This window comes from Trachurus japonicus, chromosome 8 (assembly GCF_045865225.1).
Source record: "Trachurus japonicus isolate A0001 chromosome 8, Traja_1.0".
Taxonomy (NCBI): Eukaryota; Metazoa; Chordata; class Actinopteri; order Carangiformes; family Carangidae; genus Trachurus; species Trachurus japonicus.
The window spans coordinates 13,962,630-14,066,665 of NC_140914.1; the positions used below are offsets into that span (position 1 = coordinate 13,962,630).

The 104,036-nt window shown below is 41.8% G+C and overlaps 7 protein-coding genes across 18 annotated transcripts; 3 read left to right on the forward strand and 4 right to left on the reverse strand.

The window, feature by feature from the left end:
• Positions 1-2,624: 2,624 nt before the first annotated feature.
• On the reverse strand, positions 2,625-20,138 carry prkacaa (protein kinase, cAMP-dependent, catalytic, alpha, genome duplicate a). Of its 4 annotated transcripts, none has more exons than XM_085784031.1 (10): positions 19,278-20,138; positions 10,777-10,838; positions 10,126-10,254; positions 9,062-9,160; positions 8,883-8,965; positions 8,671-8,797; positions 8,472-8,567; positions 8,174-8,296; positions 6,965-7,129; positions 2,625-4,331 (listed from the first exon to the last, which is right to left on the reverse strand). In XM_085784031.1, the coding sequence occupies exons 1-10, from the start codon at positions 19,321-19,323 to the stop codon at positions 4,206-4,208; spliced, it is 1,056 nt and encodes a 351-aa protein (XP_085640157.1). In that variant the 5' UTR covers positions 19,324-20,138; the 3' UTR covers positions 2,625-4,205. The 4 variants fall into 4 exon arrangements, with proteins under 4 accessions (XP_085640157.1, XP_085640154.1, XP_085640156.1 ...); XM_085784028.1 differs by lacking the exon at positions 19,278-20,138 and adding an exon at positions 16,999-17,209; XM_085784030.1 differs by lacking the exon at positions 19,278-20,138 and adding an exon at positions 14,164-14,673.
• A 670-nt stretch (positions 20,139-20,808) lies between these two features.
• asf1ba (anti-silencing function 1Ba histone chaperone) lies at positions 20,809-25,970 on the reverse strand. The gene is made up of 4 exons (XM_085784038.1): positions 25,820-25,970; positions 24,106-24,221; positions 22,580-22,756; positions 20,809-21,644 (listed from the first exon to the last, which is right to left on the reverse strand). Exons 1-4 carry the CDS (start codon positions 25,926-25,928, stop codon positions 21,453-21,455), a joined length of 594 nt encoding a protein of 197 aa, XP_085640164.1. The 5' UTR covers positions 25,929-25,970; the 3' UTR covers positions 20,809-21,452.
• Positions 25,971-27,588: 1,618 nt separating this feature from the next.
• Positions 27,589-32,030, forward strand: crb3a (crumbs homolog 3a). 3 transcript variants are annotated; one of them, XM_085784041.1, is made up of 6 exons: positions 27,702-27,717; positions 27,810-27,890; positions 28,157-28,279; positions 28,610-28,785; positions 30,596-30,642; positions 31,043-32,030. In XM_085784041.1, the coding sequence occupies exons 4-6, from the start codon at positions 28,644-28,646 to the stop codon at positions 31,250-31,252; spliced, it is 399 nt and encodes a 132-aa protein (XP_085640167.1). In that variant the 5' UTR covers positions 27,702-27,717; positions 27,810-27,890; positions 28,157-28,279; positions 28,610-28,643; the 3' UTR covers positions 31,253-32,030. The 3 variants fall into 3 exon arrangements, with proteins under 3 accessions (XP_085640165.1, XP_085640166.1, XP_085640167.1); XM_085784039.1 differs by having other exon boundaries at positions 27,589-27,908; XM_085784040.1 differs by having other exon boundaries at positions 27,589-27,890.
• Positions 32,031-33,573: 1,543 nt separating this feature from the next.
• tubb4bl (tubulin, beta 4B class IVb-like) lies at positions 33,574-36,722 on the reverse strand. The gene is made up of 4 exons (XM_085784042.1): positions 36,364-36,722; positions 35,356-35,464; positions 35,069-35,179; positions 33,574-34,945 (listed from the first exon to the last, which is right to left on the reverse strand). Exons 1-4 carry the CDS (start codon positions 36,418-36,420, stop codon positions 33,888-33,890), a joined length of 1,335 nt encoding a protein of 444 aa, XP_085640168.1. The 5' UTR covers positions 36,421-36,722; the 3' UTR covers positions 33,574-33,887.
• A 1,443-nt stretch (positions 36,723-38,165) lies between these two features.
• On the forward strand, positions 38,166-40,559 carry LOC146982831 (zinc-binding protein A33). The gene is made up of 6 exons (XM_085784043.1): positions 38,166-38,780; positions 38,986-39,081; positions 39,184-39,414; positions 39,500-39,522; positions 39,605-39,723; positions 39,831-40,559. The coding sequence occupies exons 1-6, from the start codon at positions 38,382-38,384 to the stop codon at positions 40,370-40,372; spliced, it is 1,410 nt and encodes a 469-aa protein (XP_085640169.1). The 5' UTR covers positions 38,166-38,381; the 3' UTR covers positions 40,373-40,559.
• A 673-nt stretch (positions 40,560-41,232) lies between these two features.
• LOC146982832 (G protein-coupled receptor 183-like) lies at positions 41,233-42,259 on the reverse strand. Its single transcript, XM_085785396.1, has one exon. It carries the CDS (start codon positions 42,257-42,259, stop codon positions 41,291-41,293), a length of 969 nt encoding a protein of 322 aa, XP_085641522.1. The 3' UTR covers positions 41,233-41,290.
• Positions 42,260-56,406: 14,147 nt separating this feature from the next.
• Positions 56,407-96,888, forward strand: gcgra (glucagon receptor a). Of its 7 annotated transcripts, none has more exons than XM_085784050.1 (14): positions 56,407-56,785; positions 86,407-86,536; positions 86,951-87,047; positions 88,491-88,598; positions 88,740-88,834; positions 89,032-89,126; positions 89,651-89,840; positions 91,030-91,189; positions 91,270-91,330; positions 92,381-92,450; positions 93,962-94,050; positions 94,146-94,290; positions 95,876-95,917; positions 96,019-96,888. In XM_085784050.1, the coding sequence occupies exons 2-14, from the start codon at positions 86,483-86,485 to the stop codon at positions 96,424-96,426; spliced, it is 1,614 nt and encodes a 537-aa protein (XP_085640176.1). In that variant the 5' UTR covers positions 56,407-56,785; positions 86,407-86,482; the 3' UTR covers positions 96,427-96,888. The 7 variants fall into 7 exon arrangements, with proteins under 7 accessions (XP_085640176.1, XP_085640175.1, XP_085640170.1 ...); XM_085784049.1 differs by having other exon boundaries at positions 56,458-56,785; positions 88,740-88,837; XM_085784044.1 differs by having other exon boundaries at positions 56,485-56,785; positions 88,740-88,837; positions 89,651-89,846.
• Positions 96,889-104,036: the final 7,148 nt, after the last annotated feature.

Genomic DNA, 104,036 nt, shown 5'->3' on the forward strand with positions numbered 1-104,036 from the left:
CAACACTTTGATGAAGTAACTCATGAGGCTAGTTCACATGTGGTCTATTTTTATGTCGTTTTACAAATCACAGCCCATGTGCTTCCCCAATCTAAGATTAAACTGAGGAAGAATGAATTAATCACATAGTCAAGAAGTATTAGGCTAACATAGATTATTTGGAGAAACACCACACTGCTTTAATGAATACAATTCAAAAAACGTCGCTGTTGATTGTGCATTTTAAATCTGGGGTATTCTTTATTTCTCAAATTGAACCATTTGCTATCTTGGTTACACATTCTTTAAACTAAAATATATGAACCTGCAGTGATTAGCCTACTAAATGAAGGACCCAAAGCAGCGGTTTACACTGTACAGCTGTAGGCTACTGTATGTAAATAATTGTTTGGGGGGATGCTGTTATTATAATAATTGTATTATTATTACCCCACCTTCTCAATTATCAACTGTGAAAACAGGTTATACTTATATATTGACTTTTCAAGTGTATGTAAATATATCAGTAATGTATGCAGTCCAGAGATTAGTGGGCCTTTTAAGAATTTGCCTTAATATGCTTCAACATTTCATTACATCTTTCTTGGATTGCTTTACTCATTTGTATCCTTTTTATGTCTCGTTTATTGTTAATTTGTTTTTATCAATTAATTACTTAATCCTTCAATGGGTCTATTTTTTATGTGGTCTTGTCACTTTATCTTAATTGCTTTGGAACCATCTGGGTCCTTCACATACAAGTGATGCAGATTGATGCAATCCTCAAAAAGAGTGCTCCGAGGGTGTACATATACATTTGGAGAGAGGGTGCTGAAAAGCTGGCTGGTAATTGATCCTGTACTGTGACAGGATGAACATAACACTGCATTATTCAATCGCACCTGCCAGCCTCTTAAAACATTCACAATAACAGTCAGGACAGTGAAAATAACACCTACCAACAATTTTGCTCCTTTATCTCCACCATGGGAGCGACCTGAAACTGCAACTATCACCATTCATGTTTTCATTTACAGTGAAAAAAAGAAAAACATGTTTGAATGTGACATCATGCAGGGTGAAGTCGGAATTTATATAGAACTCAGACATATTAGTCTTAACAAGTAAAACTTTATTGGAATGATACATTTTGCAAAATATTACTTTATGTATATTTTTTTTAACATATTCATTGTGTTCTAAGGGTATCTGTCAAGTTCTCCAGAGGCTAAGATAGTTAAGACTGTCAAAGGCAAGGATATACAGTATTGTTTCCCAAAAGGTACAATAGACTACACAATCACTGTACCCAGGTCATGAGGAAAAGATTAATGTTCTGTTTTTGCAATTTTTTTTCTCTTTTTTTTTGAAAATACAATTAGAAAATATGAACGCAAAACATCTCAGATGTAAAAAGTGTTATGTCTGAATGAAGAGTGTGAAAACTTGATGAAAATAGAAGGCAAACACAGGAAAAACTCAAAACGAGCACAGATCAGTTGATAGTGTTTAGCTGATAGAAAAAGAATTAGACAGTTGACAACAAGTTTTGGATGGGAAGCAAAAAAAACAAAAACAAAAGCATCGTGACGGCCTTATAGTGTCTGTAGTGGACCAAATGGCGTTGCCTTCTACCCCACCAACTCTGATTTTGTCATTTATCAGAACATAAACATCAAAGATATTACATGTGCTCTCTTCAAAAGCATTAAGTGTTTTGCACAAATCAATTAAATAGGACATTTGAAAAAAGTGTGGCATGTGCTTCACTATTTGCAAAAAGACTTGGACAAGTTGGTCGGCGACCCACTGCGCTGTTGAATGTGATGCTCATGAATCAAAAAGGTTAAATGGTGACGAGGCTGTCGGCCGCGGAGACCACCGGTTCTCCGACATGGCTCGGGGTCCAGTGGACGTCTTGCCGCTGGGTTGCTTCACCACATGCAAGAACAACCAAGCTCACCAGAGATGCACGTATTATAAAGAATCACGCCTCATGTTTCCAAATAGCATTGAAACATCTCCATCAGACAGCTCAAGACATTCAAAAAAAAAAAAAAAAAGTATCCTGGCGTTTGAGCTCAATTACATTAAGAGACTCCCCGAAAAGAATAATTACCCAAGCCTACCAAAATCATTTAGTCATCGAAAAACATTCTCAAAAATGTCAGGTTACAAGACTTGACAGATCGATTTTTGATGCACATGAAACAATTCACAGAAGCTTTTCAGTGAGATGGACAAAGTCTAGCACCTAGGGGCCTTTATGGAAGGTGGAGGAAGGTGGTGGTGGTGGTGGGCAGGGGGCAGGGGGGTAGGAGGGTTTGGTGGGGGGTGGGTGAAAGCAAACATCCTTCATCAAACCAAAACACTGTGTTCAGTCAACAAACCAGCAATAAGATTTGGTCTGTGATTGTCTTGCATCCACAGAAATAAACTTGGCAAAAGGGGACAGCTTTAGGATAGCTTCCTTAGTTTAATTTGTTACATAGAAAGCTGGAAAAACGGAAAACAAAACAATCCAATCTCCACAGTCCCAAAAAAAAAAGAAAAAAAAAAAAAATTGGTTGGACCGCAAATCTATGTGAAGGTGTTAAATGTAAAGGTATATACAAGAGAAGGAGGAAGGAGGAAAAAAAACAATCATCAAGGTGAGAAGTTCAGTGACAATTATCAGCAAACTGTTGACCTACAGCTGGACAACGGACAAAGGCCAGAAGAGCTTTTTGACATTTTATCTGGGTCTTGTTCCGTCTTCAAAATCGAGCAGCCGAGAGTCCATTTAAATAGTTAAGCATGTTATCCATGATCTCGGGTACCTCAGCACGAATAAAGCAATTAATGCTCCGCCATCTTTAAAAGTGTTATTGTACAAAAATAACATGCACATTTTGCTGAAACATTTTGCTACTTTTTTTTTTTTTTGCGTATTAAAATCCACCACCATCATAGTTACATACAGAAAACTTTGCAGTGTTCTCAGTTTGCAAATTTGAAAGAATTTATATTTGTTTATTTATGAAATCTTAATTCAGTTTCACAGCTATGAGACAATGTTGAAAAAAGATGGATATTTCACTTTCTCTATCATATATATATCATATCATATATCTCATATATATGATAGATAATATCAATATACATATATAAATGTACTATGAATTAAATAAACAATAGTCAGGAGTGTGACCACAATGTTAGTTGCTGCTAAATCACAGCTTTTTAACCCACCCTTGAGCACTAAATAACACACAAGCACAGAGATTGACATAAAAGGACAAAATGATCACCAATAGGATTTTCTTTTTTTAAAATGCTCTAATAAATTCAGCTAAGAGAAAGACAGACTTAAATGCAGACCTCATGATTACCATTTCTTACAGGTCCCCAAAAGCAATAAGACCTAGATGAAGTTTACTGTGATAAATCATTTTTCACTCTGATCAAAGAAAGTCACCGCCGCTTCAACTGCAGGCAGTGAGCGAGTCATTTACCCAATAATCATGCCACACTGAGCAGACAAAGGCAGGCGCAGAGAGGTTTTCAAGCTTTCAACCAAAGAAACGGTCACACGGGCCGATGTCACCACAGCCAAAGCTCTGCACCAGTTTCGACACAGTTTTCCAACCAGTTGGCATTATGATAGGCACATCTGTTGGACTTGGTATTGCTTGGACAGATTCATGATGGAGACATGGAGAGTGTGTGCGTGTGTGTGTGAGTGTGTGTGTGTGTGTGTGTGGTGGGGGGGACCAGGTTGACAAGATACAACAATCACTCTTTGAGAAGCTTGTAGAGAGGGCCCATTCAAGAAAAAAAAAGGAGCCTAGCAGATTTGGTACCTTAACATAAAATCAATGCCTCAACCTGCAAAGACTGAAAATGTGTCATTACACCATCAGAGAGATACAAGTCTAGCTGAACAGCCACAATCGAGGCCTGTTCTCCTCAAGCCCCTGCCACAAACACAAGAGGGATAAATAAAATGAATAGGTAACAGTTGAGAAACAATCAGAAAAGGCAACACTGCTGGTTCTGTTGGATCTTTCTTCACCTTGCCTACCTGTCCACTGGGGGGATTTTACATTGTTGTCGTCATTACAAATAAGCAAGTTAGCAGTCCACCCTAGCGCTTCCTGTCTTCAGACCCCCGTTGACTTTTCTTAATCCCTGTCTCTCTCTCTTTCTTTCTTTCTTTCTCTCTTTCCACTACTCATGGCTGGAATCTAGAACTCAGCAAACTCCTTTGCACACTTCTCTGTGAAGGAGACTCGGATTTCCTCTTCCTCGTAGTCATCAAAGTTGCTCGTGTCACCGGGGCCTTTGCACTTAGGAATAAAGGGAGCTTCCACCTGGAACACACAGGACAATCATGTTGCTGAGAATGATGCAGTGTGGTCTAATATTGAGAACCAAAGAGGCACAGCACGCTCAATAAACTACTGGATGACATTGGAATAGGTCCCAGGAGATGGGAAGACAATTAAAAACAGATTTATATTCATTCATAGTTGTACAAAGAAGGTTAAGAAGATTAAACATGGAGTAAAATGTGTTATATAATGTAGAAATCATGCTTTAAAGGGATATTTCAACATTTTGGCAAATTCGCCTATTGCTGTAATTGCTATAGTCTTAGGGGTAGGTTCATTACCTTTAATTGTCGGTGCAAACTGTTTTTAGATAGGCGGGGCAGAGACACGAGCTGCTCAGCTAACGCAACGGAGGCTCATGGTATTTCCATTTCCCTCATCAAACTAAATTCAACAACCCCAAAACGCTCTTGTGGACAAGTTGTGACCTGCACATTCAATGCGCTATGAAATTATTGTGTAATTATGTAACATTACGACACATGAAGCAAACACTCTAAACTACTTTTGCTTCTGAAGTCACTCCGCCCTGCAGCCGTGTTGGCAATGTAATTCCGGTTAAGCATTTTCCTCGAAAACAACTCCATCTTGTAACGTTCCATTATCATTTCATAGCGCGGTGAATGTGCAGGTCCCATCTTGTCCATGAGAGTGTTTTGGATTTGTTGGATTGTGTATTTGATGAGTTTGATGAGGGAAACCCAGAAATATCACGCGCCTGCAGAGCTTACATCCTTTTCCCCCGCAGATCTAAAAACAGCTTGCACTGACAATTAAAGGTAATGGCGAATTTGCCAAAATGTTGAAATGTCACTTTAAAGGACAAGTGCCGTTTTTTACAACATGGACTTTATTTCTAGCATAAATTACGGTCATTTACTCCCCAAATAACTTTGGTGTCATTGGGAGTCCTTCAGACGATATTTAGATCCATTCGAGAGCCGCGTATATCCATATACTCTAAATAACACATTATCTGCCACGAAACTCCAATATTTTGTTATGATTCGCTAGTGCTACTCCCCTTTGAGTCCTGAGTTACCCATTATCATCATCCAGGGTCTGTAGATTGACCGACTAACCTTTGAACTGGATGATGGCATCTCTGAGTGTCATGTGCAGCCGCAGCACGACGATATAATTGTTAATAAAGCAATTTTTAAAAAAGAAAGAAAAAACTCACTCTGCGACAGTTGGCTTTTTTTTTTTTTTGCGACGTTCAGCTTCTTTACCTGGAATTTGCGACTGCTAGCTTTGTGCAACATGGCTGAATATTTGTCAGATTTTGAGGTTATGGACGATGACTTTGAATATGATGGACGTCCTTACTGTTTTGAGCCAGGGTATACGGATGAGGAGCTTTTACAGGAGGATGTGGAGGCAGAAAGAGGAACAGCTGGCCAGAGAAGAAACTACTGCATGTCAGCGAATAGATGGTAACTGGTGGTGTTCTTGTGGAATAGCACTAGCGAATCATAACAAAATATTGGTAAAATTAAAAAATTTCGTGGCAGATAATGCGTTATTTAGAGGCTGTATTTCGGTGCCCCGATCACTCCCAGTATATAGATATACGCGGCTCTCAAATGGATCCAAATATCATCTGAAGGAATCTTAAAGTTATATGGGTTGTATGGGTGAGTTAACAACCGTATTTTATGCCAGAAATAAAGTCAAGGTTGTAAAAAACGGCACTTCTCCTTTAACATTTTGTCTGTGGTCAAACTGCAGGACTAATTTCTGGTGATCACATGTTGTCATTTGCTTTTTCCTGAAGCCAAGTCTTCTATTTCTGATTCTACTGGTAATTTCTTAGACTTCTAAGAATGAATTTTAAGATCAGGAAAACAAACAAACAAATAATAATAATAAAAAAACAATTTTCTGAATTCACATGCATCACACGTGCACAGAAAAGTATTTCTGAGATCAAAACAAAGGGCTCAATGCAGGGTCTGTTAAAATAAACAGATACAAAACAGAACAAAGCCTCTTTCGTTATTTTTTCTAATGACATGTTATGATAGTGTTTACTCTGTGTATTGTGCTTGAGGTCTGTCTTGTTAACATTTAACCTTTGTATACACACTGTCAGCACAGATTATGAGCCTGGCTGCCCTGTGAGGGGGCGGGGGTCCGCTCTCTGCTTTCCAATGTAAAGGAAGGCCTCATTTCAAAGTCTATGTTTTTTTTTTTTCTTTTCTTTTCTTTTTAAATTGGGTGACCTTTGTGAAACATTTTGTACAAAGTCTGGTTTACAGGCACAGTTTTCAAGTAAACATCTGGGGCTTTTGTGAAATGAAGGAATTCTACTTTTAGTTCAATCTAAATTGTGCTTCAGTACTGCTGTGAAAATGGAGGGTAATACATGTTTTGTGCGTATTAGACATTTTTCCATTAGCCTCTAATGTGACATCATCTGTGAGGAGGAAGAACAGATGGTGTGAAATTGCCCATAACCACAGATGTAGACTAAAGGCACTCCCACTGACCAAGGTCTCATTCAAACTATCCTCCCGTCAGCATTGCCTTTCTTTTGTCCTTTGTAGTTCAAAAACGTTAAGTGGACTGTATTTGTACATATTAATGCCATGTGGAGGGCGGTCTCTCACCTTCCTCTGGTAGATGGCAATCCAATCAGTGGTGGCGAACCACTTGTGGCCCTTGATATCATTGACTCCGTTCCTGAGGTTGCCAAAGCGCTTGGTCAGATCCACCTGCAGCAAATTCCTCAACAGATCCTTCAGGTCTGAGCTGAAGTGGGAGGGAAAGCGAACCTGCAAACAGTAAAAGTGGTGTGAGTGCGCGTTCATCAGCCAAGTGTTTTATACCTGATGCTAGGATTTTTAAATAGACTGCTGGCGTCTGGCCTACAGCTGTGCGTTAGTGCAAGCCAATGAGTGGCGCGTAGTGTTGTGAGTGGTGCTGTTTAAATGACCGTGTGCCCAGTAATGCTGATTTTGGATGCGATCTGCCTGGTTCTGGCATGACTGCTTGTTTGCGCCACTCCGCTTTTCCTTTGACCTCTCCGATGGTATGAGCCATTTTTGTCCACAGGATCGCTTACTACTAGTAGTTTGTGCACAATTGCCAGAGACGGCGGCAGCCAGTTGGGAGGTGCTGGAGCAGCAGACCCGCCGGACACAAACTATGGCACTATGTTCAAAGACTCCGAGGGCACGTGCTTAAAGCAGAAGTAAGCGGAATATTTGTGTTAATATAAGTCTTAAATAGGTATATCTTCCGACAGCAATCACTTATATAGAGTGTTTGGTCTGAAACACGGGTCTGTCAGTCACTCTGCTCTGCTGTAAGCCGAGGAGAAAACTTTCCTTGTATCCTACAACCTTTATCCAATGAGGAGAGAGAACGGCATAAAGGGACGGTCCTCTCTGTGTGTGCAGCCAAGGGATGCGCGTGAATGTGGTGATGTAGGGACGAGGGCGGGGACTGCTAACTCCACCGGCTGACAAGAAGTTAGCCAAAACGACCGGATCGCTTACTTCTGCTTTAATTCCAGTGCATTAATGAAAACTTACTGCCCGATGTGTACCATTTACTGTAGTCACACCACAAAAGACTTGCTGAGGCGAACAATCTATATGACAACTGGTGTATGCATCTGACAAAGTAGCACATCTGTGTTTACGGGCTGTGAGATTACCTGAACACCTGTGATAAGGTAGCAGTTTTATTTCTATGGCAACATTCCCTACAAAGATATCCACTTACTGTCTAAATAAGAGATGATAACATACGACTAAAAAAGAGTGAAAGCGAGATAAAAAAGGGATTATTTAGGTAAGCTTCCCAAAACTCACCTTCCCTGATACAATCTTCTCATAAATCTGAATAGGCTGGTCTGCAAAGAAGGGGGGATAACCAGCAGCCATCTCATATATTAGCACTCCCAGAGCCCACCAATCCACTGCTTTATTGTAACCCTGGAGAACACAAAAGGGAATAAAGGGCAGTCAGGTATGACCTCAAAGAAAACTCACATTGTACAATGCTAAAAATAGAGAGTAAGTAGCATATTGTACCAGAGTACCAAGCCTCATGTAGATTTCAGAACATAAAAACCAATGCTGCTCGCCACAGTCCTAGCTGAACACTGACCTTACTGAGGATGATCTCCGGTGCCAGGTACTCCGGGGTCCCGCACAGCGTCCAGGTTCGGCCCTTCACCCTTTTCGCAAATCCAAAATCTGTTACCTGAGGAAACGAGGACACAGCTCTCAGCTCTAACCACACACAAACAGATGCCAAACAAACAATAACTGTCGACGGCTAATAGTTGCAAACGCGCAATCCTTGCCTGTATGTAACCTTGCTGGTCGATAAGCAGGTTCTCCGGCTTCAGATCTCGATAGATGAGGTCCAGTGAGTGAAGGTATTCAAAGGTCAGTACAATCTGGGCTGCGTAGAAGCGGGCGTGTGGTTCACTGCAAAACAGATCAGCCATAATATTTACAGTCAACCTGCAGCAGATGGAAATATTTAGGATGAGTAACGTAAAGGTCGCTTTACCTGAATCTACCGATTCTCCTTAAGTGCGAGAACATTTCACCCCCAGGTACATACTCCATTATCATATACAGATTACTGTTGTCCTGTAGAGAGAAATGAGAAGAGGTTCCATTTTGACACACAAAACACATAGACAAGGGGTAAACATGCTTACAAGATAAACTCTGTAATATATATACCTTAAAAGAGTGCTCCAGTCGCACCAGAAAGGGGAAGCTGACAGCTTGCAGGATACGTTTCTCATTCAGTGTGTGCTCTATCTGCTTCAGCTTGACTACCTGGAGGGGGAAGAGGATGGAAGCTTATTCAGGAAACACAGGTTATCAAAGTGATTCAACAGACGTATTTAGAACAAAAGAGGATTGTTGCCTTACTCGAGTTTGTTTCTTATGATCTGTAACACTGACATTTTTAATTAAGGCTCCTTTTAAGTGATTACAGACGGTATGGCAGGTTTAAAACACAACACCTGCAGTGCTAGAAAACAGCAGATCAGAGTAGGGATGCCCTGATTGACTGACCAATGGTCATTATCAGCTGGTTTTCATTACAAATAATGTACACCATCTGTACTGCCTGCCTCTGCAAACCTTTGTACTTTATCTGCAGTGTAGCAGTGTGCAGAGTCTAAAGTTGTGTTCTGTTGTGTTTTAAGTAAAAATACTGTTTTTTCATATTCATATATATATATATTCATATATATATATATATATATATATATATATATATATATATATATATATATATATATATATATATATATATATATATATATATATATATATATATATTTTTTTTTTTTTCTTTTCAAGTATCCTTTTAACTCTCTTACTTATTGGCATTTTGGAGGATTTCATTGTACCTTGTAAAATGACAATAAAGGAATGAATTCAATCAATCAATTAAAAGTGATCAACATTGGCTGATTTCACTCAAGGATGATCATCTTTGGCACCGCTAGATCACAATCACTTGTCCTTTCCTTATTCATTTCTCAAGCCTCGTTCAGCCAGCGAAGTATATCTGAATGGGCTAACAGTGACATTAACATCGACAATGACGTGCAATTTCTAAGATCAGAACAGATGTACTTAAGAAATGATAATATCACTTATCAAATACAATTATGATATCGTCATATCATCATTGCATTACTCATACATTACATGATGGAGTAGCCAAGTAAAGCATTCTGATTTACTAAGTCGTACTCCTCTTGAATATCCTGCTTTAAACACTGTACCTTCTGTTTGTCAAGTATTTTCATGGCAAAATGCTGGCCCGTCTCTTTGTGTTTAACCAGCATGACTCGACCAAATGAACCAGTGCCTAAGGTCTTCAAACGCTCAAAGTGGTCCAATGCCGCAGTTTGCTGAGGGACAGAAGAAGAAGATGTCAGTAGGCAGCATATCATTTTACATACCATGAAGAACACAGCAAAATTATAGCCCAGCTAAAATGTATCATATCAGTAACAAGTGTTATTCCTGTTGTTTTAATGTGAGCTAAATGAGCTGAATTAAACATGCCATTAAGTTCATTGAGCTGATATTAGGAGTGCAGCCATTGTAGAAATAAATATGTATCCAGATTAGCCCAGCAGAGGGTGCAATACGCCTTTAAAATATATTGGAATTAATTTGATCATGGGCGGGGCGACTCCCATGAGTCCACTGAGAGTGAAGAAGCAGGTGAAAAAAAAAAACACAAAACATCATCTGTTTCATTCAAGCTGCATCATAAAGGTGCGTTACAACACTCAGGTATCACAACATACAATATAAGCACAAGTACATTAAAAGAAAACTGCAAAACATAGAATACTAATGATAAAACTATTAAATTGATGATGATTAGACAGAAAAAGAGAAATAATTCACAGTCTGTCTCTCACCTGTGCTGGATTCTCCCATTTCTTCAAGAAATCTTCTTTGGCTTTGGCAAGAAACTCCTTCACTGTAATTAGAAACAAATTGCACATTCATTAGGAGGAAAAGATTTTCTGTTTTGAAAACCACAAAGTCCAGACTCTGACCTCACATCTAATCACCAGGACCCAGAGAATACCACAACATTTGCGTCTAACACTCATGTGGAGGAATTTTCTACACATTCCAGCCATAGCATAAAAAACATCAGCTGATCGGTCTGCATTTGTCAACGTCGGCGTCCTCTGATGGCGGGATCAAGATTACTGCTTCTATTGCAAACATGCGACTGTAGTAGCTTAACAGTTGATTTATAGGCTCAAAAAGGTAAAAAAAAAAAGAAAAAAAAAAGCCTAAAACATTTCTACATAGAACAAATTACTTCATATTAACCCCCTCCTTTCCTTTGGCCCACTTAAATCATCTAGTGCAGAGAATTGTTTAAAAAGGCACGCAAGTAAAAAATAAAAAGATATAAAGATGCCGAAATTAAGTTGAAGTGTTTAAGATTAAATACACCTGAAACTGTGAGGTCCAACAACTGGTGAGTCAATTTCCTTGCATAAACTACAATAAATGAAGACAAAAGAACATTCAAATTCTCCCCAAAAAAAAAAAAAAAACACGGCTTAATAAGACACACAGTTATCAATTTGTGTTGTGCAGGATTTTCTCCAGCTCACAGGCTGAAGAAGTTTCTGGGTCTCATGGCTGAGATGGAAAACCTCATGTGTACGACAGTTAGCTGGGTGCTTCACAGGTCGCAGCATTATAAGAGAGTGGCAAAGGGAAATCCACTTGTGTGGCATCTTAGCTAGGTGTTTACCAGTAAGTATGTGGAAGACAAAGTGCAGAGGTTCAGTGGAGTGTTACCATTTTTTTTAAACAAATCACGCTTTTTAACCATCACTCTAAATGCTAAGTTCAGTCAGACCGAAACAGTGGCAGCACCATGACGTGGGGAAATGTCTCTGTGGCAGGAAAGGCTTATGAGATAAACTGGATGCAGCAAAAAATAAATAAAAAAAAATACACAGAAATCCTGCAAGACAACCTTCAATGAATCTGTGACTCTGACTCACTTTAAAGAGAGGCACCAACATTCAAAGCTAAACATAAAGTCTTAAACATCCTGAAGTGGCCACGTCAGCATGTAGACCTTAAATAAATTTGTGTCAGCTTGTGGAGCTTGATATTCAATAAAATGTCCTGAAAAAAAGAAAAACCTGAGCAGCTCTGCAAGTACGACATGAGGAGCGCACATGCTGAAGACTCTCACTGCTTTCATGCTACAAAACACCAATGCTTGTGCATCATGACAAAAAATGAAACTGTGATCCTATTCCCGAGAGATTCCAAGTTGATCTGAAATTAGGAGGTGGCTGGATTCCTTACAGGTTTCTCAGGCTCCAAGAACCAATGATTAAGACCAATCAGCGTCTTGTGGCAGCTACAGGCTTGTCTTGGGTGTGACGACACCAAGAAGTGACTGTTGGTTACCATAATGGCGGCTCCTACAAAGATAAGCACAGATGCTGCTATAGCATCGGTTATATCTCAACTACAGAGAGTTTCTTTGTGGACAGGAAAGCTGACTACAGCACTTGAGGCTTTTTGTTTTGGTGGAAAACATGTTTTCACTCCTCACCTGACAGGTAGCCGCAAGAGTTTGATTTACAAACCGGCTGTGCTTGTAAGAAAAAAATAGCAAGGATGCAGAATATAATTGGTTGAAGTCAGCCTATGATAGACAGATGGTTCAGCCAATGCCATAATGTTTTTTTATTGTTTTGTTTTTTGATAGTGCCTGCCTCTTTTCCACTGGGTTTCCTACAAAGCTCTCCCAGATGGGTCTATATAATAAACCATCTGGTGCGCCAGGTTAAAGTTGACCTCTATTAGTAAACAAAATCCTTTTTTCCCCATCTTTTTACATATATGGTCAAAACATTCTGTGGTTTGACACTGTCCACTCTCATTAGGCCCACACAAGAGGAACACGTCCTCAGAAACGGGCTGTTAGCTCTGAAGTCAAGGGTTCTCCGATTATCAGTGAACCAATGTGGAAGAAAGACATTGATCTGGAATAATAAACTCGAGTGCGGTTTGACATGAGCCTACAACGCCTTCAGAAGAAAATCTGCACATGGTGAACACAGGTTATGACTTGGCAATGTTGCGAAAACACACATGCAACAGTTTGCATGTACACACATGCGTGTTGTTAGAGGCCAATAGGCTACATGCCTGTGAACACATTTTGACAGCTTGGCACACATGGTGTCATATGGACGAGTTCACTTTTCTTGTCCTTATCTTTATGAGGTTAATCACCGAGGTCTGTGGGAACATGTTGATAACCAGTTCTTCCTCATTCCTCCTTACTGTCTGTGCACCCGCTCTAAGGACCCTCACCTCCCTTGCAGCTGACGAGGCGATGCCGTTTCAACTGATGTGACTGCGGTTGTACATGTAGAACTACTGGAAAAACAACTACTGTTTGGACAAAAGATTTTTTACCAATATTGATTTGAATTCAAAGTAAAAGGAAGAATTATTACAATAATACAAAAATATATATATTTATACCGATTTAAAATTGTGGAAACACAAAACATCTCTGGATAATGTGGAATGTCTATCTGTCAAGGTAATCGATGCAAACCAGCCTCGGGCACAATTTAAATAAAGCCAGTCAGCTGTCAATAGTGGAAGCGCATAGCAATTTATTCATCAACTTTCTGGTATGAATATTTACAGTAATGGGCTTCTGCAGTGATACATTCAACTATCTGCATGTAGATTTCTCATGAGGACATTTCTGCATCTCTTGCACACATACACTCAAAACTAAATGAAGCTTAATCCTCATTTAGCTAATGTGATTTCCTGCAAATTCTCCAAAGACCGGCAGCTCCAACAATAGGATGGGAGAAAGCCAGCGAGGACGGCAAAAGACCAAAGTTCGCATAAACATGTCTAGAGTGCTGCTGCTCCCACAGAGAGCAAGTGGAAGCAGACCGGTCGCCAGGGAGAAAACATTTCCCGTGAAACTCGCTCAACTCCCACTTCCAAGCACAATGAGCCACAAATGGAGCTATTCCTGTCATCACTTGGAGCCGCTGAGAAGAAAGACGTGGGTGCTGCTGCTGCTGCTGCTGCAAAAGTAGCTGCGAGCTAAGTGGCCGAATCAACAGCTGTCTTAAAGGAAATATCATGATCTTCACTCAGACTCTCTCTCTCTCTGTTTAGATTTACAAGGCCACCATGACTACCCAGGGGAGGATCATCAGGTCAGGTGATAAGCTAATGTTCAACGCCCTGACTCTCTCCTCTGAGCCCAAATTCCTTACCATCTGGGATGACTATTGGTACCTCTGGTGCTGCGTCTGCTGAGCGCGACCCGGATTCACTTGAGCGCGAGGATGACTCCCTCTTCCCAGCATGCCTTCTGGAGCTCTTCCTGTCACACATTAGCCCTGTAAAGTCTCCCCGGTTCTTCTTCCTTGGCCTCTTCCCCCCTCACAGCCACTGACTCATGACCTATCCTCCCTCTCTGAGAGCGCTCTGGTCAGATCAGCTGCCCCGGTCATCCACAGAAACCAGTTAAGTGTCCTTGCCAGAGGGATGTCTTCAGTCTTTCCCGTGACTGTCGCTGCGCTGGAGACCCAATTCAGAAAGTCGCATCCACCTCCGCCGAGCAGTCAGACATAGCATGGAGAGCAGCGCTCCCGTTATACTTACACAGATCAATTGGACCCTTGCTTGGTTTGTATCAATATTTATTCTGCACACAAAGTCCTCTCTGCTGTTCCCTCTCATGTCAACCACACATAGAACAACACACGAGCATGCACACACACAGAGGCTATATATTGATCTAAACAGGGGCATAATCATCCGGGGGAGGGGCATAAAACACTAGCTGGTATATTTATCCAACCCAGAGAGAAAGTCCTATGGAAAACTAGGCCTAAGTGAAGACCCTTGAGATGAACGAGACACATCTAGATGCAACTGAAACTTTCCCTAATTAGCAGAACCAATCAGATGTCACATCTGCAATGAAAAACTTTCAGGGGCTGATCTGGGTGTTTTCAGAAACATAAAAAGTCGCTCTCTCCGGAGACACGAGCAAAAGCAGGAGCGCGCAAACCACTGTGAAACTTTTTTCTCCCTGCCCAAATGCACCAGAGAGTCTGTGTAGTGCCAGTGCTGAATTGATCCTCCAAAAAAATCAATCCTACATCTCTCCCCTGGGCCTCACTGCCCCACTCTGACGCAGGAACAGAAGGGTTATATTGGGGCGAGCTGACCGACATTTAACCGCAAAGCGCGCCAAATCAAGTCCCCGATCTACACCCAGGCCTTGCCGAGATCGCATGTGCCACATAAGAAAAACAGCCAGTGATGGATCTGAACTATAAAGGTGATTATGTACGTGTAAACGTGGGAAACAAATGGTGGCCATCAGCTAAAAACTGTCGATTAACATTTCACTGTGACTGGTGAGCAGGCATCTCTTGATTACACCACCAGTGAGAAGTGGTTTTGTATACAACTGTTGTATGTAACCGAGTCATTGTGCACTTGCATGGTCCACTCACAGCTATTCAAATGCAGGCTTAGGACCAGTAAAGGGCTTATGTATACCTGTATTACTGTATAATGATTAGTTACTTAAATTGGTATATCACACTGACACCTAGGTTGAAAAAGTCAAACGTTGTGACTGTCTAGAGTGGTTTTCAAACAGTCATATGACTAAAGAGTAAACATAACACAACAAATATGACTGAAGCTTTATGAATGTGCTGAGCTGAAGCAGAGTCGGTTCAGCAGAGCTCAGCTCAACATAACATTGTTTTTTCCACCTTTACAGATCTAGTTTGTTCTCAACTAACTGCCTAACTATTTTGATGGTAGGCTAAAAGCTAGGTAAAATGAATATTTCACACTGCATCTACTTTGTCAACAAAGATTGTTTCATAACGTTTCTGCAGTTCTCCATCATGACATTATAACATACTTTGCTATATTTAGGACAGACGACTTATTTTAATAGCGCCACCTGTGTGGCCACAGCTTTATAGAAGATTGAACTGAAAAGACACGAGGATACACACTACGACCAGTTGAGGTGAGAATCAAAAAGGAAACTAGTGTTCCTGGGTTTTGCCTCGCTCACTGGTGGATTTTCAATCTCAGGATTGTTCCAAGGCAGCATGTTAGCTTGCCAACAGTGCTGTAAGCTTATCTGAGGTGGCTGATTGGCATTTCAAGCGTAAGGTCCACTGGTAATCAGTGTAGGCTTATAACAAAGCCCCTTTTACTGGCGACAGGAAGTGATGAGCGATCCAAACACAAACCTGCCCTGTTACACAAACCAGCTGCGTGCAGAGCAGGGGCAGGACATGAACCGTAGGTTATTTATAGACGGAGGGAGTTGCACTTTGACAGGGTGCCACCTCATTATATTATGGCCAAATCCAAAACGTACAAGATTCGATACAGTCATCCCTTGTGTTATTACTGGTTGTGGGGAATGGCTTAATCAGATGTTGAAGTGTGTGAATGAAATAATAAAAAATATTTTCAAGCTATAAAACAATAACACAATCAGGCAGACGTACAGTAGCCCCATAAGTGAGACGTACGATGACATAAGAGCAGTGTAACAATAATAAAGTCTCTGTGTGTTTGGAGAGGTTCATCATCGCACTGCGTTAACAGTTTAGGGCTGACTGCGTTATGCTGTACACCATGGTGACCCGACAGACACTTTAACAATAACTGAGACACGTTTTCCTTTGAACTGAAACTAGAAAACAATGGCTATCAGAGGAGAACGAGAAAGAAACAAAAAGCTGCTATCTGTGTGCGTGTGTGTGTGTTTATATACATCAACATATGCATGCAGACGCACACACGTTTCAACCTAATGTCAGCCAGCACAAAAGATCGCTCCACCAAAGCCAATAGACACTTAACTCACCAGGTCATCATGCAGATGAATTTAGTAACAAACATTATCAAGGGAAAAAAAAGATAACAGCTTGATTATCTGTTGCACAAATGAGTGTGAGCACAGCGTGTGACTGGTTAAGCTGGTGGGACATAACATAGCATGAACCACAGCTCCACCCCTAACCCCCATGCTCCTGTCGGGCTCCAGAATGAAGACTCACTCCAGTAGCAAGCCTCTAGCTCCTCCTGTGGTTGGTCATATCTGCCTTCGCCACTGCCTGTGTCCCCTAAACAGGGCCCGGCTCGGTGTAACAGCCTTCCTGCCAGCCTCTGAATAGCATACATCCTAAAAGGCCGGAGGAAGCCAGCTGACGGCCTGTGAGTGTAGCGTCTCAGCACTGCGGTACGTCCAGATGCTCTAACAAGCGGGAAAATCCAGAATATGTGATGGCGACAACAGCGTCTTTAAAAGGCCCAAACTTAAAGCTATCCTAGCTGCCTTGTGTTTTTGTTCATGGAGACGATGACCAACTGTGCAGAGCCTGGGCTGGACCTTCCTTGCTCCTTCACTTCCTGCTGCAGTTCACAGTATCTGTCCGCCCTGCTTCTTCCTGTGGGCCAGAATCAGCTTTTGTCTACTAACAGCGGCAACGCTCTCTCCGCTCGTCTTCTCCAGCCTGGAAAGTTCAGAGGAAACGGACCTTGCGCACCTGAAACAACCCTCGGCGCTCTCTTTCCATTTTACATAGAAACCAAAATGAGCTGCCATGTTGCTGCGCAGTGGAAAACTACGCTCCTGGGTGTGGGCTGTGGACCCCTGGTCTGCACCTGTCTCTGGGGATCAGGGTGGGTCCAGCGCGATCAGGCTGATAAGGATGTGAAGCATGGCATGTTAACAAACCTCCCACTGGCAGGGCCTCCTATGTCCTCGCTTTTTAACCCACTAATCCCACAATTTCAACTACTTTGAAAGCATTAAAAAAAGCATATACACACACACACAGCCTTGAGCTTTAACACCTGAAAGTCATGGGCCTTGTTATACGGGTTACCAGCTATGGGTTAAAGTTACAGAGAGACTGGAGGCCATTCTTCACACCTACTCTCCACCAGCAACAAGGAGCTGACACTCATTTTGCAGATACCTGTTCAGACTTTGCACACTTGAGCGTTATTTATGGCATCATGGATTAAAACATAAAACCGTGTTCGCCCATGGCTTCTCCAAGGACAGTGATACTGACTGGAAAAAGGGCAACCCCAACCCCAATGCTTGCACTTTAAACAAGTTAACAAGCTTTTTTTTTTTATATGAAGAAATAAAATGAAAATGTGTCCTGGTTTTGCAGTTAACACTGAAATTAGTAATTTAATTAGTTAAATGTCTCATTTCCGTTTTCCTCCAAGGAGCTCATTAACAAAATGAAAAGTCGTGGGGAGAACTTGAGTACACAAAAACAGTTAAGCAAGAGCAGAGCATCACTTGCTCTATGTTACGCACACAAACATTTGCGCACACGTACTGGGTGACACATACAAGTGCCCTTGTTCTAAATGCTGCTCATCACATGATGTTCAAGAGACTCCTCAACTCCAAGTTTCTGCCTGGAGAGGATCACCCTCATGCATCATATGACCCTGTCCTGGTGGCTTTTTCCCTTCACTGATAACAACCGACTCCCTCTACTCACTGTCAAACGCAGTCTGTGAGACTCAGTGCTCTGGTCCACATTGGATTAACACTCAACTAAGCACTAAGCACTTGTAATAATATGTGTATCTCTACCCCTTTTTTCTGAATTACTCATGAACATTGCATATGTTTATAAGCAGAGAAATGTTTTGTCCTGTAGTCAGAGGGGTTACTCAAAACTGCACAAGAAAACAACTCAACACCAGGTTTTAGGTTTCCAGTGTTGCTGCAGCCTTTCTAAACCTTATGAGAAAGGGGGGGGAGGGAGGGAAAAAAACATCTGCAAGACATGATGAACCACAAGGAAACCTATGACTGTTGTATAAGGCTAGTTGTTGTCATCCTCGCTGGCACCCCTGAATATAACCTGGGGCTTTTAATCACGAGCTTTCCCACAGAATAAGTGAAGTGAATGAATAACATCCTCCACTGTTCCAGAGATGACCATGGTGTCACGGTAAAAAAGAAAAGAAAGAAGAAAAAACACAGCTTGGTTGAAGTTTGCACGTCTGTTGTGTATGAATGGCCACAGGTTCAGTTTAGATGCCCCCCCACCCACCCACCCACCCCTGATGTTGACAGTGCAGCAAAGTTAAGCATTATAGTATGCTGCAAAAACACACGATTATTATTAATATAGTATTGTGGACGGTCTCTGGGCCTTGATGCATTACATAGGTGTTAAGTTTAGTACTTTATAATACGCTGCCATTATGGGGAAGCAGGAAATGACTACGGCCAAACCCCATCTAACGACAGGCGGCATGTTGCTGCAGCCACGGCCGGGTTAAGGGTACAACTACTCACCGCTCTCCATCTCATTGCCCTTCTTTGCGGTGGGCGTGTTGCCCATGATGGCAGACTGATGGTTGAGTCTCTCTGGGCTCGGGTTTGAGTTTTTTTTTCTCCTTCTCGGGTCGTAGTGTGATGCTACACCACTGAACGCAGTCGCTGCTGGGGCTCAATGAGGCTGCTGACAGCTAGATACTAGCTAACAGCTATCATTATTAGCGAATGCGTGTAAAAAAAAGAAAAGAATATATATGTTATGTATATATTTCTTGCAATAAGAAGCCCCAATTCAGGAAAAGTCCTCCAGTCGAGACAGACGGTGTTTATATATATCCAAGTCTGCAGCTTAATGCTTTTTAAGTTGGCTAGGCTAGCACAGCAGCTACTGTCAGCTAGCTCGTTAGCGTTAGCTTGTCAATTTCCAAGCGAGCACCGGCGAGTCAAGACGGCGCTCGACTGTCCTTTATTTCCAGATAATAGCTTGATTTATCCAGAAAAAGAAAAAAATCCAGTCCGGGAGCATTAGACTGGGCCGTCGAAAGCTGTTTTATTCTTCCTTCCCGTCTGTCCAACGACGAGCAGCTAGCTAGCGTTAGTTTTTCAGCGTCCCTCCTCGCAGTCCGTATCCTGGCCTGACCTACCCAGGTGCTATCTCTGTGTAGGCAGGCCTTTTCAGTTGAAACCCAGATAACACACACAAAAAAAAGTGGTGTCCAGGTTAGTTGCGGGTTTTTTTTTCCGCGGTTGGTTACTTCAAGTGGATATCTCCCCCATTCGCTCCTAAACCAGCCGTCAAATGCAATGGTTTCCTGGGGCCGACCATCTGATAGTCGATTCCTAAGATCAACAGACCCCTTCCATTAATCTTCAGACCGCAAGGGAAACTCCAGTCATCCATCCACCGAGTCCCGCCCCCGGCTGAATCTGATTGGCTACACTCGCAGATAGAACTCACAACTCGGGCGCTGATTGGATAAGCGCCAATACATCCAATAATTGCATTCATGCGATTCGCTAGTTAAATGGCTTGGTCCCGCCCCCCGAACTTGCTAGTAGCCAATACGCCCAAAACTGTAGCTATTTTATTTATTTTTTTTGGTAATTTTTTGCTTTAAATTATCAGCTGTCAGTATTTATCAGACTCAATTTCGCACCACAACACAAATGCAAAGCAGCGCTCTAGCAATGATTATGCGATTTCCTGTGCGGTATATATATTTTTAAGGCCAATGCTGTAGCCTACCCTTACACCCGACCTATCTGTGATTGGGTGTGACGTTAACACAGTCTATTTTTAGTCAAATATAAAATATATGGGGATACTCACTCTGATATTTGTGTTGGCACTTTGCTATGTTTGAGTTTATTGTGAAAAAAAATGTTATGCCTACTGGACAATTAAAAACAATTGTTAACAGAGCAGATGCATTCAAAAGTGTTTTTTCTCACATAATCTGGTTTCTGGAATAAAGTAAGTTACACGTGAAGACAAAATAAACCCAATGATGATCAGAAGGGACATAGTTTGCACTGTCACAAAGACACATAACAAATACAATGTTATTTTATTTGGAACAAAAATTGCAAACAGAAAAATATGGAGGAAGTGACACAGCCTAAACAAAGCCCATCGAAAACTCCACAATCTAAGTGGGAAAAGGTTTAAGTGCAAAAGGAAGTTGAACACAAATATAATGGTAGATTATCAAATTCCTGTACAGCAACATTTAGCAAATTATTTGCCTATTGCTTCAGTGCTGAAATCCTCTTAAATGGGTACAAATCCATTTTGCACCAACAGAAAAGGAAGGAGGGACAATCACACCACAGCTCTCAGCTCTGTTTCAGTTCAGCTGTATTATTTCACAGTTGCCCTCTTCCCTTCCATGAGTTTAACTATTTCAATATTGCTTTCAGCATCATGACAAGAAACTCACAGCTATTAGTGATGATTATTCCATTGGGATGTTTTTAGTCTTCCTTTCGAACAAAAACTCCTCTGAAGCCCAAGGTGAAAGTTCATTTTTGACGACAAGCCTCAGGGAAATAAGGGCAGCTGTAAGGCAAAGATGTTTGTACATCCACACTAGAATGTCCACAGGCATTCCTCAGAAATAAGGACTCGTGCTGTGATTAATCACTTTCCCGGTCATTTCTACTTTTTTTTTTCTCCTTTTTTTTGGGTCATCTCTATAAGCAGTCCATGGAGTTGTCTGGTAGTATCCCCAAGGGCGGGGCCTTCCCTGGAAGACAGGATGGAGGGAGCATGGAGTTTGATGTGGGATCCACGTTTTCAGAGTCTTCCATTCGCTCCGCACAGCCTTCCCAGTTTATATGGAATCTGGTAACACGTGGATTTGATGCCAGAATATTCCTTTGGAGCTAAAAGAAAGGAAAAAAAAGGGAAAAAACAGAAATGAAAATGAATGTTTTGATGGGAATTCAGTTATATATTGACCGATTATTGAACCATTTCTGAACTTTAGGCCCATATGTGAGTATAGATCCATGTACTGACAAGTACAACCAAGAAAAACACAATGTCTCAACACCTTACAGCCTAAACTGAAATTGCTACCCCAGAGGATTTTAGCTAGTGTGTATACTGCCACTAGCAGTTAGAAAAACATCTCAGACTTTTGACTTTAGGTAACAAAGTGTGAGCTCTGTAGACCAAAAATGATCCAAATGGTACAAGATGAGTGTTTCTTTGACAATGAAAAGTTCCATTAACTATATACAGTAGTACCCTGCATGAAACGACAACAACTCTGCAGCTGGCATCACTGTAATCCCTCTTCCTGATATTTGCTTTTACACCTGCGAGTGAAAGGTTTCATTCCAAATGTCAGCCACCTTAAAAATGTGACACCTACAGACAAAATCCTCTGTCATTACAGCAAAAAAATTACAGTGGCTTATTACTGAAGTTACCACCAGAATTGACAAAACTGTTTACTGAATCGAAAAACGTTTCTGCTGAACTAGTTATGTAATCAAGGGGATTTGATAAGATTATTGGGCATTTTTAAAGGATCAACCCTACTTAGCATCTTTGCTTCCTCCTAAAGTGTAGGCTCAGCAGAATGAAAAGATTTTATTGCAGCGTGACGACTACATTTCTTCTTGCCATTTTTGGGATTATTAGAATAAATAAAACATTTGTATACATTTCTAATAGATCACACGTTTGTTAATTAATTAAGAAACTTTTTAGTTAGACAACTTTATTAAACCAGAAAGAGCTCTATATACACTTCAAGATCATTAAATATTTCTCAAAAACAGTAAAAACTGAAATCAACCATTGTTCTCACCTGAGTGTAGTCTGGCTTGATTGGTGGATTTTCACGAAGCTCTGGCTCTGTGTATTCATTGTTCACATAGTAACCAATGCGAATGAATTCCTGGCCACGATATGTGCAGGTAATCAGCACTACAGTTACACCGACAGCATCACTTTCAGGGATCAATCCAGTGTTTGGGGCATCAGCCTGTTAAAAACAAACACAACACAAAGACGTTCATCAGTATAAAGTGTTTGTTGGGAACCCTCCACCACTCAGATGGGGATTATATCGATACAACAATTTGTGAGTATAACAAAACAGTCTAATCTGGTGTACAATATGATTTAGATTAATTGACCTTAAAGCCCTTTCATAAAATGTGCCTTGATTAATCAATCCTTATAAAAAAATAATGAAGGGGAATCAATAAATTGAGGAACTTGAAATTACATAAATGCATGTTCAGCATGCTCATCATTTATAACTGTCTCATAATTGTATCAAAAATCCACATCATTAAACGATCAGTTCTATGGGCACTTACATGAAACTACAAAGCTGCTTGGTTTCCTCTTGAGCACGTAACAAATAATATTGTTATTTGTATAACATAGTTTTACGATACAACAGTAGCTAAAATATTTTTTTCTGTTGTATTCCTATTCCAATTAATTGATTGTCTCAACCAGTAATACACTTATCAGAAAACGTATTTGCTAGTACTTTTGCAATCAGAAAATAGATGAGGAACATGACTTTATGCCACATAAATGGTGTATCTATCCACCTATAAACAATGTCTTAACTAAGGCCACATTTGACAGACATTTTCCGGTGTTCAAACAACACAAAGGTCTACACTGGTGGGGCTGGGTTGTTGTGCAGTAAGGGGACATATGACCTTGGAAACAGAGGAAGGTTGCAGCAACAGTTTTTACTAGTTCCTTCTTTTGACCCCCTCCTCACAATGCGTCACCACAGGTTCCCCATTCAAATAATGAGAGGTGCTGTCTTTCAAAAAACAGAGCAAATGTCTGCGTTAACATAGCCCAACTAGTCTGTACAGTGTGTCAGGTGTCTGCGTTGGTTCAGGTTCCACGGAGACTTGAGACGATTCTGCGACCCTTCAGCATCAGAGACTTTTGCAGTGTTGTTGTTGTAGTATGTTTTAATAAAACCTACTGTGATCAGCGGGAGACTGGCCATTTCCTTGATATATCCTGTCTCATCTAGTTTTATGGCTGGAAAAACAACTACTAATGCCCCTACGTGAAAGGCAACAGGCACGAGGCTGCATTACTGACACACCAGATGAGTGTGTAGTGAGGAAAAAGAACTGCAGTGTAACTCTGGTTGTTTGGAAGTTGTAAAAGTGGCGTTTTTTAACATCTAATCTACCTGCTCTGTCTACAGGAGAAGGTGATGATCTCTCCAGACAACACAATAGCTAATGGTGAAGTTGTAATAATAAGATTTGACGATTGCTGTTCCCAGTATACACCATTCACAGCTTCACAAAGCACTGTTTCAGCTTGTTGCCCTCCCAAACACACCTGAAACACAAACATATGTCTCCCGGCAGGAACAGGGCCGACAAGGACAGAGTCAAGGACTTGATCATATTCTTCACTCTCTGCTGAGCCGACGTAGATGATCTTCCACTCCAGATCTGTAAAATAATGAAACAAGAGAAACTAGGGGTTACATTTTATTATCAAATGTTTCTGAGACAACTAGGAAATTATCCGATCAACGGAAAACTTGTGGCGTGTTAGAAAAAAGTATGATGAAGATAATGTATTCTGTGGGTAATGGGGGCGGGACTAGATAAGCTTTTGCTTCTCCCGCTTTCCTTTCGGCCATGTGTAACTGACATGCCCGAAATAAACAAATAAATAAATAAATAGAAAACTTGTAAATTATAATAGACTGCTCAAATTAGTAATTTATCATCAAATAATAATATACAATTTGGCTTCAGCAAAGCTTTTTACGTGAGAGAATAGTTCTTCTCAGTTTTACTGCTTTATAATAATTATGCATTTATTTGCCATAACAGGAAGCTGGGATACAGACATACGGACATGTACAGACATGTCTGTGCATCTTAACTAACCTAAATTTTACTAAATGATGTGTGTGTCAAGGAGACTTTTTTTATCTGTCTATGTATGTTTTTGCCTTTTATTTCATGTGACACTGGGACGAAGTAATTTCCCTCCTCAGGGATCAATTAAGTTTAATTGAATTAAATTGATAAATGGAAAACTTGTAAATTATAATAGACTGCACAAATTTAGTAATTTATCATCAAATAATAACATACAATTTGGCTTCAGTAAAGCTTTTTACGTGAGAGAATAGTTCTTCTCAGTTTTACTGCTTTATAATAATTATGCATTTATTTGCCATAACAGGAAGCTGGGATACAGACATATACAGACATGTGCAGACATGTCTGTGCAATTTACCCATATCTTATCTTACCTAAATTTTACTAAATGATGTGTGTGTGTCAAGGAGACTTTTTATCTGTCCTTGTATGTTTTTGCCTTTTATCTCATGTGATGCTGGGACAAAGTAATTTCCCTCCTCGGGAGCAATAAAGTTGAATTGATACAAAGACAGGTGTCCAGAGATCCCATACACGAATTTACAAAGGTAAAACAGATTGCGCAATCTATTATGAATAAAGCAGAGAGCAGAGCAGATGGTTTACCCATCAGCAACACACTCAGCGGTCAGTTTAATAGGAACACGGAGCAAAAACAACAATGACCGCACAGCACATTAATATAGACACTGAAATATACAGTTTACAATGTTTATAATTACAATTCTTAAATTATTTAAAGTAGCATTTTAGTGTTGACTGCAATACTTGACAAATTGTATGTGTAATTTGAAAAGACGTGACATGAAAGCACTTCAGGTTATTTGAATTATTGGGGATTAAGTTAGCATATTCATAAATTTCACTGAATGACCTGCTCTGAGTTGACGTTAGATAAGTTTCCAGCGTTGTCTACCGTGTGTGTCCTACGCATCCAGTCAATATTATGCAAACTTACTTTTACCTTTTGTTAGGTAAAACTATCCCCCAGTCAGAGGACTTTTCTAAATTAAAGTTAGCTCCTGTGGCTAATGCTGCATTAGCCATTAGCATTTCTGCACAGACTGGAATAGCAACATGCTCCGCGCTTTTTTTTTTTTAGCCCCCCAGAGACTCAGGAAATACAGTTTCTGTGCAGTTAAGGGTGCCAATACCTTCAGGGAGGTCCTCCATACACTCAAAGGTGATCTCGAACTGGAAAGGGTTTCCAAAGGGACTCGGGTTATCCAGGACAGCCACATTCAGCACCTGCACCTTCGCCATTGTTGCTGCCGGAGCGCTGCTGCTGCTGCTGCTGCCGCTGCTGCTGCTGCTGCTAAAACGAGGCTAACTAAAAAACAAAACGTTCAAACCAGTTTCCCGGGGAGCGCAGTAAAAGCTACACGACCGCAACAAAGCCAAGTAAAAAAAAAGAAAAACAACAACAACCAGTGTCAACGGTATTGTCAACCAGTTTTTCTTCTATCCAACCAGGGCCTTATCCACACGACTAAACGTACACTACTCACTTAATTAATGTGCAGTGTTTAACCAGCTCACATTAAATTTGAGGACAGATGCCGCTCTCCCGCCGCTTTGACCGTCCTACCGCGCCTACGGCAAGCCGGACGTGCGCGGAAGAGGGGGCCGCCTCCGTCAGAGGAAAGGCAAAGCGCCTATACTGGCCCCTAGCGACATGATAAACAATGACTAGGCTTACAAAAACATCACAGTAAAAGCACACCTACTTCTGACCTATGATGCATGAAGTTGCAGGTGTTTTGGTAGCTGAGCGTAATGTCCTTTAGTTGGGAGGTTAGAATTACAAGGTGGGCATGCAGGTGCAATTAAAAACAATACAAAACAGAAAATATCTTCTTAACAAAGTTTAATATTTGCACTTTTTGCCTTTCATGCTTTTTTTTTTGCTTTTTTTTTTTTTTTGCAAGACTGTTGGTGCACATCTGTGTAAACAACATGACAGGATGTATGACAGACTACAACTGACTGACTGATTTGGGTTTCCAGAAGAAAAATGTCGACATTGCTTCTACGCAACTGAGAGGAAATCAGCATAGACCAGCAGGGAAAAGGATGCCAGTCATTCTACTAAAAATGTATTGTTATTAAAAACAGTGTCTTCTCCACTGGTTTGTCTGACTCACACAATAAACTTTGTCTTCCACACTACAAAAACAGACCTAGATGTAAAAATGACTTAGTTGGAGCATTTAAAACACACATGATGAATGAATTAACAGAAAAACATGGTAGCTCCTCTGGTTGTTGGTAGCTTTTCTACAGTGAGCTTGTTTAACCTTACTTACAATGAAACTTGAATACCATCCAAATATAAAAATATGATTTCAGAGATCATTTTCTATTCTGCATTGTGCATTAAGATCATTCACATTTTATTTAGCCTATGCATTTACTCGGGATAGGTTGCACACTCTATGAGAAATACTAGACCTACTGTAAATCACACCAATATTGAAATGCTATATAAACAGGGGGGAAAAAAACATATGGTCATATATGAACCACATGACTGAATCACTGCTGTAATATTAAAAGAGGGACTTTCTCTGCTGTTCTGATAAAAAAAAAAAAAAAAAAAACAACGCCTCAGTGCTCTCTCTCTCTCTCTTCCTCTGACAAATGAAAACTGTCTGACCACCACAGATTAGGCCTGGAGCAGCCTGCATTTTCTTTGCCCCCTTCCGAGTCTGAGAAGAAGAAGGGGGGAGATTAGATGCGGATTAGAGCCCACTGGACCAGCTGGCCGCCGGATTCATCTCAGGAAAATATCTCAGGAATGTTGATATCCTTTTCTAATGTCAGGGGAAACATGAAACCTCACGGAGGCGCTGTTTCGTGCAGCCGCCCTTCAGGCAGACAGGTTGCTAGGTAAGAGCTGGGCACAGACCAGAGTACAGTCAAACATTGTCCTCCAGCAGCAGCAGGTTGGAACAAGTGGGACAAACCTGGCATCATACTGCTCTATTACAAAAACAATCAGATTAAAGCAAACAATTGAGGCTTAATAGACAGGGAGAATCCTGCGACACAGGTGTGATTGAAGTTATTTTTTGTTATTTGCGGTCTATTTGAAGAAGTTTTTTCTTTGTTTTCTTTTTTCCTTTTTTCTTCTAAATGCAACAGGAGGATCGGATCTGTTCTGCTCCAGCAAACCGCGTTTTCCCTCGAGTTTATACAAAGGAGGATCTGTGCGCTCTGCAGCAGGTAGATAACTGCGCCCAGGTAATGTAACATGAAACTGAACCATGTGACCAATGGCGATTTGAAGAGTAGACGAGAGAAGAAAAAAAAAACTGCTTTCCATATAAAGCACCAACTGGCGGTGCCGCAGGGGCGAGGATGTAGGTTTAGTTTAGTTTTGGCACTGATGGATCAGTTCGTTTTCACTGCAGGGAAACGCTTTATTTCTGTTATTTAGATGTCTTAGGATGTTACCTGTCATTTTCACCGGGCGAAACCATTTGTTGCAGTTTCAGTTTTGACAAGGTGAGGCGGAAGAAACATGGTTCATTCGTGAGGGATCTACCTGCTGCTCGCTGCGTTTCCCGTTTCGCTCTGAGAGTCTGACCACCTTGAGAACAGCTGGATCATGGGTAGGTATGTGTTCAATATAATGGAGAGATGACTTTGTAGCAACTTCATTATTTAGAAATGTGATAATATTGTTCCAAATGAGAAGGGGTTGAGCCTAAAAGCAGGTTTTAATAGCCCATATTTGCTATAAATAGCTTCCCCTGTGGTCTGAGCAGGTTTCTGGTGATTCAACATCAGACTGAGTGTGTGACTCAGTGTCTGTGTGTTGTAAGCTGCCTTACTAAAGCTCAGATTAAAGGAGCCCGCAGGAGTGTCAGGGTGAATGCATAAAAAAATTAAAATAAATAAATAAGCATTTCTCTCTTTTTTTTTTTGGTAAATCCCCACAGTGAATGCTGGTCCTGATGAAATGGACCCAAGCTGATGCCCTCACAGTCCCAGCCTGCCCTCGCTCGGCCTTGCCGGTCACGGGGAGAGATGGCAGCGTATCCGGATGTGCCGGCCGTCCCTGGCGTTGTGGTCGGGAGTGTTTTACTGCTGGTACTGAGCAGTAACCCTGTGTGGGGTGAGTCAGTGAAACATCTCTTCATGCTCACCACTCCCACCTCCCACACGGATAAACCATCATCTGTCTGACCACACCTACACCTACACACACACACACACACACACACACACACACAAGCACACACACAAGCACACACAACACATGAACAAACACACACACGTGATGAATTAAAAAAAACATTCCAGTGTAAAACTGGAACATGCACCGGCTTGTCAGAAAGCATTCAACTAAGAAATTGATTAGGAAACATGCTGTGCCAATTTTGAAAGAGGTAGATCTATGTCCAGTCTTGGCTGGTTATCAATTATAACACATACAAGATATTCCTCTTTCGTAATATGTCTTTTTTGAGTATGGTTGCCCCCCCATCCCCTGTAACTCCTGCCCCCTCTCTTTTGTTATCAGGTTGTACTTTTGCCCTTGCTAAGTTTGCTATTTGCCCTCATGAATGATTGACTGACAAAGTGCTATCAGGTTTTGTTGAACTTTCCAAAATGATACTTTCATTTTAGCAGCTGTCGTAATGCTTCAAACAAACAAAGAAGACTATAGCTACAGTAAATCTGAGACATTTCTTTCTGCGTATTTCAAAAAGCAGTGTGTTGCTGGACTCAGCTGACTGTATAGCTGCAGTCCACTCTGCATTCCTGAGCTTTCTCCCCCTCCTTGTTCAGTCTCCCGCTCCGAGTAGTTACTATGTAGTTTCGTGATGTCACTTAGTAATCACATGTCCGGTCATGGATGAAACAAGTGGAACCAACTGTTCGAGAACAGATATCTGCCATGCTACAGTTTTATATTGTTGTTGCCTTGGAAGTGTTCTCAAGGCTGCAAACAACCTCTGCTGTGTGTTGTTGGTTCCTCTTTCTTTTTTCTACTACTGTAAAATAATATCACTACTCCATAAAAAAGGAATTAGATGTGAGTAAGTCACATGGTTTTAAAGGTCACAGTGGATTTAGAGTTGCTTTGGGTTTTTGTGCTTTTGTCTCGAGGGCATTGATATTTTGGCCATGAGTCATTAGTGGAGACTAATGGTCACATCTCTGTCATCAGACATTTGTGCATTTTGCAGTTTGTCACACAAATATTTTTTGAAGGTCCCACTGAAACACACATTCATCCATGTGTGAGTTTTTGTCTTTATAAGTTGCTAAAAGGAAAAGTTCAACAATACTTGCATATATGATACGGAGCTGGAGCGACTGCTCAGCAAAAGCAGAAAAAGCTAACTCGGCTCTATCAGTGGTGCCAAAATCCACTTCCCAGCACCTCCAAAATCCTTACAAATAAACACATTGCACCTAATAGTTAAATCCATGCTAAACCCAAAAATGTGAAACGCTTTATTTTGCAGTTTTATTAAAGGTTATGTTCCAGACTTTTTTTTTCTCTCTCTGGTGTCTCCTCTGGTGGCCTGGAAATTGTTTCACCCAATCAGTCTCTTTCAAAAAAAATTCAGTTATTCGTCTAAATTCATCCAGATTACTGTTAGAAACTAGGTTACAGCACAAGATGGATACATGTGCTTACATGCACTGTGGTAACCTCATTGCTAAAAACCCAGGTTTGCAGGCTCTGAACAATGGAAGCAAGTAGACACAGAAACTCCACATAGCTAAGAGCTGATTTAGTTGAATGATATTATTGATCCTCCCTCTGTAACTCTTCCTCAGTTCTGCTTTTAAATAATACAACTATGATTACTAATAGTCAATTCATGTGGTATACACAGATGTTTAGCTTGCTTTGCACTTGATGATATGCATTTTCACTTCTGTCCCTGATGTTTCTGCTCTTTCTACAGGAAATTATACCACACCTGCCACTGGCACCACTTCTAATAAGACTGATGTGAGTTGAAGTCTTGGTCACTGCTCACTAAACAACATCATTTGTTTGTTTGTTTGTTTGTTTTGTTTGTTCGTTTGTTTATTTTCACATATCAAAGTTAAAAAAAGATATAACATATAAAATCCAAAACAATGTGAAGGGGAATGCCAAAAAACCCTCCAGGGGCTTGTAGGGTGGCATTCTCCGACTACAGTTCTAAGCTAATGAGCATACATTTGTGAGATACAAAAGTCGTTCATACATAATAAATACAAACATGGTTTAACATGATTTAACATTGTACAATGCAATACAAAAAGCTTGATAAGCATATGATAAGAAATACAAAATAAGATCAATCAATCAGAAGTTGTCCAGTTTCACCAGATCGATCAACTGTCCCGTGTCTTTCCATTTGCAGGGTCTCAACATTGCAGCTATTGTGGCCCCTACGGTCACTCTCGGTGTGCTGGCCATAGTGCTGGCTGTTCTTGGCTGGCTCTTCTGTGTGGTGAAGAAGAAGAGGCAGACCGAAGGGACGTACAGACCCAGTGCCGAGGAGCAGTCCGGCGCAAGCAGTGTGGCGGCACCGGATGCGCTAAAGTTACCAAAGGAGGAGAGACTCATTTGAGATGTCAGACTTTATGTACTGTACCAACAAACTCCTGCAAGGACGTGGGTTTGCAAGCACGTGCATGTGTGTGACGAGGCTCTCTCCCCTGAGCTGATCATTGAAAGAAGAATCTTTCAGGTTTATGAGAGGACATCGTGCCAAGTCTGAGGCATCACAACATGAGAATTCACTTATCGCTTCATTTCATCTTCTTCATTTTCAGTAAGGAGGGTTTGAACATTTCTTCTGCACACGTGAGACTGAAGCTGCAGTATTTTATCACCATGATCATTGTAGTTTGGACACACTTTTGTTTAAGTTGCCTCAATATTCAATTTACTTGATTTGATTCAATCTATCATATGCCACCTGCAAAATCTACACTGATCTTTTACCTCAAACTATGTTGTTTTGTTCTCCATAGAGCATCCATTGCATTTAAAACTGATGTTGTTTTTCTTCAGAATCCTAATAATGAGTGTAATCAAACATGTCACAAAGCCCTTGATTTTAAATGAACCTACTGTGTGATGAAACTGAGTTTATACTGGGACATGACATTACACACACCAGCAGAATATGGTTGTTTACACTTGAAGTATTCTTTGAACGATCGTGCTAATGTAAAGTTGAATTATTTAAAATGTTTCACATCATCAGATCAACCACGCAGCACAGACTGCATTGCAATCAAGCAGAGATGTTTAACAGCCTCACAAAATATTTATTAATGTTTTTGTCATATAAATAACAGCGTATTTGTACAATAGTTGAGTAATTAAACTTTTCAAAGCATTTCAAAGTCCTTGTGCGGAGTTTATTAAAAATACATGGTTTCATTGAAGGTTTAATTGAGGTGACAATGTGCCATGCCAGTCAAAATAAGATTGGCACATAATAAGACACATGAAAGAGTGGAACATTTAATAACTCACTGAAACATTGTCATGGGTATCGACCCAGAATTATAGGTCTGAACCGTCTATGTAGCAAATATAAGCAAGCTCATGACTAGGTATTTGTGCAGGGAGTGTTTGATGATGATAAAAGAGAAAGGCAGATAAGCACTCCTGGTTGTCAGAGAGAGAAAAGTTCAGCCTCTCAGAGCACTTGAAAGTCACTTAAACACTGAAACCATTGTTGGTCTGCCTGGGAAAAGGTTATCTATAATGTAATGAAAAATTGAGTGCGTCTAATCAGTTATTTAGAGATCTGTCATTCATCTAAATGTTTGGAAACTAGATGGAAGGTAATGTAATCAAACACTGACTTATACCAGTCACACGTTTTCTGGTTCTCAGTGGCTTCAGCCTAGAACAGATATATTTGTACAGTTATAATGTCATTAACATTATGGTAGATGTTAAATGACAGTCTCATGTAATTGAGTTTGTGCTAATAATGAGCTAATTCTGTATGACATACATTAAGTTAAAGTACTGGAAGTGTCCATGTCAGGTCAAGTTGATTTAAAATCTAACAAGCAGATTTTCTTTTTGTCTTAAATCACAGAACACAATTAAGGTATGAAATATTTGATCCCCATTGACACTCAGACACTAAGAGAAAATTAGCCATTTAGGCCATTTAGGAGTCCAGGAGAAAACATTCGTACTCAGACAGAGTCGTCACTGATAAGAGAAGCTTCTCTGCAATGTAGCTGGGCTGGTGCAGAGCTTAGACAAACATGATAAAATGTATTTTCTAGGAATCTTGGTTTGATGAATACATCTATACATAACTTCTTACTGAACAATGTGAGCTGGGTTACATTCATGGAGATGAATTGTTCCTGTGTTATTTTTGTTATGTTTGCGTTTCACCAGTCCTACAAAAACATACAATAGGCCTATCTGTTGCTTTAATACGTAACACTCTTACTACTACTGCACTACTACTTCTAAATATAAGAGTCATATCAACATAGGTGTGATATATGTGGTGGACTCAAGAAAATACATTTCAGTTTGTCCATGTTGATTCTTAATACAAGATTAGTCCACTTAGGCTTGTGACTGACCAGAGACATTCATAATTTAACGGTTGACCTCAACGTGTTTGTAATATGCTTGTGATCCTTTGTCAGAGGCTGTTTTCAAAGTTCAACCACTGACTTTCTCTGTCCAGATTCTTTAATTACCATGGTACTTCAAGATAAATGACTGCTATGCACTCAAAAGGAAAAAAAAACAACTAGAAACCACTTTTTATAGATCCTAATATTCATATTTTGACCATAACACGGGGCCTGACCTTCAGGTTTAGAAGCAACATCCATAGGCCCGATAGTGTCAGATCACACATGAAATTAATCATTAAAAACGCAGAGGCAGTAAATATGGCCTTTTAATCAGACTTTAATCATCCTCCATGTTCAAGGTTTCACAGTTAAAATCACTTGCAGTTGAGTTTGGCAAGGCAATGGCAGGACAGATGTAAGGGTGTGTCAATAATTCAGTGCATTCACTACATACAAAAACATTTGAACCAAAAACGTCACTAGTATCAGTTAAACACCAATGTCGAACACTAGAGCAACAGTGATCCAGGTGGTGACAGTTTTTCAGTGCGGCGGACCATTCGATTCAAGATGGAGGGGGATGGAGTTGGGTTGGGATGGGTGAGATGAGATGAGGTTTGGTGCGGAGAGGATTTAGGCGACTTCCTCTTCTCCCTCTTCCTCAAACTCGCCCTCTTCGGCGGTGGCGTCCTGGTACTGCTGGTACTCAGAAACCAGGTCGTTCATGTTGCTCTCGGCCTCCGTGAACTCCATCTCGTCCATGCCCTCGCCGGTGTACCAGTGGAGGAAGGCCTTGCGGCGGAACATGGCGGTGAACTGCTCGGAGATGCGCTTGAACAGCTCCTGGATGGCCGTGCTGTTGCCGATGAAGGTGGCGGCCATCTTGAGGCCGCGGGGCGGGATGTCGCAGACGGCGGTCTTCACGTTGTTGGGGATCCACTCCACGAAGTAGCTGCTGTTCTTGTTCTGCACGTTCAGCATCTGCTCGTCCACCTCCTTCATGGACATGCGGCCCCTGAACACGGCGGCCACGGTGAGGTAGCGGCCGTGACGCGGGTCGCAGGCGGCCATCATGTTCTTGGCGTCGAACATCTGCTGGGTGAGCTCGGGCACGGACAGGGCGCGGTACTGCTGGCTGCCCCTGCTGGTGAGGGGCGCGAAGCCGGGCATGAAGAAATGAAGACGGGGGAAGGGCACCATGTTGACGGCGAGCTTACGGAGATCGGCGTTGAGCTGACCGGGGAAACGCAGGCAGGTGGTCACTCCGCTCATGGTGGCGGACACCAAATGGTTGAGGTCTCCGTAGGTGGGGGTGGTGAGTTTAAGTGTGCGGAAACAGATATCATAGAGAGCTTCATTGTCAATGCAGTAGGTTTCGTCAGTGTTTTCTACCAGCTGATGGACGGAGAGGGTGGCGTTGTAGGGCTCCACCACGGTGTCGGACACCTTGGGGGAGGGCACCACGCTGAAGGTGTTCATGATGCGATCGGGGTACTCTTCGCGGATTTTGCTGATGAGGAGGGTGCCCATGCCAGAGCCCGTGCCGCCGCCCAGGGAGTGAGTAAGCTGGAAGCCCTGAAGGCAGTCGCAGCTCTCGGCCTCTTTCCTCACTACGTCCAGGACGGAGTCGACCAGCTCAGCTCCCTCTGTGTAGTGGCCCTTCGCCCAATTGTTCCCAGCTCCGCTCTGGCCTGGAGTCAAGAGCATCACAATTTAATAAGCTGATGTGGGGAAACATTGGCAGCAACCGAGCACTCTATTCTGATGTGATTGCAGGTAATAAGTGCATCGTCACTAAAATTCAGAGAGCTTACCAAAGACAAAGTTGTCGGGCCTGAAGATCTGCCCAAAGGGACCGGACCGGACTGAATCCATCGTACCGGGCTCCAGATCCACCAGGATGGCTCGGGGCACATACTTTCCACCTGGAATCAGTGCAAAAAATTGATCAACAATTTGCTTCTTGTTTTCAGCATTATGCATTTCATACAACAGACATAAGTGTGGATGCAAATCATTCTCTGCATTTGGGAAGCTGTGAAAGCGAGAGAAGCGATGACATTGCTCATCTGATATCTCATCTCTGGTATCTGTTGCCTACCTGTGGCCTCATTGTAGTAGACGCTGATCCTGTCTAGCTGCAGGTCGCTGTCTCCATGGTAGGTTCCAGTGGGATCAATGCCGTGCTCATCACTGATCACCTCCCAGAACTGAGAAAAACAGGTGTGGTGGGAGAGGAGGGAGAGACAGATGATGATTAATTAAACCAAAGAAAAACAACAACTATAGCACAAACAATTTCAATATGCAGACCACCAACATAAACAGCACACTGCTGCCATAAAAGGCTATTTTTAAACCTGCAAAGGTGCAAGAATATTTGATTCTCTAGCCTGAATGCAGGTTATAAGTGCAGACAATTAGACTGAAATGCCGGGTGTCTCTGGGGTAATCAAGCAGATGGCAATAATCTGATAAGAGGCAGGTTCTTCGATGCTATTAGAGCACACTATACTATTAAGTGATAACGGGCTTAAACATACTTAGGATATACATCATCCAAATGAAAAGTTAAAGCAGAGAATGTTTTAAAGAGGACTTTTTTTCATCAGAAATTGGCTTGCAGAGATTCATAGGTAAAAATAGGTCATAAATGTGAAGGGGGAGGGGAGGCTGCTCCTTCAGTGACACTAAGCTTAATACATTACTACTAGGCTCAATCGTTTATAGCTGCCTGCAAAAAGTAGGTACATTAAAAGTAAAATTTGCATGCAATTATCAAAGCGAAGCATGTTTTATCTGTTACATAAGTTTTTGTAATGTTGCATAAATCCACCCGTGTAAGGCTTTTGAGCCCAAGAGTAAGCTCTAGAGGGAATACCAATGAGCTGATCGGGTATCAGTTTGAATTTCCCTTCTTTTTTTTTCTTTTTTTCTTTTGCACGGAGCTCTGATCGAGAAGAGACACCGCGCTGGGTTCCTTCTAGAGAATTCCTGGAGGATGGATTAGAGACGGTGCCTCTCTGCCTACATGAATGCAAGTGTCACTACAGAGCAGAGGGGATGGGAAAACAAAAATCAGAAGAAGACAAAAAAAAGAAGTACCTACCTTAGCTCCGATCTGGTTTCCACATTGACCGGCTTGCAAGTGCACAATTTCGCGCATTTTGGAGCGATGGATGCGAGGGTGGTCGAGCCGAGAATGGGGGATCTGAGCAGCAGGGATTGACAGGGAGGGAGACTGGCTCCTGCGGTCGTCGATCGGTTGGTCGTGGATTTGTTGCACCGCCTCTAAAAGCGTCTACTGGGCTGAGTCGGTGGTGCAACTTGACGTCATCGCCATGGCAACCAAAGACCGGAGGAGAGAGGGGAGGAACCGAGATCCGTGGAAATGGCGGATAGGATGCGAGGGGCTGCATCAGTCATCAATAAGATCCTCATTATTCCCACGGACTCGGTGCACCCGCATGGACCCGCACACGTTGGCACAAATGACTGAGTGAGATCAGGCCCAACTGTGTGGCTATACACGCGTTAGCATCAAGGTCAGTGTTGGTGCAGTTGTGGCCTATAATAGTAGCCTAGTGCATCATGATGAGGATAACATCAAGTCATGGTTTGCAAGGACAAGCACAGAAACATGTGAAAACTAAATAATATGCAGACTTCTTCACTTTTTAAGAATCAGGACATGCAGCCAGGTTGGACTACCTATCACCTCTAAAAAAAAACCCTCAGGTGTGCTCCATTGTCTTTATTGGTAGGCTACCTTTCATTCAAATAGGCCTAGCCAAACTACTGTCATAATAAAAGTAGAACAAAGAGCAAGACACATATGTGCAGCACTCACAGGTTACATAACATCAAAGAACACAATTTGAAACAGTTGTAGGAACGCACAGAGGTAGGTCAGTGTAGTCATAAATGTAGCGCTTAGTCTGTAAGTCACCTTGGATGAACACATCTGCCAGATGAGTAAATGTAGGCCTAGTGTTATGTAATATACAGAGTTTGCGTTAAAACCCACAGCCAGTTAAACCAGTCACCAGGTTACCAATCAATAAACTACATAGTATGTAAATGAGAAATATCTCCCACTTAAATGCCTTCCAGATGGATATTAACTGTGTTATTGAGTGTTCACACAGTTAGAATCAAGGACAAATCTAAAATTACACTACTTTAATAGCTCTTCACCTGGAATAACAACCTGCACACACATTTTCATACTCACCAAAAGTCGTCCTTCAGACTAAATGTTCTGTGTGTGTGTGTGTGTCTATTTTTGGCTGCAACATATTTAGTATTCTGGCTTTCTCGGACTGCAGTCAAAAACATGTTCCCATGATTCCTTATCATGATCTACAGCAGAAATGTAGTAAAAATGCCATGATGTAATACAAATACATTAGGGAGATATTTTTACATTAAACACATGCATAGTCACAACTTAAACTCACTGACCTGATTCATCTAGCACATTATCATGGATGACATGTTGGTTGGTAAAACCTTCCCTGCTCTGAGCTATATACTGTTCAGGTTCATACTCACTTGCTAAAACCAGACAGAAACTCCTCTGTGAACACAACATCAGGTCTGGACAGCCCTGTGGTTACTTAATTGATGTAGGCTATGACATCAATGGCAGCGTTTTTGGTTTTAGATGAAAATTGTGTGATTGGCTTGTTGAATCACTACGCAGGTTTAAATTGCTTGTTAGCGTGCAGCCTCGGGCTCCTGGGCTGTGAACATGGGGATGACGCTGAAACATTCACATCCTGAATGATTACATTCCAAAACATGCAGTGAGTTACCAACCAGTTTTCAGCTGTCCAACAACTGGCCAATGGGCTTTTATTTCCTGTTTCCCTGCTCTGCCACATACAGTCCCTTTCACACTGCTTGCATGATTTAAGTTACTCCCACAGAAGTCACGCACAGGAAAGCCAAGAGCGCTTGCTGCTCTGTGTCAAGAACAATAGATGGATAGATAGCGCGCACTCTGAAGCTTTCGGGTGAGGTCTGACTAGTTATGCTGAATTATAGAGTGACGGGGAAACATTAAAGGACTTCTGCTGTTTTGAACTGTAGATTTAGTTGACCTTACACACCAAGCCATTGATCATGTCACTACCAGAGGAGGATCTCACGTGTCCAGTCTGCTGTGACATCTTTACGGACCCTGTTTTGCTGTCATGTAGCCACAGCTTCTGCAGGGGCTGTCTGAAGACCTGCTGGGACAAGGGCTTGCGTGAATGTCCAGTATGCAGGAAAAGAACCACCAAGTCCAATCCTCCCTCCAATCTGGCTCTGAAAAATGTCTGTGAGGCTGTGCTGCAGGTCAGGAGGCAGAGTTCAACGACGTCGGAGGAGGAGGAGAAGGCGAACTGCAGTCTGCACGGGGAGAAACTGAAACTCTTCTGTCTGGTTGACAAAGAGCCCATCTGCGTGGTGTGTCAGTCGTCTAAACTGCACAAAACCCACGACTGCTCGCCTGTAGAAGAGGCCTTGCTGGACTGTAAGGTAAAGAAGTACATATCACATTCACATGCAACAGCTGCTTGCTTAATGTTAAGTATTTACAGTGCCACCCTCAAGTGAGAATGCTGCTCCTCAAGTCTGTCTTGCTTGTAATGCAGCCAGTAACAACGCAGGCCTACAATAGCACAGAGTACTCAAAACACTGAAACATCTTTCACTTACAGACTGAACCCTGCTTGATTTTCAGGATGAACTTGCTTTATCCCTCAAAGTCTTGCAAGACAAAGCGGAAAGCCTCCAACAAATTCAGAAGACTTCTGCAGACTTTTCAAAGTACATCAAGGTAATGTGATGAGATGACAAGTCACGTACTGTAGCTATAGGCTTATTTCTTATGAAAAAAAACCCAAAAAAACCCGCAGACTTTCACAATTATCTCCCTCAGAGTCAGGCAGTGAAGACGAGGAGACTGATCAAGAGCCAGTTCGAGGAGCTCCACCTGGTCCTCCGCCAGGAAGAGTCGGCCAGATTGGCAGCTGTGAAAAAAGAGGAAGAGGAGAAGATTGCAGGGATGAAGGACAGGATCAGAGAACTTTCTGCTGATTTGCTGTTACTCACGGAGACGATCTCAGTCATACAGGAGCAGCTGAAAGAAGACGATATGGTCTTGTTGAAGGTTCGCACAGTCCTGGCTCCTTCAATTTCAAAATCAGTGTTTTGAAAAAAAATTACATATTTACTCTATATTCTTTATTTTCCAGAATTTTAAAGATACACAGGACAGGTAGGTCAATAAAACATATTTACACTTGCTTGCTTGTGTGAGCTATGGTATTTTCTGAAGCTATTTGTTGTTGTTTTTGCAGGAGCAGTGGTGTTTCGCTCGGTTCAGAGAACATGTCTGGATTGCTGATTGACGTGTCCCAGCATCTCTCCAACCTCAAGTACAGAGTCTGGGAGAAAATGCAGGACTACATTGACTACAGTGAGGACTCATCATTTTTATTTTGTTGATAGTAGCCTACAAGTGTAGCCTACAAACCGAACCCTGCTTAGCATATCAATCTCAGTAACTAATTTCCCGTCTTTTAGCTCCAGTTACTTTGGATCCAAACACAGCACACCCCAACCTCATCCTGTCTGAGAACCTCACTTCCCTCCACTACTCAAAGCAGCAGTCCAGCTGTTGCCCGGACAACCCGGAGCGCTTCCACATGAGCGCTGAAGTGGTAGCCATGACCCCGCTTGGCTCAGGAAGTCACCACTGGATTGTGGAAACAGGAAGTAATCAGGACTGGCTGCTGGGTGTGGCCTCCTTGTCCGTACCCAGGGAATCTGAGGTCACAGCTCGGCCTGAAAACGGATTCTGGACTTTGTGTTACCGAGACGGAGAGTTCAGGGCCATGACCTCCCCACCCACTCAGCTGACGCTCTCAAGAACGCCCGGACAAATCAAAGTGCAACTGGATTACAACAAAGGGACGTTGTCTTTTTCTGACCCGGAGGACAACACCATCATTTTTGAATTTACACACACATTCACAGAAACTTTACTTCCATACTTTTACACACAGAGCAGCCACCCACTCAAAATAATGCCTGAGAAGATACTTGTAACAACACTGCGTCAATAACTGGGTAAACAATTATTTAAAAGAAAAAGTCTATTTAAGTTGTGCTTGGATCAAGTTCAATGTTAATGTGTGTTAAAGAGGGAAATGTTCTCCATTTAAGTAATTTTGCTGCTATAAAAACATTTGCATTTGTACCTTCTCAATAACATTGTAGGCAACAGCTAGCCTAGCTCTTTCAAGGGGGAAACATCATTCTAAAAACTATCTATACATCTATATCTACAGAGCTATAGGCTACGGGTGATATATCAAACTTTTCATCTACATTTTGGCAAAAAAAAAAAACAATAAAACAAAACAAAAAATATTTTCACAGTCGTAGAACTACATTTAACAAAAATGCTCATATTTGCATCACTGAATAAAATAAAAATGACCTATCCTGTGTTGTGTAAGAAACCAATACATCTGTCATTCAGTCTCAAATGAAAATAAAGTTTAGGCTACATAAGATCCAGGTAGGTTTTGTTTTTAAATTAACCACAAACACACACACACACACACACACACACTGAAACAAAGTTCAAGGTTTCTTCTCATGGTTCTGTTTATTGTTCTCCTTTGTACACAAGATGGCGCCAAAGCCAAACAAATGTATTTCAGTTCAGTATGAAGACGAGAGCTTTGAAACATGCCTCTATTGTGTTACTGGTAAATCATTTTCAAGAACACAATCATTTTAGCAAATTATGAAATAAACAAACGAATTTCCTCATGTTTATTGATTATCAGTGATTATTTCAAGATTAAATATAATTTTCTCCAATATAAAAAAGCATGAACACATATTTGGAGATGTATAAAAATAGAGGACAAGTAAATCCAGTGACCAAAATAAACATGAATTCACAGTTATATTTACAATATTCAGCTCATTACAGACAAATGTTAGACTCAGCATATATGTTCATTCTTATCTCAAGCACTTTGGTTTTGTGCAGGTGGGGTTTTATCTGTGTTGTTCTCTGCAGAGACGCATCGGCAGAACTTCTTGATGAAAGCATCTGGAAGGAACGGCACCTTCTCCAGGCGAGACAGATAAACAAGTGGCTGGGTGGTGCTGCTGATGTTGAGGAAGGCGAAGCCAACGGGCTGCACGTAGCAGCGAAACACATCGGGGGTGTAAATGTCCTCGAAAGGGAATAACGCCACAGGTGGCAGGTAGTTAAACACAATGATGCAGAGGATGGAGAGCACCATCTTGAATGCCTTCTTTTTCATGGGGTGCATTTCGTCTTTCCCTGCGCCACGGGACCTCTTCAGGGCCCAAAGGATGCTCACGTTACACACAACCATCCAAGTAAATGTCGCCAGGATCTCGCCGGTGAACACCTTCTCAAAGTTGGGGAGGCCTCCCACAGCTTTGGCGGCCGAATAGGCAAAGGTGAGGCAGAACACCAGCACCGAGAGGCCTAACCTGTACTTGATGTGTTTAAGCCGCCCAAACAGAATCGGAAAGAGCACAGCTATGAAGCGATCCAGGCAGATACAGGAGAGAAACAGTGGGCCGCTGGTGTCTTTGACGCCGTAGGAGAACTTAATGGCAGTCCACACCTCTTTGCTCTGCCAGTGGTAAAGGTTAAGGAGGATGATGGGGGGAATGGTACTAAAGTAGGCATCCATGAAGGCCAGACAGCCCAGGAAGATGTCTGAGGTGGTAGGCTCTTTGCGATTGCGGATGAGAACCGCAATGACAAGTATGTTGGCGGGAATTCCCACGAGGACATTGATGCACTGCACGGTCAGGTCAAATAGTATCCCCTCCACTTGGAGATCGCACCCGTCAAACACACTGAAGGGTTTTGCAGTGGCATTGATTTGACCAGTGGTACTGAGGGGGAGAATCGGAGGGGAGGTCGTGTTGAGTGAAGATACATTTACCTCCATGTTTCTAAAAACCAAGAAAAAACCCGGAGAAGGATAAGAAAAGGGTTAGGCTAGCATTTTATGGACAACACAGCAGTATCAGTATCTCTATAACAACTGATCCAGCTTTGGGTGACTGACTGTACAGTATAGGCTATATTGGTGTTGAGTGTTAACTAACTTTATATTGGGAATGAAATGCTAAGCTAACAGCGGAAAAAAGGGGTGTATCGGCTATCTAGCATTAGTTACCGCTAGAAATTAGCTTACATTAGCATCCGTCTATCAAAATGATCTATTTTAGAAGTAAGAAGCCATAATGTATATAACAAGCTAGATAATTAGCTACCTTTACAAAGATACGCTATATAAGCTAATGTTTAGGGTAAATGTATAGCCCACGATTAAACTGACTTATCATAGTAGGCTACATAACTTTTACAGGCATGAATATACTGTACAATTACAGGTAAGTAGGATACATGTCCCCACTGATGTTTACGTCTTTTGGGGGATCTTCAGTGTCTTCAATGGGGGAACAGAGTCCCCCAGTCCCCACATTATTCAACCCTCTAGCAGCAATTAATACAGACACCTGTTCAAACCAGGTGTTTATTAAGGGTACTTATACTTAATGTTGTTTTCTCACTCGATACAAATGATACAGTCTGTGTCGTGTCAAAAACACTGTTGTTCATTAGAATCCTCCGCGGAGAGGTTTATCCTCGGAAGAGTTAAACCGAGTTAGACAGATCCCATAGAGCATAGACACGTTACAAACAGCATCAGGGCTTCTCCTCGGGCTGTTATCGTGTTATTGTGTCTGCATGGACTCCCCTCAGAGAATCGTGACTCTCCACGTGTGGGGACATCTAACTCACTTAAGGGACTCGGGACAAAAGCACCACCCTTTTCACAGCAGTATAAAAAGGCAGCGGCTGCCAAATTAAAATGGCAAAGTTCATATTCAGCATGTGGACAACTGCGTAAAACTCATTGTTATCGAGGGGAGTGGACATTTGGTCATTTCCTGGAGTTCTTAAAAGCCTCCTTCTGACATTTAGCTATTCCTAAAGCTAATTTCTGACCAGAAAAGGATGGCAACCTGGAAAATAAATCCAATTACGGCTGGATTGATGGAATAACAACTGGAGTCAGACATGAAGCAAACCATTACAGGTGTCCTGGGCCTTGAGCTCTGTGTCTTTGGCCACTTCAGGAGGACCATAAACAGATTTCTTTTCTTTTTTCCATACCAGCCCTAAATGTCAGTCATGTTCTGTTCAGGGCTTGAGGACTATTTACAGCAGCTTTGAGCCAGCCTGATTTGCATGACCTCTTTGAAAATGTGAGCATCCTCACATGGAGTACACCTGAGCCCCCCCTCCACCTCCCTCCCTCCGCTGTATGGACTATTGAAGCCAGAGGCTGCGATCGTTCCTCGTACAACCATCAACAGGCCTATTCTGGTTAAACACGGACCTTTGTTCCCCGTACTCCCTCGGTGGATGGTGTTTCTCACCTCCGTCTGCTGCCAGCTCCACCTCGGGCCACACGCACGCACTCCTGTGGGACTAATCACACTGATGGAGAGGTGAAGGTCTTTGCCAAAGATGCTTCTCCCTGGAGAGGAGAGACTTAATCAATTGTGTTTTTCTTCAGGCATATCTACTGAAAATGAAATAAACATAATAGATAGAATATTAAAAAGTGTTTTGGAGCATTTAATTAGGTGCTGAATACCCTGCAGTATTAACTGTCTTACATGTATTTGAAAAATTAATCAAGGCCACTGAAGTAGAAACTGTTTATAGCAATTGTCAGTTGATTAATCACAGTAAAGTATATATTATTTGTTTCTTATTGTTGCCATTTCCATGTGTTATACATAGTTTTTCGATAAAATGTCTCATTTGCAATAGATTTAAATCATTCAACAGTTTGATCAATGATAACACAAATTAGTCTTTATCACCGTCTTTATAACCCTGATTAAAAATCAAATTACATATTGATGTTGAAGCGAAACACTTTAAAACATTTTCAGTAGGAGTTGAAAATGTTTGTAGTCACGTCCTGTTTTTTGAATTACAGGATGTGTTGAGAAACACAAGTCATGCTATAAAGATAACAATGTTTCCTGGTTTATAAGACAAAAATACAATATCATAGTTGAAATACATTAACGTACTACGTCTATTTTAAGGATATGCATTGACTATATACTCACCCGTGCGGAGCTTTGTAAAAAAAAAAAAAAAAAAGAAAAGTAAATGGTATTGTTATCACTCACCTGTCTGGAATATATTTCTGTGCTGTGTTGTAGATCGAAGGAGAGCGTGTCGAAACATCAGTGTGTATTTCAGGGTGTATTCATTTATAAGTTCTCTGACGTGTCGTAGAGTCGACGCTGGCCAGGAGGGGAGGATCTCCTGGAGTTTTTTGACATCATGAGGGAACAGTGACTCTTCCAGTTGACGGCTCTTTATTCAAAATGCCTTCAGGTGCCGTCAGCGGTGGTGTGTGTGGAGATATAACCAGTGACCTGATACTGAAGACCTGGTACTGAATTTTGCCCCAAGGGTCATAGATTTGTCAGTCTGGGCTTTTTACGTGTGGGTTCACAGAGCATCGTGGCAGCAGTCTGGGGTTGCTGCAGGTTTTCAGTCATATGTGTCATCCACGACTCAGCCACCTTCTTCCTTATCTCCTGACACTGAGACACAGAGCACGAGAGCACATGAGCAATATTAACTTCCAAAAATGTCACTGGTGTCTTTGCTTGTTTTGTTTTTTGTTTTTTTGTGTGCATTTCCATCACTATAGGATGTCAAATAAAAGCTTCCTTTCTCTCTGCCTCACTCGTACATAAAGAAAGTGCCTGAGCACAGCTGGTGAAGATTCCCTGTGAAGTGCTCATCATTTAACCACCGGAGGAGGGGGAAAGACGCTGTGTGTAAGCGTTGCAAACTCTCTGTGTGAGTATGTGTTATAGGGTGTGTTGGGAATGATTGTTTCACAGGGTGGCTAATTGCATTTGAGCCTGTGCTTGCGTGAGTTGAACCCAATGTTCTGTTCCCATCTGAACACAAAGACAAAACCCACGTTGAACTATTGTCCTACTGAAGTGTAAAGGACAGGATGGTGAGATTTAAACTGCTTTATCTCTTTGGGGTCTAGGGGGGCAGTAGCGCTCTGCACTTCAGTTGTTAGACACTTGGACACGGACGGCAGGGCAGGGTGGGTCTCTCACTGAAAGTACTTAGCAGACAAGACATGATATTTACACAATGTTAAATTCACCAGGAGAGTCTGAGACGTAACAGGTCCGCTGGCATCAACAAGTCCTCTCAACCAGATGAAACATCTCACTTTGTTTCACACGTGTTTTGTTTTAAACACATACTTTAGTTCTTAGCAGTGAGCTACAGATCTAAACCGGTACAGAGCTTGAGGATGTTTTTCAGCTGCACTTCTATCTCAACACCGTTCTTCCATGTTATTATGTGTTTTTTCCAGATCTCCTGAGAGATCTCTGCATAAATGTCTTTCCCACAGTCCCTCGACTTTTGTTTATATTTACCCTTGTCTTTTCCAAATCAAAATATCGGCTCAGCGTGTCTCCCTGGCATCACCAAGAGCATCGGCGTTGCCAGCTCAAGTGGGAACATACAGCAGCCGACCACGTTTGGAGTCAGACTTCACTTTGCAGTGGAGAATTGTGTTTATAGAGAGTTAAATGGATAAGACAATAACACAAAACACACATTTTTGAAATGTAATCCTGGACAAATCTACTCCAAACTGATATTTTTAAGATTAAATCGAGAACAATTTATTTACAGAGGCAGCCAAAGGAAAAAAAAAATAGGAGAAATTCTGAGCTGCTCCAATGGTTCATCTAATCGTATAGCAGAGTTGAGTCATGTCTTACATAAACACATTGTAAAAACCGCGCTGTTTGGAAATTCTCTTATTTCCTCTCTCAAATGTACTAATGTTGGCAAAGGGGGGCACTGCTGCTGGAGGCGGTGTGTGTGTGTGTGCGTGTGTGTGGTACTGAGCTTTTGCATACATTTCCCTGCTGAAGGTCGGGAATGGAATAGAATACAATAGAAGCGTCATTGCCAACATTATGAAATGATGTCAAAAGTAAAATTTTAACGTGACACTGTACAGCAACCACCTGCACACAATGGAATACCAGATGGTGTTTTGTTTTGTTTTTGCACAGAAAAATAAAACAGTTATGTATTGATCATGTATCAAGTAGTGAAATTAACTACCAATGTGCTTGAGTGCTTTATAATTTAATACCTCAATATCATACCTTTATATCGGCTGGTTTCCCATAAAAGTATAAGTATAAAAGTTTTAGATCATCAATTCAACAGAGATCTGCCTGCAGTCTCGTCAGGGTGAAAGAGATGCAGGTAACTCTCCTGCATTACACCCACCCACACACTCCTACACACACACACACACACACACACACACACACACACACACAGGCAAACAGGCAACACAGAGTACAAAGTGTAATAGTACTTGTTGTACAAACACATGTCATCAGAGTTAAAGTGAAAAGGAGTTTGCTCTTTTTTTATTTTTTATTTTTTTCAAGTAATGCAATAAAGCCGTATATTTGCAGCTATATCTTTCCTCTTTACTGTAACACCGTGGCAGTGAACGCAGCCTGAAAAAACAGAGTGCAGATTGCTGTTGAACAGCTTTCCTGCTGTCCAGTGTTCATTGAAATCATATGTCGACAAGTAGAGAGACATCCAAAGACCTGTCTGTTAGAAAGGTGGAAGATGAATTATCTCACGCGGTCAGATGTAAACACGAAACAATGTGTGTTTCTGTGTTTTTCAGGCACCGTTTTTTTCCCCCCTGTCGTTTTCCATAATGGCTGTGAGAAATGAAATTGGCTGTAACGGAGACCCATGGACGTCATGGCAGTCGAGAGGGAAAGAGGAGCTAGAATTAGAAACAGGGTCGAAACTTTTCTGTGAAAGCACACACCCCTGGAGAAACTGTCATCAATCACCAAAACTTTGCCATCTCAGATGGTAGCAGCAGAAGTGAAGCAGAGAAAAGAGGTGGAGGGAGAGGACTACGTTTCTTTTTAAAAATAGTATCTGCTCTAAAGTGTTCTGTTGTGTTTCCTTGGATGGAAACAGCATTAAATATGTGCAACAGATTGCCTCACTATCAGAGCAGGAGCTGTTTTCAGTTCTGATATCGTCAGCATTAACTCCATGCGTGGTGGGATGATTGTGTGGGGGTGAGTGGCTGAGCTGAGCTGACTCCTTTTAATGGGATTGTGACAAGAACGTATACAGTCGGAGGAGCTAACTGAATGGCCTATAGCCAAAATAGAAAGAATGGGCATCCCACCAGCTTTCCACCCATTATTACAATTATGCCACGCTAAATAAGCAGTAATCACCATAATTACGGCCTCTTAGTCTTGGGGTGGCTTACCAGCGAACAAACAACCCAGTTTCATTTAGCAATCACTTCTTAATGGAGTTAATTATGGAATCAAACAACAGGATGTGATTAAGCATTTTTTTCAGCTTTGTATAAATAGAAAGAGCTTCATATCCTGGATATGATACTTATTTGACCCAGTGTGTCATAACAACAACAGAAATGGGATTATTTAAAACAGCTCGCTGACTCATGTCAGAAAAATATTGACAGACGTGGTTTTATTTTAAAAACACAGACACATTTATTTTAATTTTGTTCATCTGTGAGGCCAGTTGCACTCACTCATTCAGATATAACTCGCTCATTGACACTGAATGTGGTATAAACATGTCAGAGCAGAGCAGTGTGGTATCATAGGGATTTTATGTGTATACTATTTTCCATATAAAGGACAGCGTTAATCAATTCCTTACTGTATGAAATGAATCATCAATAATCAAATTTTCAGTCTGTTTGTTTTCCGACATATAATTACCCTGTCAGTTATCCCATTTACACAGGGCCTGTTAGGTCAAGCAGTGTCTCAGTTATCCTAAGCTGTGTTTGGGTGAGTGGGAAGTTTGAGGTCAATTACCATTTAGAGAAACAGAGCGAATAATAATTTAAGTCAATGCAGCGTTTATGGAACAATTTTGCTGTTTTAGACTGTTGAGAATGAATTTTGCAGAAAACTGAAAAACAAATCGCGCTGACAAAGAACTGCAAAGACTAATTGAGCATTTGATTGTTATCAGTTTTGCTGTGACGACAGAAATGTACAATAGCCCTACCCTGTTTATGACTGTTTGCAGAATTATTTTGTTGTTGAAGCAGCAAGACATGGCAGGGGCGGTTACCTCCCCCGACAAAAAACAAATGTGTTCATCCATCCAAAGCTCTAATTAATCAGGGCAATTACTGCAGATCCAGTTTTGCACATAGGCAGAATGTATGAGTCAAAAATGCAATGATTTTGCAATTTTTAAATAATATGCCGTTCAACCAGTCTTGCTGTCTTTCACTCAGAGCTGAATTTATACCATCTCAGTATGTTTTTCAGTATTTATAAATGCATATGGAGCTCTGTGCAAAACAAAACCTGTAGTACAAATGAATGTTAAAAGGAATGCCCTTTTAAAATGCAATATATATGTTTTAGTTCCCATCAATCTATAGGAAGCTGAGACCTCAGAGTATAGACCACTGGATGTCTGAGTCTGGTTTCCTGAGCAGAATACGCAGATGAGCTTCAATAATCAATAGCTAATTTGTACAACGTGTACATGCATGAATGCAGCAGTATAAGACTCTCCACACAGGAACATATGAAAGAACTCCCTGTTAACATCTGTTAATGTTTCATACTTCCAAAAGCAGACTACACATGCTGCCTAATGTGTTTGCTAAATTATTTGTTCGCATGGATATTTGCTTTGGAGCTTGTCGGCAATGGACTGTGAAATATATTTGGAGGACTGAATAATTTAATCGAGGAGCTTTATGAATAAAAAAGTAAACTCATCCTGTTCCTAGATGAACGCTAACCTATTTTTTTCTAACTGTGGCAAGCTCCACATTTCACTCCAGATGTAGAAAAAAGAAAAGACTAACTTGATTGAACTGCAAACAAAACTCCTGTGCCGTTGCCAGAGGGAGCTGCTCTTGTGTCTCCATTTGTATTATTTACAGGAGACTAATAAACCACTGAACCACAATTCAAACTTTGAGGAGAGATTTGAGTCTGGCTTTGATTCTCCATCTCCTGGCTTCAGCGTTCATACTGTGAATCCTGCTGGATGTAAGAGGGAGCTGGCACGGCTTTAAGTCCACAACATAAAAGGGGAACAAGGGGGAGGTTAAAAGCATGTCTTTGTTGGGCAGTAGTTGTGTGAATAAGGTGATAACACCATCCATCAAGTGGCTATTTTTACACCCAGGGACATGGTCCAAGTCTGTGACATGAGCTGTGGGGCTCTATTGTACCTCTACAGTCCACAGGAATAAACACCTGCCGCTGTTCTCAGAATAATTGTACACACTGTTCGTTTGAGCTGCCCTGTCAGTGTGTAGTCGACACTGGCCCTCATCGAGACGAAAAATAATATTTATTGATATATATACAGAAGGTTAATTCAGGGTTCCCTTAAAGAGTAAAAGTGAATGGTTGAAATATTTAACATGCACCTGTTCCTTAACGTCCATATGAGTAGGCCTATATGTTGAACTTTAAAGGTCGTGAAAAACTATTTTCTCAGTATGCTTCGTACTGTGAGTGTTGAACATAACATTTCTGGGAACAGTGAGAGCAGCTTTGTTTTTTCCTCCCTGACAGGTTTCTGTTTTGTTCTATTGTCACATTTGAAGTAGGTGGGTCAAGTACTTGAACGCACCAATCAAACAGTAACAATTTAATGATTTCTTTATGAAGTGAAACTTTGCGTTTCGTTGCTTTAGTGCTTGCATCATTGTCAGGTCCAAACACTATTCATTAGTGCATTAATAGCATCATGCATTAGACATGATACATGTTTTTGATTCACATGTTATAATTTAATTTCAAGAAAAGTATTTTTGTGCTGAAATGCATTGATATATGCTACAGTATATATACTAGTGCACTAACAGACATTATATAAAATATAAAGTGACAGTAATTATATGAAAATGTCTTCACTGACGAGGTTAGAATTGCTGCAAATGGTGTTGAAAAAAGGCTTTAAAATGTTCTCATTTAACTACATTTTATTTCTTTACCATATCATTATAAATGATAAAAAAGAAGGACAAAAGTGAAGTGTCACTGGTAAAGCGGTGTACAGTATGTGAGTGCATAGTTACATGATGGGTAAGTGCCAATTTGACAGACATTTTAAAATAATAATGACCCTGTGAAGCCTCTCTATCATCTGTAAACGCTCTCCTGGTGCCGTGACCCCCCGCCTGCACCCAGTGAGGGTCCTGTACTTTCACTTGACCCTGTGCAGGGGAGGGTTGATGTCTGATAAGAGGGTGTGGTGCCGCCCACTCCGGCCTCTGCAGTGTAGTGGCCTCCCCGGGGAGAATCACGCTCTGGCCAGCTGGCTGTCAGAGGTATCAGGGTGAGAACAGAGCTGATAGCCTTTCAACATGACTGTACATCCATCAGCCCGTCTCTGAACACCCTGCCATTACCGCTGATGGACACCTGGCTGAAGAACACTCAGAGCCATCACACCATTGCACGGAAATGCCTGAACAGAAACAGGCACGGACTGTATATTTTGAATGTTGCATCCATGCAGTCACATGATCTGGGGATGTATGGATGTAGTTTATGTGAAACTTCTGCTACTGACTCTTTCTATTCAAAATTAAAGGTCAGTGTTAAAGCAGAAGTAAGCAATATTTTTGTGTTAATATAAGTCTTAAATAGTTATATCTTCCGACAGCAATCACTTACATAGAGTGTTTGGACCGAAACACGGGTCTGTCAGTCACTCTGCTCTGCTGTAAGCCGAGGAGAAAACTTTTCTCGTATCCTACAGTTTTTATCCAATGAGGAGAGAGAACGGCATGCAGGGCTGTGTGTGCAGCCAAGGGATGTGCGTGAATGCGGTGACGTAGGGACGAGGACTGTTATGGTGCGTTCAAGGCAACTCGTAACTCGTGTTTTTCCGACCTGTGAAGTCGTACCAGTTTGATCTGGTACGAGTTCACGGGTCGGAAGTTACGAGTGGCCGTTATAGTGACTTTCACAGGTAAAACAGGTCGGAAAAACACGAGTGGGTTGCCTGGAAGGCTACAAAGTCGTAAGTCGTGACTTGAAGCTGTAATTTACGATTTCAAAAGCCTGCCTGGAACGCAGCATTAGCCAAAACAACCGGATCGATTACTTCTGCTTTAATCAGTCCCTCCAGGAATACGCGATGTTGCGATCGCAACAATTAACGCAAATTCAGCAAATCCCCGCAAATTTTTGCGATCTTGCAATTTTGTACAATCACCGCAACTTTTCCGCAAATTGGACCAATTGTAGGTGCTTTCCGCGAGTTACACAGCAGAGAGTGAGTCTGGACGGAGCGGTGGTTGAAAGTGAGTCCACGGAGGAACAGTGTGGCTGGGCTGACGGCAAGAAACTTGATACAACGTGCACAAAGTGATAAGTAAAGGAACACAAGCTGAGTTGAACGTGTTGAGTGTGTGAGTTGTCCTGGTTGACCACCCGAGGCTATGTCAACCCCGCAGCACTCGCCGAGGGGGAATCCAGTGAGTGCGCCACTGCAGGGCCGGAGCGGTGCCCCTTCCCCCATCCTAAAGCCCCGGCCCTGGACTTAAGTAGCCACCCTCCCCTTTTTATTCAAAGACTGGACTGTTTTAATGGCATTTTAAAACAGTTATTTTACCACGATTTTTAAACAGACATTTTAATTAAAAGTAAAACAACTTTCAACTCTATATAATTTTCCTGTGCCTTTCTTAACAAGTGGAAAATTGCTGGTACAGTATAACAGGACCTCACATTATTTTGTGACATTTCAGAATTTTCAATTTTCCTTTTATTTTTAATTATTCAGAACAAAACTGCAACTTTTTTTTGCAACTTTAGCTGTCTCCCGCAATTTAATCGCAACAAAAGCGCTTAAAACATCGCAACATGCACCGCAATTTTTTCAAAATGTGGCTGCAAAATCAGGCATTTTAGGCCGCAACAATCACAAAAAAAGCCCGCGAAATCCTGGAGGGACTGTTTAATTGATCCACTGACAAAAAAGAGACATAAAAAAACAGAAAATGCAAATTTATGTAAAAAAAAAAAAGTTTTAAGTGGAGCCAGGAGCATTGTTCAAATTGTCTCACTTCAGTGACTTGAGGCTTTGTGGCGAGACCCTGACAAAGACCTAATTGATGCATCCTCTATTAAAACCCCAAACTACTTGAATGGAAGGGATTGTGGTGAATAACAAGGAGCTGAAGCGTGAAACATTTATAGGATGGTATTTACGGTTGCCTCATATGACCCATGTCTACCACTTATACAGTAATGAGCTGGAATGTAAAGCCACTAGTTTCAGACCAATTGCTATATATCAAGAACAAAAACAAGCTGTCAACATCAGAAGCATCCAATCGAGGGGGAGGAGGGGGGGTTAAAACAATGAAAGAATTTTTTGTATGCCACAGTGCACTGATCTCATTGTCTGGTATACACGACCCTGCCAAATGCCAGTTGAACGGCCAGACTCAGAGAGCGTGACCACACTCTGAAAACAAGCTGGTCTCCGAGGGCCTGGAGGCTGACCCAAACACACGACGCCTTGCACTCTCACCTGTCTGCTCCCGCTGCCAACCTGCTGGTGCAGACCTTTTTCACTTCAGCACTGAGCGTTCACAACACTGCTCTGACTTTTTCATGGTGGTATAGAGTGTGTGTGTGTGTACGTACAGTAGAGGTTTATCTCTGCAGCAGCAGCAGTGTGTCCCCATCTGGTTAAATCTGCATAATCTATTTATTCTAATGTAAACAAATACCTTGACAACACAGGATTTATTTTTGCCTTTATGCGATTAGATACCACATGAGGTGTGCGTTACACATCAACAGTTGTTGGCGCCACATGAAACCAAAGCGTTGCTCTGTTGTCCAGGCTGTAGAGTCTGTTTTTGTAACTTGGCCATGTTCTCGAACCAGGAGTCATTATAATTATCTGAGTGGTTTAATTCGTTGAGCTATACATATAATGTTTACACTGCCTTTTGCAGCGAGGCTTATCTCCCTCTCAAATATTTACCTTGCATGCAGTTGCTGGCAGATTTACTGTATGTGCTGTAATGTGACCACATAGTGGACACAGAAAATGTGGAGAGCAGAGGGAAAGACAGGCCGAGTGGATTAAGAGGAAAACACCAGTGAAGGAAATCACAACATATTTTTTGCATCTGAATATTATATCATTTTATAATGGGTCTGTGTCCCTTCATTGATGTTAATTAAGTTGTCAGTGGCTCCCTCTGTTGGGTTATCTGGGGACTGCTCTCTACTGTCACCCCCCCCTACACACACACACACACACACACATCCAACACACACACATCCAACACACACACTCATGTCTTTTGGTAATACAACTTGGCTTTTGCTATTTTCAGCCACAACACTCCTGCATATGTGAAAAGACTTAATGTGTTTTCCATTCTGTGCCCCCCGGCTCTGTTTTAAAGAAAAGGAAATACGTCTTTTTGTTGCCATTGTTCAATTACCAAACATTTCTCCTTTTCTTTTTTATAGCTTACGGAGTGCCTCAAGAAAAAAAAAAAAAGAGATGCAGATGGTGCTATGATCAAACAGTAGTTAAGCAAGAAGCTGATGTTATTTAGGGCCAAACAGAGGCTCATAAATGTTCCAGTCGGCTAATTCAGATGCGGTTGTTTATGATATAATGTCTCCGGGGGGCAGGGGGAAATGTACATCCAGCTCCTGACTTTATTTTTCATTATTTCCACCTGATTGAAAAAAAACATTGCACCACAGAGACAGTGACGCGTGTCTGGTGCAGGCCTTCGTCACTGTTTTTGGTGTGACTCTGCGGCCCCCTAACAGCTCCAGGCACTTTGAGCGTCACAGCTCAGTCAGGCTTCATTCTCGTAAATCTCATCGTTCACATCCAGAGGGGAAAAAAAGTCACAGAAGCTGCAGCTTGCTACCTTTTGCCCTGTTCAAAAAAAAAAGAAAGAAAAAAAGAGGCATCTTTGACAACAGCTGCAGAAATGTGGGGGTGGAGAAATTTGACCTGCTGTTGGCAATTTATTGCTATTTTTATCAGTAAAAAAGAAAAAATATTTGACAAATGTGAATAGGGTTAATAGGTCAAAAGCAACACTTAACCTTCAGGGACAGATGCAGCCTAAGATGCTGCAGACAAAAAACAGAAAGGTTCTATATGTAAATAAACCTGATCAGATTAGAGAATAAATGATATAAAAACACATTTCTTTTACACAGCAAGTATTAATTTATAGCACAGATGTCAGAATACTGTGTTATACAACATTATATTTGAGGCAGAGTTGTGTCCAGCAGATCGTTGCTTCAGCTTCACAGCTTATTGACACATGCACACGATCCTTGAACCTTGTTTATGGGCAAAGTTCAGGCTAAAAAAAATATGTGTGTGTTTTGCAAGAAGTATCAGTGTGTTCGCTCAATGATGTTTGTGTCGGCTGTGTACCTGCTTCTCATTTCAGGCATTGTAAGGAGGGATTTTATTCACAGTGGGGTATATACGGTCCAGTTCACTGCGAAGCGAGGTGATTGATTAGTTGGTTAAGCGTCCAAGAAATCTCCCCAGACTGTGAATATACTGCGAGGCTGTACTGTGTGAAAACGATTTCCCCATTAATTTGGAAAATGTTGACAGTATTCGATGCATTTTCAGTAGCTTGCTCTTGGTCTAATCCTTTGTGATCACATCCATCTGACCTTGCACAACAGCGAAATACACATTTGCCACGTCATAAATCCCCCCCGCACTGAACATAAAATCAGATTCAGTCAGGGATGAATATCAGTGGAGAAGGCATTGGTTATAGCAGCTCGGCATATCAGAGGCCATCACACAGAATTCAACCCCTCATTTGCAGTAAAGGACTGCTCCTGCCCCCAAACATTTTTAATAAAAGCATTAGTTCTGCTCAGTGTATAAATTGAAATGGCTTTGCCGAGGGTGAAGACGCACAGCAGCTCGCGGCTTTGTGAAATATGACAACTGAGGCCACATCTCAGACACAGCAGCAGGACAGAGTTCACTCAGCCAATAAACTATTTATGAAATTGGAGTATAGTTTGGAGACCTCAGTCTCTCAGGGACGAACACACACACCCACACACACGCCCAACCACACACACTTACACACAATATTAAAGCATTTGAGAAAAGTTTAATTAAAGAGACTATAATGAAGTCACATATACAAACATTATCATTCCCTATAGGATCATTATTCAAGTTATTAGGAAGACAAATAACAAGTTGAGGAAGTCTCACATCTCTCACTCTCACACACACACACACTGTTCATGAATCATTCATTTCTTAAGGACCAGCGTGAGATTTTGAGAAAAGCACTGACTTGCCCTCTTGAGTGAGATGATAAGACTGATACCACCCACATGTTTGGATGCTTCGTGTGCTATATGTACGGACTTGCATGGTTATTTTTAGACTTTTCCTTGTCCAAATACAACAAACTAAATTCTCCCCTCTTGCTGCCAGAAGGTCACCCGCATGTTTCTCCTGCTAAGAGACGGGACAAGTGCCCGTATTCATGTCCTGTGATTGTAGAAACCTGTTCTGGAGAGAGAACTCTATATCATCACGGCTTTAGCCCGCTGCTGGTGGCAGCTTATTTACCCCTGCACACAGGACAGTGGTATTGATTCTCTCAGGTTAGCTCTCACTCTCAGATAGAAAACACATGTTGCCAAAAAAAAAAAAGTTGGACTTTCCCTTTAATGAGTGTGGCACATCAACATTTATCCATTTAACAATTCACATCATAAATCAATGGGTATACATTCAACAAATCATGATGTTTAGCAAGTTGTCCATTTCTGAAGTGGCACGCACACACACACACACACACACACACACACACACACACACACACACACACACACACACACACACACACACACACACACCTCTTCTGCCCATGTTACGTCACGCGGGTACAAGGAGCGCAAAGCAGCGGTGCGGCTCGCGCTCACTCAGCCACTAGTGCCAACAACACTCACACACAGATAATAACGTAAAACCCTACCTATTTTAGTTTTTGTCGTTTTTTTAAATGTATTTTTAATAAGAGCCTTTACTGTGAGACGCAGTGAAGTTGCAGCGGGACAGACAGACAGACACAGGACTTGTTTCCGCAGCTGAACGCAGGCGGTCATTTATTTAGAAAGTTGGATTACAGCGGAGCTACTTGAGCTGAGAGCTGAGAGAGAGGAGATACTGGCTGCCAGATGCTGCTCAGAAGATGAGCAGCAGTGAAGTGGTGACTGGAGGAAATCAGCAGAATCCCGGGCTGTCAACGGTAATTTGCTTTTTATTTATTCTATCTACTTTAATGATTTGTCCACATGTGCCTCAGATGAGCCCGTATATATATAAAAAAAAAAAACACACAATTTGTCAGCAAGAGTTTAAATCTTCACAGATGCACACACACATCGAGAAAAATGACTTTCTAGTTATATGATATATTTGTTTTTCTGCAAAGTGACATTTATTGGACTTTACACGATTTATACGAACTCATTGTGGACCACAGACACACGCAGCCTACTACCGACCACCGTGGGGGTTTCGCTCGGTCCGTCCTGCGTGTTGAGACATAGTTGGATTCTCTGGAAATGTTTGCGGGGATTCCAGCAACAGCCAGTGTCACTTATCCTCCTGCTCCAAAGCCGTGTTGTCTTAGTAAATCATCCTGGGATCTTGCCTTTGGTTTGCTGCCCGGTGCTGTCAAACAACCCACACGCGTGGTTTTAAGTGAATTGGATGTGAATGCATGTGCTGTTTTTTTTTTTTTAATTTTTTTTAAATATCACAGATTTTTTTTTCTTCTTCATAGTTTTACTGTTTGTTTGCCTCAGCAATCAAATCAAGAGTAAATCATTTCTGCACCACTGCTTAGATTGTTTGGATTATTAGATTAGTTATGAATGAAGGCTACAGCAATACAGAATGCTAGACCCACATTTTACTCTGTGCAGCCTAATTAAGACATAAGAATGCTGTTGCTTAATTAGGAGCAAAAATGAAACAGGCTATAAGTGGAGAGGACACAATACCTCCGTGTGCAATATAATATAATATAATATAATATAATATAGGCTTAGTATAATATAATGTAATATAATTATCATGCTAAAAATTAAGAGGCTTCATCAGAGATGTTGGTAAATGGTGGTGTTGTTGCATTGCATTCTGCTGTACTGTAATGTGTTCCTGTTGTTGTGTCCACCACCACAACACCTCCATTCTGGCTTCACACTTGAGTAATAGCTCATACAACTCAGCTTCACTGTGTTTTGTTCTTCCTTCTTTGTCTCTCTTTAATAGAATCATTCCAATTGAATGAGTTTAAGAAAACAATGTGATTTTTAATTTGATCCTGTAAATGCTGTATATTAGAAAAACTGCGTATAATCATTAATCATGTACCAGGCAGAATCAATAGCGTTTGTCTGCGTGCATTTAAACAATGTATATACACGAGGATTTAATTGTTAGGGGAGCTGATGGTCCAGGAGTGATTGTGATCCTAATTACTGTAGACCCACCTGGGCAGTTTCATGTAAGTGAGAGAACAACAGGCGGACCCTCCGTCCCCTGAGTGTCTTGTCTTGTATTCCGCTGCACGCCGTGGCTAATGAATGTGCCTATTGTTAGGTAAACACCTCTCACACATAACTGAACAAACATATTCATTATTACCGTGGCACATCTGTTGCAGGGATGTAAGAGATGCACCCTGTGCGCCCTACAGGTACACTCCATGAATGAGCGATGCCTGGCTGTACTGTGTGTGTTGTCTTTGGTGGCAATCTGCAAACATTAGCGAGCGACACAGGTGCTTCAATGCATGCAAAATACACATTAGAGCAGTTTCTTTATGCATAAAGTCGGCCCCTCTGCTTTCTAAGTGCTGCCACAATCAGCCGCCTTCAGCGTCTTCGTGGCCGCCACTTCCATTATGTATGTGGCAGGAAAATGCTGAACGATAAGCAAAGGGTCAGGGGGGTTGGGTGCGTTAACAGGTTACATTTGACCCCTCATATGCATGCAGCATGAATGGAAAAGGCTCGCCGGCTCAAATGACTGAGACTGTGATCGTCCCTCAAGGGGTGAGATCTGAAAGCGGTGAGTGCTTTCTGATCCTTTCACCCCCACCTCCCTCCCCTCCCACCCCTGTACTGTATGTCTGTACTATACTTTGTGCCATATGAGTCTGTTCAGCTCCGTGATCCTGAGTTCTGTCAAACATGGGCTTCCCCCTGCTGTTTCATTGGCTTTGTCATTGTTGGATGAGGATTAGATTATAAGAACTCATGTGACAATGGACGGATTACACCTCTCTCCTTCTTCTCTCTTTGTAAATATAATTTCGTGGCTTGATCCAAACAGCATCAGCTTCATCTCAGCTGCTATTTTTCCCTTTGAGGCTTTGAGTGTACTTATGTGGTCAGAAACCGGGGCTTATTCTTATAGTTTTGCAAAAACATACCATTCTTTTTAAATGGTCTCCTTTGATGTTATATTATGCTGTAAACCGCTACCCACTCTGAGTTATGGCGTGTTACAGAATCACGCTTTGTCTAGGTGTCAGCACTAAGTCACAGAGTTGAGTAATAACAGATGGTCACAGCTGACTTATATGCATGTCAGCCCAGATGACAGGTCAGATCATCTGTCTTTATTAGTCAGTCAGCCTTGAAGACATGTAATTCAGGACTAGGAGAGAGTGTAGGAAAAATTAAACCAAGTGCTGCTTTATAAAGTGAGCATTGTCTTTATTATGTAACTGTGTTGCAAAGGAAATTAATTTAGCATGAAGAGGAAAAAAAGATCCTCTTCTGCTTTCCCAAAACAAAAATTATCCACTTATCCTTTTCTGACCCTTTCTTTCTTCCTCTAATAATAATAATGAGACGTTGGTGTCCTTGTGCTTATGTTCAAGCTGCAGTCTGATCCAGGTCATACTGTACACACGTATATCACAGCTCTGTCTGCAAAGCACTTTTGGGGTTTTCCTCATCCACAAGATGTTTGTTTCGCCCTGTGCATCTTTGATCTGTAACTTGCTGAGTCGAGTGTTGGAAACTGAGAGGAGCCATGCTGCCTGCAAACACTCGGCTCTCTGTCTGTGGTAACTGCGGCTGCATGGGGAAATGATGGTGAAGACGCTCAGTTCTGAATAAATCAGAGACGGGGGAGGGCATGTGACAGAGATCAATTGACTCCTCTGGACTCAAGTGTGCCGTATGTCTTCACAGTTGTCAGATGCATTGTGTTGAGCCTAATACCAATTGCTTTGACCTTTTTATTTATGTTTTGTGGGATTTAACGCAGAAAAAAAAGCAACAATTGGAAAAAAATAAAATAACCAGAACTTATTCCTGCAGATAAATCCCTTTGTGTTAATTGGAACCAAGTAATTATGAACAGACAACATAAACTACTACTACTACTAATGAAAATAACTGTATAAATTAAAAAAATAAATACAGGCAAAACTATGTAACTATAGAGGAGAGAAAAAGTAAAGTATCTGCACCCATTAACCACTCACCCTGAACACTTATCTGTATCTCAGTGCACACTGCTGTCTGCATATCATGCATCAAAGATAAAAAGTTTCTCATGAACCATTTGAAGATGCATTTGGTCGGCTCATGATGGTATGTTGCGATACGTAATTGAGGTGAACAAGAGGTAAAGAGAAGAAGCAGTTGATGGTGCCTGAGAAAGGAAGAGGCAGGACAGCCTCATGCAGCCCTGCTTGTTGTGGTTTCCTGACTATCAGCCACGTACCATATCAGCCATCTACCAAGATGAGTGCGAGAGCGTGGGAGGTAGGGAGCGTTGCGTATATGGTTTGCTGTGCTGCCCTCCGTTTCAATCTTTGGCTTTAGTGCAGGGACACATCAGCCTGAAGTGCAGAGAGACAGACAGACGAACAGAGTATATGTAAACAAAAGAGACAGAACTAAAGAGAAAGAGAAGTGACCAGAAGATCCTCAGCTGGACGACGGGCCCGTGGTGGCGCAAGTGGACAGGTGTGAGGGTGGGGGTGGGGGCGGGGGAGTGTAGGTGTCAGCACCCATCAAGTGACCACGTAGCCGACGTCTCCACATCCTGTGAGCTGCCAGCACTGCCAGCACCGGTTCAAGTGACCCCCCCCTCGCCCCCCCTCCCCACCAACCCCCTGCACGACGGATCCAGGGGGGGGAAGCTAAGAATAGCATCCACTACAAAGAGCTGTCACTCTGGATTGTAACAGAGCGGCGATAAGGGTCTGTCTGGATAACGCCGCTGGGCTCCACTTAGCGCTGTGTGTGCCATCCAACTCATAACACCTACACACACACACACAGACGCACAAACTCAAGCTTGCATGGATGAAAACAAAAAAATCTCAGGTGATTAAATAATCTTTCAAGACAAGCAATGGCATCTCTTGGGTAATAATAATAACAAATAAACAGACCTTGCGATGTATCCCCACTTAGTTCAGTTTGGGTTACTTCTAAATAAAAACGCTGAGGAACAGAGCTGAGGGAGACACACAGGCAAGTAAACACATCTAGTTTCCCCCCCTCGGGCAGTTGGAGCATTGATACAATGATACAAATTATTTCCATTTGTTTTATGAATAACAATTCAGCAATGTGAACATCATCATGCTCCAGAAATACACTGGGGCCTTTTTCTTCCTGCATTGCAGAGAAGGTGAGAGAAGGGTTTTTATATAACTCAAGTGAAATGTTCTAAAATAAAGAAACTGACCATGAGGATATCAAAGAGACAAATTAATCCAATTTATAAAAAAAGTTTTAAAATGACTTCAAACATATCGTGTAGATGCTCAGTGTTTTAAATGCACAACTTGAACGGGAAGGATCAGAACCGATCCCTTTCCTGTCCGCGGCAGGAAACATCGACTGCTTATTGAATAGACATCGACTCCTATGTGGCTTTGAGCCACCGTGTGATGGGTGATATTGCTCTCCAACTTTCAGGCATGTGCTGGGTTAAACGGATAAGTTGAGTGTTTATTAAATCTCCTCAAGTACACCCCGACAACGTGCCAGTAGCAGAACAACTGTCAGCTCCTTTAACGACCTCTTTAACCTCTTTGAAACAAGCTCTTTACCTCTGGAGGAAAATCAAATTATGCGTTTGTTGCTTTTTTTTCTTCTTCCTCTTCTTCAAAGCAATAAATAGGTGAACTTGCTATAGCAACAGAAAAACTGCTGGTAAAGATACAGCACAGAGTTTGGCTAAGTGAGTGATTTTTTTTTTAAAGGATGTTCACACGCGATGAAAACGGCAAAACATGTTATCGTCGCTTCGTTTTGTTTTGCCGTTTGTTGTGACTGCCCTATGATTTTTTTCTCCACACAGGCCGCACTGCTCTCCTTTCCTCGTGCGCACTTTAACGTCTTCCCCCTTTCTCTGCCCATCTGTGTCCTGATGTGGCTCTGGGGTCTCTGCGTAGCGTCTGTTGCCTTTTCCTCCGTGTCCTCCTCCTTCGCTCGGTACCAGAACCAGAATCAGATATGAAGTGCAGCACATTCCATCATCACTGTGGTCTGGGCGGCCGCCAACAATCTTACCTTCCTGCCCCCGAGAATAAATCCAGACAATGTTTTGATGTTGCCTGCTCTGCAGCGGGAAAACGGTGAGATTAATCAATCTGACATGCAAAAAGAGCCCTCCGCGAGGTGGACAGGCTGAATTGTTTATGCAGCAGCGTGGCTTGAAAGGGATCGTCTGGGGTCAACATAAAAGGAGCTTAAACGTGTCCTTTTAAAAATAATTTGTTTTATATATAGATACATAGATTTTAAATATAGATATTTATGCTTTTGTCAGTGTGTGTCCTCCACAGCCAGAAAACATTGCGTCACTCCTTTTTCCACTTTCACACACACAGTGAACATAAGAAACCTATTAGAATATGGTAAATAAAGCAAAACCAGAGATGCAGTTCTCTGCAGAGACCCCGATGCGTCGTTTCATTCTTAGTTCACCAAGAGCTTCGCTATTTCAGCCTCACAGCACGAAGCGTCACCACATTCCCTCTGGGTATCAGCCAGAAACTGAAACACTTAAATTGCATCCTTCCTGTCTTCACCCAGCAGGATCCACAAGGGGATACTGCATGTGCATGAGGTCCGAAGGGCGAAAGTCTGACTGTTGGAGACGCTGTTGGTACTGTAAGGAAGGCAGAGAGATTATTTCATCCATTATTTTAAATCGATGCCTGTTGGCTGATAATGCCTGTGTCACTGGCAATGGCTCATCCTGTTTACTCGTTGTGGAGAACAGGTTTCAGAAGAAATTTTCCATTAAATCAAATAAATCACAACAATATGTTGCATGCGCACAAAAATAGTTCAGACGTCTACACATCCAACCTCAGAGAGAGAGAGAGAGAGAGAGAGAGACCTTAAGGCGTCAGTGACATTTTACACTCCGGAGTCTTTGTTGCTGACTTTTACACTAAAATGTTTTATTTTAAATGTTATGAATGTATGAATGAGATGAGGTGGAGAGGGGTGTGTGATTTGTTGTGACATCACAAAGTTAAACTAGCTATCACAACTCATTTGAGGGCTCAGCTTCTTTTGTGGACTCGGATCTTTAATAATATCACAGAACTTACCCCTGACATATAATCAGTGTTGGGACTAACGTGCTATTAAGTAATGCGTTACAGTAACTACGTTACGTTTGCGGTAACAGGGCACTGTAACTAATTACTTTGTCAAAATCAGTAACGCGTTTATCATTACTGCGATTTAAACAGGCTTGTTACTCGTTACTTCACCTGCACAACTCAGGACTACAGTTTCCGTGGTGGACGTGAAGTGGATGTGACGCAGCGACGTGCAAGTAAATGAATGAAAACAACAATGGCGGCAGTCGACGGCAGTCCAGAGGGGTGTACTCCGAAGCCAGTTTAGTGGGTTAGCTCTCCTGTACTACAAAGGTGGCTCTCTTTTAACTCGGCTAGATCACCATGGTAACTTATGCTTAGCTCATAACCCGGTCCCGACCGGTTATATTCAGAGTTTCATCCTAAAATTGGCTATAAAAGCGCCACTGTTTCACTATTTAACTCATTTTCAGCTGGTGTCACCTTTACTTTGAAAGTCCAGTGGAGCTGGATCAGAACGGAGCGTTTGTACGTTGGGAGAGATCGCGCTGATCCACTGCTGTTGACTTTGTCTCTGAGCGTCTCCGCCTACAGTTGTTCAGCTGAGGGAATACGCTGCTCACCTGTTGAGCCGAGCGTCAGGAGCTCATTATATATTAAACTATAGCCTATATAATTTACTTTTATATACATTCACCGCTGAAAGAAGTTGTGTGCACGCAGCAGAACAGATTATCGGATGGATAATCGGTAAAGTTGATAATTTCATTTAATAAAATAAATAACTAAATAATAAAATAAAGTTACTTTCCCTAGTAACTACTGTAGTTACCTTGAAAGTAACGAGTAACTTAATGTAACGTAATGAGTTACTTTTGAAAGAAGTAACTAGTAACTGTAATTTAAAGTGACTTGCCCAACACTGCATATAATCACACAAAGACATGGAAATCTCATTGTATAATTTATGGGACCTTTATAACAGCAGCTATTGTGCATGTGTTTTTTGTTTTTTTTGTCTTTTGATTATGATATATTTTGCTTGAATTACAAAGAAACCGAAACTGTATTTTTGAGGTTAATGTTAAACTTGAAAGTTTAGGAGTGGGAGAGTAGAACCACCAGTCCTTTTGATATCTGATCTAGACAGATTATAATTTAGAGCTCCATCGCATATGTTCATACTTAACCTTAGGTCTGAGGGGCTCTGGTAAATAACTAGAAAGCCAGCCAGCCTATTAAATTCAATCAGAGATGATGTGTTGTGGGATGGACGGAGATATGCAGCTTTCTATACTCAGGAGGTCATGGCTGGAATTATGCAAGGTCTCCGATAAGTCACGCTGGCCTGAGAGAAGTCCGTGGGTTGCGATGATGGAGACACATCGCTTGTGCCGTCTTGGCCTAAGATGAATCACACAATCAGACGTTAATGTGGCTTATATGATTATTCTCTAATGACCAACCTACACACCCAAGTGTTGTCTGAGCAGGGGCCACGTGAGCACAAGTCTTCTGGGGGGTCACTGCTGGTCAAGTTGTGGATCGGATTTGACAGTTTAGAGAGATGGCAGTTGTCCTCATGCTAAGCCTACAACTCACTCAGCTGAGGGGGAGTTAACCTGCCAGTCCTGTGGGAGGTAAATTCCTCTTTAGTGTGCGCGGAGACATTTCCACGCAAGGTGGAGACTGGAGCAAAAAGATTTATCACGGGAGAATCAATACGAGCAGAGGTGCGGTGAAGGATTTGAAAGGATAAAAGAACACAACAAGGTTTTGCTTTTCTCTGAACTGCTTTGTAAACCCTGGAGGAGGTAACAGTATTGAGCCATTTTCTGTTTGTTCGCATCCACACTGGCGAGGCACTAAAAATACCCCCTCCTCCCTCGCAACGTGTGTGGGTCAAAGGTCAAGTATAGCTCCCTTTGCTCCCCAACACAGCCTATTATCACAGTACACAGCACAAACAACAGTTGTTGTATCTCGACGACTGCTCAACTGGAAAACTATATTGCAACCATGCCTTTGCCATGGCCTCTGGGTCGCATGCCGTCCACTTGACAACTTTTCTCCAGCCACAAATTTAATGATCTGTAAATTCTGGTCCACCGCTCATTTTTTTAAAGGGAAGAGTTGTTGTTTTGATTATGTTTACTATTCTCTCTCTATTCTTTACTAATCTTTTATCTTTTATTCTTCATCCAGCAACAATAAACTTTATTTTAACACACTTTTTTGATACGGTTAAGGTTCTTTAAGGACTCATAGAAATAAAAAACAAATAGTTATTGATAATATCAATCATAAAACATTTAAAAAAAATCATAGTAGCAGATGAAGTGCATTGCTTTCAAATTACAGTGGTTTTAACATAAGGATTAAAGCAGAAGTAAGCAATATTTTTGTGTTAATATAAGTCTTAAATAGTTATATCTTCCGACAGCAATCACTTACATAGAGTGTTTGGACCAAAACACGGGTCTCTCAGTCACTCTGCTCTGCTCTGAGCCGAGGAGAAAACATTTCTCGTATCCTACAAGTTTTATCCAATGAGGAGAGAGAACGGCATGAAGGGCTGTGAGTGCAGCCAAGGGATGCGCGTGAATGTGGTGACGTAGGGACGAGGACCAATAGATCCATGACGAGGGCGGGGGCTGCTAACTCCGTCGGCTGACAAGACGTTATGGTGCGTTCAAGGCAACTCGTAACTCGTGTTTTTCCGACCTGTGAAGTGGTACCAGTTCGATCTGGTACGAGTTCACCGGTCGGAAGTTACGAGTGGCCGTTATAGTGACTTTCACAGGTAAAACAGGTCGGAAAAACACGAGTGGGTTGCCTGGAACGCTACAAAGTCGTAAGTCGTGACTTGAAGCTGTAATTTACGGTTTCAAAAGCCTGCCTGGAACGCAGCATTAGCCAAAACGACCGGATCGCTTACTTCTGCTTTAAATTAAGATAATAACCCCAGGATCAGATCAGATATCAGTAGGGCTGTCCTAAATGATTATTTTTCTCCCGATTAATCTACAATTTTTTCGATTAGTCGATTAGTCAAACAATTAACTTTTCAACTAATCTAGCGATTGTCTTTTGGTTGACGATTATTAATTTACAAAAACACTGTGGTACACCATCGGTATTCATGCACATGCAGTGGCATTCATGCACGTTATCAGGTGTATGATAAGATGATCTGACGAAGTAAACATCCTGTGCGTGTGTGTGTGTGACTGCGACACATCTCCAAGTCATAGCCGCCAGCTAGCCACATAGTGTGCTGCTTGAGGGGAAAAAGTATGCCAGGCTTCTTGTTTCTGTATGTTTTTGTATGTGTCTATAGGTATACTAAATTCCAACTGTAATTTTCTCTCTATATATACTGTACAGGATATTTATCTATTTGAGCACCTGCCCCCCCAAAGGTCTCTGCACGTTCCTGCTGAGCTTCTTATGTCGTCAACTCATCGGGTGTGTCGACACGTGCAGACTTCGCAGCAAAAAGTTACACTGGAGGACTGACAGTATGTGCCAGTAATGCAGTGCAGTCCCCATGACGGACTCATGCGAAAAAAAAAAAAAAAGGATGTCGCTGTGCTCTGCAGCCGGTTCACCTGCTACAGGTACGGTCAGCTACAGGAGCTGTCAGAGGAGCTCTGCTGTAATGTCTCTTAGCCTGGTGTTTAGCTGCACTTTGTACAAAAGGAGTTCAACATGTGAAGATCTAACCTCCATCTGAGCACCGACAGCTGAGCTGAACTCAGTGGATCTGGAGCTGCACAGCTGTAGCAGCATGTGTGTTTTATAACGGCAAGAAGAGGAAGAAAAAAAAACACATAGTCGATCGTCTCCTCACACAGGAGAAGCCTAATCGCATACATTCAATAGAGCACTATTCTTATCAGTAATGGTTATTAATCAGTTAACGAGCATCCACTTCTGTTTGTGAACGTTAACGTCTGCTGTGCATTTTTGCGTAAATTGCGTAATCTACGATATGTTGTACGTGTCGATGTATTTACGTAACCGACCTAATCGATTAAGTCGATTAATCGGGACAGCCCTAGATATTAGTATATTAAAGCCTAGGATTAGCAAATCCTGGGATTAGATTCATAATGCAAACCCCACAAAAATAAAGCTCTCACACACAGAAAAGGCCACATCAAAGAAATATGTGAAACCTTCACTATTAATTAGTGCTCATGAAAAGGGTTGTGAGTATTTGTTATAGTTGTTGCATCCAACAGAGCTTCAGATCATCGCTTGGCCTGTAGACCTCAACCAGAAGAATGAGCCCAAATTCCACGAAAAATGATGAAACCACAGAAGGAGTCTTGGCTTACTCCTCATCCGGCTTTGGAAAAATGAGTTTTCAAGTAGATGTGAGCTGTCCGTAGTGGCGGGAGGAACACATGTGAATTTTGATACAAGATGCTGTATATTTTCCCTGTAACCGTAGAGTGAGCGCAGTTGATGCGTGATGAATGCAACACACAGTATCCACAGGAGTGGAGGCTGTTTTCCCACCGTGGGGAGACGTGGTGCAACGTGTCTTCACCGAGAGGCATGCTCACAATAACGTGTGAGGACTGGAGAACTTAGCTTTATAGACATAAAAATAGTGCATCTGGAAGAAGGAGCATTGTTTCACTCGTGCAAGAAGAAAAGAGCACATTATATCACATTAAATATAGAATAACATTCACGCACTGCTGTTAATGAGACCCTGAGTGAGTAAAAAGTACTTATGTTGAACATTCAACAATCTACACTCATAATTTTGAGTTTCAGCCTTGAATGGTTTTAAAAAGGTTAACACGTTTATTAAAACCTCCAGCTCCCATATATCCTCCGGTGGTTGCAGCACTTCTGCATCGCTGCCTACTACGGCATGCAAATTGGTCCAAACTTTTGTCTTTATGTCTGCCTTAAAATGTCAAAATTGCACACCAATAAAGTAGTCGATAAAATAAAAAATATAAGGTACACAAAATTAGAGTAGTTAATGAGGAACTAATGAAGAACTAATGAGGAACTAATGAGTAGTTAGTGAGGAATTGAGGTACACAAAATTACAGTAGTTACTGAGGAACTAAGGTACACAAAAGTAGAGTAGTTACTGAGGAACTACTGATTAATTAACTATTAGTTAATGGTCAGTTCTTCAGGAACCCCTGATCAAATTTCAGAGGAGTAGTTACTGAGGAACTAATGAGGAACTATTAATGATCAGTTGTTCATTAAATCGTGATCAAATTTCATAGATAGTTAATCACAACTTGATGATTAGTGAACTCGTTACTTCATCAGTACAGAATCATTACTCAATAACATGTCCAGTAGTTAACCTTTATGACCTAAAGTGACACATAATGAGTGGTTTTTCATTTCTTCATCTTCATCTTTACATTAGTAGCCTAGTTCCTTAAAAAAATCACAGACAGCAGGATTCTTGAGAAGATTTTATTCATTAATTTCAGACCACATACACATCAATATGACCATCCATGTTGCCTTCGAAATAAATATGATGTTTGTCACATGTTTGGTAGGCTAAATGAATGTATCATGGGGCTGTGTGTAAAGTAGGCTACTGTATACTGATCACGCCGTGGTTCACAGTAAAGTTGTTTGAGGTGCACAAACTTTAGAGTAGTTATTTACTATGAAACAAATTTGGAATGAATGAGGAACTCACTATTAGTTAATGGTGAGTTCTTCAGTAACTCCTAATCAAATTACTGAGGAACTAACTATTACTTAATCATTAGTTACCCTTTTTGTGTACCTTAAGGTAAAGTGAGACATCAAAATGAGTAGGTAGCTAATGAGTACTGAATCATTACTTATTCATTAGTTACCCTTAGTTATATTTTTCTTGTGTTCAGACAATGAAATCAAGGGTGATGTCATCCGACGTGCTGCTGACGTGTCATTTATCAGCTATTTATCGGCCAGCTGATAAATGACACGTCAGCAGCACGTCGGATGACGCTTCTGAGGAAGACTGGAGTCACAGTCGAAACTGTCAAGCAGGTAACATCACCCTTGATTTCATTGTCTGAACACAAGAAAAATATAACTAAGGGTAACTAATGATTAAGTAATGATTCAGTACTCATTAGCTACCTACTCACTTTACCTTAAGGTACACAAAAAGGGTAACTAATGATTAAGTAATAGTTAGTTCCTCAGTAATTTGATTAGGAGTTACTGAAGAACTCGTCATTAACTAATATTGAGTTCCTCATTCATTCCAAGTGTGTTTCATAGTAAATAACTACTCTAAATGTTGTGCACCTCAAACAACTTTACTGTGAACCACGGCGTGATCAGTATACAGTAGCCTACTTTACACACAGCCCCATGATACATTCATTTAGCCTACCAAACATGTGACACACTATCATATTTATTTCGAAGGCAACATGGATGGTCATATTGATGTGTATGTGGTCTGAAATTAATGAATAAAATCTTCTCAAGAATCCTGCTGTCTGTGATTTTTTTAAGGAACTAGGCTACTAATGTAAAGATGAAGATGAAGAAATGAAAAACCACTCATTATGTGTCACTTTAGGTCATAAAGGTTAACTACTGGACATGTTATTGAGTAATGATTCTGTACTGATGAAGTAACGAGTTCACTAATCATCAGGTTGTGATTAACTATCTATGAAATTTGATCACAAGTTAATCAAGAACTGATCATTAATAGCCTAGTTCCTCATTAGTTCCTCAGTAACTACTCCTCTGAAATTTGATCAGGGGTTCCTGAAGAACTGACCATTAACTAATAGTTAGTTAATCAGTAGTTCCTCAGTAACTACTGTAATTTTGTGTACCTCAATTCCTCACTAACTACTCATTAGTTCTTCATTAGTTCCTCAGTTACTACTCTAATTTTGTGTACCTCAGTTCCCTAACTAACTACTCATTAGTTCCTCAGTAACTACTCTGAAATTTGATCAGGGGTTCCTGAAGAACTGACCATTAACTAATAGTTAATTAATCAGTAGTTCCTCAGTAACTACTCTACTTTTGTGTACCTTAGTTCCTCAGTAACTACTGTAATTTTGTGTACCTCAATTCCTCACTAACTACTCATTAGTTCTTCATTAGTTCCTCATTAACTACTCTAATTTTGTGTACCTTATTGTAAAGTGTTACCATGTATATGACACATTCAAAATTGGCGTATTCACAAAGTCTTAATATGAATGTCAAAATCTGTGCTCCATATGCTGGTGCTGTGACAGGTGAACCGTTTACTGTTTGGCCCTGGACTGAAATGAGTTACAGACGGTGTCAGACTAATATCTTCCATTGGAGCGTTTCTCGTCTGGGCTACACCTTTCTCTTAGGTTTTCAGTGGCGGTGATTGTCGTAGGCAGACGAAAAACAACACGTCCTCTTGCGTCACCGACGGCTGATGTCAGTGTGTTTTTGACCCCGTGGAGGGGAGGGGGGCATGGGACACAGGCCTCCACTCATACTGTGTACACAGTGGGAGACATTGACCTCCATCCACATTTAACACACACACACACACACACACATACACACACTCCCTGAACACAGGGAAACACCTATGAGGTTGAGTTTAAGTTTAGGTGACTGCAACTTTTTTTGCTTAAAACAAAACCGAGCTCCGTCCGGACCAACACACCTGAAAACGCACACGTGACGCATTCAAGTGCAACGAGTACGCGTGAGGCGGTGTAAACAGGAAACAGCTTGTCCATCTGCAGATATACAGCAGAATACAGCAAACGAGGAGCAGTTGTAGTGTCGTTTTCCTGCACCTTCTTTGTACATTTCCTCAAGTCCTCAAGTGTAACATGAGGGTTCGACATGTGTTTGGTGTGGATCTTCTGGCAAAAGGATCAGCGGAGACAAAGACGGATCAACTTTTTAGCAACTTTTACAACACCCCAGATAGTCTCTGATGAATTCATTTCTGATAAATGAACTTAAAATTATCTCAATCAAAATCTTAATTTTACACAAGCTAACAAGCTATTGCGTAGCAGGCATTACGTTTACAGTGTTTGTTTCCAAATCGGCACATATGCAAAGCTGCAGGTATTTTGTCTGCAGGATGAGGTAATGACACGTTTTCATCAAGGTCAAAGAAAATTTTACTCAAAACTAAATATGGACCTCATGGTGTCGTTAGAGAGAAAACCATCTAGACCAAAAAAGATTCACGTACAGTCATTAATTTCTTATACTACACAGATAACTCATTTTATAGCAGCAGGACTTTCTGTTGGATATAAAATCTGAGACCTCAGTCCTTCTGAGGCCTGAGTAATGTCAGTCCCACCCACCCACCTGTCTGTAGCCGACTGTCCCGTCGGCTTCGTCTTTCCTGTGTGGTGATTCATGCTGTCACCTTGGCTGTGCAGCTCTTTCCTGTCGAACCTCATCTCCTCCTCCTGCCTTAAAGAGCTGCCATTTTCCGTGCTCCCGAACCTCCGCTGAGCCGCGTTGTCAGAAACTAAACATATCAAATATTCATTACGTGCTTACACAGCGCTGCTATGGAGTATTATTCGTGCTCTCTATGGAACCGTGTTCAACTGCTGAGGGTCTTTCCAACGCTCAGAACAACCTCGTACAACATCCACCCAGCGGCTCCCTCTCGGGCTTTACCTCATCTGCAAATATGGGAACAAGTGGAAGACAAACTGAAACGCTCATTCAATCTCTTTGTGTCAGGTTATCATCACTACAAAGAGTAGTTTTTCTTTCGAGAAGTTGTAAAGTAGACATAGTGTTGCTTTAAGTTATTCCCTTTAAATCCCTCTGATATTCTTCCTCCTAGTTCTTCTTGTTACAATGTGGGATTAGTTTGGTTCAGTTCATGCAGCAGGGAGTGGGCGTAGTCACTGTGGGGTCTCATTGTAAGAGTTATAAAAACTGCTTTTTCACAATTGTCCCTAAATGATAATAGGTCCCCATAATATGAGTGTGTAAACAGATTAAAGTCTGCACAGAAACTATGTGTACGTTGGCTCTGATGTAGAAATGCAAAAACATGTGTGTAAGTGTGCAAGTGTGCGTGCATTTACTTGTGTACTCATCTGTTTTCTGCCTAATTAGTCTCTGTTTGCTGATTACATTACCTGCATTACACGTCCACCTGAACGTTTCTAACAGGCGTGCTTTTGTGGGTGAAAATGACTACAGCTGTGCCACAGCTGTATTATACTATATGCGTGGATTGTAGTTATATTCCTGGGAACAGCAGTTAATCTGGGGATCAGGTGGGTCATAAATATTAACATTGTGATTAACAGAAGATTTGTTGCAGGTGCGTGAAATAATATATTTTGTACGAGGAAAATATTAATTACTTTCTCTAAAATGGAAGAAGACATTTCAAGCCTCATATTTTGTCAGGCATGAGTGAGATTCAGTTGGGACTGCTGGACTAGTAATGATTTATTTTGAGCTGCAGCCAAAGTTTCTATGAGATTTTAAATTGTTTGTCTTCAAGTGAAGTAGCAGAGCCATTCACAGTTTCAGCTTGAATGGATTTAAAATGACAAACTGTCTCCAGGCTGGAAAAACCTGCTGCTGTTTTCATTCCACCAAAACTGGACACCTTTCACTTTGAGCAAATATTTGCTCATTTAAAATCAGCTTGATTCAATGTAACGTGTTAGGATATCACCGTGTCTCGCCATGAAATAAACTGGGAAGGTTTCTAAATAGTGGTTAAGATGGGTGGTGCACCGATTAATCATGCACATGTGCAGATTCAAATGACATCAGAGCCAACGTACACATAGTTTCTGTGCAGACTTTAATCTGTTTACACACTCATATTATGGGGACCTATTATCATTTAGGGACAATTGTGAAAAAGCAGTTTTTATAACTCTTACAATGAGGTTAAAGTAAGGCTGAGGTTAGATTAAGGTTAGACTTGGGTTTATATGGAATTACTTTTGTATCAAATCAATCCAAACCAAAACCTCTTCAATGTCAAACAGAAGTAAGAGCTTGAGAAAGAATAAAACTTAATTTAAGAGAGAAAAAAACTCACTGAACCAAAAAACTGTAATCTCAAAAGCAAAGTGTATAACTTAATTAATTATTTTGACCAAGTTCCTGAGCACTGAGCTGTCAATCAAAAACCCATAAGCCAATGGGAACACACCCCTGAAAAAGCCTGCCCACCTGAGAGGTTTGTGTCAGAACTGCAAACAAAAGCTCAGGGAGCGCAAAGGAGAGAGAGGTGGCAGCGCAACAGCAAGAGCAAAATGAAGCAAATCAAACTGTATATACAATTACAATATATTTGTAATTTGTTATACATTTTGTGAATATTTTTAGTTTGACATTTTAGAGGTTTTGTTTGGATTGATTTGATACAAAAGTAATTCCATAGGTTTAGGTGTATTGTGGTTAAGATTAGAGAAAGTCCCCAGGAAATGAATGTAGGTCAATGTAATCTCCCCTGAAGTCATGGTTTGTTAAAACAAGCCTTGAGGACATCACTACAGATTCTGTAATGCACTTGGTTTGTGATTAATTGATGCAATAATTGTTAGGTGCAGCACTGGTCCATACTATACAGTGACATTACTTTAACATACAGTACAGTGGCAGCACAGGAGCTCCCAGATAAAACGTATAGACTGTGGGCTCTGCATCTACTCTCAACTGTCATGACCTATTTTACATCTCCTGCTCTTCCTCCCTTGCTCACTCTGCTGCTCACTGTTGTGTGACATGTTAATATCCCTTCTTTTGTTCTCATGAATGCCTGAAGATGATGATGCTGCACAGTGCATGTCAGTCCGCCTCGGCGACGAGAGGCAGGATGTGTTATTTTACAGTCTGTAAATCGCATCTCGCAGCTCACAGACATGGGAAACAACAAGCCAATGCGTCCCGCCTGCCTAATTAAATAACTGAAAACAAACCAGGCCAGGAGCGTTTCTGACGACGCACAGTCCACGTTCATGGATCGGCTCTCTGCTCCTGCTTTGTTACTGTATCTCACACTGATTCATGCTCATAGATTACATCTGTTCCTGCGACCCGGGCTGTTTGCGTGGTTAATTCCCCCATAAGTGGGGTCAGTTGCAACAAGTGAACCCATAGCTCTTCATGGGAGAATAAACGACACTCGAGGCCTGTTTGGCCATTTCTCTGCAGCTTATAGCAGAATAAAAGCATTAACATAGAACAGCTGCCTATATCACACTGTGCTCTGTGCTCTTTTAAGATTAAAGACATTGATACACTCTTTGTTTGCTAACAAGCAACTCGAGACAACAACAAATCAGCATCTTGGCTACGTGTGAAAAAACACAAACGAGACACCGATTGGTGGAATTATTTTTGGAGCTTCATACAGCAGCACTCAAGGCAAAGTTTACACAATGATGGCTTAGACTCAGAGCATCCACTACCATTCAGCCACAAGTATGTGTTTGTGTGGTGGTTGAGAGGTGAGCAAGAGAGAGAGTGGCAGGGCATAATGTGTATATAACCGAGAAGATGGAGTGGCAGATAAGTCCCTTTGCTTTCGGTGCCAAGTGGTTGTAAGGAATTGAGTTCATTTAGATTAAGGATGATACAGATGCTAAGGAGGGGTAATGGAGTGAGATGAAATAACACAGGGGCAGGAGCAGTGGGAGCAGACAAATCACTTCTATTTACTTTATGTTGCACAGTGTCAAGTACTGGCTCAGTTTCTTATCCAACGTTAATACAGTGCAAATACTTTCAGCTCATGATATTCCACTTTTTTCGCCTGGGATAACACACACGCACACACTCACATTACACTAATATCTCAAAAATCTTTGCTGCAGCCCGGAGGTTAGGAAGCAACCAGCCAGCAAAATTGTGAGAGAAAAGATTTCACAACCTTTTCCTGGGAATTAAAAGATAACACTGCTGTTATTTTTATGTTATCTTTTTATTCTTAAGAAGAACAAATCCCACAGAAAACACCAGAGCTAACAAAGGATTCATTCTGTTAATACAAAACCAAAAAAAAAGTCACACAACAAAGCCATAATAAAACGTAATTGCTTCTGGTTAACATGTACAGTACATATCACCAATTATGGTAATGTTAATAGCTCTCAGCATGTGTTAATTCTGAGTCACACTCAATATAAAAACACTTAATGATTTTAACACACTATAATGTAAGAATAATTTGTTAAAAAATGATAAATTCTTCCATTCCAACTATTTTTATCATCACAGCCACATTTACTACAATAACCTCCAGCTGGAGAAATACATAAAAACTGCCGACAACTACTTGAGTATATAACAAGCCGCCCATTAAATGTTAATAGCCTGCACACAAAGGCTAAATAATAGATCTTAAAGTGACCTGTGTGCTCCGTGACATCCGCCTGACATAGAGCTGCTCTATAGAGAAAGAAATCAAGTAAACATCACACTGAGGTTACACAGGCAGCACTCATGTGTGGGATAAATGAACTGTTGGGTCTCAGTCTCTTCGGGATATCAGATAGATAATGATAAAAAAACATGAAGACAATAGCAGCCTCGTAGTCGCCATTACAGCAGCAGATTCGACCAATATGAAGCTCATAAGTGCTTTTATGTACTGACCATCGCCCCTGTAGGGATCATCATCTTAAGTACAGTATGATGTTCCTTCTCTGCTGCACAGGAGGAGACGTGGTGGTGACGACCTGAGGGTTGGTGGAGGCGAGAGCAGCAACTAGTTTGAGTTTGAAAATGAAAATGCAGAAGACTGTTTCAGCTGTGTTGACCCTGATCTCCACCTGATCTGATGCTGCTGTCAGTCATGAATGCTGAGCAGCATTGCAGGTCCAAATGTCATACACATCCAAGTCCAGGGTTAATTCAAGTCTGTGTTTCTACTCAGCAGCAAATGAGCTTATACAGCGTGACCTCCTTACCTTGTCAATGTATTTTTTTCTTCCTCTTTGCAGGGTTCAACTGCCTGCCTAAATAAGGTTTTAAAAGATTGTGCTTAACTATGTATGGGGTCTACTGTGCAGTGCGGCTTTTTTTTTTTTTGCCAATGTGTATGACAAAGCTCCAAGTGTTTGATAAATTCCAGGCTGATGGCGGAGTGACAGAACAGTGTAGAGGAGATCAGGGAGGGGATTACTGCGCATAAACATCGCCTGCCAGCATCCATAAGAGCTGAACGCACAATGGAGCCATGTGGATACAACACAGAGGAGACGTGGTGAGAGGAATCACCTCGTCGCTTTCATAATTCAGCAGGTCTATTTGGAGTCACCTCATAAACATTAAACATCGCAGAGGGCTTTGCAGGAGAGGTCTGGATGAACTCCTCTGCTGCACCTATATGTGTGTTAAACACGTTACAAACACCTCTCGCTAAGTTTTATCGAAACACTGAAGGCAAGACGCAGCCTGTCCCTTTGACATGTCCCTCTCCTCTCGTCTTATCTCTTTATCTGTGCTCCTTCTATCGTTTGTTTTGCCATGGAGCTTCATTGCTCATTTCCTTATATCTGTTTATTGTACTTCTCGCAATCTCTGCAGCAGATCGCACAGTACACACACTTGGTTTATCAGCAGAGATCTCATTAGTACAAGAATGAGTGGTCGCCAATCTCGCCGTCCAGTTTCCTCATGTCTCTTAAAAGTGTTGACTGTGGCTCTTTGAAGTTATCATGTGGTCTGATAACAGTGTTTGTTTGTCAAACAGCGACTCATGTCCCTGAACTCCAGGCCTTATCGGGGACAAGTGAAGTTGTGCAGTGTCAGAGCATCACAAGAAAAAACCCCTGATAGTCACATTTAACGGGAATGAGATGTTCCTTTTTTTAGTCCAATTCCCAACTTTTACCGTAATGAATCACTGCTGCTGGAGCACAGTCACCAGTTTTTGGCTTCCATCGAGCCACATAAAAGGCTGTTGACACCACAGGCCGTGCAGCCTTCCCATACTGTGTTTTGGCACCGTTTAATGCTTTTAGTAAATGTCACAGTCAGAGCTGTTTTCTATTCGCAGACAGCTGAATCAGTGTGTTTGACTCGACATGCTAACTTGCAAGTGTGGACGGGTGAAATCGCTGCGTTCGCTTCATTCTCCGCTCACTCTGTTTATACCAGATCTCGGGCAAATTGGTACAAACGTCACACGGAGATTTATTACCGTGACACAGCAGTACTTTTGCCTCCAAAGAGATAACTCTTGAAATGCTTGAAATGCTTTTTGTAGAAATACAGTCACAGCTCACTGGTTTGCATTTTCGCCCCTGCTGAATTGCTTTAGCATCACTTGAATGGAGTTGTTGGGAGCTGAATTGATTCAGCTTATATTTGTCCTCTTTCTTTTTTATTCAAGTGGTTGCAGCTTTATTGAAATGATACAGTTGCTTACTTGTTGGATGGCAAAGGCGGAAAAAGTATTGACATGCTTTATATCACTTATGTGAATGTTGGAAATCACTTTGAGCAAATATTGAAGCTGTTTTTATGTTTTGCCAATGCCAGAAAATGTTAAACATTTGTCATGACTGTGAATTGGTGTTTGGAAAGCTGAGATGGCGCTAGCTGGTTAGCATGCTACCTTAAATAAAAGAAAAGAAATGACAGACTCTGAAGCGAAACAAAAGTTAACATTAGTGTTATTTTCCAACTCTGGATGCTGCTCTTGGAGCTTAGCACTGAACTCACAACATTTCTATAGGGGGGTAAATATTGCTACATTTCTACTGTTTAGTAAACAGCTGATCAAACTAACGCTAGCAATATAGCAATAGCAAAACTTACAAATAAATGCACATAAAGTAAAAACACTAGTATAAAAACCAGGTTCAGATTCTTGGCTTATTATTCTGGCTTATACTCACAGTGTTTCCACATGTGTAACCAGTGTTGCCAGCGGTTGCAGCCCCTGCTCAGGCCAGTTTCATGGCTGCTGAGATGCAAATTAGTGGGATCTGTACTTGGAGCTGTTTTGTTACCACAGAGGCAACGAGTGTGACACAGCGCTACAAACTGTACAAGCTGATATTTTCTCAAGGACTTTGTTCCTGCGTCTCTGTTCCAGTGATCAGTGAATATCACAAGTACATGAGCAGAGATACAGTATAAGTGTGTTCTTGACTGAAGGGCATACAGCCAGGCTGAGACCAGGGACAGTATCTACAGGATGGTGCTTCTGCTCTTTGCTGCATCTGGCAACACTGTTGTAATGAAACTGCTGTCTCAATGTCGGGTTCGCAATCTCAGTGCAACTAATCCGTGTTTATTTTGTTTTTTAAAAAAAAAGGTGCGGCACAGTAGGCGCCCTCCTGTTATCCCGACGTGTGATTGGCTCATGATCAATATAATCCTCTTGTTTAGCAGCAGTGTGCTTTGAGGAAATGGAAACTTTAACAATTTTGTGATGAAGAGCACAGTGCTGGTTGAACCACAAAGCATGTTCTTTTCATTCTAGGTGTTGGATTAGCAGGATTTTTAGGTGAATACCAAAACAGAGGGGAGGGATAAAGGACCTGATATGAAGTAGGGAATTATTGCATTTATTCTATAAAGTACAAAGTGTGTCATCAATGGTAGGTTTTCTAAAGAATTTTCCAATTGGCTCAAATTGGGTGTTAAACTCGTGAAACAAAACAGCATGAACAATTGAAAGCCCATGCATTTTTCTGTACAAAGAAAATAACAGTAATCCTTGACACCAAAATTGCACCACAAGACGCATTATTGTTAACAACATGTTCTCAAAGGTGCACTCAGGTTCAGTTGTCAAAATACACAGTTGGCTATGAAAAAGAGGGGGTGAAAATACAATTGTACAGCCAACAGAGAAATGCTTGTTGTAGAGCATAAAGCCCAGCCATCTGCCCTGATGGGTGGCTGAACAGGAAGAAGTTGAATTAATTGTTTGTATTGAATTGACTTTGCAACAGATAAAATACATTATTCAGTAGATTTTAGTAGATTTTTGCGACTTTTGCTGATAGGAAATTAAAGAACAGACAATAACAACCTGGTAGCATTATAAAGAAATGACATGACACAAATGATCTGTAAATACATTCTGAGGTTTCAGTGCTCTGTGGTGTATTTGTGATGCTTCACTGCATTGAAACTACCGCAAACCAAGTCTGGCATTTCGGCTGAAACACTGAATACACCAACAATGACATATTTACAGTAAGTGAATATCTTATTGGCCTGGCAGGGTTTGTTGTCTGTAATTAAAATAATCCAGTTAGGACTCATCCCCTGCAGTAATGATCCCTAAATGTAAATCTTTACATTGGACAACAAAAAAAAAAACAGTTTTAACTAAACTAGACATGCAGCAGAAACATTGTGGGAAGGTGAACATGGTAACTTGTAATTAAAAGCTCCCTGCAGCCTGTTGTTGTCTCACAGCAGGTCCAACACACCTCATGAAAGAGTCCATGAAATAGCATCCAGCTGGTGCTCGACTCTTCCCACACACATGCTCGTGTGTAAGCCCCATACAACACAGGTACATCACAAATGTTATACAACTCTTTTTCATCGTTTCCCTCCCACATTCATCAGAGGTGACCTCTGAATAGGATGTTTACCAAAACGCGTGATACACAGATAGACAAAGCATTCAGCTGCTCTGCGCGTGTGCATCTTTACAATCTGAGCTGCTCTTCCCACAATGTAACGACGTCAGTGACAAACATTTTGAACAGCTCAAAGGTTACCTGCTGCATCGCACAGCTGCTGAAATCTGAACCTCGGTTTTTCACATGTGTCTGAGCTTCTTACTCTGCACACTCCATCATGTCTGTATTCATGTAAAACAACGTTATAGCCAGCGCAAAATCCTTCAACATAATGACTGGAGGTTGTAAATACTCAATGTTTTTCCTCCCTGCAGAGAAAACATCTCAGGAAACTGGAGAGGAGACAGGTGGTGAATAATCAAACACATCTACTGTGTGTTAACACTTAGTGATTCACTGTTTTTAGACGGTGGAGACATTTAATTATATCCTGGCCAGTGAAATAACTGAAGGAGGTGTGGCTATTCTTCTACAACCACTAATTTCTATGCAAACACAAAGCGCATTCATTAAACATTTGCATAATATAGCATGAAGTGTTGCGTTGATCCTTCAACAAAACGTTGTACAGTGGTTCCTCCTGACTTATTTGACTTGCATATTCAGTGAAGCACACATGTCCTGTTGACTTTTGGCACACATCTCGAAAATGCATGCATGTGAGAGCAGCTTAAGCCCAGTTGTGGAATATTTTAGCCCGCCAGTAAAAGAAAAAGGGCACTTGTTCATTAAATTAACATATTCACCACAACATAGAAAGGCTGAAATGTAAGAGGAGACGGAAAACGAGTAAAAACTCAGACTTGATTCATTTTACAAACACTATTCGGCAAAGGAACAATTAGCTTACCTGTGCAAGTCATATCCCTGAACAAACGCAACATACCGAGACCGTCCTCCTGTAACAAACAAACTTATAGGTTGTTCGCACATCAGGTTTGACTGATAGTTACGTTTTGTTGTCAGGTGACATCTAGTGGCCACAGTAATAATGCCAGCTCACATGTTGTAGTGTTTTCAATTCCATGTGAAACCGGCCGGTGAATTGACGCCTTCAACACAACAAAAAGATTGTCAAATGTTGAGGAAGAGTTTAATTCAGTGTTTTTCAACCTTGGGGTCAGGACTCTACCTGGAGTCCCGAGGAATTCAAATGGGGTCGCCTGAAATTTCTAATAATTGATAAAAATAAAAAATACTGATAAAAATATATTTTTAACTAATTATTATTTGTTTAAAGTTATGACTAAAAACACCACACACAATCTTAAACAACTGTATTTTATACTTTCACTTTCACTCTTGAATATAAAACGAGTAATAAGAATGCAGCATATAAAAATATGTGAGCTGGCACATCTTGATTGACGGACGCGGGGTCGCCAGAAATTTGTGATGTCAAAATGGGGTCATGAGCCAAAAAAAAGTTGGGAACCACTGGCTTAATTAATCACAATCGTTTTTTTTCTGACCAAGTCATTCTGTGCATAAATGACCATGATCAATGGCCATAATTACCAGTGTACCACGGTGACCATGACCACCTGGCAACCGGATCCCACTGAGAATAACCAAATGAGGCAACAGATGGGGATGATTGATTGGCTGGTAATTAGTGAAGAATGTATACATATTTTAACAGGGGAATACTAGCTTTTAGAGGCACCTCCTGGATTAACTAGATTAGTAGAGGATTTTGTTGTTCATGTGGTGGTGTAAGAAGTTAGGAAGCAAAGGTAGAGACTGGGGCTCGACCATTTCTCTGTCTTTGAATTTATATGGTCAGTTAAGGGAAATCTAACTTTAAAAGATTTGAGCTTCGTCAGTTATCTATGAGCCTGTTTTATTGTTTATTTGTGTTGTGCAGTGATGTATTTCTTTTTGCTACGGAGCAGCTAATGCACTTGGAGAGCAAAGTACTTTTCAGTAATCAAAAACATCAATAGGAAACTTCAGGTCTTGGCAGCAGTTACTCTAAATCACAGCTTATTATTTTCTTTCTCCTCAATTTGTCACACTTGGAAAAACTGCAGAAAGAAAAGTAAATAGCGGTCGCAAATTAAGGAGAATGGAGATGAATAATGACAAAGAAAATCAAACATTTCCCACAGGGCAAAGCTACAAACATGGTTTTGGTGTCTTGCAGATTGGCTGAAGTTAGCATGGATGGACCCAGTCATTATCTCTCAATAGGAGCAAAGACCTATTGCTTAAGTCTTACCATTAATTAAAGCTATTGTTATTGATTATCACCACACTGCACTCTGTGTTCTCATCTTGCAGAGGGCAGCTGCTGTCAGTGCAAACACACATTCACAATAACGCTCTCTGAGCAGCTGAGGGAAAGCTTCCTCTTTGATCTGTGTGAATGCTACCTTTACAGCTGAAGGACGTGCAGCTACAAAGAGCTCACGGAGAGAACACAGACGCTACTCCATATTCTTGTTTTTTGGTAACATTTTATTCCTCTGCCTGTTTTTATTTATTACAAACTGATAAGCCTTTCACTAGAGTGGGGCGTCAACAGGAGGTTTTTGCTACATTTCATTTCCTGTTGAGTCACAGTGATGTGAAACGATCACATTGATCAAACTGACTGTCTGTTGATTGTGTGGTTAGAATTTCTCTGTAGTGAAGATAGCACAGAAACAGCTCTAAGAAAGTCTACAGTACAATTAGAGGCTCATCCTCTGGGGGAAAATCAGTCACTGAAACAAAAGTAGACAGGTAATGGCGATCAGATAAAACACTACGTCAGAAGGTAATGGCTGAAACGCCATTGAGTGAATCTCCAGCGGAGAATTAATCCATTAAGATATAATCTATAGTATGTTAATGGTTGCAGGAGTATCACACTGAGCCAGCAGACTGAGAAAAGACCTGGGTGAGTTTGCTAAACAGAATATTATCCCTCACTCAGCTAACTGCATGGAAAACACTCAACCCAGCAGTTTCTGAGTCAAAGTCGAAAAGTCGATGGAGCATTCACACAGTCTTGTTGGAGTCTATAAGAGAAGATGTAGAGAGCACGATGCACAGATTGAAGCGATGTGCCCGATGTCTTCCAGCAGACGAGTCACAGGGCACGTTGAGACACGATGCTCCGTCTCCTCTGAACTCTGCTTCACCCCATTATCAGATAGTGACGCTCTCATAAAGCAATGCAGTGGGCTCAGCGTTACATGTGCAGCCCCTAAGGTATGAGCATGGCGTGCTGGGCCTTGGCTTTGACCAGAGCATGGGAAGAATAAGAAGTGGAAGCCTGACAAGACGTTTGCGCTGCGTCTCTTTTGCTTTAATGATCATCCCTCCGACTGATGTGTCTGTTCAGAAATGGAGCCAGATCAGTGAATGTCACTTTGGTATTTCGTAGATGCACTTCAGCCTCATAAATGACAAAGAAGATGGACGATGAAGGAGATGTTTTTTTCTCCTTGCCTTTACTTTTTTCTAGCTCTCATTCGGAAAGTTATATGATAAATTGTTGCTCGGGGGCACTTTCTGAACTGGACAGTTATTGTGTTTTCCAAGAGGTTTGTTTTTAATCCTTGTTGCTCCCCTCTGCCCCACATTCATGCACGCATACGCTCCTTTTGTAATTTTATTTGTTAGACAATATAATCCAATGAAAGGTAAGTACTCTCCAACAAACAGTAATTGTTAGTTGCCATTGTATTGAGCCATCCAGCATGCACTTGAACACAGAGCGCCTTTGTTTTGTTTTTTTCTTTTTGTTGTTTTTCTCATATTGGATATTCAGGGAATTTGCGTCATTCATTTGTGATTTTCATTTATTCCCCCCGTCAGAAATACAGATAAAATGACCGGACATTATTTAAACAAATAGTTGTCTGTCCTTTCAATCAAACAGGGCCATGGCTATTTTTTATTTCCATTAAAATGACACCTATTTAGTTTAATATTTGGCCAATCATCCATGAATAAATAGGTCTAAAGAAAAGCTAAAACATTATTGTGCTACCTTGAAAACAAAAAGAGGAAAAAAAGCATTACGTTATCTTTAACACATTGGACAAAACCCCAGGCAGGAGTGAAACATTTTGGCAAAATAACTTGTTTCAGGATGAAAAAATGCTAAAGGGGAACAGACTCAAACAACCAACGAAGTCCCGCCGGCTCTGCCTGAGCGACTCCCAGCTGTCGTTCCACCTCTTAAATCAGATGTGCAACAATAGCGATAAAAGCTCTGGGTTATTTCCAGGAACAGCGCTCACAGGGTTAAGCAACATGTGTTTCCAAGGACCTTGATTGGTCTGGATCCACGGCTAAGTGGGAGCCCAGAGGTGTAGCTCTGGCAGGGTATCACAACGGCGGACTATACGAGGCTAATTAGCCTCACACCTCCGAGCCCATTAGTTCCACTCTAGCTCCCACCAAATGGCCGTTGTGATTCCCATCGTCCGGCATCAAAAAGTGCATCCAAGCAGACATATTGTACGTGACAAACAAAGTAGGATGGAAACATGTACGAACATAAATCCTCAGGGTGAATCTTTAATTTTCCACCCTTGTTCTGACCTTGCATTCCTTTTTGAGGAGTGAATGTTCATTTTAGGGAAGAGCTTCATTTTGTGTTCAGCTTCGGGGCAGTTAGTGATGTTACAGCCAAAAATATGCAGATGCGACATGAATTACCGCAGAGAGCTGCCACAGATGTGATGTCAGACTGCTGGAGATAACCAAAAAATTTGAAAGGAGAGTAGGAGATGGAAAGAGTTTTGTCTACAGGCTTCACTTTAACCCACAAGAAATTATTGGTATTAAGTAATGATGATGAAATTGAAATACTTCAAATTCAATCTAGCTGAGTTGGGTGCCATTGGTACAGTAGATCTGTATGACAACTTCAGAAATAAGTAACGACTGGTGTTACCGGTGGCTAGGGATAAAAAAAAAAAAAAATGGGGTCAGGGGCCAGAAAGGGTGGATAAACCTTTTCTTCCCTCCTTGGTCTGTTTCTCTCTCTCTCATAGTGCCTTGACCTTTCCCTGCTGCTCTCTGGCTGTCCCCCAGCAGGACTCCACCAAGCTCTGGGTCTGGTTAATCATTGCTCCTACTTGGTGCTAAGTTGCAGAAAGTGTGTTAGGAAACGAGGGAGAGAAAGAGAGAGGGAGGGAGGGAAACCCTTGGAAAACCGTCACACACTGGTGTTAACACTTTCACGCCGTAAGCCAGAGCATGTGCTCACCCACATGTATGTCAGCCTCTGTACCGAGCCCGGACACAGGTTTAAACGCCATGCCCTCGCAGGATGATGCCTGATCACGCTCTCCGGTAAGAACTTGTTTGGTGTAGAAGAACGCAGTGTTGACATAGTTGAGCTGCAGTTTTCTGCCAGTAACGGCAAAGTCAGATTGACATTGACGATATAAGTTGGCATGCATTCACCTTCCCTAATGAGCCGTGATGGATGTTGGACTTCTCAAATCAAAGCTGACATTATTTGTTTGTTTTAAGCCTCCTGTGTTGCCATGAGACCATGCAGAAAGAGTTGGGCTCTCCAACATTCAACATGTCTGATGCTGTTAAGGGCAGAGAAGTCATAGCTGTGATCTCAGCTGGACCAGACCTGACCCGATGTCAGGCCAGACAACGGTATCTGTGATCCCTCAGGCGCCTGGGGCAATCAGTCAGTCTGTACTACAGCTAATGCTAACTGCATCCTGTGGTCATTACGCTGAGCAGGCCATTTAGAAGCTTGGGCTCTTTGGTGTAGATATTATCTGAAGTCTGACTTCCAGTAGAGAGACTTTGTAATATATAGGATGGACATTAAGGGTATGACTGGAACCTCCTGGTGGCAATTTCACCCCAAGCTTTTTTTTTTTAAGCGTGTTGACATATTCGGTCAAAAGTGCAGGCAAAAACAAGAAGCGTCTTTGATTTGAAATGGGGCGTTCTCAACTCCACACATCTGTCATGACACACTGTGCCCTTATCGCTTGAGCAAACACCGTGCCTCCACGCCCCCCCCCCCCCCCGACCCCCAGTAAACAAAAGAAATCCCAAACACATCGACACAAGCCCGTCCTTCCCCCGCCACGAGACTAGAACAGAATGGAATTTGAAACGTTTTAGCCAAAAATGTTTCCATGGTCAAGGTGTTTTTTGCAGAAACGTTTCAGATTTCGTTCCGTTCTCCGGCTTCGACCGAATCTCTCGCTGGAGCTTGCTGCGTTGATCGATGCACAGGTGAGTGACCCCTGGCACACACACTGGACCCCGGCTCTCAGCCGAACGGTGACGGGCTTAAAGATGGAGGTGGACGGCGGCCAACTGTGAGTCAGAGAGAGAGGCCGAGCCGCAGCTGTCTCTCACTGATGGGATAAACAGTTTCCTAGAGGTTTTTTGGGCCTCACGCTTGATGTTCCGGACGGTGTGGTTCTTGGCCCCGCTTGCATCGCTCAGCTGTACGTCTTGTTAACCGTGGTCATGCCTGGTGTGATGGAGTGGCCTGTGATGTAAATTGAACCGGGCTGTTACTTTAAATGAGCCTTGGTGTCATTGACATTTCTTTTTTTATTTTACTTCAGCATGCCTCTTCAGCCCTCGGCGTAACTGTCGCGTGACAGATGCGACCCGGCCTCTCACGTTGCCCAACCAAGCTGAGGCAATAAGTCGTATGTTTGCATTGAGCTTTGACGGATTGTGTGTCTCTGTGTCATCCAGGCAGTGTGGCAAGCGTAGATAAACTCTTCCCCCGTCCTGCAGTATCCCCTCCCAGCAACAACACCAGGAATAAGGGATGTCACGGCCGTTCCTTCTTTTGGCCATACTTTTTGTCTCCTGCAGCATCCAGGTGGGTCCAGAGGACACACACACCCACACACACATACACACACACTGGCCCTTATGGTATTGTGGTGGAGGCTGTGTCCTCTCAAGTCTCACAGTGTTGTTCTGTGGAAGCCTAAATAAACTGTCTGTACCTTTTAGTTTACAATGCGTCAGACTGTGTATAAAGTGGCACAGGACCTCCCATACTGACAACACATTAGAGTAAGACACAGTGTCATTGTGACAGATGATATTCCCAGTGTGAGGAAGACTTGTTTACAGCTACTGTATATAAGAAGTGAAGTGAAACAGATGAATGCCAGTTCAGTCGCTGCACCCCAGTTTTAGTCTCTGTGGTGTGTCAATAACTCCACAAATAATGGACCTTCCTGTTCTAACTGACCTCATACGGTACATGCTCCGTTTGTTTCCTCAGGTGTCCTCCGGTGCTACCCTGGACAAGCTGAAGGAGAGTTGGAGACTGTACATGGAGGAGTGCGAGCGCAACAACAGCCGAGACCCGCCAAGCACCGGTGAGCCAAACACAGTGGAGTTACACTGGCATCTATAGTAACACAAATTACAGTGTATTTTTTATCCAGAGAAGCAGGAAATAAATATAAAAGATTTTTTTAACAGATATACATTCACAAAGGAAACTTCTTTACCCTCCGTTTTATAGTGTGGTTGCAGCTCTTATATACAGTACAATAGGGAATGGATAGGTCGCACTATCACCAGACTATTGAAGCGAAGCAATTTCCGCTCCCTGCTCAAACCATTGTATAATTGTCACAGGTGTTCTCTTATCTCGGATGCCCAAGTATAGAGACTCTATACGTCCCTTTTAAACAGTCTCTGGGCCATCGCTTTTCACCTCCATTTCCATGGCTGATGTCTAAGAGAGGACGGGGTAGGAGGGGGGTTTGGGATGTAGATTTTTTTGCTCCCTCACCCTGCTGCCTACTTCATGCACTGCAACAAGCTGCTTTACTCCAACAACATGCTGGCACTGGTTTTACCTCAGAGAGACAGAAAAGGTAAAACATTGTCATCAATTGTTTTACTCACTCAGCCAACGGGTTTCGCCTTGATCAGCAGCATCGTTACACATCTGTTCCTTCCTGTGCTTTTTTCCTCCTGGGCCAACTCACTTCTACTCAGTCCAAGCAATCACTGCATGAGGTGATTGTCCTCCAGCGTTCACGCGGGGGAGGTCCTCCAGATTCAGGAGAAAAACACTACTGAATGACCAAATAAACAACAGCACACTACATTGCAAACAAACTAAAACAACTTAGCGCAACCACATAAACCAACGTCTCCCGGTTACTTTGTGACATAATCACTCGGCCTGCAGCTGCTCCAAGTTTCTGATTCGCTGCACCACATGTGCTCTCTGCTCTCGGCTCACACCGACTCCAATCCACGGCGTTTAACTACATGTCGAGCGCTGCCCCTTCAGCTGCATTACTCGCTGTTAGCGCTCATGGGATAGATCGGGAGAATGTACGTATGTCGTTCCAAAAAGCCGCTTCCCACATTTGCGCACAAAATCACACCACTCCACTCTCCCACTCTGCAGCACTCTCTTGCCCTTCGTGTCACCGCACGAGTGTGACGGCCAATTAGCAGGTGCAGGGGGCGACAGGACAGTGCACATTATATACCTGAACATCCAGCCGTCTATACACCACAAAGCAGCGTTGTTCATATCCTCTGTGGCGAAGATGAAAGGTGTGTTGTGGTGAAGTCAAGATGAAAGACTGTGATGATGTGTGTAGATGCTGTAATAGCCACCAGAAGCCATCACTTCAAAGACACAATGTTGTGGTCAATGACTTAGACCACTCCAGGACATAGACAGCAAGGAAAAGTGTGTACAGTAAGGGCTATGACAAGATAATCCCTGCCTTATTGTGTTATGTTATGTTTTTTTTTTGTCTTTTTTTTAATTTATTTATTTTTATCTCCAGGCATCGTGTGCAACAGGACTTTTGACAATTACGCCTGTTGGCCTGATGGACTCCCCAACACCACTGTCAGTGTGTCATGTCCATGGTATCTGCCGTGGCATCATAAGGGTAAATCAATACAGACTTCATATCAGTCATGTTGATGCATAGCAACTGACAATATCCTGCAGATGAAGACAGCTGTCCGTGATGACCGGACTGCGCAGTAAATCACAGACTGTGTGTGTGTGTGTTTGTGTGTGTGTGTAGTTCAGCACGGCTTGGTTTATCAAGAATGTGATGCCAACGGCCAGTGGGTGACCACAAAGAACACCAGCGAGTGCGACTCTAATCATCCAACTCAGGTAGTAGTGATCTCTCAGGTTCTTTCTACAAGGCAACAGACACTGAAACAAACAGAATTAATAATATTTTCTTGTTTAAATATAAATAATTGACTTGATGTCTCTATTAGAAATGAAACAAAAACACACTTCACTACTTGAATATAAAAAGAAACTGAAAAAAATGTCAGCATTTTGACATGTGTTTTCATTTGCAGCAGTACTACGGCCATATTCGGATCATGTACACAGTGGGCTACTCCTTATCACTGGTGGCTTTGGTGTTGGCGCTTGGCATCCTCATATTCTTCAGGTAACAGTGATTTTCATTTACATTCATTTCAGGGAAATAATATTACAGCCGACTGCTACAGTAGATTCTGCATCAAACACAGCATGAAGTGGAAATAATGTCTGAGCAGAAGTGGTAATACAGTCGTGTTCGAAGGTCTCATCCATTATAAAGTAAAATTTCCATGTAGCAATTTTCCATAACGCAGGTTGAAGCTCTATATTAAGACTTAGAAAGAAGCTCAGTCCACAGAATGCATGCACACAGAGAAACTGAGCCTAAAAACAAGCCATTAGGACTTATGTAACTTTGGGGCGACAGAAGCCCCCACCAAACCTTCCAGGATTTAGTTTCTCTGGATGGTTGCCTAAAAATTGCTATATTTTTTTTAGTGGATCACCAATCAGCCAATTTAGAAGAGAGGTTCAGAGTCTCCTTTCTTCTGATATGACTTGCGATATATTAGCAAATATTCAGGTGTGTATATTAACTGTACAGTTGCTGTGCCTTTCTGAAAATGACTAAATATACTTCTTGTTCGTTAGGAAACTCCACTGCATGAGGAACAACATCCACATGAATCTCTTTGCCTCCTTCATCCTGCGAGCGCTGTCGATCCTCATCAAGGATGCTCTGCTGGTGTCCAACATCACATCACAGGACCTCAGTGGAGACCAGGAGCAGGGATTCCCTCAGGCATCAATGCCTCCAGTGGAGATGCTGGCCAGCAATGGGGTCAGTGTGAGGGATCTGCAGCTGAACAACAAGCTGTAGCAGCCACTGTGATCGTTATGGGGGTGGTACATTACTTATTTGTGGCGGAGGTGTTGTCAAAAATGATGGAAGGTTATGCAACTGTATATTTGCCAAGGGGAAGGTAGTGTGACTTGTTTTTCAATGCTGAAGTTTGCGCTGCCATAATTATGAGTTTCATAACAGCTCACTACACCTCTAAAGATAAATGTACAGTAGGGGCTAATCATTCATTAAAAGGGATAGTTCACCCAAAATTCAAATTTCACTCATTATCTACTCACCCTCATGTCGACTAAGGGCTGGGAGAAGTTTCAGAGTCCTCCGTGCCTTCTCAGAGTTACGGGGGCGTCCGCGCAGCAGTATTTGTCCATATGATGGTTGTGAATCGTGCTCACTTTTCTTCGTCCAATAAGACACACCAAAAAACATCCATACTGCTCGTCTGTAATGTCCCTCTTGTATTGAAGCCCCAACATGAGAAATTGTTTCACCAGTCAGTGCAAATCACGTGAGATTTGCACTGACACAGGAAGAGCAGTGAACTGAGAAACTGGGAGCTTCCGCTACAAACAAGCTTAAAATATAGACTTATTTAATTTTTTTCGGAACAATTTCTCATGTCGGGGCTTCATTACAAGAGGGACATTACAGACGAGCACTATGGAGGTATTTGGATGTTTTTTGGTGTGTCTTTCTGGACGAAGAAAAGTGAGCCCCATTCACAACCATTATATGGACAAATAGTGCTGCGCGGACCCCCCCGTAACTCAGAGAAGGCACGGAGGACTCTGAAAATTCTCCCAGCCCTTAGTCGACATGAGGGTGAGTAGATAATGAGTGAAATTTGAATTTTGGGTGAACTATCCCTTTAAAGCAAGGAAGATCTACTGTGTAGATTGATGTGTTTTTGTTTGTATGTTTGTGTTGGATAGGAGAGGGGTGGAGGGGGGGGGGGGGCACAGCTGGATGAAGCTGGGGTTAAAATTGCTACAGTTGTACAATCTGGTCGCTGAAGGCACAAAGCCTGACTCCCGGCGGCAGAAGGAGCTCCCATCTGCCACAGCACCGACCTCACCATTCACATCACTCAGAGTTAAATGATGTTTGACATCCACGCCGTGCCGCGTTTTAACATTTGCAAAAGAAACTCTCCCTGCTTCTCTTGCAGACGACGGTCAGCTGCCGCATCGCCATGGTGATGATGCAGTACAGCGTCATGGCCAACAGCTACTGGCTGCTGGTGGAGGGCATCTACCTCCACAACCTCCTGGTGATCTCCGTGTTCACGGAGAGGAACTACTTCAAGATCTACCTGTGCATCGGTTGGGGTGAGCTTGAGTGTGGGAGAGTGTTCATCGTGTGCTGAACAGCGGTGTGCAAACTGACCACTTCTCTCATTTCTTCACAGGTACTCCATTAATATTCCTTCTGCCCTGGGTTGCTGCCAAACACCTGTATGAAAACCAAGAGTAAGTTTCCACAGAGCTCTCCCTCTCTCTGTTGAGAATCTGTTAAACATTTTATATTTTCGCTAATACGTGCTGACTTCTCAGTGAAAACAGCACCACATACCAAAAAGAAAAAAAGGTTGGCAGATGGTCCTTCTGCAAAACATATGAATGTTGATACTCAGCAGCGCACGGTCAATTTAACATGTAATTACTACACCAAGAGTTGGCTGCAATTAAACTTTTCACACACACGTTTTATGTTCTGCAGGACACGGCATATGGGAAACATGTCAGAGCAGCAGTCGTGTCATATTCATATTTCATTACAGTGTTCATATGGGCTTATATTTGCCTCATTAATACCTGTGAATGCACAGAGGGTGATCTACAAATATTTCTTGGTTTGCACACATGTTTTCCTATCCACGAATACAAATTTCTAATTTGTAACTTATATTCCGGTTAACCTGCGTCATCATCCCGGGGGAGAAAACAAGCCCATTAATTTACCCGCAGGTTTTTAGAGGTTTACCGCCGGCTGGTTAAATTCTTTTTAGGAGATAAATGTTGGTCTCATTCAGTGGTGTAGTCTGTGTGATACTGAAATATTTAAATATACCCACTACAACAAAACTAGACTATGTCTACATTAACGACGCAGATCGTTTTCTCCCCCGGGATGACGACACAGGTTAGCTGGCCGACCACCTTGGCAGCCCGGCTGCTGCCTCTGTGATGGTCTCGGTCGCTGCCCCAGACGGCGGAGCAAATTTCCAAACAGGCGTCATTTGGATAAACTAACCACATATTGGGGATCTAAACAGAAAACACATGTGGATTTTGAGGGCACGCTTTCTAAACCGACTGACTACACTGAGCATAGAAACCCACAGTGGTGGTAACCCCTAACCCCAACCCTCGCCCTCTCCCCACACCATCCTGCTCATCAGCTGGACAGAGCTTTTTATTTTACCAAGAGTTTGCAAAACAGGGCGACAAAAGGCGAGGTTTCAAGTGTTTCATGTAAAGTGCAGGAAATGTATTTCATTAAGTGCTTTTCATCCACAGGTGCTGGGGGCAAAACATAAACATGAATTACTGGTGGATCATCCGTTCGCCGATACTGCTGGCAGTGGTGGTAATTTCCCCTTCCTACCTCTCATTTTGTTTCTCAGTTTCCTGCCTTTTCTGTCCGCTACTCTTCTCCTTTCACATCATTCAGTGTATGTGATGATGTTTCTCATCCAAATAGTCATTTACCAATACAATATTGAGCACACCCCTTTTATTCATGAAGTGTGAAACGTTGTCTGTCCACGTTACCATCTGGGAAACATGCTAAGAGTCAAAGGTTTTTGGATTACGGAAATATGGCCTCTATCCGTACTGTGACCCGGGCATTTTATTGTAGGTGTGCTCTGCAAAGGTCACTCCCGAGCTTTTATATAAGTCCAATTTGTCATGGCCCTTGTGTCAGGCTGGTTACACAGACATGCAGGCATTTTCCATGCATTAATCGTTCTGCTAAGTGGCCTGTATCTCACAGGAATTCCTGTGTTTGAGTTGTCGCAGGGTCGGGAGGGCTGGTTCCCATTTCACTGCTTCCCTCTTTGTGTGTGTGTGTGTGTGTGTGTGTGTGTGTGTGTGTGTGTGTGTCGCTGTCACTGCTGAAATGATTACTGCAACTTGCAGAAATTCCATTAGTAATTTCCCTTGAAGATCAAAGTATATACACACATGAAATAATAACACACATATATGGTATATATAAATATATACAAGACATTAAATCGACTGTATACTCCACTCAGTCCTAATAAAGCGGCACATATATTATTGCTGTCAACCTTGTACATAATGAATAAAAACTATTATGTTTTATTTGTTTTTTATTACCTATTTATTAAGTAACTTGACTGAAGAAAATGTCCTCAAACTACAAATCCTTCATTACACAAACCAAGCCACGCACCAATATAATGCACTGTACGTAGATGTAACAGTATTATCACATAGTTTAAAATAAAACCTAGATAATAATTGCATGTACAAATTAAGCTCAGCTTCCCTTCCTATACTTCCAAAACACCTGCAAATTACCCGTAACGACTTAGTTGTAAATAAAAAGGTCACATCATGAATGATTTTCATCAGGAGGACACCCACTGCTCCTTGAAATGCCAGCTGCTCCGATAACAAAAATAGTCTTGCTGTGAACAATAATGTAGAGTCCACTCACCCAAACCACAAGATATGTACTGTATGTATTTTACGTACTATTTCAGATACTTTTGGTTTTATCCGCAGAGGGACTGTGATATTCATATCTGAGATTGCTGCCATTTTCCAGTTCAGATTTCACTTTCATTTCTCTGACTGTGTGTATCTGGAAGTGATATCTTTTGGTGTAATTTCTCTCTGCTTTGAGGGGCACTAATAACATTTCCCTACGTCTCCACTGTAGCAGGGAAGCAGCCCAAATCTCAGAGTGTCTCTCTGAACCTTATTACGATAAGCTGATTCTTTCTGTATGAAAACACATATCTGTAATTAAATTTGAAAGTATGTTTTACCTTAACTGATCCGTTAACATCTGTTTTACCTATAATCCAAATGTGTTTTTAACTCTGTTGCCTCTGTCTTTCACAGATCAACTTCCTCATTTTTATCCATATTATTGAAATTCTTGTGTCAAAACTTCAAGCGCATCAAATGAGATACACGGATTACAAGTTCAGGTCAGTTCACACCTGAAAACATGTTTTCTATTTACTGTGCTGCTATGTTTTTATTTCTTTCTCTCCTTTCATCCTGTGCTTTCTCTCTCACTCAGGTTGGCAAAATCGACCTTAACCCTGATTCCTCTGCTGGGCATCCATCAGGTGGTCTTTATCTTTGTGACAGATGAATCCACTAAAACCACCATTGGCCTGCGCCTCACCAAGCTCTTCATAGACCTCTTCTTCTCCTCCTTCCAGGTCAGACTATTATATCAGGAACTTTAACAGAAGTATCAGCTATTGCTTTCGCTGACAAACACACCGTTTATCAAAACACACTCAGCATCATGGCTCTTGTTGGGGAGAATATCTTGCATCTTTGCAACTGGTAGTGAATCAGAGTTTGAGTGTGGAGACATAGATGTGGTATCTTATGGCCCAATAAATCCCAACACTTGTCCCCATACTGAGACAAATTAGAAAACAGAGGCATACTATTTATTGTGAGGAGAGATGGAGGAGATAAATGGGACATGCTGAAATGGGATAAATCTTCTACAAACTCTGCTCTCTTCTTATATCTCAACTTAATAAGATTAAAAGGAAGAAGCATACATTACAGATGTGTAACTATCTCCTAATCAAATCCAAGTCCCAAAAATCGTGTTGTGCCAAATTTACAACACACCACGAAATTCTTTCATCTGCCGCTAACTGACTAAGTGTCGAACCAGATCAGCTTGTTCAGCGATCTGTTGGGATGTCGCGCTCCCTCCCCCCCAGACCACTGAGAACTGCTGTATTTACTTGTGTGTCAGGATGCATTACATGAACACACTGTGCTGGCTATGCAACTACCTGGCTGGGTACCACTGTAGGATAATAACCACGGTGACCTTTTGTAGACACAGATGACATGTGTCAAGATTACAGCCAACCAACAGGGAGAGAGCAAGAGAGAGAGATACTGTGGAGGGAGAGAGAGAGAGAGGATGCTGTGGGAGTCTAAAACAGAAGACACTCTTAAATGAGCCGTTGCAGTCAGTTTTGCTCATCCACAAAAATGTGGATGTGTTGATGTGAGCACATGGAGCGCCTGAGGCCACTTAGTCATGTCTTCATGGCTTCAGCCATTTGGATTTTGTCATTATTTAAATCCCTAATGTGGAAGAATTGTTTTGGGGTTTTTTTTGCTCTCGGAGATCTCCCTACAGTGGCACATGCAGTTTCATTTTACAGCACATTACTGTCGTAAATACAAGTTGCAAATTGCCCCACTCACACACAGAGAGTGTCATGTTGAATCAGTGTGATTTGATCTGAAATCACCACACACACACACACACACACACACACACACTGATTAATGAGCTGAAGCCTAAGTAAGACAAAAACTTACTTAGATTAGTCTAGAAACAAGATGGTGAGTTTGGCGTCGTTCTTGGGTCCTGTCCTTTCTTTGAGCTCTTGCCAGTGAGTAAAAGCCGGTCTAAGCTTGACCATCATCTTTTGCCTTGCTCGGCTACTCTCTCTTCTCTTCCTCCTACAACTCTTCTTTGGTCTCTGCCCTGACGAAAACACTGATAATTGTTAGCTAACTAGCTTCTTTTAGCGACGTGAGAGGTGTTGATGTTGGTGTATGATGTGTGGGCGGAAAGCGAAATGTGTACTGGCCAGAGTTACAAGATGCAATACCAGGCCAGGAGGGGGCGCTGTGTCGATGACAGGAGCCATTCTCCCTGTTACAAGTCAATGAAACATCAAAATGTTTATGAAACTATAATTTCAAGGTGAAATAATGTTGCTTTAATGCTGAAGATTGACCCAGTGTTTGTGTCCACAGGGTCTCTTGGTGGCCATCTTGTACTGCTTTGTTAACAAAGAAGTGAGTCTCCTCATTTTGTATAAAACATTTTAGTCCACACACTGACTTATCTTCCTTTCTCACATTAATGACCTCCACTTTTGTCTCCATCGTTGCTTCAGGTGCAGTCTGAGATCCTGAAGAAGTGGAAGCGCTGGAAGCTAGGCAGGAACATCGAGGAGGAATACCGCCACACCTACAGCAATACCCCCAACACCAAGACAGGCAGCCTGCTCAACCACGTCTCCACTCAACTGTCTCACCTCCCGGACATCGCCAAAACCTCCGCCCCGGTCTGCAGCCCCGAGGAGAGGCACATGCTGGTGACCGGCTGCCATAACGGTGTCGTCCACAGTAAGGAGGCGGGCCAGTGCGCCTCCCCGCTGCACGAGGGAACCGGCAGCAATTGCACACTGGTGGAGGACATCAACCTCACGGACAAGGTGCAGTGTTACGAGGCGCAGAGGGAGAACGAGTCGGCGAAAGACACGGGGAACGAGAACTTGGTGATGAAAGCTGGAGAGCTTTGAGCTCTCTCCTGGCTCTGACATACCTGGCCTGGGTGGCTGTGAAGAGCTGGGGCTTGATGGAGTCATGTGTCGTCTCTTTGCTCAGAGATTGGTGTCACTGGGAGACCGAGCGGCGCTCAGCCCCCTCTCCACAGCCTGAGATTGGAGACCAATATGGCAGACATCCACGCTGAGGGGGTGTAACGTGCTGTGAGCTTTGTGAATGGATGTTTTTGTCAGACAGTGTAAGAAACTGCTGCATGTTGGACAATGCGACAACAGCATCTCAAGGCAGAAAAGCCATGTACATTAATATGAAAAAACCTCAAGAGCTTAACATCGGCAACAAAACAACAACAACAAAAAACACAGGGTCCTTGCTTGAGCCCCTGCTTTAATTTGTGCTTTGTATCAAATGTGTGTTTTGTGGTACTGGAGGTTAAAGACAAACTGGACATTGAACTGCATACACAAGAGAGAAAAGACCAAACAAGTGACGCATGGAGCAGGAACAGGGTAGGGAACAGGGAAGAGGAGATTGCCTTTTTTCTTTTTTCGCTTTGCTCTGATTATGTGTTTTTTTTGTCTATACTGACTTTGATGTAAATGTACAGAGAAAAAAAAAAGATAAAACATTCTGTTGGCTGTACCTCATACAGAAAGGTGACCACAGTGTTGTTCACACGGCCCCCATCCAGGGCCCATGGGAAACTGGCAGCTGCTCTCACCAGGGTCATTCCTGGCTTACACACACACACACACAGACCTTAAAGGAGGTCAAGAGATGGCATAGGATGAATTATAGATAAGCTAAAAAATTACCATCGCTTGACATACTTTGGTGTTTTACAATAAAATAAACTTTTTTATATAGGTCTAAACCTTGGATACTGCTGACTGAGTGCTATAGTTACGACTGTGTAAATGTGCCAGATGTGTTTTCAAGGGGAACAGTTGCCATTAAAACCCTTTTCTTCCCCCTTTTTCCGCCGTCAAGACATTGTCTGACTCACACCCCTTGGTGTACCATATGAACTTATACACAGTAGCCTACTCGACCCTTGTGATGGAAGGCGATGGGGGGGGGGGCGGAGAACTGTGCACTCAAATCAAGGATAAAAATACACAGCTTATAGACATGGCCTGTAAAGGCACGCATGCATAAAGTATGAATCCAGCACTGTGACTCTAAATAGCATGTCACCTCTGGCACAAGGATCTTTCTTTTTTTTTGCGATGCTAAATATACATGCATGCAAGATTGCGCGGATTTAGTGAACTTGAGCTGTAAGTTGTGTACGGTGCCATCACATCGGCGCAAGTGCTATAAATGTCAGACGGACTGTGCGGATGACTGCATGCGCCCAGTTACTCTACAGACAGTGTTTTCAGTACTCAGCCTTACTCTGTGTCCGTGGTTGGGGCGCGGACAATGAACAAAACGCTGCGCTCTAAAAAGGTAGAAAAGGTAGAACAAATCCTCTCTGGTATGCATACTAGTGACAAAGACAGCTAAATTAACAGCGGTACATTTGCTTCTGAATACATTGCATTATTTTATTTTTTTTAAAGGGAAGCTTTTTTTTTTTAAACTGTTTTGATTGCAACCTTTAAGTTGCTAAACATTTTACAGAACTAACTCAACTTGACTTTGTATCTATGACTATTTGCACAATGTTAATTTATAATTTCTTAATACTGTGTGTACATACGTATGTGTTTAAACAGGTGATTTATCTGATTGCTACCAATATATTTCATGCATGTCTGTCTGTATATATGTGTGTGTGTGTGGGAAGGAGAGAGAGGGAGAGTATTTTCAGGTATGTATGAATGTGTATAGTTTTAGTACTCAAGATTTGTGGATGTGTAATAGGATGAATCACTGGCTGCAGCCATTGGAGCAGTTGGTTGATATAAACCAGTGCAACTGGCTTCACACAGAGCACAGAGGTCATAGGTCGATATGAGTCAGTCCCACTCTAGCATGTAGAGTATCACACCACAGGACATTCCCAGAAGTTGTGCCTATATAAGGCATAAAGAAGACACGGCTCTGTTTATTATCATGGAAGTCGGTCTCTGTGTCGTTTTGTAGAGTTGAATTGAAGCACAACGGCGACGTGTTTGTCATTCAGATAATGGCTCTGTGCATTTACACTTCAACCAGGTGGTGGTGTTGAGTCTGGGAAACAAAATTGCGGAATGAGGCTATTTTTCCACCAATATCTGCTGAGGATTGTAATAGAGGAGGTCGGTAGATATCCAGTACTCGGAATTGAGCTCGGGCATGACGCACACCGTGGCGCTGCCGGTGCTCAGAGGTGAACCTGCAATGTTTTTCTTGTTTTTCTTGAGCAGGAGAAATGGTTTGATACTGACACGGTAACAGACGAATGTTGTACACCTTGACTAAAATAGTATGAGTTCAGTAGAGTATATAAGTATATTGTTGATTTTTATTTCAAAGTAATACATGTATATTAAGCTGTGACCATAACCATATATGTTTTTTTGAAACCAGCAGTTTGGGTCACTCCCCCTTTCTGGACCAAAGTGGTTCTTGTCTGAATGTATTCTTTAAAAAGGCCCATATCAGTATGTTCCTTTTCTTTCTCTTAAAAGGTGGTTATGTAAAGTATATTTGCTGTGAGGAGCCAATCAGTAAAAAAACTGACTGTGTTCAGGTGTATACAGTTCATCATATATTGTGTCCGCTCATCAGACTTTGTCCAAATAGTGAAAGAATAAATTACAATGTATGTGAAAGACTATTTTAACTTTGTGTGTTTTTTCTTGTATTAGTGGACATTCATAGTGTTGAAAGTCATGTTTTCTTGGCTTCTTGAGGATGTAGGCTGCAGCGGCTGGTTTGTCGGCTGAATGCCAAGTCGGCCTATGAGTGAGGTGAATATTGATTCTACCCTGAGGTCAGGTGCTGCTTGCACTCACTATTGTGGCCCAAACCCACGAGATAGTTCAGCTCGCATTGACTTTTGAAAGCCACTCAGGTTCAACTTCCCTGTACCTTATAAAAGTACCTGTATACCTGACTGCTTGTCGGTTGAATAGCTTTTAGACCCTCCTCCCCCATACATACCTCTCTGATGTTAGATTAGAGATTTCTGCGTCTGAACATTTCTCACAGTCTGAAAGGCTTTCATACTGTCAAGTATGACCCAAGACCCTACAAATCTATATAAGAACTACAGATTTATATAGCCAATATAGATATTAATCTATTTTACACCACCCCATCAATATAAATTATTGTTTAAACATAACAGCCATAATGATTTATATATATTTTACTGAGGAGAAAATTGTGAGATTAACAAAAAAGACATTTTGTGTATTTTAGATCACTTTAAGAAAAGTCATTACATTTAAGGTATTTTTTTTAATTTGCCCTTTGCGGTATGTAAGGGTTTAAATTGAAAGACAAAATCTAAACATAAAGATGTAGACATGAGAAAATGGTCGTACACACCCCGAGGCTGAACACAGAGATATACTGGAGCCCCTGATACAGGGAACAAAACAGCAGATGAACGGTCTCAGAGGACAGAGGACAGCAGACTAAGTACTCTAGAAGGGAAAGTCATTGAGACACAGGTGCAGGACAATAGGGGCGGGGTGGACAATGACAGGGGTGGGAAAGTCCTGATGGCAGGAAGTGTACATTTGGAAGAAGAGGAAAGGTTAGTCGAAATAAAACAGGAAGTGAAGAACAAATACAACAGAAAATGAAATGGGTTCAGGAGGTGACGTGATACATACAACTGTACAAGTGCCGCCATTGAGTGTTATAGTAGTCTGACCTGCTAGAGATTAATGCATGGAGACAGTTAAATGCAATTAGTTTAGCTTTAAAAGTCCTATAAAATTGATTAAAGAGTTTTTTTTGGGTGGTTTTAGTATCCAGGGTGCATGTTAGTCCATGTGAGTCCCACATTTATAAACTCACAGCAACAGCTAATGCTCTAGGTAGTGCAGAGAAGTATCCTGTTTGTTGTGTCAGCACCTGTGGTTAGGTTTAGGTTAAAGTTAAAGTTAAGGCGGACACAAAAGGATGGTGAACAGACTTTAACACAACACAGTGCTCAGGTGACAGCAACCTGCCAGGCAGAAGAAACGATGGTGTCAAGGTGTCAAATAAAAAAGAGATGAAACCAGAGCAGCAGCTGAAAAGTCTGATTTCCTTAGGAAGGTTTCCTACTTCATGAAATAACCTTGAAACATCTAAGTGACAATCTTGGCAGGAGTTCAAATTCTCTAAATGATAAGGAAAGGAAGTTCAATACCTCCTATCTTATCATCTTAAACACTTGGTCTTTCTTTATGTAAGGACAGGAGATAACGCTGTCCCACAATTCTTTGCTGCATTGACATTTTAAGAGTTTCACCACTGCATAACCACATAAATGTACCACAGCCCACAACACAGGCAGACGGGCCATGGGGAAACAACCGGTTCAAATCCTGACACGGCAGGTGGACTCATAAAGTTCGTAAAGATTTTAGCAGCTCCGTCACTTACCAGCTCCATTAGTGTAAATCATGAGACCTGGTCCCGACGGATAAATCCAACTGCAGAATTTCTTTCCCAGTCCAACCGCAGAGCCATTAAAGGTCTGGCTTTACCGAGCTGTGGAGCCCTACGAGCAGCTAGCTGGCTCCAGTCTTACTCAGTATTTATTATACTAGAACTCAGGGCTGCATCATTCGCACCACTTTGAAATTTGGCTATTCGAAATATTTGCATTTTCATCACAGGTTGACAAAGATTTAAAACCTGTTATGTTAAGATGATCACACTGTGACCCCGCTGAGACACCACAGCCTGTTAAAGATAATAATTTTCAAAAGGCTGTTCACTTGCCATTCACTTGCCATTCACTTGTATTAACAGCTTAGTCAGACTGACTCTTCAGCTGAGTGTGATTAATGTAACAAAGGCATGAGATGAAATGTGACATTTCTCTGCACATCAACACCAAAATAAAAGCACTGTATGGAGCAAAGATAGAAACATCCATTTACTGTATGACCAGAGAGGAAGAGTTTCTATTCATGTTCAATTAGTAACATATTGTTTGCTAATCATGCACAGCCATGTTGTTTAACTGAGTCATGAGGGCCTATTTAAACATGGAATCATTTAATGTCCTTCGGGTATAGGAAGATGGGAAGTGGTGAAAACAGCATCTCTGTGCTCCATAATGCACGAGGAGTAAATATACAGGAGGGGAAAGGTCAATAGATGTGGTGTTTATGTTTTCAGCCTCAGGCCTGTGAACTGGGGTTTTGCATCCTGATGTGAACAAAGAGATCGTGTGCGACTGGGCCTTAAAGCCGACGAGTTACTCTCCACCCTCGGCTCGTTGATGGGGGATTTTAAGGCGCCTCCCAAGATCCTCGGCATGGCACAACTGGTGAACCTCTGTGCTAAGACAACATGCATTTGTGAATAAATATTTAACATCCCCCTTATTCCACCAAGTCGCCAAGCTACTGAATTTCTACATGTCTTAAAACACTGCGAGTGAACTGGGACATGCGCTCTGGGCCATATGAAATTATTACATCACGAGGGATAAAATCAGCATTAAGAAAGACTTCCAAGGACATAAATGACAAACATAATATATAAAGCTATATTAATAAATGTATCATCAAGGCTGCCATAAAGTTCTGATGTCAAGAATTTTAAGTTGCAGCTTCTTGTTGCTCCAGAGCTGCAAAGTCCCTGAATACACTGATTGAAATAGGCAAGCTTTTCAAAACACGCCTCACTTCGGCATGTCTGACATTGCCCAGAGCACAGATGTAAGAAAATATCAGATATCATCACTGCCACTAACATGGAAACAAAGTCTTTTATGCTACTGGCACATTCAAGTCTTCCTCCTCTCTCGCGGTTGTCCTCTATTGTTTCCGTGTCATTCTTTTTCTGTCTGTGTCCAAGAGCAAAAGACGGCAAGTCGCATGGCAAAGAAAGTAAAAGAATGTCTCCTCGCCTCTGCAGTCTGGAAACACTCACTGAAAACCACTAAGTATGTTAGAAGCTTATCTTAACGGCTCTTTGCTAACTTGGTTTTGTTATTGATCACTCTAAACATTACAGAGGCATCAATTACCAGTCTATTTTATTGTCGTATAAATCCCCCCAGACCAGGCAGCTCCCATTAATCACATCACTCCACCAGCACTATGTGAGTGAGTGAGTGAGTGAGTGAGTGAGCGTGGGCGCTGCAGATCGCAGGAGCAACTCCTACAAATAAAGAAAACCCGTAGATGACCAAATAATCGTCTGCGTGCAAATACGCGCCTGTGCTCTAATAGCCGCCGGGGTCCGAGCTCATTTGGCATAATAAACGCCGGTTCAATTAAACGCCCGGGCGATTAAGTGTTTACCATAGTCTTGCACAGAAAACAAAAGTTCTTTTTTTAACAGCACCGGCTCTCACCTCTTCTGTCAGTCAGCCCCTCCTCTCGCTCTCTCTCTCGCATGCAGGCGCGCACACACACACAAACACAGGCGCGCTAGACTGAGGGATATAGGGATATAGATAAATGCGCTAATGTACAGTGTTGAAATTACCGCGATCGACCCCCCCTTCCGTTATCATTCATAACACTGCTCTGATCAGCTCCCTGTGTCGCAGTAACACAGACAAACTGTCTTTGTATTTATTGTCTGATGTCAATAAAGATGCGTCGGGGGAAAAAGTAGTTTTGTTCCAGTGGTCCTACGGTGAAATCCTTGTTCTTTGCATGATGGTCTGGTGCTGCTCATTGCAAAAATAAATTGTAGCCTGTTGCAAATACGCGCCTGGTTCTTATAAACGCCTGGGCTCCAAGTCGATTTAGCATATTAAACGCCCGGGCTAATAAATGGTCATCTACGGTAAGCAATAATTGGAAAAAAAATGAATTAGTTCTTGTGACAAGTTCACCTTATCCACGGTTATACATCACAGAATTTACTTTATCCTTGGAGCACGACTGATTTTAATCAAAAAGATGTTTGAAAACTATTTTATTTACAATATAGCATACACTGAGAGGATTTTGGTGCATGCAGGTTAAAATTCAGACCTGCAGACTGCAATGCACAAACAAATCAATGAAGCAAGTACAAATTATTCTGAAACTAAATAGGTTTTGGTAGTAGCAAAGTAATTGCCTCTTTTAACTGGAATGTAAACATCAATTAATAAAATGAATGTCAGAAACCTTATAAGCAGAGGACTAAAGTCAAAATCTCCCTGCAAGCAAAACAATTCACAACTTCAAATGCGTGTCATATCATTTTTTGTCTCAGCCCTGCAGGTACAGCACAAAGACGTTCGCTTCATGTTTCAAGCGTGGCACGGCGCTCAGCTAAATTAACATTGTTTACTCAATTTCCGCAGGAGAGGAGAGCAAAGAGAGGCAGGATTCATGGGTTTGGTTAATGCATGAGCGTCATCATCAGTCAGGTTGTTAGAGCTCATTAGCTGTGTTTGAGAAGTCGCGTTATCGCCTCTCTCAAGCAGAGCAGAGTCCCCTGGGTACACACACTCTGGGCTGAGGCAACCCAATCTACCGAAGCTACATCAACTACATCCCCGTGTAATATGAAGAAG

Coding starts and splice junctions, on each gene's coding strand:
- prkacaa (XM_085784028.1), bottom strand. CDS start 17,122: ATGTATGCTATTCAGAGGCTGGCAGGAAGGCTGTTACACCGAGCCGGG. Junction 10,839..16,998: donor GCTAGAGGCTTGCTACTGGA/GTGAGTCTTCAT, acceptor TTCTAATTACAG/TGAAGGAGTTTCTTGCCAAA. Junction 8,297..8,471: donor CGGAGATCATCCTCAGTAAG/GTCAGTGTTCAG, acceptor TGTGTTCTCCAG/GGTTACAATAAAGCAGTGGA.
- asf1ba (XM_085784038.1), bottom strand. CDS start 25,928: ATGGCGAAGGTGCAGGTGCTGAATGTGGCTGTCCTGGATAACCCGAGT. Junction 24,222..25,819: donor TATGGAGGACCTCCCTGAAG/GTATTGGCACCC, acceptor ATTATTTTACAG/ATCTGGAGTGGAAGATCATC. Junction 21,645..22,579: donor TCAAGCCAGACTACACTCAG/GTGAGAACAATG, acceptor CCTTTCTTTTAG/CTCCAAAGGAATATTCTGGC.
- crb3a (XM_085784039.1), top strand. CDS start 28,644: ATGCCCTCACAGTCCCAGCCTGCCCTCGCTCGGCCTTGCCGGTCACGG. Junction 28,786..30,595: donor GAGCAGTAACCCTGTGTGGG/GTGAGTCAGTGA, acceptor CTCTTTCTACAG/GAAATTATACCACACCTGCC. Junction 30,643..31,042: donor CCACTTCTAATAAGACTGAT/GTGAGTTGAAGT, acceptor TTCCATTTGCAG/GGTCTCAACATTGCAGCTAT.
- tubb4bl (XM_085784042.1), bottom strand. CDS start 36,420: ATGCGCGAAATTGTGCACTTGCAAGCCGGTCAATGTGGAAACCAGATC. Junction 35,180..35,355: donor CTACTACAATGAGGCCACAG/GTAGGCAACAGA, acceptor CACTGATTCCAG/GTGGAAAGTATGTGCCCCGA. Junction 34,946..35,068: donor GCCCGACAACTTTGTCTTTG/GTAAGCTCTCTG, acceptor TCTTGACTCCAG/GCCAGAGCGGAGCTGGGAAC.
- LOC146982831 (XM_085784043.1), top strand. CDS start 38,382: ATGTCACTACCAGAGGAGGATCTCACGTGTCCAGTCTGCTGTGACATC. Junction 38,781..38,985: donor AGGCCTTGCTGGACTGTAAG/GTAAAGAAGTAC, acceptor CTTGATTTTCAG/GATGAACTTGCTTTATCCCT. Junction 39,082..39,183: donor ACTTTTCAAAGTACATCAAG/GTAATGTGATGA, acceptor TATCTCCCTCAG/AGTCAGGCAGTGAAGACGAG.
- LOC146982832 (XM_085785396.1), bottom strand. CDS start 42,259: ATGGAGGTAAATGTATCTTCACTCAACACGACCTCCCCTCCGATTCTC.
- gcgra (XM_085784044.1), top strand. CDS start 86,483: ATGTCACGGCCGTTCCTTCTTTTGGCCATACTTTTTGTCTCCTGCAGC. Junction 88,599..88,739: donor TCTGCCGTGGCATCATAAGG/GTAAATCAATAC, acceptor GTGTGTGTGTAG/TTCAGCACGGCTTGGTTTAT. Junction 91,190..91,269: donor CTACCTGTGCATCGGTTGGG/GTGAGCTTGAGT, acceptor ATTTCTTCACAG/GTACTCCATTAATATTCCTT.